Source organism: Sminthopsis crassicaudata, chromosome 1 (genome assembly GCF_048593235.1).
Source record: "Sminthopsis crassicaudata isolate SCR6 chromosome 1, ASM4859323v1, whole genome shotgun sequence".
NCBI classification, from domain to species: Eukaryota; Metazoa; Chordata; class Mammalia; order Dasyuromorphia; family Dasyuridae; genus Sminthopsis; species Sminthopsis crassicaudata.
The window spans coordinates 547408110-547543917 of NC_133617.1; the positions used below are offsets into that span (position 1 = coordinate 547408110).

General features: G+C 34.0%; 1 protein-coding gene across 1 annotated transcript; it reads left to right on the forward strand.

The window, feature by feature from the left end:
- The first annotated feature begins 38057 nt into the window (after positions 1-38057).
- Positions 38058-120862, forward strand: STARD4 (StAR related lipid transfer domain containing 4). The gene is made up of 7 exons (XM_074282000.1): positions 38058-38163; positions 102238-102546; positions 106494-106607; positions 110779-110828; positions 113405-113531; positions 114373-114487; positions 115496-120862. Exons 3-7 carry the CDS (start codon positions 106503-106505, stop codon positions 115720-115722), a joined length of 624 nt encoding a protein of 207 aa, XP_074138101.1. The 5' UTR covers positions 38058-38163; positions 102238-102546; positions 106494-106502; the 3' UTR covers positions 115723-120862.
- The last annotated feature ends 14946 nt before the right edge of the window (positions 120863-135808 follow it).

The window sequence follows — 135808 nt, forward strand, 5'->3', positions numbered from 1 at the left end:
GAGATAGAAGAATGAATTAGGAAATGGAATAGAGAGATATCTTATGTATAAATACTTGGAACACTATATAGACTAAAATGATGGGCTGGAAGAAAATCTGTTATGCTTCTGCTGACCTCAAAAAAAGCAGGAGTAGCAATCATGATTTCAGATAGTATAATAAATGAATTACCTTATGAAGTAAAGGTACTAGAGATAACAAATCATAATCAATATATGCCTATAATATTATAGCATCTAAATGCTTTAAAAATACTTCATGAAATTCGACAGAGAAATAGAGAGTGAAACCACAGTAGTGGGGGAATTTCTTGTACCCTTTTCAGGCTGAGACAAATACATCCAAAATACATAAACAACAAAGATTTTATGGTCCTGAAGAGAACTTTAGAAAAATTTTAGATGATAGATCTCTGGCAATTACGGAATAGAAAAGAGATTTACATACACCTAAGTCATATGTGATTGCCCATGAATCTTAGGGCCTTAAAACCCCATTAAAATGTGAAAAAGAAATATATAATTTATTGAACATAATGTAATTAAAGTTATATTTATTAAAGAATTTAAAAATATTTAGACACTAAATATAATTCTAAAGAACTGGTGGGCTAAAGAACAAATGATAGAACCAAAAGAAATTTCAACAAATAAAATGACAATAATGAGGCAATATGCACTGTGCAGCCCAAGAAAACATATCTCTAAACACTTTTGTTAAAAAAGGGGGGGAAGGAAATCAATGCTCATGAAATTTTTAAAACTGACCCACAAATCAAAAATCTCCAAGTAACATCATAAATATTCTGAAAATTAAAGATAGAACAAATAAAATTGAAAGCAAAAATATAATTGAATAGAAAAAATAAAATTGAGAGATTGTTTTTAAAAGAAAAAATAAAAATAAAGTAGATTAAACATTTATCAAATCTTTAAAAAGAGAAGAAAATGGATGGGGGGAGAGGGAGAATTCTAGAAAGATGGCAGAATACATTGGTAAATTTCAAGCTCTCCTGATTTTCCCCACAAATAAAAGAAATTTACACCTCAGGACAAAAATAGACTCGTGAAAAATCTGGAAGACTTTGGGGTAGAACCGGGATCTTCCTGATATCACTCAAAAGACCCTGGGCCAGGATTAAACCTTGTGAAGTGCAAACACCTCCAGTCTAGCTCTAGGGAAATATCAAATGGGGACCCCCAGGGTGAGCGCAGGAGGAATACAGGGACTTTCACCTCCTGGACTGTTTGTGGAGTTGGGGGGTCTAAGTCTGGAAACACTGGGGGAATATGGGCTGATTAGAAATGTCAGGTCCAGCTGTGCTTCAGGGATGTGGCCTTGGGGGAAGAAGGAACCTGCACACCTGTGAGTACAAAGGCAGAGGGCAAGGGATGCTGTGTGCTATGGGTATTTGTTGGAGGGTGAAACTCTTGATTTGGGGTTCATGATCTGAGGGGAGATCTGAAGGGAAGCCAGAGACACCATCACCCACCCCAGGAATAGAAATATTTACACTAATACTTCTTATTTTAAAAAAACAATGAGTCAGCAAAGAAGAAAGAATCCAACCATAAAAACATACTATGGGAACAGGAAAGACCGGGGTTCATCTTCAGGGGAGGACACTGGAGTAAAAAATAAATAAATAAAAAATAATAATAATAATAATGTGAAATGGCTCCCTGCCCAGAGAGAATTTATCGAAGAATTCAAAAAAGAATTTAGAAGTCAAATAAGAGACACTGATAAAAACTAAAACAATTAGATAAATAAATGAATGAATAAAGAAAAATCATGCAAGAAAAATGAGAAGATTATGAAAAAAGTTATCAAACTTGAAAAAGAGATACAGTCTCAAAAAATGAAAATTACTCTTTGGAATCCTTGGAAATTAGAATTGGGCAAGGGGAAGCTAGTGGAAAGTAGCATTCATAAAATGAATAAATAAATATCAATAAAGAAAGAAGAATGAAAAAATGGAACAGAATGTGAAACATCTTTTAAGAAAAATGATAGTGGAAAATAGATCAAGAAGAAAAAATATAAAAATAATTGGACTGCTTGAAAATTGTGACCAAAAAAAGGATCTTGATACACTAATGCAAGAAAAAAAATCCAAGAAAATTATCCTGGAGTGATAGAACACGAGAGGAAAGTAGAAATAGAAAAAACAATTCAAATATGCTGGAGCCAAAATTAGAATTGTACAAGACTTAGCAGCAACTATAATAAAAGACTGCAGATCCTGGAATCATATTTACCTATCATCAAAAGAACTATATTTGCAGCCAAAAATATCATATCCAGCAAATTTATCTATAATATTGAAGAAGAAAAAATAGACATTCAGTGAACTTGCAGATTTTCAGGACTTTCTTTCAAATTTAACATATGAGAACCAATATCAAAGAGCTGTTCAAGGAGCTCAACATGGATAAATTGGGGTTTTTTTGGTTTGTTTTTTAACATGGAAAATTTATAGCATATGTTTAAGGTTGACATCAATAAAATAGCTCAAAACAGAATACACAGAGGCATTAGAGGGGGAGGAGGGCTAATAGTTCTGAATACCAACCAACTCATATTGGGAACAGGTTAAACAGGAGGAAGGAGTGGACAGGGAAGCAAAGGGTGAGGGAAGAAGATAAGGGAAGGATCCGTGAGTGGGGGGAGATAAAGTAATAGCAAGGAAAGTTAGGAGCTAAAGCAAGGTCAGCAAGGATAGGAAATGTGTATGTGGGGGGGGGTGTATGTGTGTGTGCATATATTTACATATGTATGCACAAATATATCCTTTCTTAACTATAGTCTGCTTGGAAGTGGGAATAAAGGGGGGGGGAGATTAAAGTAAAAAAGGTGTCCAGCAGAGAACCAAAGAACAATTTACAAGGCAGTAAAGAAAAGGTGGACACACATGAATATAATTTTTTCTACTACTATATATACTTTCTTGGACTGGTATTTGTTATATATTTTAAATCCTCCCTGATGTTCTTCTGGGCACGTGACAATGATTTTTTTTTTGTTTGTTTTGTTTCATTTTGCTTTTTATTCCTTTTCAGTTTTTCTTTTTTTTTTTTATTCTGTTTTTTAAAATAAAATAAATTTGGAAAAACATTAAAAAAGAAAACCAAATTAAGTAAAAAATGAAAAAAAGGAGAACTCAAAGCAATTGAAGAGGAAATAAGCAAAATTATCAGAAATTGTTTTGCCTAATTTATAATTTTGTTAATAAAACTGTTGATGATATAAATTAGGCAAAATCATTTGAGAAACATTACTTGTTCGTGGTTTGGTTTAAAAATGTCAATACTGTCTAAATTAGTTCATTTATTGCTTACTGTACTAATTAAGTAGGAAAGGAATATTTTAAATAGCTAGGAAAAAAAATACAGATTTTATATGGAGGTACAAATGATCCAGAATCTAAAAAGAAATAATGAAAAAAAGATGGAATGAAAGAATATGTAAGTAACAAATCTCAAAGTATATTACAGAGTAGGACCAATTATGTATATAATAAAGAAGTAAAGAAAAATGGTGGCATAATATTTAATCTAAAAAGACTCAATTACTGAGGGAAGTATTTGTTAATTGACAAAATTAGTTGAGAAAACTGCAAAAAGAATGTGACAGAAATCAGATTTAGAACAATCCTTATACCACATATCAAGATAAACTTCAAATTGATACATGATCTAAATGTGACATAATATTTATATATCACTTTTCAAAAACCATAAAAATTTCAAAAGAAAGAGAAATAAACAAATTAGAGGAGAAAGGAGGAAATCACCTTTTATATAGAGAAAAAAATTGTGACTATAGAAGTTTTAGGATCACACAAAATAAAACTAACAATTTTAATTACACAAACAAATCTAATAGTTTAAATTATATGAGAAATAGGTAACTGAGAAAAAAATTTTTGCAAATTTTTCTAATAAAGATTTCTTATCTAGGGTAACTGATTTATATTTATAGTACTGAGCTATTCCTCAGTAAATGAAAGCCAAAAGATATGAGTCCATAGTTTCTTTCCAAAGGAAGAAATTTAAGGCATCAACAATGAAAAAACACAAATTAAAGGAACTTTGAGTTTCATGGTAGGTGAAAGATTTCCACCTAACACCCAAAGTCTCCACTTCACACTTGTTTTGAAAAGATAATAAAAAGAAAATGACATGTTGGAGAGACTGTAGAAAAGAGGTACATTAGTGTACCATTGGTAGAGCAATGTATGAATTGGTCTAGTTAATCTTAAAAGCAATTTGAAACTATGGCCCAAAAGTTATTAGAATGTATTACACTTTGATCTAAGGTATTGCTTGTAGTCCTATATCTCCAAACAATTCAAAGGGAAAGAAAAATTATGTGCAAAGCTATATGTAACAGGTTAACAGCTAAAAATATAAAAAATAAGGGGGCATACTCCTATGGGGCAACAGCTTAACAAACTGTAGTCTATGGGTATAATGAAATGTTGTGTCATGAAAAATGAAAGTTTCACAGGAAAGTGAGAAGATTCCTATGAACTGATGTTGAGTGAAATGAGAAGAACTTATAACAATTCATACTGTATATAGTATAGAAAAATTTTGAAAGACTTTGAAACTCTAATCATCACAGTGATAAACAAAACATCCAAAAGAAGAAATAAATATACTACTAACTTCATTCCAAAAAAGTAACAAAATGGAGAAAGATTCATACTTTTCTTGACATGGTCAATCTTTTAATCTGTTTTACAACTCTGCAGTGAGATCTTTATATGTGCACAAATATGTTTAAGATATGTACATATATAATATTTAAATTTTTTAATTTTTTTAACATTTGTGTTCATATCTGGCCTCAGACTCTTAGCTGTGTAATTCCTGGCAAGTCACTTAATCCTTTTTGTCTTTTTTCATCTGTAATTGGGCTGAAGTAAGAAGTACCAAATCACTCCCATATCTAAGAAAATTTCAAATGAGGTTACAAAGGTCAGTCACAACTGAAAAACTATTGAATAACAAACCACAAATACAGTACTAATTATAGATAATATATATGTTCATATTGGGATTGGGATGGGAGGAACAGATCAAGAAGAAATGAAGAGTAAACCAAAAGCCATTCTATGATATATCATATTTATTCAAATATAATTTATTACTGTGTAATGGTGTTGATTTGAATGAAAACTGAGATATTTGAACTATATTTTACAAATAGGAATGGTGGAAATAAATTGCATTTTAAAAATATGTATATATATGTATATGCATATATATACACACATACAATTTTTTAAAAAATATATATATATACACATACAAAAATTGGAAAATGTCCCTCAATGGGGTAGTATTACTATTGATATTACTATTATTCTTATAATAAATGCACTTACTTTAATGTGGACATTTTTATTTTTAAATGATGATATTGTAATAAAAACTTTAATATTTTGCAATGGAATGGCTTTATAAGTTATGGTACATGAATGTAATGGAATATTATTGTTCTATAAGAAATGATCAGCAGGCTGATTTCAGAAAGACCTGGAGAGATTTACATGAACTAATGCTAACTTAAGTGAGTAGAACCAAGAAAATATTATACATAGCAACAACAAGATTATGTAATATCAACTGTGATGGACTTGACCCTTTTTAACAATAAAGTGATTCCGGACAATCCCCGTAGACTTGTAATGGAGAGAGCCATTTGCATCTAGAGAGAGGACTATGGGGACTGAGGGTGGATCACAACAAAGCATTTTCACCTTATTTGTTGTTGTTGTTGTTGTTTGCTTGCTTGTTTTTTTCTTTCTTATGTTTTCCTCTTTTGATCTGATTTTTTTTGTGCAGCATATTAAATGTGGAAATATATTTAGAAGAATTGTACCTGTTTAAGCTATGTTATATTACTTGCTGTCTAGAGAGAAGGAGAAAATTTGGAACACAAGATTTTCCAAGGGTGAATGTTGAAAATTATCTTTGCATGTATTTTGAAAAGTAAAAACTTATTATTATAAAAAATAAAAGAAAAGCAAAGATATGCCAAAAGATAAAAAAAACTATATTTGGCAATATTCATTTCATCATGAGCATCAATTAGTCAATAGAGAATCATGCCAAAGAAATTATATTTACATTAGTTACATTCATTATTTTATTTATGCCATTATGACAATGCTGTCACTTCTTGTTCTTAAATAATATATATATATACATATATATATATATATGTGGAGGAAAATTTGCAATGGAAAAATGGATATATGCATGAAGAACTTTGTTTTATGATGCTTTTATTTGATTAAGCCTACACAATACAAAGAAAAACATTAGCTAATTATCTGCTGAATCTGAGTAATGAAAAAAGATAATTTAAAAATACAATACATTTTCACATGTTTAGAAAGTGTGGAAACTTTGAAACTATTAGCAAGTGCTATATAATAAATTGATAAAAGACTTTTGACTTGATTGAATAGGTCAGCATTTATAGTTGTATGATAATTAGGTGAAGTGAAGGCTCCATAGGGACAATAGAAGGAAATGGTTGTTTATAATTGTTTATTATAGATGTTCAGTTTCTATTTTTTCTGTCTCTCTGATCTCTCTTATCTTCCTTTCCCTTACTATTAGTATTCATGATATTTAACTTTCAAGGCCTTCTCTATTTTCAGTGACATATTCACCTGCTGCTACAATGGATTATAAAATGTAATTTGTCATTAAAGTATTTCTCCATTTCTCTCCCTATAAAGTTGAGGTTATGCTTGAGCTTTCTCAATAACAGACATTTTGTGGCATTTTGCCACCTTATACTGAGCTTTTCTTCCTTTTGTGTAATTTTCTCTTGGGGCTCATTCACAGGTCACAGTAAAACACTTTAAAAAATAAACATTTTACTTTTAAAAATTCCAATCTTAAATCCTGGTCTCCAGAAGGAGAATATTACTGCATCATACATAGAACCATCTACTCTTTGATTTAATGCTGTTGCAAGAAAATGATTTTTGTAACCCATTAGAGTTAAAAATTACATTCCTACTATTGCATGTGACCAGCAACACCTGGGAGTAGACTAGTCTTAACTATAGCATTGCAAGTAGATTTATTTCACTACTTTTCTGCTGCTTCAAGTAGTAAATTCTAGTTTTAGAAGTGCACATGTACATTGCTTAACTGGTGTCGTTGTTCAGTCATGTTGTACTCTGAATCCATAGCATACCAGTCATTCCAGCCCTCCACTATCTCCCAAAGTCTGTACAAATTCATATTTATTGTTTCGTTAATTCATCTCATCCTTTGCCAAGATCTTTTTCTTTTACTATTAGTTCCTCTCAAAAATCAAGGTCTTTTCAAGTTAAATACTGTGTTTTCATTATGTGGCCAAAGCAGTTTCAGCTTTAGTTTCAATATTTGCGTTTCCAGGGAATAATCTGAATTATGAATATATTTAGAACTAACAGATTTGATTTCCTTACTGTCCAGGGAACTCTCAAAAGTCTTCTGCAGCCACATAATTTGAAATCATCAATTTTGCAGCACTCAGCTTGCTTTATAGTACAACTTTCACAGCCGTACATTGCTACTGGAAAACCATGCTTTGATTCTCTTGTCAGTAAGGTGATATCTCTGTCCAGATTTTAAATGTGCTATCCAGATTTGTCATAGCTTTCCTTCCTCCAAGGAGCAAGTGTTTTTTAATTTCTTGGCTGCAATTGCTATCTGTCATAATCTTTGAGCCCAAGAACATAAAGTCTAGAATTGCTTCCATTTCTTCTCCCTCTATATGGCAGGTATGATAGAACCAGTTGTTATGATCTTAGTTTTCTTTTCTTTTTTTTTTTATGGTAAGTTTCAAATAAACTTTTACACTCTCCTCTTTTACCTTCATCAAGAGCCTTCTTAATTCTTATTTTTTACTTTCTTCCACCAGACTGATGTCATCTACATATCTGAGATTGTTGATATTTCTCTCAGCATCCTTAATCCTAGCTTTTGATTCATCTAGCTTGGAATTTCACATGATGTTCCTGGCATATAAGTTAAATAAGTAAGGTGGCAATATACAGTCTTATGGTACCCCTGTTTGCAGAAGAGCCTAAGAAATACCTAATTTTTAAAAATGTCATTTACTTGATTTCAATTTACAGGTTTTCACTTAATTTTGATAATTTAATCAGTGGTTATGACCATATTATATGTCATGTATATATTTGAAGATCCAAAGTCATGAGTGTAAAAATAAATGTATAATCCATTTGTAAATTATTGCTTGTATTTATGTTAATCGTCCATATATTCAGTAATTTTTGAATCCTTTAGAACTAAGGTTTAACTGTTTTTGTTAAATTTTTAACTTTAAGATCCTCTTTTGTTTTTGTAGCCCATTTTTACTTAAACAGGAGCATCAAGAAATTATTTCTTGCTAAAATTTACCCTAAGAAAATAATGTAGGCTGTGGAATAAGCAGTGGGTGATAGCACAGGCCATGTTTAGTAGTGGACTTGGTCAGGACTATTGAGTAGAAAGTATATATAGTAAATGTGGAAGCATATGATAAGTCCCTGTAGTCTCACTTTGCCTCTCTTTTTAATTACTTTTGGAAATATTTGTAGAAAAGTACAGTTTTTAGGGATATAAGCAGTGAATAATTTGGTGTTTGCCATCTTGGGATGTAAAATTTGGAAGGGGCCAAGTGCTGGACATGAGAGAGAAAACTGACTCATAACTTCCCATATAATAAGACCTTTTGATAAAGGGGCAATTTATAGAATAGAATAGATCGTGTGGGGAAAAAAGGTTGCAGTTATTCTAGTGATAAATAATAAGTTATAAAATTTTTTAAAAATCTGATCTATGCATTAATCTCTTAACTGTGCTATGGTGAAGTATTAGGATTTTTAAAAAATGAGTAATCCTGAATTAGAAACTAAAGGAAAAAATATGCCCTTCCTACAAATAAATAAACTCAGCCTATTTAGCTTGAAGGATGGTTTTTAAATTCAGAAATTTTCCCCAGAAGATTTCACAGCTTCCCTTAATAATCTTTTATATTTAACAATCCTTATTGCTAAGAAATTCTTTCATATGTCTAACTGGAATCTGTTACTGAAATTTAAGTCCCCCCCCACCCCGTCCTGTGTGAATGTAAAGAATAGCTGATTAACAAGCTTTTTAGGATAAGAATCCTTAATATATTTCCAAAAGAGAATTGTTCCTTCAATCCACTTCATGAGTCCATGTTCCTCAGTTCCTACCTCTGATTCAGTTAGATTTTTCTTGAGGTCATTCTTGGCCATTACTGCCTTCCTACCCCACCCTGAGACCATTCAGGACTTTTCCTTCATTGCTTTTTATTATCATGGTAAAACTTTTTGACGACCACATAAATGTGTCAAGAATTTATATTCAGAGAGAAATTTGGGCTTTCTCCTATTTGTAAGAGGGAATTTTGCCCCCAATCCATCACTTTTCTTTTTCCCTTTCAGGTGCAAATTAGCTTGCCTCTCAGTTGTTTAACTTTGATCTCATGAATTTTGAATTTTTGCAAAGGCTTCATTTGTAAATGAGCTCAAAAAGTACACTTTCTCAGAGTCCAAAATTGTTTAATGGTAATACAATACCATCTTTAAGTTACCTGAAGGTTATATTGACTGATAGGACATATTTTAATAGACATTGTGTCCATTGAGCTAGAGATGCTAAGCTCCTATAAGTCTCTTACAAATGAAATAATAATCCAGGTATCTGAAAGGGTTAATGGGACTTAGACACTGAAGGAGAGATACAACAGTAGTAAATTGGCAACTCAGGAGAATTTGGGGTGATAAGTGTTTTCAGAGTGTATAATTGTAATGAAACTGTATATGTACTTATTCTTCTACAGATCTGTTACCCAAAACTAACAGTTTGGGTTGGTCAAGACTCATTTCCAACCAGTCAAAAGGATGGAAGATTTCCCAAGGTAATAAAGCTCTAGCTGCCATTCTCCATATTCTTTTTCCACAAATTAGAATTGCATTTTAATAATGACATTATTTACTTTTAATACTCATAGCTTTTGTGATTAACCATAAAAATTTAATATTCACATGAATCTGTGACCTCAGTGATTTAGGGTTTCATTCTAAGGATAAAGATCACACTATCTGTGCCTACTTATCCTACATAGCTCTTGTTCCTGGTCTCCTCTAAGTTCCTCCATTTCGCTTGGCTGGTCACTTGTCATCCTTTACCCTCCTTAACATACCCATCTTTTCTTTCTATAGTACATGTACTTAATGACATCTTTACTCCTTCTGAGTTTTTATCTGTTGCAGTTTATTTATAATTAACATACGACTCACCATTTCCCCCTTTTAATTCTCATTTTAAACTTTTGGAAGGCTTATATTCCATACATTCAAAAAATTAATCCTCCATTTACACTTCACAAATTTGATATGATTATGCCTTGAATAATAGCATATGTTGAAAGTTAAGGAGAAATTGAAATTATAAGGCTCATGAATAAAATTCATATGTTATCTTCATCTTCCTCAGGGACTCAGCCCCTGCCTTCAAAAATTTTGTGTTGTAAAACGAGGAAAGTTGAACACAACTAAATACCATGCATTCTTAGAAGTGAAAAGAACAAGGAAAATTTGAGAGGAAGATTTTTTTTAATTGAGGAAAATAGAGAAATTTTCATGGAAGGAGTGGCATCTGAGTTAAATCTTAAAGGAAATCTAAAAGAAAGAAATGGGACTCATTAGCTAAGAGCTCTGAAAGAAATACGTTTCCAGGCATGTGAGATGAATTGCATAATTACAGAGAGGTGGTAAGAAGGCAGAACAACAGGAAATAGAAAATATTCCAATATGGCTAGAATCTAAGAATATTTGTAATAAGGGACTTATTTAAATGAGGTTAATAGAGTGGAAACAAGTTGCAGAGGGCCTTAAATATTAGGTTCAAGAGTTTGTATTTTTTTTTTCTACATGAAGTAAGGAATTATATGACCCAAACTCTATTTGATAGAAATTGAATGGAGCTATGTTGGGTGAAAAGAAATGGTTTTGTTTAGAATTGGTATTTCTCAATCAAACACTCAACCAATTCTCTGCTTCATTCTGTGTATCCTGTATATTGGGTTATGAGAATGAAGAATACTCCACGCAAAAAAGTTGTTGAACCATATAATAAGACTGGGTCCAGAAAAAATTCTTTAAATGTAATTTCCAGGGTTTTAGAAAAATATTTCTTTTGTAGGTCATTGGTTTGATCCCAGAAAAGGTGGATTTGCATTCTTCTAGCCATTTGAAAGATTTAATTACTTAGTAAAACACCTTTGCTTTTCTTCCTTGCCTCATTCTAGGAAATAATGATGAAATTCTGCTGTCTCATTAGCTAGAAATTGAAATGTTTCTCCTACTCTGAATGATGCAAACTGGGTGACTGAAAGAGAAAGTTGTTTTAAAATTGCAGGAGCCACAGGAGGTTCTTTATCTTATGATGACTTGACAGAATGTCAAGATTGGAATTATTTTCATAGCTGAAAGGAACTGCCCAATAATTCACTACAGTTGAAAAATTTCCTAGATCAGCAAAAGTTTCTGTATTTTCATTTTAAGTTTCTGGTTTGGTGCCATGTACTCTAATGAAACTCAACCAAAATACAAATCAGAAAAAGTAAGAACATTTGAAGTTTATTCTGAACTTTTTATTGGATTTATAAAAATTACGGTTTTTTTGGGGAATTTCTCACATGCAGTTTTAAAATGAATATGATTATAACTAGAATCTGAAAAAACAGAAATTCACTAAACACATAAAATAGATAGACCTGATGTTTAGTATAACACATGTGGTAGGAGTAGAGATTTTTAATTAGTTCAATTATATGTTCAATTTAGTTCATTATGATTCTGCTCTATTATATTCAATCTTTAGGTTGTTTTGAAGTACAAAATTCTTCCCAGAAAACTAGTTTAAATTGAGACTATTATTCATGATTCATAAATGTCATTATCTTTTTAGTCAATCTATTCCCTTCTAATCAGATTAACTTTGTCTAGCCCTTTTGGCTTTATGATCTGGATCATAGACTGGGGGAGGGGGTAGTAGGAGACAATACTAACTGATACATGCATCCACACTCTGTGAACTGTCAAGTATTGTAGAGTGGTTATTGAGCAATACTGTTCTTTTGTTCAGTCATGTTCAACTTATTCTTTTGTGACCTCTGTGGAACAAGTCCTTTTATTCTACTCTCTCCCAGAGTCTGTCTAAGCTCATATTTGTTGTTTCTATGATACTGTCTATCCATTTCTTCCTCTGTCTTTCCCTTCTCTTTTTGCCTTCAATCTTTCCCAACATTTGAGTCTTTTCCAGTGAGTCCTGCCTTCTCCTTATATGGCCAAAGCATATAAGTTTCTGCTTTAGTATTTGATCTTCCAGTGAATATTATTTTAGTGTTGACTAATTTGACTTCCCTCCTGTCCAAAGGACTTTCAAAAATCTCCAACAAAATCTAAAGGATTGACTCTGTGACACTCAGTTTTCCTTACAGTCCAGTCTCATTGTTGCTGGAAAAACCATAATTTTTGATTCTCCAGACTTTTTGTCAATAAGGTTGATTTCTCTTTTTTTTATATGCTGTCCAGATTTGCCATCATTTTTCTTTAAGAAAGCAACTGTCTTTTAATTTCATGACTGCAGTTGCTATCTGCAATGATCTTTGAGCCTCAAAATATAAAATCTGACACTACTTCCATTTCTTTCATTCAGTTTGCCAAAAAGTGATGATATCAGTTGCTATGATCTTAGTTTTAAGTTAAGCTTCAAACCAGCTTTTACACTGTTCTCTTTAACCCTCATCAAGAAGTTTCTTAATTCTTTTTCACTTTCTGCTAATAGAGTAATATCTGAGATTACTGGTATTTCTTTCACCAACCTTAATTCCAGCTTTTTATTTGTCCAGCTTGGCATTTCACATGATTTACTTGGCATATGTTAAATGAATAGGTTAATAATACTCTGCCTTGTGGTATTCCTTTTCTAATCTTAAACCAATTAGTTGTTCATGGTGTCTCTTTGATAAATAACAAAGCATAGATGCTAAAAACAAAAACAAAAAACTCCATGAGTAGTTATGACAGTACCTTATAAAATAAATCATGTAAAGAAGATCTTTAAGGAAAACTATGTATGTTGTTAATTTATATACATATTTGATTGACTTATAAATCTTACTGCATCCCTCATTAGATTGTCCATTCCTTGAGGATGTTTGCTTCTTTTTGTATCCTGAGAGCTTAGTGCAGTGCTCGATCCATAGTAGGCACTTGATAAATGTTTATTGACCACATATATGCATGTATATGAAAGCTATGAAATGTTTTTAATGAATCCTTTTTTAAGTGACACTTGAAAAAATGAGAGACATTATGACATAACAGATGGGGCACGGGATTTAGAGTGCTGATTTGGATTCCACTTTATGTCACTTAATGGAGCCTCATTTGTAAAATGAAATTGTTTTAATCAGTGGTATTTCCACTTCTAAAACTGTGATATTATAAACCTGTTAATCCAACTTAGTTTGACATTTGCAAAGCACAAAGATTAAAAAGAAATAAAAACAAACCGTTTCTTCAAAGAATTTCCCTTATATTTTATTGTTAAAGGACTATAGCATCTTTTGGACAGTCTGATTTTAGGAAATCTCTAATTCAAGGAAAAATAATTTGGGAATTTTGGGCTCCTGTGAATGTTGCTAGACAAAGGTATGCTTTTTATTCCCCTGGTTCTGAGACTTGTTTCCTTTATTTAAAAAAATTGCTTTTGCCTTGCCACACGTTTACATGTGTTCTTGATATTTATGTTGAAGCTAGCTGTTTGATATGCAAACATTGTTAAATTCAAAACAGTCATGGGAAAAAGGGAAGGAAACTGATAATTATTAAAGAAACACTGCTAACTTTCTCTTTGTGTGTGTGCTCACTTTGTAGGAAAATATCCCTGTCCCAAGGGAAGTTAATCGAAAAAAACAAGATGAGATTGCAGTTGGATCCCTGCTTCTACTCAGTGGTGGTGATGGACACTGCTCCACAAGAATCAATTACCTCTACGCTTTTTAATCATAATTCCTCCATTTGTATTACACATGATGTATGGGTAATGATGAAGTCATAGTGTCATATATGGAAATTGTTTCTGTGTAAATCATCAAGTATAAGAAGAAACTATGGGACTCTGAGCCTTCCTTTAGAGAATTACTGTGGACAAATATGTATCATAAAATCAGTTTTTAGTCATTCTGACTTCAGTGAAAACTCAGAATTTCACACTGTGAATCCACGTTTACAAACATTTACAGGTGGGCCTTCAGGCCTGGTTCTCCTACAACATTGTCTTCCACTATTCACACTCTTACTGCTCACATGCAACTGGTAAATTTTTCCTTTCCATTCACTTAGCTCCCAACTGCTCCTTGAAGAGGCTGAGAGTCCCCCTTTTTTTTTCATTTAGATGTAACAAGCTTAGTAGTTTATGTTCATCAATTGTCTGTATATCTCTATATTTTATCCATGTACTCTTTTGATGTATAGAAGTAGTTTGAAACTCATTGTTTCCTTGTGGTAAGTGATTGAGATGCTGCCACAGGATTTGAGACACTGATGAATGGTGCTATTTTGGACTTTAAACATGCTCCTTGGCAAGGTAGCTCTGATGGAGTTATTTTTTTTTCCATGTCCTAAGAAGGTGTTGGTACTTTGTTTTCTTGAATGTTGTTCTTTAGACTGGACTGACATGTTTTCTTGTGTCTTCAGTGTGGCTTTCTTATTCAATGTTGTAGGGTGAGTGAATACTACTAAAGCCCATGAAGCACTGACATTACATCCAAGTGTGCTCACAATATGCAGTTGTAGTGGGAGCAACTACAAAATGTAATTTACTTATAAATCTCCTTTCTCTACCCTTGCCTGCCTAACTTAGAGAAAAGAGAAAAGCAATAATTTTACATGAGTTTTTATGAAACTATTTTTAAAAATACTCTGGAAGACATTTGAAAAAAGGGTCACATTTTAAAATGAGCTCTTGAAAATCCTTATGAATATGACTGTTACTTCTTCCTTAAAAATTAAAATGGAGCATTTCTTTCTTTTTTTTTTTAATGGCAGAGCAGGTATTGGCGTTTTTATCAAAATGTAGATTTTACATTTTTGTTCTTGTTCCCAGTGAAACTGACAAAAAGTAAATCAAACAATACCATCTACTCATGAAATGTTGTGTTAGCCACGGTCTGAAAGCCCACCTTAATTTTTTTATATAATTCTGTCTTTTTAGCTCTTCCTTTGACAGGGCAGGCCTTGTTCTGTACTGTTTAGCTTCTGACTGTTAAATACCAATGCATGCACTTACTTTCCTTCACTGCCTTTTCATAATACCCTTCCTCCCCCCTTCCCACTCTCGTTGTATCCCCTTTCTCGTGCATTTCTCTGACCTTCTTTTGGTTAGTTTAGGTTATACCAGCTGTGCTGTATATAGAGCAAGAATCAGTATTCAGCAGTTGTGGCATTTATGAATTGTTGCAGTTGTGTATTGCTGAAAATGCAGGCTTTTGTAATGATGTGATCTTTAATAATGCACTACAGTAACTCATTGTATTTTAGCTATTTTAGAAAGGTTTGTTTAATAAATATGAAAACTATAAAAGTAACTAAGTTGACTTTGCTCATCTTTGAGAAGACCTGCCACTGAATGTTGTATCTTGGTTACTTCATTTGTTCCAGATCAGGTTGTGAGCATAAAAATACCAAACAACTAATCTCAAAGATATTGAATAAAGTCTGCCTCCTTTTCATTTCCTTTTTTTTCTTTCTTTTGTTATTGAATATCTTTATGGGTGGAAAAAAGAAATCTAAAGATCTAATTTGCTTTTGATAGTTACATATAGGATTAATCCTATCCAAACCCTACATAACTACCCATTTCCAATTCTTTTTCCCCTTCAGTTGTGTGTATTCCTCCTAATTTTAGTCCACCTGGATTCTGATGCCCTCATGGCCTTTTCTTATGAAAATAAACTCTCAGAACCATTATTAACAAGATAGATGATGGATAACAGTTCCATTTTTATACTGATACTTTTTAATATATTTTAATTTCCCAATTTATTCCTCTCCTTTCTCATCCTTTTAACAATGAAATAGAAAGTGAAAAAAATTTCAATAAAATAAACTACTATATCAACTAAGTCCTTCAGTATATAATTTACTCTATTTCTGTAGTCACCCACTTTTTCAAGGAAAAGAGTATATTTTCTTGGGGTCAAATTGTCATTATAATTATAGTTTTGAGCTCAATATTTTTTGCTATTGTTCTTTACATTGCAGTAGTCATTGTATATATTATTTTCATGATTCTGCTTTGTATCTGCATGTCTTCCTGAGTTTCTCTGTATTCTTCATAGTCATCATTTCTTATGACAATAATTATCCTTAGTTACCTTGTGAGTGAAGGTAATATTCTATTTATTTACCATTATTTGCTTAGGTGTTCTACAATCAACTGCTCATATCCTTTGTTTCTAGTTTTTTGTTGCCACAGAAAGTGCTGCTATACATGTTTTGGTGTATTTGGACTTTTATTGTATAACAGTAACCCACATAGAATTTTACTTTCCAGTATCAGCATTTTAAACATTACAGTTAAAATTTATATTTTGTGAGGTGAGTAATATAAATGTTGTTACCCTCATATTATAGCCTTATATTATAGATGAGGAAACAGGCTCAAAAAGGTTAAGCCACTTGTCCAAAATCATACAGCTGGTAAATGTGAGAGCTGAGACTTAAAACCACTTATCCTTTTGAAATCAGAATTGTTCTCAAGGACTGAGGGGATCTTAAGTGTTCATTGCAGGCAAAGGAAGAGTCTGGGGGCATTTGGATCTTTCTGAAACATCTAAATGCCTCTGAAATTATAAGACCTAATAATTCCTGTATTGTCTTAGATCATGAGAAGCAGAAGAAATGGATGCATCTTGCTTAAATAACATTATTAGTCACTTTTTCATTATGAAGATAATGAGGTATCCACAGATGGTCCTAAAACATTATTTTAGCCAGTGAATCAGATCACATTCTCTCAGAATAGAAAAGTATCTCAGATACTCTACTAATCTACTTAATTAGGGATCTGTTTTGTAATATCTTTGTTAAGTAATTATCTAGTCTTTGCTTGATCTGCAGTGTGTGGGAATTCACTACTTCTTGTGGCAGTCTCTTTTGCATATTTCTATTAGGAAATTCTTTTGTTCCTTCTACCCATTGCTTTTAATTCTATCTTCTCAGGCCAATTAAAATAATTTAATCCCTTTCATACACAATAGCAACAAAACAAACAGTGATGCTTGTTTAATGTTATTTCCACTGACAAAAATCCCAAGAGTTTCCAATGTTGAATTCTTTGACAATGCATATGACTAGTGACAAGAATTCTTTTTCTGGGCCCTGAACAGCCCTGTGTAAGGAGTTGACAAGCTCATCTGAAGATGATGGCTTTGGACATTGTGGTAGAAGCATTGCTACTGCATGGATCCTGGGTTCAGAGTGTTGGTCTTACAAGACAACTTTTACAAAATGGACACACACACAAAACAAAGCTGAGAGGTGAGAGAAAAAAAACCTGCCGTGCAGCAGTTAAATGCTCCAAAGCAAGAATTGCAATCATATTATCTGACAAAGCATATCATCAAAAATAAAAAAGAATAGATAGGAAAACTACATTTTGCTGAAAGGAAGCATAGACATCAAAGTTTCACCTTTAAATATATTTGCTCCAAACAGCTTAGTATCCAAAGTCATATAATAAACTGAGTCATAAAAATACATAAAACATTAACACAATAGGGATAGGAAACTTCAATGTCTCTATCTCTCAATTTTTGCTAAGTTTAATAGATAAATGAAATTGAATACATAGAACTGAATAAATTGTTGGAAAAATTAGAGCTGAAAGACTTCTAACATCTTTTAAAGGCACTGCAAAACATGTATTCCTCAATACTCTACTCTCATACTTAGAAATTATTTTTTAAAACCCATATATCAGCATAGAAATATGGCAACAAATGCAAAAAAGCAGATATAGTAAATATATCCTTTGTAGATCATAATATAATAAAAATAGTCATTGATTTTCAATTTCCAGAAACTGAAAACACAGACCCAAATGGGATGTTAATGATGAAATTCTAAATACTTTGTGGATCAAAGAACAAATCATAGAAGCAATAATTATGTAAAGTAAAATAATATGATCAAGATGAAAGAAATGATGAAACACAGTATCACAAACTTCTAGTGTACAAGTAAAGCAGTTTTCAGGATTGGGAGGAATATAATATATTTAAAATATATTTATAAATATAATTAAATATAATTAAAATAGAAAAAGAGAGGATTAGTACACTTGATATATACATTAAAAAATTGAAAGCCAACACATAAAACTAAAATAAGCATGAAGGAAAATATCAAAACTAGATGAGAAATTGATAAATTGAAAAACAAAAAATCCATAAGAATGGTAAATATAATTAAAAGCTGATTATTTGAGAAGACTAGTAAAATTGATGAACTAATTGTTAGTCTGATGAAAAAGAAGAGGGTAAGGTACAGCTATCATTTATAGTAAGAAAATATTCTTCAAAGCATCTGGGGAGAGATCTATTTAATATCATAAAATCAATAAAATGAGCAAGGTGAAATTGAAAAAAAAAGAAATAAAAAGAATAACAAGAACTGTGTATAAGCACAGGTATATGCTAAGAAAATTTAGAACCCAAAAGAAATAGAGTAGTACTTTCAAAAACAAAATACTCATGGTATTAGAAAGCTAGATGAACATCTTAAATAAACCAATCTCAGAAAAGGCAATAGAACTAAAAATAAAGGTACCACCAAAGAAAAATCTCTTATGGTATTCAGAGGAGAATTATATCAAATTTTAAGTGAAAAGTCACAAATTACAATTCACAAAATTTTCTCCAAGACTAAGAAATAATGCTTCTTAGCAGAATCTTTTTTTTTTTTTCTAAATATAGTCCTCAAACCAAAACAAGAGGATAAAACATAGTAAAGTATAGGCCAAGATCATTAATAATATTGAGTCCAAAATTTTAAACAAAATCTTGTTAAACTATAGTGTTTTAATCATGAAATAAATCATTATAATCAAGGGGTATTTATATCTATGGATACAAGGATAGGTAAAACATGAAAATATGTAAAACATAATATAAACATGTAAATCATGTAATGTAAAACTAAAATTTCTCAAATCACAATTATTTCAATAGAGAAAATTCCTTTGATAAAGTACAACACTCATTTATGCTAAGAACCCTGCAAAGTAAAGGCCTTTTAAAATATAATCAAATGGAAAAAATGAAGTAACTGTTTAAAAAGTAGAATTAGCCAAATGGAAAAAGAAGTACAAGAATTCATTAAGGAAAACAATTACTTAAAATTAGGATTGTATAAATGAAAGTTAATAATTTTATGAGACAGCAAGCATCAATTAAATTCAAAAGAATAAACAAAATAAAAGAAAACGCAAAATAACTCATTGGAAAAGCAACTTACTTGAAAAATAAATATGAGAGACAATATCAGAATCATTGGACTGCCTAGACAGCATTTTTCAAAATATTATCAGGGAAAATTGATATCCTGGAACAAGAGGAAAAAATAGACATTGAAAGAATCTACTGATCACCTCAGAAAAATTATTTCCATTATTTTATCTGGGTGTAGAAGGAAGAGAGAGGTAGAATGGAAGAGAGAAGCACCAAAAAACTCTATTGCAGTGGGGAAGATGGAAGGTGAGCCTGGGTCTTCCTGGAACCTGCTCTTTTCAGTAATAGCTCAAAGGGAATAATATACATAATTAGTGAATTGATTATAGATATCTATTTTACCTGATCAAAAAGTAAACCAGGAGAATTGGCAGGCAGAAGCAAACCACTAAAGAGCAGGGGAAAAGGAAAAGGAAAGAGAGGGCAAACGGGGGGGGGGGGAAGGGGGAGATGAAGAATGTCCATTATCACTATTATTCAATACTATCCTAGAAATACTAGCTAAAGTGAAGAAAAAAAAAAAAAACAAATGAATTAGAATAGCCAATGAGGAAATATCTTGCACATGATATTTTGTTTTACTTAGAAAAACCCCCACTACTTGAAATGATAAAGAAATTTAGCAAAGTTGCAGGATATAAGATAAACCCACATAAATTGTTCATATTTCTATATATGATCAACAAAGTCTAGCAGTAAGGAATAGAAAGATAAATTCCATTAAAAACAAAAAACTAAAACAAAAAACAAACTCTAAATGATATAAAATACTTGGAAGTCTACCTGCCAGCACAAACCTAGGAACTATATGAACACAATTACAAAACATTTTTTACATAAATAAAGTCAGATCTAAACAACTGAAAAAATATCAATTGTTTATGGGTAGCTTGAGCCAATTAATAAAAATGTCAATTCTGTCTAAATCAATTTACTTGCTCAGTGTCATATAAATCAAACCACCCCAAAATTATTTTATAGAGCTGGAAAAATAATAAAAATTTATCTGGAAGAACAAAATATCAAGAATATCCAGAGAATTAATGAAAAGTTGCAAAAAAGGTAGCTTAGACACAACAAATCTAAAACAATATTATAAAGTGCTAATCATCAAAACTTTGGCACTGAATAAGAAAAAGAGTAGTGCATCAGTAGAATAGATTAGATACAAAAAACACAGTATTAAGTGACTATAGTAATCTACTGTTTAATAAACTCAAAGACACAAGTTTTGGGGGTAAGAACTCACTATTAAACAAAAACTGCTGCGAATACTGGAAAATAATATGGAAGAAACATAGACTAACATCTCACCAAGATAAGGTCAAAATGGATACATGATTTAGAAACAAATGATGATACCATAATCAAATTAGAAGAGCAAGGAATCGTTTACTTGTCAGATCTATAGAGAAGGGAATTTTTTAAAATTGAAATTGATTCTCTTTTAATGAACATGATATAATTCATTCGTGACATGAAAGTCATTCCTAAGTCACCCATCTGGTTCCTGTTGGATCATTGACTTGTCAGTTAAGAGCAAAGGAGAAAAATTAAAATGTGAAAAAGTTATGTCAAACAATTAAACAAAAACAAGCTAGCCTTTTAAAACAAGTTAGTGATGACAAAAATGGGATATAGTTACCTGAATTAATCATTACCTCCTGGGAGTGTGAAAGAAGAAGATGGGCAATCTTGAAGGTTATTACTAATCCCACCAAAAACAAACAAACAAACAAACAAACAACAAAAAACTAAGAACATTAGCAACTTTATTTTCAAAGAGAAGAATTTATGAGAGAACAAAAGATAGAGAACAATATGAAATGCAAAATGGACAGTTTTATTATATTAAATTTAAAATATTTTTTGCACAAACAAAAGCAGTGCAACCAAGATTGGAAGGAAAACAGAAAACTGGGAAACAATTTTTTTATGGGAAACTGGGAAACAATTATTTATGAAAAAGGGCTTATTTCTGAAATATATAGAGAAGTGAGTCATTTCCCAATCGAGAAATGATCAAAGAATATAAACAGACAGTTTTCAGATGAAAAAAATTAATTACCTATAATCATAAGAAAAAATGCTGTATGTCACTATTGATTAGAGTAATGCAAATTAAAACAACTCTGAGCTACCACCTCATATATATCATATTGGGTATTAAGACAGAAAAGGAAAGTGATAAATGTTTATGAGGATATGGGAAAACTGGGACACTGATACACTGTTGGTAGAGTTATGAATTGATCTAACTATTCTGGATAGCAATTTGTAACTATGCCCAAAGGGCTATAAAACTGTGCATACATTTTGTTCTAGCAATATTATTCCTGGATTGATATCCCTAAGAGATAATAAAAAGGGGGGGGGGGAGAAAGACCCAAATGTACTAAAATATTTATAGCAGGTCTGTGGTGGCAAAGAATTGAAAATTAAGGGGATGCCCATCAAATTGGGGAATAGTTGAACAAGTTGTAGTATATGGATATAATGAAATACTATTGGCCTCTAAGAAGTGATGAATAGGAAGACTTTAAAAAAACCTCAAAAGATTTACATGAACTGAGTGAGGTGAAAAAACCAGTAGAACATTGTATGCAGTAATAGCAAGATTTTTTGTGATGATCAACTATGATAGACTTAACTCTTCTCAGCAATATATTGATCCAAAACTGTTCCAAAGACTCATGATAGAAAATGCTATTTATATTCAGAGAAAAAACTGTGGAATCTGAATGCACATGGAAGCATATTATTTTCACTTGTTTTTTCATTTTTTCTTTCTTGTGTTTTTTTTCCCTTTTGTTCTGATTCTTCCCAACATGGCTAATGTGGAAATATATTTGGTGTGATTAAACATGTATAACCCATATCAGATTGCTTGTTCTCTTGGAAAGGGGTGAGAGAAGGGATAGAGGGAGAAAATGTTGACACTAACAATCTTATTAAAATAAATGTTAAAAATAACTTTACTTGTAATTGGAAAAAGAATACTATTAAGTGAAAAAAAGATACTCAAAAATATAAATAAATAGCTAAAAACAAAATGTCACTGGAAAAAAAAAACCTAGCAACCCCTCAAAAAGTAGAATTGGCCAAATAGAAAAGGAGATACAAAAGCTCACTAAAGAAAACAATTTCTTAAAATTAGAACTGGGCAAGTAGAAGTTAATACCTTTATAAGACAGTAAGAATCAGTCCAACAAAAACAAAAGAATGAAAAAATAGAAAAAAGTTAAATATCACATCAGAAAAATAATTTACCTAGAAAAATAGATAAAGGAGAGATAATTTAAGAATTATATGAAAGCCATGATCAGTAAAAGAGCCAAGACATTATATTTCAAGAAATAACAAAGACAACTGTTCCTGTTATTTTTAGAACTAGAAGATAGAGTAGAAATGAAAAGAATTCATTGACTACCTCCTCAAAGAGTTTCCAAAATGAAAACTCCCAGGAATATCACAAATTCCAGAGCTCCCAAGTCAAAGAGAAAGTACTGCAAGCATCTAGAAAGAAACAACCCAAACATCATGTAGCCATAGCCAGGATTACCTAGGATTTAGTAGCCTTTTTGTTAAAAGATCAGATAATTTAGAATAAGATGTTTCAGAAAGCAAAGGATCTATAATTATAGCCAAGAATTATCTATCCAAAAAAACTGAGTGAAATCTTGCAAAGGAAGAATAAATATTCAATGAATATTCAATGAAATAGAGGACTTTCAAGTATTCCTGGTGAAAAGACCAGGGCTGTACAGAAATTTTTATTTTCAAATACAAGATTCAAGAGATGCATTAAAAGGTAAACAGGAAAGAGAATAAGAGAATAAATAAGATGACACTATTTACATTCCTGCACAGAAAGATGATACTTGTAACTCTAAAGAATTTTATCACTAATATGGAAATATGCAATGAAGAATTGTACGTTTAACATATATTGCATTGCTTACTGTCTAGGGGAGGGAGTAAAGGAAAGGTAAGGAGAAAAACTTGGAACACAGGGTTTTGCAAGGTAAATGTTAAAAACTATCTTTACATGTATTTTGAAAATTAAAAGCCATTATTAACAATAAAACAATGTTTAAAAAAAGAACTTTATCACTGTTAAGATAATTAGAAGAAATATACCTAGAGCGCATGGGTATGAATTAACTATGATGAGATAACAAAATTAAGGTGTGAAAAATATGACTGCACTGGGAGAAGAGGGAAGGGAGAAATAGAATGGAGAAAAGGAAGAGACACAAGAGACCTATTTTGTGGAGGAAAAGATAAGAGGAGCATCACTTTAACTTTATTCTCTTCAGAATTAATTTTAAAAGGGAATAAGGTAAACAAGCAGTATCTAGGTGGTACAATGGATAATATGCTAGATTTAGAATTAAGAAGACATAATTTTAAATCTTGACTCAAATTTACTAGCTATGTGACAATAGACCAGTCAATTTATTGTTCTCAGCCTCAGTTTTCTCATTTACAAAGTAGGAGTAATTATAGCATCTAACTCACAGTGTTCTTTTGAGGATCAAATGGGATAATATAGTTTGCATTGCAAACCTTATAAATATTAGCCAATATAAAAAAGAAAATGGCTATCATGAAAAGACAAAATATATAATAAAACGTTCTCTAAAAGTAATTTGAGCATAATGCATAACTATGAAAATATTTTAGGGATGGAGAACAAGAACACAGCAGGGCCTCATGTTAAAAAAACAAAAACAAACAAAAATCAGGACTGTGTGTAACCTTTGTGATGAAAAAGGTCATATCTATGCTACCTATCTATGGTCCGTGTCACAATAAAAGGGTGTCAAGTGCAGCTGGGCCAGCTTCAAGAGTCCAGTATGAAAGGGGAAGAGGAATAATGAAGCTGGTAACATCTGCCCAAATGAATACAGGAATAGCTCCTGGGAGTATAAGAAGAGGAAGTAGTAATAAGAGAAGACTTAAGGAAGAAGTAGATGCCGGATTTCAAGTTGTGGCAGCAAAAAAAAGAAAAATAGATAAAATAGTAAAGAAAGAACCACCATCACTGGAAGAAGATACGAATACAAGAGAAAAAGTAATCCCTACAGAAGAAAGGAGACATAATTCAGACGTGGGCAATGTAGTGAAGGAAGAAGAGGAAAAACATTCAGAGAAATTACTGGAATAAAAACAAAACAAAACAAAACATTAAACCAGGCTAAAAGATCCATTTTGCTAGAACCTAAATCCCCAGAAGATGAAAGAATAAAGGAGGGGGAGAGTAAGAGAGCTTGTGAAAAGAGGAAGATGTACAAGAAGAAAAAGCGGGAGAGAAAAGAGTATGTTCAAACAAAGCCTTGAAGGACTAACTAAATAAAATCACATAAGTGTTGGGAAAATACAAGTTAAAATAGGAACATGTCATACAAGTATCATGAGAATGCAGAAGGCTAGAGATGCAGCCTAAGGGGATCTAAAAGAAGAGAATCTGGATGCAATTTAGCATAAGAAACAAGGTTGAATAAGATGAGAGAAATGTATTTGTGAAAAGAGAATGAAAATGGGAATAAGTATTAGCAGGGGAAAATAGTCATAAAGGGATGGGATTTTAAAAATACATTGTGTATTTACAAATATGAACACATATATATACATATATATGTATATACATACATATAAATACTCAGGACTACAATCATTCTCATAAATGGGGGTGGATCAAGGTCATATTGGTTCGATTATATATTTCTCTTTCTATTCCCATTGTCACAAGCCTAGTGGAAATCATAATTTCTTGTTTTCTACACTATTATAGCAGTTTCCCTATTGATTTTCCTGCTCATTACCCACCCAAAATTCATTTTGCATATAACTACTAAATTACTCTTATACATAGAACTTATTCCATTTTCCTTAGTTTGACATTTGAAGTTCTCTGAAAGTCATTGCCTTATTCCATAAGGATTTACAGCATTACTTCCTACTTCAAAGAATGTCCAAATTGGACAATTCAATGTCTCTCATATATTACATAGTGCTCTTTCCACTTTTGCTCATTTCTTTATAATGCAAAAGCCTTCCCTCTCATCTCCACCTGTTGAAGCATGCTTATATTTTAAGATACAGCTTAAATCTCACTACTTCCATGAAGTCCACCATGATTGCCAAATCAGAAATTATTTTCCCTGCTTGAACCTACTTATTTCATTTAGTACTTTCTTCCTCTCTCATGTTCTTATTAGAGTATATTATGAATATTAATGTTGATTGGTTATTATATTTGTTATTTTTCTGTTAGTATGTGTCCATTTGTGCCCTCCCTCTCTCCTCTAACAAACACTTCCTATCTCTATAAATAATGTGTTCAGCTCACTGTAATGTGAGCTTTGTAAAAATAGAACTCTCTTAATTCTTTTATCTCCTAAGATAATGCTTTGCACATTATAGGCTAAATAATGAATGAAGCATAAATTTTCCCCTCCTTCAAAAAATCTGAAAGAAAAATTAAGGGTAAACCTCATTTCTATATTCAAGAAGGATAATGAAGAGGTCATTTTAACAACTTCTCAGGAGAAGATGAATTAAATGAGCCTATAAGAATTTAGGGAATTTATATAGGTGAACATGACAGTAGTCTGGAAAACAATTGAAGAAAAGGGAGAATATTGATGGAATTTTCATGCAAAAAAGAGATTTTGAAAAGTAAATTACATTATGTAATTTTCCCTGGGAAAGTTATTACAAAAAGACAAAATTCATTTCTCAAAAGCTTGAGGAAATTAAGAAAAGTTTGTGGATGGTGACCTAGTTTGGGTTATAAGACATCAATTTCTAAAGGAATAATAAAAGAAATCAAAGTATTACTCCCAGGATGTCAAAAGTATTATGATATGTTTAAAAAATAAGGTCCTTTTTACTTGAACTTTAAATTTAAAAAACAATGTGTAGTTTTTCATATAATTTCTCTACCTTGTAATATTGTATATTTCTTTTTGTGCATGTAAAAGCATGAATGAAATGGAATCCATTGGCTTCCCTGGATTATCAAGGTAGTCCATGATAGACAAAAAAAAATTCAGAACTCTGATATAAAGGAGGAGTTAAAAAGAACTTAATCTATAGGCTTTAAGAAATAAAGTAGGAATCCTAATTTATAGAATTTATGGATAGGAAAACAAAGAGAAAGGAAGGTAATGAGTATTTATATGGTGCCTAATTTGTGCCAGGTAAGGTACTTAGATATTTTCAAATATCTTATTTGAGCCTCATTGCAACCCTGAGAAATAGGTGCTATTAATAGCCTCATTTTGCCATTGAAGAAATCTGAACCAAATAGAAGGTAAGTGATTTATCCAGAGTCACAGATCTAGTAAGTACCAGGAGTTTGATTTAAATTCAGGTTTTTCTGATTGCAGTCTAGCAATCTGACTACTGCATCACTCAGTTCCCTCAAAAGTAAAAAAAGAAATAGCTGAAGAACTTTTGTAAATCAGAAAACAAATTCAAGAAATTTTTATAAACAGAATCAGGGCACTAGGAGAACAAAGGGAAGGTCAAGCAAGAATAAAGGCCCTACAAACTCAAATTAATTGAAATGAGCAATCTTGGTTCTGGAGAACAAATAATTACACATGTAATCCTTACTAGATAAATAGGGAGCAATACAGATTGTGTGGTTTAATTATTGCATTTTGTTTAACTGTTATTTGTTATAAGGGAAGTTTCAATGGGGCATGGTGTATAACCAAAATAATAGTTGACAATAATACTATAAAATTTAATACTGCAAAATTTGCAAGGCAATTCATGTGTTGCAACTTTACCCTGGGTAATTATTAGCCCCACTTTACATATGAGGAAATTGATGCTCAGAGTGATTAAATGACTTGAATAATAGAGGTCTAAGGTGAGATTTGAAGACAAATCTTTATTAACTTCTCGTCCAGCACTTTAGCCACAAATGTATCTCTTACAGACCACAAGTAAATAAAATTAGATTCGATAAAAGTTCTTTAAAGAAGGAATAAAAATTAATGGTGACTAAATAATTTACCCCTAAGGAAATGACATTAAAGAATATTAATTTTTATCTGCTTTGCCACTGCAACCTGCAGACTATGGGACCTATCTAAATTGTTGGAACTTCCTAAATATTTTGTTTCCCCCAAAAGAATATGAGTTCCATGGAATTGTCCTAGTTTTATATTTGTGTTTTAACCCTCAGTACAATGTTTTGCACACATAGTAAAATAAGTGCATTTTCATTCATTTGTTCACTTATTCATTCATTCAGTTGGTGAATCAAAGAACAAATCATAGAAACAACAGAAAAATTCATCAAATAAAACAACAATGAGGTAATATACCAAAAAATTTTGAAATACAGCTAAAGAAGTTTTAAAGGTAAAAATTACATCTTTAGTAATAAAAGCTACCATTTATATAGTACTTTAAGTTTTCTAAAGCACTTTATAAATATTTTTATATTTGATCCTTACGACCAACATGGTATTTAAGAGTTATTATTATTGTCCCTGTTTTGCAGGTAAGGAAACTGAGACAGAGGTTAAGTGATTTGTAAAAGTTGACAGCTAATAGAATTTGACAACTTGTAGAAGTTGAGCACCTGGGTGATGCAGTGGATAGAGTGCTTACTCTTTCTCTAGAGGGGGTAACTAAGTGACAAAATGGATAGTGTGACTGTCTCCTATTAGGAAGACTCATCATCCTAAAATCCAATCTAACCTGAGATACAGGTTATGTGATCTTGGGAAATCAAACCATCTGTAAATTCAGTTGGAGAAGAAAACAACAAACCACTCCAGTATCTCTGCCAAGAAAATCCCAAAAAGGATCATGAAGAGTTGGGCATAATTGAAACAACTGAACAACAGCAATGACAACAAAAAAGTTGACCTAATTCATAAGTATCTGAGGCCAGTTTTGAACTCTTTTGAATACTTTCATCAACAAGAGACAAAAAGAATAGATTAGCAAACAATGCAACTAATATAAAATTTAAAAAGTAACAAACCAAAATAGAAAACCAAAAATTCTTAAATATCATAATGGAAGTTAAAAAATTCAAAGACAAGATTATTAACAAAATCAGAAGTGAAAAAAAACACATTAAACTGATAAGTAAAAGTAAGACTTATTTTTATAATAAAATAGATCATTAATTAATCTGATTTTCTAAAAAAAAAAAAAAAGATAAGAAAATCAATTGTCACAAAAAGGAAAAAGGAAAGTTCACAATTAAGAATGAAATAAAGAAAACTACCAGAATATATTTTTCCTAATTATATGACAATAAAACTGATCACTTATAAGGGGAACTAGATGGCAGAGTAGATAGAATACAGTCCTCAGAATCAGGAAAACCTGAATTCAAATCCTGCCTTAGATTTACTAGCTATGTGATCCTAGGAAAGTCATTTAATCTTTCTGTGTCTCAATTTTCTCATATGTTAAATGAGAAAAATAATACTATAGACCTCATAAGTTTTTTGTGAGGATCAAATGAGATATTTTATAATATACTTTGCAAATCTTAAATGTTATTAATAAACAGTATTATAAATGTTAGTTGTAATTTTATGTAAATATTTTAAAAATTAACTGAACAGAAAATAAAATGTTTTTATAATTCAAATCCATACAAACAAAACCAATGTAATTAAAAATATGAGAGAAGCAGTTAACTGGGAAGAAAAATCTTTGCAGCAAGTATATCAGATAATAGTGTCATGTCTAAGACATATAGAGAGCTGATTCAAATGTATAAAAATGGCTATTATACAAAATGATAAATTATTAAAGGATATGAATAGACAGTTCTCAAAGTAGAAAATGCAAGTCATCAAAAATGATATTGAAAAAAAAATTCCCCAGATCTCTAGTAATTAGAGAAATGAAAATTGAAATAAATTTGAGGTTTTAACTCATATCTATCAGTTTAACAAGTGTGACAAAAAAGGAAAAAGATAATTTTTGGAAGAGTTACAGGTAAATAACCATCCTAATGCAGTGCTGGTGAAACTCTGAATTGATCTAGCTATATTTTGGAAAGTATTTAGACCTATGCCCAAAATTAGATCTATGCACTAATACCTCTTAGGGGTAAAGCTAATGATATCCTACTAGTTCAGGTTCAATGTGAGAATTAAATGAAAGAAACCATTGAGTCACTGAACAGTAACAAAAAGAGGCTTCTTCAACCTTAATAGCAAAGAAACTCCATAAGTATACAGTGGAACTTAGCTTTTATAAATGCAGCTCCTATCTTTTCTAAATGGAATCACATCTGATCAGCAGGACAAGGTAGGATTATTTGGTTGGTATAAAGACAGAAGGGCCTAGATCTTTGTGGGTGAGAATTTGTATTCCCCTAGGGGATCAAGAACCCACATGACCAGAGTTAGAGGGGACCTCCAAAGGTCTCAAGAGAGGCACATCCGATGTCACCCTTTAGTGGCAAACCCTAAGATATTTTAGAGGATGTTCTGCAGTTTAAATATTTTTTATGGTTTTTATTAAACCTTTCTCTTTAGACAACACTTAAGAAGAAAAAAGAAAAAAATTTACACCAATCTCCTCAAAGAGTTACTGTAAAGAAAAAGGGAAAAAAGTAGAAGAGAATTGGAGTCAGAAATCTGAAATTTTCCTTCCTTTTTTGAAAGGACTAAGTTTCAGATTTCAGCAAAATTTTCAGTTCACAGTAAATGTCCCAATGAAAAGTGGTAATGATTAGCTAATGAACAAAAACAGCACCAGAAATAGCGGGAATTCAGCATAGATGATGACATTAATGGTATAGTGAACAATTCTTCATCACATATCCAGATTAGTAATAAAATAATTAAGAGGTCATATACTTCTTGTATACAAACCTGTCTTAGGACTTAAGTTGATAAAGGTTCTTGCAATACCACCACCACCTACTCAGTATTCCCTGGCTTATCCATCAAAACTTATTGCCTAAGAGCCACATTAGAGGACTTAAATGAAATCTTTGGACCCCTTTCCCTCTGGATAAAGAGACTAAATAAGGACTCTCCCTCCCTTCTGGCTAGGGATTCAATTACTACTGGATTAGCTAGAAGATCTCCTTTCTTCCAAGTAAATATATATTCACTATAATTGTATAGCTACAATTTTCTCTTACCCATGCTATTGGAAGCAAGGCATGAGCTATTATCATTCTTTGGTCCTCCAAGCTCTTTGTGAGATAAAGTTATCCAAGTCAGGATAGAAAAAAGGTAGCCGGCAAATGTAGAGGAAGTTGAGTTATTTTTCTAGAACAATCAGAACTCACTGAGGGGAGCAAAGATTTTAAGTCTAAGAGACTTAATATATGAAGATCCATTGGGTTACCAGAGGAAAGTTTCAGTCTCACTTCAAGTTTCATTTGATTGTAAAAGCACCAGGAAAAGAGAACCTAGACAAATATTATTTTGAATATATCAATTCTATTTAGCATAAGAAGTCTTTTATATTCTACTCATCTTGTTAAGAGAAGCCACCTTGCATCAATCAGCTTATAATAGGTAATTTTGGACAAAGAATAATTGTATACTTAAGTGATTTGTTCAGTAACTAATAGAGCCCAGGAAGAGAAACTCCTTTTCAAATGTGTTATAGTAAGTGGCTGCTTTGTGCAGTCCCAGAAGTAACTTATTCTGGGTACCCCTTGGAACTTGCCAATGATCCACTCACTTAGCCTAGTCTTTATGGATAAAGATCTCCATAAACTTGGACCTCAGAGGACTATAAAGGTCCAACAGGAGAGAGAACCAATTTTAGATCTTCTAGAACTGAAAGAAGAAGACCTTCAGATGACTCAAAAAATGGGAGTCATCAGAATAATCAAATGGGGAATGTGCATTTTCTAAAACATTAAGAGTGTGGGCCCCAACAAATGTCCAATCTGCAACAAACACCACTGAAGTTCTGAGTGAATACTCATTTATTAAAGGGACCTTTAATGAATAGATTTTTCTCAGGATTTGAGATGTCCCCTTCCTATAGGGTTTTAGTTTTATAGTGCTTCACTAATCAAGCTAAAAATACAAAATCTCATAGGTTGAGAGACCTTGCCCTTAACCCTCCAGGAGAGAATCCCCTTAGTTGACAAGTGAGCCAGTGAGCAGACTTTGCTAAATCTATCTTGACCTTTTAGGAGGTCCCATCAGGCAGATGAGCAGACCCATTTCTGCTTGCAGTCCAAAATATCTGTAGTAGTGTGCTGAATAACAGTAGAAGTATTCTGATAAAGATCCTCTAGTTTAGCAGATAAGCTTGTAGCGAAGTCTATTACTGTAGATATATCTAAACTAGAAATGGAAGCCCACAAGAAGTGGGTCATATTGTTATAGGTTAAGATGTGAAACCTCAGGTTAAAAAAACGTAAAAAGCCTAATTCTCATAGAAACTGTCTCGGAACTATCATTACACATTTAGCAAAGGTGAAAGCATTAAATGACCCAATGAATGAAATATTGTTGCCTTGTACCTATGACACAGTTTCTCCTGCTTCAATAGGGAAACCTGTCCCCTCTTCCCCAAGTGTAGGTGAATTTTGTTTGTTTGTTTTTTTTATTTTATTTTATAATTATAACTTTTTTTTGACAGTACATGTGCATGGGTAATTTTTTACAACATTATCCCTTGCACTTACTTCTGTTCAGATTTTTTCCCTTCCTCCCCCAACCCCCTCCCCCAGATGGCAGGCATATTATAATATATTCTAGATACAATATATGTGTGTAGAACCGAATTTCTTGTTGCACAGGAAGAATTGGATTCAGAAGGTAAAAATAACAGTTTACACTCATTTCCCAGTGTTCCTTTTCTGAATGTAGCTGATTCTGTCCATCATTGATCAATTGGAATTGGATTAGTTCTTCTCTATGTTGAAGATATCCACTTCCATCAGAATACATCCTCGTACAGTATCATTGAAGTGTATAATGATCCCCTAGTTCTGCTCGTTTCACTCAGCATCAGTTGATGTAAGTCTCTCCAAGCCTCTCTGTATTTCTCCTGTTGGTCATTTCTTATAGAACAATAATATTCCGTAACATTCATATACCATAATTTACCCAACCATTCTCCAATTGATGGACATCCATTCATCTTCCAGCTTCTAGTCACTATGAAAAGGGCTACCACAAACATTTTGGCACATACAGGTCCCTTTCCCTTCTTTAGTATTTCCTTGGGATATAAGCCCAGTAGTAGTATGGCTGGGTCAAAGGGTATGCATATTTTGATAACTTTTGGGGCATAATTCCAGATTGCTCTCCAGAATGGTTGGATTCTATCACAACTCCACCAACAATGCATCAGTGTCCCAGTTTTCCCACAGCCCCTCCAACATTCATTGTTATTTGTTCCTTCCATCTTAGCCAATCTGACAGGTGTATAATGATATCTCAGAGTTGTCTTAATTTGCATTTCTCTGATCAATAGTGATTTGGAACACTCTTTCATATGAGTGGAAATAGTTTTAATTTCATCATCTGAAAATTGTCTGTTAATATCCTTTGACCATTTATCAATTGGAGAATGGCTTGATTTCTTATAAACTAAAGTCAATTCTCTGTATATTTTGGAGATGAGGCCTTTATCAGAACCTTTAACTGTAAAAATGTTTTCCCAATTTGTTACTTCCCTTCTAATCTTGTTTGCATTAGTTTTGTTTGTGCAGAAACTTTTTAATTTGGTGTAATCAAAATTTTCTATTTTGTGATCAATAATGGTCTCTAGTTCTCCCTTGGACATAAACTCCTTCCTCCTCCACAAGTCTGAGAGGTAAACCATCCCCTGTTCCTCCAATTTATTTATGATTTCGTTCTTTATGCCTACATCTTGGACCCATTTTGATCTAATCTTAGTATGTGGTATTAAATGTGGGTCCATGCCTAGTTTCTGCCAGTGTAGGTGAATTTTTACAAATATGTTGACAAATCAAGGACCCATGTGTTCTAATCACCTTAGCAAAATGAAATTTATGGCCTATTTGGCTATGAATTCCCATGATATAGTTATTTAGAATGCTTTCAGTTTTGGCTATATATCCTTAATCAAATGTAAAGCATTGGAACTGTGGGCATAATTGACTCAGGGAAACATTTCCTTCTTAGAAGTAGAATTTAACCACCAAAAAACTTCTATTGTTATTTGAGTTTTGCATTGGATTGAAGTCTTGAAGTCTTTGACACCAGCACAAATAAGGTTTCTAGCATTTTTAAAGGCATGAATGTGTATGATAGGATTTAAGATATTTTGTTCAGCGATGAAATTTTCATGATTATCTTTTTCTCTCTTCTCCCTAAAAAGGGAGGTAGCTTCTTTATGCCTTAAAAATAAATCACTTATGGTATATTTTGAGGAAGCCAGGAATTTGAAACTTCCCAGAACAAAAGACAAAAATAAGAAAAATAGGCTAATAAAGCAGAAATTGAAAATGTCAAACAACTTCAACAGCCTCCTCTGGAGAAAATACCTCCATCCTACAAAGTTTCTGAATTTCCAGTTTTCAGCACATCAATTCTTTCAACAAATTCTACACTAATTCCCTTTTGGCCTCCTATGTGCTGAAGCACAGCTTTGGCTAAGAAGGAAACAGCCCCCCCAGTGAGTGCAGTTGCAGTAGGGCAGGAATGCTGCTGGCTGTGGGCATTTATAAGAGAATGAGTTTTTTGGGTTCCAGGTCAGAGAGAAGAACTGAAAGAGCATCAGTTTTATACCCAAGATTACAGGTGATTGCACCAACAATCTGTTACAAAATGGGCAGGCAAAGGAGAAAGAACATAAGTCCAGAAGATGAGCACTGATTTAAGATTTCTGGGTGGGATGACCTACTCACTTCGCTATGATTCTGAAGGTCATTATGATATTACCCAAAAAATTATTAATGGATTGGCAGATGGTGTCCTGGAAGCATCTGCCTGGTGGATCTTTCCAAAATCAGGGATGTCATTCAGAAAGTTGTTGAATATGTTTATAACTTTTAAAATGAATTTGTTGAGTGTTTTGATGTTAATTCAGGAGTAGAGTGTTCACATGTGATGTTCATGTTCCTCGAAGGAATTCATTTAGAGCATGCATCCCTCATATATACCCATGTCCCCAGATGACAGACTATGGAAATGTCTGCTCTGTTAGAAAGAGCTTCAAAGTTTCAGACTGTTGTTGGAATGGAAAAAAAAATCTAAAGCTAAAAAGGTTCTGAATTTACACAGATTGAGTAATACAAAAATTATTGACATCAGAGAGGCCCCTTTGCCCTTTTGTTCCCTCTTGGCTTTGGTAAGCTCAGGGTGTATCATTATTATAAATGCTTTGGTCACTAGAAGAATAATATTAAAAACTCAAGTGTAACAAATAATGTTATTTTGGGACCATGTGGGGTTCCAGAATAGAGTTTCCCATTATGCAACTCAATTGGATGCCTCCTTAAGCCTCTCTCTTTCCTGGTTCTATCTGCTAGGGGTGCTCTGGGTAGCATTGTGTTTCTCCAATATCAATTTGCTTTTGTGCCAATGTATCCTCAGTGGGGAAGGTACCTGTCATAGTTGATGGATGTCTTCTGACATTCCTCATTGATTCTAGGACCACACTTTCAGCACCTGCCCAACTCAATTGCCCTGTGAGTTTTTTGGGAGTTCTAAGACTCATCAAGGTGGGAATTTCTAAATGCCCTTTTACTGTTCCTCAAGATCATCCCTTCCTTTTTTCTCTTCATGAGCTTACCCATTCTTTTTGATCTCTGAAACTTCTTTTCTAGGTTTCATGTACCTTTTATGACCCAAGGGTCAAAATCTTCTAACCCTCGCCAAATCCCATTCTTCCCAGACATCAATCCTCCTCATATGTCTAATCCCTATTTCAGTGACTACTACTTCCACTGCCCCCTGGTTGTCTCTGGTACAAGCTTCATTATGGGCTGTGGATTCAACTGACATTAGCATAGTTTCCTGACACAATATCCCCTCAGCCCAGCTGCTGTATATGGAGCTTAGTCCATTATAGAATACCTATTAGTCAAAATCTCAACTTCTTCCTCCCTACTACAAAACACCAGATCCATGCATTCCTTAGTTTTGATGGCTATTGCCATCTCTGGATCTCTGAATGTTCTGCTATTGCCTGCTATTACCTGGCTTCTTGAAATCCAGTATCCATGAACTTTTGGCTCTTGAAAGACAATCACTCTAGTCATCTGCCACCCTTCCACCTTGGGTTACTGAACTACTTGTTCCACTTCTTTCTTTTTGTTATGGACAAAATAGGGAATGCATGAAGGGTCCTGATCCCAGTGATATAAAGGGGAATTTCCACCCCCTTCGATATTAAGGCAAGACTCTAAATACTGAAGTTAAAACACTTTTAGATTGCTTGCCATGAGTTATGGCAGTGTCTGATTTTGTCTGTTGCTGATGTGAAACTGGATTCCTTTTTGATTGTATTTGTTCCCCATGCCATAGATGTTTTACTCAACAGTTTCTACACTCAGCATCTTTCAGCCAGTTGTCTCAATAATTTGGAAGCTGGTCTCCTCAGCAAGCCCAACCTCACTATTGAGAAAACACGAACATTCAATCCAGCTACTCTTCTTCCAGAAGAGTTTGAATTAGTTGACATTGATCATGGGTATGTGATTTTTTTATATTGTATTCTTGTCCTATGGGCTGACCTTAGTAAAACTCCCTTAGAAGAGTCTGACTTTATTTTCTTTTTCTTTTTTTCTTTTAATAGTTTTTATTTACCAGATATATGCATGGGTAATTTTACATTGACAACTACCAAACCTTTTGTTCTAATTTTTCCCCTCCTTCCCCTCTCCCCCAGATGGCAGGTTGACCAATACATGTTAAATTTGTTAAAGTATAAATTAAATACAATATATGTATACATGTCCAAACAGTTGCTTTGCTGTACAAAAAGAATCGGACTTTGAAATTGTGTACAATTAGCCTGTGAAGGAAATCCAAAATGCAGGCGGACAAAATTAGAGGGATTGGGAATTCTATGTAGTGATTCATTGACTTTATTTTCTACACAGACTCTTTATGATTTTGTGATCCTCAAAGTAATCTTGTTACAGGATATAGAATAGCTACCCCTGCAGAAGTGGTAAAGAAGGATCACTTGACTAATGCCTATTCAGCACAGCAAACTGAATTAGAAACTGTGGCCAGGGTTTATGAGTTGACGGAAAGCAGATAATCATATATATTGATAGCAGATATGCATTTGGGGCTGCACATGACTTTGGCATGCTTTAGAAATACCAATGATTGTTTTATCTTTTGTGGGCAATCCATAAAGAATAAAGATTGAATATATAGAGTTCTAATCTGTCTCCTGCCAAAAACAGTAGTTATTGTTAAGATTTTGGACCACAGTAAGGAAGACTCTAAATAGACCCAGGGAAACATATTGTCTAATGAGGCTTTGTTGCCTTGGACTCAAACCCAACCCTTGCTATGCCTGTGAATTTGGAACTTCCAACATTCTTGACTTTTAAGGATATAAGAGAAGTCTAAACCACCATAATAAAACCAACCACTAAATGACTCTCAAATGAGAAAAGGTAATGGGATCCTGAGGCTAAATTATGAAAGGACCTGAATGGACTTGTTGTTCCAGACAATTTTTGCTTTGTCAATAATTTTTCATCTCTATCAATACAACCACTGAAGACCTGAAAAGCTGAAGGTTCTCTCCCAAAAGGATTGGTGGGAGTAATTTGGAAAAGTAGTTCAAGAAGTCATTGAACTCTGCTCACTGTCATTATCATAATTCCTCTAAGTCTCTGCAGCCTCCTCAAAGGAAATTTCCCTCTCCAAAGGGATCCTGTGAAGTATGGCAGACAGATTTGATTCAGTTCTCTATCTGCAATGATTATAAGTCTGGGGCTGTGATAATATGTATGTTTTCTCAGTGGGTAAAGATTTTCCATGCATACTAAGCAATGCTACAATTGCCAAGTCTTTAGTTGAGCACACTATTCTATATTGGGGAGTCTTCAAAGATATCCATAGTAATAGGGGCACTCACTTTACAAGTCAGCTCTACTCTGAGTTACAATAGTCCTCCCTTATATTCCACATGCTTCAGTGTATCTATAACTCCCAGTTCTCAGAATTGTAGGAATTTATTAATGGGATTATTAAGACCCTAATAGGCACACTAACTGAACCATTTTTCTTTCCTTATTGAAAGTTTTATCTTCAGTCCTAATAAAGCTTACATCCTAGTTATTTGGCTCATTCAAATTTATTCCTTTGTGAGACTGTCACAGACTATCCTATGTCCTTGTTTCCCTGTGTCCATTACACTTCCACCCATACTTCATTGGCTACTTATTACTGGAGACTATCCCAGATGGTATCTGAAAGGCATAAAAATGTTTCTCACTTTTTCTTGGTAGGTCCAGTTCCCTGTAGTATCCCTCAACTTCATGTAGGTGACTGGTTCTATTGGATGTGGTACCTGAGGAAACACTCCCTCAAGCCCCAGTGAAAAGACCTTATCAGGTACTGTTGAACACCCTTATAATTGCCAGATTGTAAGAAGTGGACTCCTAGATATACCTCTCCCATCTGAAGAAAGCTCCTATTCTTTTTTGGATGATTGAATCCACTGGTAACCTGATTGCAGTTATCCAGAAGGGTCAGAAGCTGCTGACTTCAGGTGTAGATAACTCCTTCTAAGAGATAAAGAAGACAATATTTGATGTAGACAGCAGTCCCAAGACTCAGGACATGTGCTAAGTAATGCTGATTTTATCTTGCTTTACTAGTGTGTTTTTTTAATAGGAACCTTTATTATAAGACTCTGACCTGCAGAACCCACTTTACCTTGCCTTTATTTCTGGGACTTCAAGTTTCTTACTGCTGTGGATATGCCCCACATCCAGTGAAGCAAGTTCTCCAAGGGTTTATCAGATAGATAACTTCTCTTAACTGATTGCTGGATTTGTATATGAAAAACATTCCTTCTATGTTTTGCTCTCTTTGTGATTTCTCCAAATACCTTGTCCCTTTTCAAGTCTACTTGATTTTTCCACAATATCACTTAGGACCCTATTCTTACCTGAATGTCTCAGAAGATCCTACCTATGAGTGTCTTCCCTGAGAAAACCATCATCTATGGTGGAGATCCTTTGTTTTCTACTGAGTCAGTAGTCCAGTTAGTCATATTGGCAGAGAACTTAACTGTGTATATGTATTTTCCTACTAACCCATTCTAGTGGCAGGCAATATTAAAGTCTGTCCCTTCTTCTTGCAATTCTACAATGAGGTTTAACTCTTATGGAACTACTGCCTATTCTCCTTAAACTTGTGACTACTTTTCTCAACCAAATGCTATTTCTATTCTAGGGACCTTACTCTGAGGGCTCCAGTTGTACTCATCTCTTTACTATCTCCCTCTGGAGTAAGCCTTTTTTCTTTCTGTATGGTCTATAAATCTCTTTTCTCCTCTTCAGTAGGAACATGTGGACTTGAGCTTCTTTCTGCAGATGTGGATATTCATGTTTCATAGCACCTGATTATCATTAGCCATATCTTGTGTCAGGCATGAGATCTCAATCCTGGAGTAGAATAATGGTGGATTACCCTCCATATAATACTTCCAATGTTCAGGATTTATTCCCTTAGAGTAGCAGTCTACAATCTATTGCATGAGATTTCTGAATCTTTCAAGTTCATCTCCCAAATCCTCCACAAGATTCAGGGAGAAATAGATTCCTTCTCTGTCTTCAGAATTTGCAGATCATTGATACCCTCACCACTATGCAGGGAGTTGCTGCCTATATCAGTGAGTAATCTTGCTTCTTTGTTACCTGATCTGGCACCATTCATGATGATATCTACCTACTCCAAGAGAAGGTCAACTTGATATCTTGGGGCAATGGTATGATGAAATCTTTAGTAGGCTCCCTGGAGATTTGGGCCTCTCTCCCTGCTCTAGTCTCTCTACTCTCCTGACTGTCTTCGTCATTATAATATTAGTGTAGGCTATAGAAAATTGCCTCTGTGATATTCTTCCACGATAATTAATAAAATTATATTCCACCAAATTTTGTCTCCTTGGCCTTCAGACTACTTTGACTGGAAATGTAGAATTGGAATGACTGCATTTACTAATCACTGTGATTTGCTTGAGTTCTCTTATTATCCAAGAGAAGCTAAAATAACTTGGACATCAGAATCAGCCAATCAGGAGGCAGAATAAGTGTTGCTTGAACTTGATACACCAGTGATCTTTATGGTGTTCACTGGATGAACTTTAAACACCTTTGTTAGCACTAGTCACAAGGTTGGTTCAAACTGGTTCACATCAGTCCCAAATGGATAGAGCTATACAAACATCCTGGTTCCGAGTATTCTGTACTCCACTCATTTCCTGGAACTCTCATTTCCCAATATCCAAAACTTCTAGAACATCCTCCCAGCCTTCTCCTTTTGTTGTAAAGCCATATAACTCATTTCTTAAAACCCAAATCTTCAGAGCAGCAGGCTAAGCTCTTAGTGTTTTGCAAGGGCCCATGTGTTGTACTCTCCCAATAAACACTTCCAACTTTCTACTTGAATTGTGCCTTCATTCCCTTTGTTAAGGTGGACATTGTGTCTTAATCAAATTGTCAATTAATCGGTTTTTAGCTCCCTATTTATTTGTTCAAGCTGGCCAGAACTCTGGAGATGATATGAAATTTCAAGATTAGAATATACCTGGGAAAAGACTAAGTCAATAAATTGAGACTCTCTATCAGTCAACTCAGGCAGGTGGACCATATCTGGAGCAATCTCTTCAATCAGTATTTTAGCTACAATGGAACTAGCAGCTTTTGAAGCAGGGGAAGCTTCAATCCAGCTAGTTAATTAATTAATTAATTAACCACAATCAAATAGTGTTTAAAATGTCCTGCCTTGGACATATTTACAAAAGCAATCTGCAGGTGTTCAAAAAGAATGTAAGCAAGGGGTTGGCTACGAAAATCTGCAGCTTTGAAAGCATGTTAATTAAAGGATAAACAGATAGGGACAGTTTGAAGTTATACAGGAGGCAATTGAGGTGATACAAACCAAGAGCAACTGACCCTCACCTAATTGAATTAATTATTCCCTGTGTGCCATAATGTTCCACAGAAGAAACTGAAAAAACATCCAGCTCCTAGAGAGCTATTTTGCACTGTATTGCTTTCATTTTTTAGCTTAAGCATCATTGTAGGAAAAATGATGCCATCCCATCCTGTGTCATCAAGTTTGTCAGGAGGCTTGTCTGAAGGTATCAAAAAATCTTGAAGGTGGAAAATGAAAGAAGGATCTTTCAAAGCTGCAGATTTAGCAGCTATATCTGCTTGCACATTTTCAAGGGGAAAAGGATCAGTTCCATTTATATGCAGAGCAGTACACAATGGCTAATGCTCTGGGCAATTTTATCTTTGATTTGTTAATTACTTTGTTAATAACTTTACCAGAGAAGGTAAAAATCCTCACTCTAACTATAATATCCCAATGGCTTTGGTTTAATATTCGCCATCCTTCACAAAGGAGAAATAATTAGTATAGAATCAAATCTGGATTGTCTAGAGCAGTGGTCCTCAAACTTTTTAAATAGGGGGCCAGTTCACTGTCCCTCAGACTGTTGGAGGGCCAGACTATAGTAAAAACAAAAGCTCACACTCAGCCCATTTGCTGACCCGGTGGGCCCCATAAACGTCCTCAGCACCGCATCTGGCCCGTGGGCCATAGTTTGAGAACCCCTGGAGAGGAACATCAATAAAGTCACTATAAAGTTTCTCAACTAAATCAACGGCAGAAGACAATTAATCTGGGACAGGGAGATCAAGGAGCAATGTTTCAGAGTTCAGTACAAAACAGCTCTTAATTAGTAACATTTTCCCTACTACATAGTGTCACTTAGTATCTAGCAAGCCTGTGATCAGTAAAGTGCATTGACACAAAGCAGAACTTCAACTTTCTGAGGGCACTAAATGGATAATGAATTTCAAAGTATAATGTCAAAAGCTTTCTTCACCAAAAGGACAATGGCTTCTCTAGCTCCTGGGCATGGTGAAGCACCTGTACCTGCATTTGCCAACTGAGCTGAATAAGCCAAAAGAAACGTTGTAGGTCCCCCTGATTTTGTGAGAACACCAGCCACCTTTCATTCATGTACAAAAAGAGTGAAGGGCTTACCATAGGGTTTGGGAGTTGGAGCAAACCTCAGTGTTCTCTTCAATTCTGTGAGGACAGTGAAATGTTCAAACTCAAGACGTTCAGGAATCTGTTTTTTGGCTAAAGCATTAAGACATTTAATAATTTCATTAAATGATAGAATCACTGGCAACAAAATCCTGCAGCTCCCAAAATTTAAATAATTGCCCTTTTTGCCTTAGGAACTGACAACTGTTTGGATTGCCTAGAGGTTTTTCAGAGAAATAGAAGGTGTTCCAGCTGATAAAACAAAGCCAAGACACTCTAGCTGAGGCTTGCACCACTCTACCTTTGATCTAGATACCTTGCATGCACAATGGTAGAGCTAGATGAGGAGAGGATGACTATTCCTTTGACAGATTTCAATGATAGATGAGGTTAATAGGAAGTAAATCAATATATTGAATTAAAACTGAGTTTGTGAAGACAATAAAGGCTAAGTATTGCTATAAATTTGAGAGAATAAAGTGGGAGACTGAATAAAACCTTGACACAAATGAGTTCATGTTCACTGCTGATTATTGCAGGTAATTGAAAATGAGTGTCTGGATTCAGGGCTTATAGGGATACTAAAAAATATGGCACACAAATCTAATGATCATAAAACAGAAGGAAATAGACCAATGGTGATGGGGGTAAGTATCAGAGGATGCCTTGGTATAACATATACATTAATTGCATGCAAATCTTACACAAACTGGTAAATAGATTTCTGATCAGGCTCTAATTTGGGTTTCTTAATGGGTGATATAAAGGTATTAGAGGGAAACCTACATGGGATAATAAACCCTTGTTCTGTCAATGAATTTGTGATGGGTACAATGCCTTCAACGGCTTCTCTAGATAGGAAATACTGAAGTAGAGATGATGGTGACCTTCCTTTTGTAGTTATGGTGACTGGGACTGCTGATTTTGATGAGAGTTGGGGTCCCTTTAAGATTCCTAATTGCCCAACCCATGACTGACCTTGATCAAAGGCACCCTTTGAATATCTGAGCCCAGCCCCCCCACTCTCAGCTCAGCTTCCCCCAGCCCTCACCTGATCTGGGCTAACTGAAAAGCCCACCAGAACTGGGTACCGCCCATCATATTCTAGGTATAAAAGAAACAAGCTGGAACGCCCTCTTTGCAGGAGCCCTCCCAGCCAACACATGGTATCCTTCCAGCCATGTAAGGGTGCCTGCCCGCCCAGCGGCCACCTTTGGCCCTGGCGTCTTTCTAACTGAGCTTTACTTCCAAATTCCTACAATAAGCCTTTTATTTATCAATCTAGGTTTTTGGGCCTGTAAACTCATTTTATAGGGGACATTGTGCCTCATGGGATCATCTATGTGCCGAGAAATGGGGTTCCCCCTTTCCTTTCCCTCATTAATTTTAAGAGACCCACATCATGGAAGACATAGCCCAGAAAGAATTAGGAAATATCTTAGTGAATGCTAAAGCCATTATCACAAATGTTTTAAGCAGGTAAGGAAATAGTGAAAGAAGTTTATCATCAGGGAAATTAAGATTTATACTCATATTTACAAATTTATATTCATATTTATAAATACCTAATTTGATATTATTATTAATTAATAATGGAAATAAGGAAGTTGGATTGTTTGGTGAACCATAAGATTAAGTAAGATATTGTCTGGAAGATATAAAATGGTGGGAATGAATTTAGATAGGAAATCTCCCCCCAACAGATTAACTGGTACATTAGCTCTCCATAAGAAGAAATGCAAAACAAGAAAGGTTCTTGACATGATATTCCTTCTGTTTCCAGAATCTTTATAGACTGAATAATAGGACTGGCAGAGCAGGGTTTTAAGTTAAGATAGAATGAGTACTCCAGTTTCAATAAGCAAATATATGGGGTGCCAGCAATTTTTAAGAGTAATGCTCAGTTCTCCAGTTAAGAGTATAACAGGACCAAAGATGTAAAAATATTACCATTCCCTGCCTCTTCTCTGTACCTTCCTGCATGGAAGTTTTCCTATTATTCATGGTCCTCTCATTTTGTTCCTGGATCTTTCTATATCCATTATTCCTTTCCATTTGATTTAAGAGATATCTGAATCTACCCTCTCTTGATGAGTCATAATTTTGTCTATAAGAACAAATTAGATTTGATTCTTTGAGATGGATTTCTCACCCTATTGTGAGCCAAAGAAAGTCCAACCCTTTCCCCTAACTAATTTAAGGGAATTAAGGTAACAATGCTTTAATTACTCCTTGTCAAAAGAATTTAAAGGTGAAAATAATCTATTTAACCCTGCCAAAAGGAAGTTTTAAATTATCTAGGTGGATAACTGGCAGAAAAATGAAGAAATATCAATTTCACTGTTAGAGCTTCCTACATGAAATAATGAAAAAAAAAAAGTAAAGAAAAATGGAGGGCAACAGAATATTGAGTTCTATTTTAAAAATTAAAATTATGGCCATGTAATTTTTAGAAAAGTAATAAAATTTAAATGTTTCAGAGCTTTTAATCCCAAACAGATCAGTTATGTATTCAAACAGTTCCTCTTGATACAATGGGGGATATTCTTTTAAAGGAAAAGTATTTGTGGTATATCAAGGCAGGTTCACCAAGGCAGTTTGGAGCGATTTACCTCAGGTTTGGAGAATTTGGGTGCAAAGAATGAGGGAAATCCAATTTACCAAGGCCAGTGTCCATGCCTTCCCTCTTGGATTTCTTATAGGGACTCCCTTTTTGTAGGGTTGGTCAAAGAAGATCTACATTATGCCCCCATATGGCTCCCCAGAAATGTGGGCCCCAAAATGTTCAATATTGCAAGAAAAACTGATGTAGTAGGAACTCCAACAATAATAGAGACTCCAATGTTTTGCTTTTTTTGTTCTCAGTAGTATTTATTTTTCCAAATACATGTAAAGATAGTTTTCAACATTCATTTTTGTAAGATTTTGTGTGCCAAATTTTTCTCCCCTTTTCCCAAAACAGAAAATAATGTCATATAGGTTAAATATATCCAGTTCTCTTAAACATATTTCCATATTTGTCGTGTTGTGCAAAAAAAAAATCAGATCAAAAAGGAAAAAACCATGAAAAAGAAAAAAAATGAACAAAAATGAAAATACTATGCATTCAAATAGCAGCCCTGAGTGAAACAAGGCTGGCAAATGAAGGCCAAGTCAAAGCTGGATACATATTTTTTTGGAGTGCCATAGTAAAGGGGAACATGTAAAGCTGGTGTAGGTTTTGCAATCAGAATTGTTCTAAGCAACAAGCTTGTATACCCACCAAAAGGAGTGAATAACATACTCATGACAATACAGTTGCCTCTTAAAGGAAAGCTTCATGCCTCCCTTAACAGTATATGCTCTCACCCTGATGAACTTGATGAAGCCAAAGAAAAATTGATGAAGACCTGGAGATCTTCATTACTAAGGTGCTGAAAGAGGACAAGCTTTTAATTCTGGGTGATTTTAATACAAGAGTAGGCACTGACTGCCAGAAATAGCAAGGAGCTCTTGAGAGGAATGGAGTTGGAAAAAACAACAGCAATGGTTATTAACACTGAAGACTTGTGCATCTCATGACCTTCTCATTTTTTACATAAAATGTTTACCTAAATGCAATAAAACTTCATGGAAGCATCCTCACAGCTAACATTGGCATTTAATAGACTATATCATCATGAAGAGAAGAGATTAAAGAATATGAGAGTGATGAAGGCAATGTGTGGTGCAGAGAGGTGGACCAACCATAGACTTATTCTCTACAAAATGAATATTTTCGTTCAACAAAAATGGTGGTCCAAAGCAAGATGAGTGCCAAAAGATTTAATATGAATAGATTAGAGCACTTCTCTCAGTAGGAACAGTTGCTAAATTGGGGGGAAATCTGAACTGATATATAGTTTGTAGTGAAGCCGAAAAGGAGTGGGCAGCTTTCAGAGATTTGGTTCATAGCATTGCAATTACTCCTCTCAGTCAGACCACTTGCAGACCTCAAGATTGGTTTAACAAAAAAAGGGAAAATTCAGAAATTGCTAAACAAAAAAGAGAGTTCAATAGTGTTTACTTATGGGATCCATCTCTAACCATTGCTAAGAAGGTAGAATTTGCCTCTATCAAAAGTAAAATGAAAACATCACTTAGAAAGATACAGTACTCTTGGTTCAGTAAAAAGACAAATGAAAGTCAGTTTTGTGGTGATAGTAACAATCCAAAGTGCTTTTATGATGCTTTGGAGGCTATTTATGGTCCAAAGATTTTTGACATATTTCAACTATTCAGTATTGATGGAGCCATGTTGATTTAGTGATAAGGACATGATCCTGGAGAAATGGACTGAATACTTCCATATTGTTCTCAACAGACCATCATCAACCAATGTTTAAGTCATTGACTGTATCCTTAAGATGAAAGTCAATCTTAGCTAATTAAACTTCCAACTGAGGAAGAAAATTTGAATGCCTTAGACTCTTCTCATGTGGCAAAATGTATGGTACTAATTTTATTCCAGACTACCAGGATAACATGTCCTCTCAAAGAAGGAGCTATGATCTCTGAGTGAAACAGAATTTTACAGTAGCTTAAAAGAAATGCAAATTTCAAGACATCTCTACTCCAAATAAAGACTATTTGTGCCTGATCTCTGGTATAGCCTTTTGAGCTCATATTTTTCAATCAATCACAGATGAATACTCTGTACCTTGACTCCAACATACTCATATAATTTTAGTCCTCTTTGAGAATGAAGGCTAAGCAACCAATCATTTGCCCTAGTCAACATTATGTCATCAATGTGAAGTAAATCTGCTATCATATATATGTGCCTACCAGATTGGGGTAGTATGATGACAAGTTCAGATAGTTCTTAGCAGGTATAGAACATGTATACTGGACTCCTACCCAAGTGAAATTAAGCTGTTCTTGGGTACTGTGTTACAGGAAATGAGGGGAAGAAACATTGAGACTAATAACCCTATAGAACCTTGACTTTGATCCTGATCCCATCATTCACAGGGTTAGGAACAGTTATAGTAATGGACATGATAAATTTGTTTGGTTCTCTGTAGTATTATTATAGGTAACCAGGTGACATCTGCCTTCTTTACAGATTTTAAGGTTTTTGAAAAGTGAACTGGCATAATGAAATATTCTAGCTCTCTTTATTTTTATCCCTATATAAGAAATACTTTTCATTCATATGGGGACTCCCATAATGCTTGAAATTTGCAACTCTAAGAATTTCCATTTGACTCTTCCCACAATAACTGGTATAGTACCAGCACAAGACTGATTACTAGGAGCCCATGATAGCTCTTTCCCCTAATGTCTGTTTTTTATAACCTCTCCAAATTGAGCAGATTTACAAATGCCTTAGGCTTGGATGGACCTAAAAGATCCTTACTGCCTTGGTGAAATTTTCCTGTATAATTTTACTAGTATTGCCATAGCTTTGCCATCAATTGCTTTCTTAACAATTCTATGTTTTGGGAACCATATTGAAAGCTACTTCAAGAAGAGAATGTTATTACCCTTTGCTCACCCAGCAGGTGGTGAATTCGCAATTGTGACTTCCAGCTTCTATTGACACAGAGTGTTATTTACCCAAGCCACAGCTATCCCAAACAGCTGTTCAAGTTTCACCAGTTGATGAGACTACATGTACATGGTTGTGTGGCAGGAGAGACCCATAACTCAAATTATGCAGATGACCCTTAAGGGAGAAACAGGTGGAATAAAGAAAGGAGAGAAAGACAGAGACAGAGACAGACAAAGCCAGAGAGGGAAAAGTTATAAAAATATTATGCCTTTGTCATTAGAAAGTTAAACATTTATTGTTCTAGAAATTCAATCCTACATTTCCTTTAACATAAAATCCTATAAGCTTCCTTCAACTTTGTTATGTACAGTAAAAGCAAAGAAAGCAAGATGAGCAAATAGAGTGTATTGTTTAAGTAGAGAAAGAGTACTAACCATGTCACTTAAGCTTGTGCAATGCCATGTTTATTCAAAATGCGTCTTAAGTCAAGAAAAGAACTCGCTTTCACCCTATAGTTGACCAATGCTAGTAATTGGCAGACACTTGGCAGTTGCAGGTATACTTTATAGGTTGCCCCCATATTTCCAAACACAGAAGGGTATTTGGATCAAAACAAACAGTGAAATGGTTGGTTGCCATAGTGTTCATAGTTCTAGGCAGTTGTTGTCAGGGACTTCTAGCCTTAAATGGTGTCACAACTCATTGCTCTAGAGTGTTGCAAATGGGTGAGCTAGAATCTCTGTCTATTGGTTGTGTAGGATATTTCTCTGCTCTTGATCTGATTCAAGAATCTATTATTTGAAAAGATGAAGATAAAGGATTTGATGTACCTAGGGCCTTAAAGGTGATTTGCATAACATTCTCCTTATTGATAGAGATTAATTATCTTTACTCTGAAGATCTCAGGTGAGATCTCAGGAAAGGAAAAAATCTTGGTCTTCTGGTTTTTAATTTCTAGAAAGAAGATAAGCAGTTCTAGATTTTCTTCAAGTGAGGTCACTAGGCAAAATCAATATCTAGTAGTATCCTGGACCTGGAACCAGGAAGATGAGGGTTCAAATATAGCCTCCAACTCTTACCAACTATTGATCTGAACAAGTCACTAAATTCCATCTTTCTCAATTTCCTCATCCGTAAAAATGGAGATAATGCCACTGACATCCCAGGATTGCTGAGAAGATAAAGTGGAATATTTGTTAAGCACTTTGCAAACACTAAAGTTCTCTAGAACTGTTAAATATTTTATAATAAGTAAATAATAAGAATAAGTAGTGAAGCAGAGAGTGGAAATAACATTCACAGGGCTGTATGTCAGGCTCAGAGAAAGAGGCTTCAAGGTCTCTTCCTCATAACATTGTCATTCACTAGATGTCATATAGCAGGAAGAAGTCATATGGAGTCAAATGAATGAGAATTGAATATATATTGAATAATGTTATTTTTAAAAAGCTCACCTCCCTCCAATTCCAATAAGGCAGCCAAAATCAATCAAAGAGGTTCCTTTTAATCATGTAATAAGTGGATTAGAATCCTGTACAGAATATCTACACATGTCCTGATCTGTCCAAGGAATTTCTATTATATGCTAACATGACTCTCTTAGAAGAATCCTCATCCTCATTCACAAAGGGAACTGTATCCATGGTACTTCATACATGCTCATAAAAATTTAACTTCCAATCTTCTATTTCATTTATCATTTGTCTATCTATTTACTCTAGTCCAATCTTATCTATGCTCTCGGGTATTACTACTCCTCTATGTTAAGTCTCTATAACAGAACAGCTACTACAACTATAAATATATTTTCCTTTATGCTGATAGCAGAATGGATAAATTTAGACCTTATTTCCAGTGGATTTCCCTTACCACCATATTGTGTTGCTAAATTTTACAGATATGCTTCTCATGTTATTCTGAACTTTGGACTCTGTGCAAATATAAAAGTTATTCCTTTAAGGCTTTCCATTCAATAACCACTGTTTTCTAATTCAGGTCCGGGCCAAAGCTGCCACCAGCCATTTTTTAAGTGCCCTATTCAACTTCATAGGAAACAATCCTGGTCCTGGCTGGATTCCCAGTCTCTTCAACATTACTACTGTGCCTTCTTTCTTGTCTCGTCACTTTTCATGATCCCTTTGTACACACCTCAGACACAATGACACTTTTGGGAATTCAGGGGAAAAATGTCTGTTCAGATGCATACCACATCTAAGTCTTTATGACAGCACTGCCAGAATAGCATACAAGAGGAAGCCATAACTACCCATTATATTAAAATAATTGGTAAGTCAAAATTAGGAACTTTTGCAGTATCTACTATTAGGCCATGTTTTTATACTACTTTAATGTTTGCAAAACATTTTCTTCAAAACAACATTATGAGTTAATGTTATAGATCAAAAATTGAGAGATTAGAAGCTATCTGCTCCAATATCTAAATGTACAGGTCCTGTTAGATTAAATAACAAAGGGAGCAAATAGTAGCACAAGAATTCTAATCAAGGTATTCTAATTCCAAATAAGTACCTTTTCACTGTATCATCCAGTGAAAATATTGTTATTCCCACCTTACAGGTGATGAAACTGAAGCTTAAAGAGGGTGACTGGAGCTAGAAAGCAACAGAGCTGTGACTTCTGACTTTGACTACAATGCACTTTCCATTGTACAATAATGTCTTTATAATTTAATTAGTTTCTTTCTATCACCAATCAGTTCCTTATTGTTCAAAAGTGTTGCAGTTCTGTACCACTCAAGAATGTTATTAATAACAGGCAAACATAACACTGATATCAATGCTTTAACCTTTCTATCAAATGCATAACTCATTTATTTTTCTCTGACATTTAATAGCCTATCATATTGCCCATGTTAAATTAGTGTGACAGGTTCCTTTCTCCCATTTCCCATAGAGTACACACAGATAATCTGTTCCATGAACTCTGGGGACTGGCTTCTGGCTGTACATGATTTACCACAGAGTCCCCTAATTGGCTACTGAGAAGAAAGAGTCAATGTTGCATGGCAATATATCTATTAAAGAAGAAGCAAGTATCCAGCTGTTTTCTTGGCTACAGATCTTACAATGACAGGATGTGACTCTTGTAAGGTTTGGAAAGGACATCTGTACCAAGGGTCCTGATGAGCTAGCTACTCCCATGTAGCTGACGTTGGAAGTTATACATGCTGTATAGCTTAGCTGTATACATACAGTTAAGTCTGCATTTGTGTCTGGCAGTCTCTATCTCTTTTGTTTCCCTTCCTTGAGCAGGCAATCTTGTAAATATTGAAAGGTCTGAAAGTCTGGGGTTATAGTAACAGCAACATTTCCCAAAAATATAGCAGCAGCAAAAGGGCAATGGTAGTGGTTGATGATAAAAATGGCTAATATTTGAAAAAGGCCACCAGAAAGTGGAAGTGGAAGACAGGAAGGTCATTTTACTGACAGGGTGGTACTAGAAATTATTCAATGTCAAACAAAGTGAAATAAGCAGCTAATTAGTTTCCTTTCAATTTAATCTAGTAAATAGCTTACATAACAGCCTCCCAGATTGTAACTGTTGTTATAAGTTAATTCAATGAATCCTGTTTAATTTTTTTACATGCATGCTACATTTATTCTAAATTTGACATTATTTTCTGTTGAAGTATAAATAACCTATTCTCTTTTGAAATCATATTGTGCATCAGGTAGATCTTTTCTTTTTACTCCCTTCTTTAAAGAATTTAAAAGTCTAAATATTTTTAAACAATAACTATAATTAAGGGTGCTAAGGTGGGGGCTGAGACAATGAGTATGAAAAAGGGTACTTGATACTGTAAAGAAATGTTATAACTCCCCAGAGCTAAGCCTGGGTCAATCAAAGTGATTGAATAGAAGACAAGGCATAGTACAAGTCAACAATCCTGTGGTTACAGTTGAACAGTGCTTCTAGGCTCAACTAAAGTCTTCTTATAACTTCACTGGCTTCTTCTCTAAGGATCTGGAATCACCAACTCATTCTAACAAAAAGAGCCTATTATTCACCATGGAACAATGGAAAGAGTTAGGAATAAGAAATCCTAAATTCAAATGCACTCTCTAATGCTCACAATGTTTGTGTCACTGAATATGTCACTTAATTTCCTTGGGACTCATTTTCCTAGTTTACAAAAACAAGGATCAAGAATGGTTATTTTGAAGCATAAATCCTAATCTTTTTAGGGAATAGCAGGATAAAGAAATGTGGTCAGATGGTCAATGGAAGGAAGACTGGGTTTTTCATTAGAGGTCAAAAGGATAAATATCATTTTCTGGCTTTTCTCTTCTAACTTTATTTTAGAGCAGTGCAAAAACTCTCCTTATCTCTTTTTTTAAATTTGTTTTCTTCATCCCATCCCCTTTTAGTATATTTCAATAAGGTAATCTTAGTTTTAGAATCATTTTGTCAACCAGTGTAACACCTCATTTATTTTTTTTTCTCTTGGTGAAAAAAATAATATTTCAATGACAAATTATACATAAAAAGCAATAGAGTATTGTGAGGGGATCACAGAATTTAGTGTCAGATCATAAAATTCCAAGCCTACCATTTACTATTTTTATAAAAGTGGCCAAATCATTTCATCTCCCTATGTCTTAGAGGGGGTTGGACTAGATCATTTTTAAGATCCATTACAGTATTAAATCTATACATGATAGAAGAAGGTCAATCTAGATGGTGAAATAGGAGACAGAAATATAGCCAAATTCTCCCACAACTATTTTAACAAAAATATAAGAAAGCAATTAGGAAGTTGAAGAAGAAATCATAGTTGGATCATATTTTCAGCCCAAGGATATAAATTTGACTCACATACAAAAGATTAGGCTAGAAACTATGAAACATGGTAGGACCAAAATGATGAATTCAGCCCCTGATTTTCCAATAAGGCAGGACCAGTAGTACAGTCTGGAAGCTCAAGATAATCTAGAATATATGTTAGACTCAGCCTCAAACCCAAAACACAGTTGGGTCAGAAATGTTAGGTCAGCTAGAATAAACTTAGCTCCACATTCAGAACAAAACTAGGCCAGCATTAGCCTCTCTGAAGATGAATCATATACAGTTGGGCACAAAGCTTCTTAAACTGAGGGTCACACCCCCATATGGTGTTGTGTAATTGAATGTAAGAGTAATGAAATTATGATTCATTATCAGTGTTTGATTGCTTTCCCTATTTTAAATACCTATATACCCAGGGTCACATAAAAATTTTTCAAGCAAAAAGGGTTTTCAAGTGGAAAAAGTTTAAGAAGTCCTGGGCAAGTAAAACTTTAAAGGAGAAGGGAGCATGGAGTATATTTGAAAGGCAAAAATTATCAGCTTACAATCTAGAAAAACCTAACCACCAAAACTAAATATAATCCTATAAGGGGAAGAAAATAGATCTTTAATGAGATAGAGGACTTCCAGGCATTTCTGATGAAAATGACAGCGATGACTAGAAAGTTTGAAATACATATACTGGAGAAAAGAGAAAGCTAAAAAGATAAATATAAGCAAGTAACCTTAAGGAACATTATAAGAATAAAGTTTGGTTAATTAAAAAAGTATTTTTAATTTTATTTTTTCAAGTGCCATGTAAAAAACAATTTTAAACATTCATTCAAAAAGTTTGCGTTCCAAATTTCCTTCTTCTCTCTTCCCCATTCTTTGAGAAAGCAAGTAATTTGATATAGGTTATAAATGTTCTTCCAAGCAAAACATAATTCCATATTGGACATTTTATGAAAGAAAACACAAGCCAAAAATATATATTTTTTAAGTATGCTTTGATCTACATTTAGATTACACCAGTTCTTTCTTTAGTGGATTCGTCACCTTAAGTCTTTTGGAATTATCTTGGATCATTGTATACTGAAAACAGAAAATGATCATTTTTGTCATTGTGCACAGTGTTCTGTTTCTGCTCACTTCACTTTGTATCAGTTCATGTAAGTCTTTCCAAGTTCTTCTAAAAGAGACCTGTGTTACAGGGAGCCACCTGCTAGTGGCTGCTGGAGATCTAATTCTGACCAGCAGAACAGATCCCTTCATGTGAAAGGATGATAAAAATTCAAGGAGACTGAGAGGCAGTTGCATTCTCTGATCTCTTTCTTCTTCTCTCTTGCTTCCAATTTATTTCATTCCCAATTCACAAGAAACATCTGTATCAGTAAAGGCTAATTTGCAAATCCAAGTATGTTATGATTCACAGCTATGGGGGCTTTTGGAGAACTGATAGCCCTTAATGGTACAGTTCCCTTTAACCATTACTGGCTTTCTGGTTTTTGCACTTAGGCATGGTCTTTAACAATCCTGCTCATTATTTTTATAGTACAATAGTATTCCATCACAATCATATACCACAATCCTAACTATTTTACCCCCAGATTATCATACTCTAACCTCTCTGATTCTATAACATGGAAGCTGCTATATCTTGTGTGATCCTAATTATGGCTCCATGGTATTTGAATTATTTCTTTCTGGAAGTTTGCAATATTTTCTTTTTCTTTTTTAAATGCATCTATTTATTTAAAACTTAAATGCAAAATAAGAAAACAACAAATCAGAAAAAGATCTCTTTCAAAATTTAGCAATGTTATTTCTATGTATTTTCTTTGTTAGATCTCTTTGAGGTGATCTGTGGATTTTTTCTGTTTCTACTTTCCACTCTTGTTCCATCATTTCAGGGCAATTTTCCTTATTTCTTGTATTATTTTGTCAAGATTCCTTTTCTGATCATAGCTTTCAGGGAATCCAACTATTCTTATGTTTTCTCTTCTTGATCTGTTGTATAGATATGTTGCTTTTCTTATAATATTTTTACATTCTTTTCTAATTTTTCTTTCCTTATGAAATAATTTATTAGTTCTTGTTCATTTATAACTTCACTGGTTTCCCCTTGCCCAATTCTAATTTTCAAAGAGTCATTTTTTTTAAGGCTTTGGATCTCCTTTGTTGGTTGATTTTCTTTTTATAATCATTTTGTTTTTCTTGTGTGGTTCTTTTATTCTCTTAGATTTTCTTCAATTCCTCTCATTAAAATTTTAAATTCTTTTAAGTTCTTCTATAAATTCTTTTTAAGCAGGTAGCCATTTAACATTACTTTTTGGTATAAGAGAAACCTATTTACTTTAGTATTTTTCTTTGTGGGTGAACCCCATTCTTTCCTATTCTCACAATAACTTTCTGTGATTGGATTCTCTCTCCTCTGCAGAATAATTAAAAAAAAAAAAAAAAAAAAAAAAAAAAAAAAAGATCTTAACAGTGTAATTGCCTGGGGCATTAGGTTGGGAGAAATGGTGCCTCTAGCTTCAGGTCTTTTTTCCCTATGACTTAGAACCCAAAATAAAGGATTGCACTGTTTTGTAAGTGTCTGCCCAGCTTTACTGCTTCTGCACTCACCTAGTATGTACTGATTCCTTCTCTCCCCCGTCAGTATCTCAGTACTGGCTTGGTGTTCCTTATCAGGAGAGGTTTCCTCCATCTTCCCCAACTCAGAACTCTTAACTCTCCGTGGTAGCAGAGGCTACCTCCTAACTGAGCTAGTTCCAGTGCTCTGGACTTGCTGTTTCTGTGAAGCTAGCCTAAAGATATTTACATTTCATAACATTTTTCCTCTATCCTGAAGTCTTTTGATAGAATGGATGTTACTTAAACTTCACTTATATTTGAAATGATAAAAACACAGAACACATACAAATACAAAGATTTTGGTATAGAAATACATCCAAGGGAATGGAGAGGGGAAAGAAGATAATAAAATAGAGGATATAAACCTTGAAATTGAAGGTGGAATGGAGATATTTAAAAGAAAAGATAGGGTTTAAACTATATTTGGGCTCTAGATGAGGGGGAAAGAAGAATACAGAGAAACTTAAGGAGAGTATATATAGAACATTAGTATATGTGCATTAGTGCTGAGCATAATCCTTCTCCATTCTAGAGGAACAGGGAATATATGAGAATAGGATGGGTGGAAATACAGAAATAATAATCATAACTGTGAATATTAATCAAATAAATATCCATAAGATGGAAGAGGGTAGTAGAATGGATATAAAGCACAATTCAACAATAAGTTGTGTTTAAGAAACACATCTAAAAAACTAACAATGAGTTAAAAATTAGTGTCTGGATTAAAACTTTAATTATACTAAAACAAAACAGGAATAGTAATCATGATCTCAGACAGGATAACAGAAACATAGATTTGATTAAAATACAAAAACACATTTTCCTAAAGGGCATTGTAGATGATGAATTAATCTCAATATTTGACAAATATGTTCTGAACTAGAGGAGAGATACTGAGATTTGGAGTCCTTGGGTTTTTTTTCCCCTCCACCATGGCTAATCTGTGAATAATTTTGCATGATTTCACACAAAAAATTGATATCATATTGCACCCTAACAGGAATGAGGAAAACATCATGGAAGAAACAATGTTTGATAATGAGTAAGATTTTAATTGGGAGAGATGGAGGTTAAAAGCATTTCAGAAAAGAGGAATAGCATAAGCAAAGATACTAAGCCAGGGAAATTTAAGTGATGTACAGGGAATAGGAAAAAGTCCAATTGGGTAAAAGTGTAGAAGAAAAATAGGAGAGTAGTAGAAGATAAGGTTGGAAAGGAAAATTGGGTGAAAAAATGTGAAGGACCTTGAATGCTGTGTTTGGGGATTTACAGTTGACTGGCAATTATAATAGTAATTAATAATAACTAAGGAAACAATCTGAGCATAGATAATTAATGTCATTGGACTCTTCAGTTAGTCCAAAGACCCCAAACACAGAATTAAGCAAATTTTTATATACAAAAAAACAATTAATCAAATAAATTGAAAAGGTTCACAGCTATAAAATTAACTGTTATACAAACTAGGATACAAAATTAGGTAATTAATTTCTAATTGGAGGAAAGTTTAGAGGTTTTCCAAGTTGGTAGGGGAAAGAGTAAGTTTCAGTCCAGGTGCTAATAGGAAGGCAGATGTTTTGGGATCTTTTATTCATAAAATGAAAAGATGGGGATTAATTATATCCATATGCATATATGAAATGATAAATTATATACTCTATTTTCTCATGAATAAATAACAGAAAAACAACAAAACAGAGAAGAATACATATGGCAACACAAAATGGAGTCAATGCCACAAAATAGAATCTAATTCATCCCTTTAATTCTTACACTAAACTAACTTCATTTTGTACATGGTCTTCATTTTATCTTATTGATACTCATGTTTTGATTATGGAGAAGGGGTTAATCCATCCCATTAATCACTTATTTATATGCCAAATCATATCTTCAGAATCAGAATCAGAATTGCATAAGAAGAAAAGACCACTAGGTGTCACTTTCTCACCCAGCTTAGGCAAACAGTAAATGCAAAGGGCAAAAATAAAAATCTTTCCTAAAGCTAGAAAGATCCATTTGCCAAAGATAGCAAATAATCCATTATCCTGTAACCAAGTAAATCAAGAAAAAGGGTTCCACCAAGAGTTTTTTAGGTCAGATAGTTGTGTTTCTGTTAAAACCCTTTGAATTTCACAGTCAGTTACACTGTCCCTTGACTGATTAATATAAGAAAAACAAACTTGCCTTGTAGTGTTGTAATAAGATCAAGGATCATGTGATTTTGTAAGTGCTAAATTTACTAAAGAATCAACATCAATTTGAAGGAAAGAAATGGATTCACAAATGGCTTGGGCAAACTTCTCATTAACAATTGATAAGTTTCTAGAGGCTTTCTTTCTCTTATGCTGCCATTCCAATGAATGGGAAAAGAAACCGGCCCAGTTTCTTTCACAGTCATTTACTAATGCCTCTTTTTTATGATTATGCAATCTATATTTATGGAAGCATCTCTTCCTGCCAATCCCATATTATGATTAAAGATTGAGGCCAGTAGGACAAATAGGCAACCTCATAAATTCTAAACTAATTTGGGGGAATAGAGTCATATGCCTTATCTCTACAAATCAAAAAAAAATGATCTGGGGAAGCTTAACTCCATGGAAGTTGAGTAGAAATTAATTTTTGTGAACATAACTAATGCCAGATTTAATCCAATCTAAGCCATTTTTGGTGAGATTTGTTAATGAAACATACTTGGGCTCATGATGTGTATAGTTATTGTAAAGACAAGCTCTAGTATATATGACAAAATCTTCCATATTTATGTCAGGGAAGGTAATGTTACAATTGCAATTGATTGCTCTGTCACAGTTAAGGGTAGTATAGGAGCTATAGTTTCACACAATATATAAAGGAAAGGAAGGTGGAGGCACATTAATAGCAACAGAAATAGTCCTATCTTAGCATACTACTGTACTCCTTGGACGGTATTAATTTTTAATAAGATGTAATCATTCCCAGGGGGTAGTAATGGTGTAAAAGTCATGGAGCTAGGATTGATCCAATTAAGTATTTTCCTATTAAGGGCATAGAAGTTATACCCAGCTAAAGCTACAATTGCAAAGCTTCCAATCAAAGGTGGGGCATAAATAGATCTTGATTGTGAATACCATTCTCTGTGAGTAGGATAACATCCAAAACAATTACAAAGAACTTACTTTGGAAAATGCTATATATATCTAGATAAAGAAATGATGAACTATGAATGCAGATTAAAACATACTTTTTTCACTTCATTTTTTTCAGTCTGTTTCTTCTTTCACATCTGTTACAAATAAGAGAACTATGTTATACATGATTGCACATAAGTAACCTACATCAAATTGTTTATCATTTTAACAAGAGGGAGTGAAGGGAAGGAAGTAGAAAAATTCAAAACTTGAAATCTTGTAAAAAATGAATGCTAAAAATCATCTTAGCATATAATTGGAAAAGAATAAAATAGTGTTTTTTAAAAAACTAAAAAAGTCAAATTTATAGGGCTAATATAGCACTTGAGCATATAGCAATGGGTATTATACGGCTATTGGTAAACCAGGTTTAAAAAAAATCAAATCTGCAATATGTGCTGAAAATTCCCAAGTAGAAAAATCCCAAGAAAGAAGGATATTATATTCTGAATCCTCCCTTCTAAAGTTCTCTTGAGAACAGTTGATTGGAAAGGAAAGAGAAATAGGAGAAAAAATCAGAATCACAATAATATCACAAGGATGACCAGATTAATTTTTTAAAATTAAAATAAAAAACATGAAACAGAGAGCAAGTAGAAAATTAGAAAACACTCATCTTCCCAGATTTTTAGCTGAACACTAAAATGGGAACTTTCTGCTTCTCCACCCCTCAGGGAAGAGTTAATGGACTTGGTAGAATTATCAGAAGTAAAAACAAATGGTGAAAATATTATAATAAGGAAAATTTAAAAATGCATTATGAAGCTAAAGAAAGAGTAGGTTTTACATGAGAACAGAGTACACAACAATTAATTTCACAGTGTTTATTGTAGCAGAAGTAGTTTCAATATATGCAACAGGCCTTCTCAGGCAGGTTGAATCTCACCTGTTCCATTGAAATTCTTAATGTTGATTATATCTTTGGAATGGGAATCATGCATCAAAAAAATCTAAAAGGTCAGTTTGATTTCAACTTCTGTACTATGAACTCGTTCTCTAAGTCCATTCTCTAGTTCCAATATGTATCAGCAGTACCTTTTCCTAATAATGATGTATATACTAGGGAGAAAGGTTTTGCCCTTATAAGGATATGACCAAAAAACATCTGTCAAGGAGAAATAAATATGTAGTTCCTTTCCCTTGCTCCCGTGTGTGCTCGTAAGAGAACAATACAAGGGGTAAAACATCAGGCCATTTAAGGTATGTTTCAGAACATAGTTTGCCAATTGTTGTCTTAAGTTCTTTTTTCATACATTCTACTTGACCAGGGTGATAAGAGGTATGAAACATACTTGGTACTCCAAGATAAGAATAAGTTCAGGAGAGAACCTTGACAGTGAAATGAGAATCCCATCTGAGTCAATGCAAGCTGGAGGACCAAACAAGGGAACAAGTTTTTGAGCATTATTTCAGCCATAAAACTAGCATAGTTGTTGCACTAGGAAAAGCTACCTAGCAAGTCAGCTGACCCACAATAATGAGACAAATTTTTGGCATATTGGTAAATTTATTTGTAAAAGCTCAAAAGAAGTATAAGTTGTCTTAGAGAAAGCAATTAGCCCTACCGCTCCCATGAACCCACATGGCCAAGACCTACTTTAGGGGTCTTTCAGGGCCACCATGATTCAGATTTTTTTTATCTTGCATCTCACTATTTAATTTTGCAAAACTTGACTATGCAACCTGCTTAATGACAATAAAAGCAAAAGAGATTAGGACATTAATTTTGGAAGGGAGCTGGATCAAGGGTCCAAGATTGGAGGAGAGTAGCTACAGTTTGGCCAAGAAATCGGGAATGAAAGGGAGTCAGAATTTTTCGGGGAGAAAATCAATTCTGGGGAGAGGTAGAGCATACTTGAATAAGGTCCTGAGAGGAGGCCAAGATAGGCTGAACAGGGAGCCAATTTTGGGAAGGTGGCAATTTTGGCTGGTCAGGCAGAGGGAATTAATATTGTCTGGGTAGCAAATTGAGACTTTTTTTTATCACTAACTATCCCCTCATAATCATAAAGAGCAATGCTTTTGAGTTACTCTATTTCCTAGATATGCCAGTCTGGACTATTTTTTTCAGAAAATATTTCCACATTTCAGGCAAAGATTGATTTACAAAATGTGAATTAATAATTCTATCATCTTTTGGATTGAATAGATATAATGCATCATGTTTCTTAGTATTTTTATATAGTCTTTCATTAAAATAAAAACTGAAAATGAGAGAGAACTTACTCCAGTTTTCAGGGCTTCATGAGCCAGACTTCACACCCTTGATTAAATATTCTCCAAACAGCTTTAGCTTGATGAGGCCAGCTGGGATATCAGCGTTATACTCGCAATCTTATAAAAGCCAATTAGGAAAATCCAAAGGACTAGCAAAAGATATGGCATGTGGGGCTTGTCAATTTGCAGCCTCTATCACAGCAGTTTTTTCCCCTTGGAGAGTGAGGTTTCCATCAAATTTTTAATGTCTCCCTAAACTGGAATATAATCTCAAAATATGGCGAGATTGTATTAAAAAGGCCACAAGATCCTCATCAAATTTGGAGTATCTCTTCTCTCTATTAAGAGGTCAGAGGAACTAAAAAGTTAGTGCTGTTTCAGGTTAATTGGGTCAGGAAGAAACCTTTTCTGAAGAGGATAAATGCATGTAGCAGGTTCCTTTTGTTCAGGTTCTACATGACCAAAAGAAATAAAATCTCCTGCACATCAAGAGCAGAAAGGCAGTAAAATGGAGGAATAGAGAAATGAGTTAGTTTAGCAGCATATCCAGCATCATGAGTTAGAGGAGCTACAGTGACAGAGAAAGAGTTGCTGAATGGAAGGCTTTGAAGAAGAGTTTAAAAAAACAGAATATAAAAAAGAACCTTTTATTGGGGGAGGGGGCAGAATGAAGTCTGAAACCATCACTTAAAGCTGCCTAGCAAAACCAATTGTTCATCTGATCAGAAGATTTGTTTCAATGGCTAATCTTAATTTCTTTAGTTTAAAATCATGAAGTGACTCCATAATATGGCCAGAATAAATGACCACTAGACTCCCTGTCAGAGTTCTACTAGATGTTACACAACTTAATTGCTTGATGCTTATTCATTCCCATAACTATTGGAAGTATCCCCCAGTCCCATGCTGGCAAAACTCTATCCAAAGGAGAACCCATAAATATCTTACTACTACTGGACCTAGTCTTCTGTTGAGACTTTGGAAAACTTAAAATTTAATTTTAAACCACCCCACTTTCTGGGAACTAACCCTAAATTTCCTCAATCTCTGGAGCAATCCTAAATTCTCCCAATCTCTGGGACAAATCCAGGGCAATTCCAAACTGTCCGAGTCTGTGGGACAAATTTAAAACTTGCTAGGAAAAAAATTCAAAATTCTCTCTTTCTTGTGGGACTTCTCTCCTAGGGGTACCAAAAATCCAAACCTCCATAATCCTTGGGGCAAACCTAAAACTGAATTCAAACCTAAAAAACTTCCTTAATCCTTAAAATGGGCCCAACATAACCAAAACTTAAATTTCCTCAATCTCCTGGGGCTGACTACTGTATTTTAAAGGTTTTTTTAAAATAAAAATTATATTCCATATCTTACCCAAGCTCAGAAGAAAATGGGTTTGAGAGCAAGAGCCTGACTACAAGGACTAGTCAATTGAGGAGAGAAATCTTTGGAGTACTCTTGATGAACTTTTCAAAAAAATTGGGCTAGAGGCTAGAGTTCAATCTCTATGTAGCTGGACTTATCAAAACTATAATGGGTAATTAATAATAACTAAGGAAATAATCAAAGAATAGATGATTTATTATCTAGGCATTCAGAAAAAAAGGGGGGTCAGTGGTTTCCTCAGTATGAAGACTCTAAATACAAAATAAAACAGATTTTTATACATGCACACAGATACACACAGTAATTAAATAGGTTCAAAAAGTCCAATTAACTATAACAAAAACAATTAACTAGGATATACATCAGGATACAAAATTAGGTAATTAATTTATATTTAAAGGAAAGTTTAGTGACTTTCCAAGTTGGAAAGGGGAAAGAGTTTCAATCCTGTTGGGAGGGGGTAGTGAGTAGATTTTAATATTCTCTATTCATAAAATGAAAAGATGTTGACTAAGTATACCCACTTGCATGTATGAAACAATAGGTAGATTACCTAATCTAGTTTCCCATGAATGAACAACAGAAAAACAACAAAATGGAGAATACAGAGAATCCTCTTGCCATGTTCTCTCCTTTTATCCACTCCATCCTTTCCTCCTTATTCCTTTTATGACCTCTTATATATCTGGAAACTTTTGTACTTGAAGCATCCTATTCTAGGAATTTATGCTTCCATTGCTCATTGGTGGCTTGTTGCCTGTGATCTCTGGGAAAAGGAACTGATGAGAACTCTATGAAACAGTTCTCTTTCTTTATAAAACAAACAAAAAACAAAACACTTATCAAAATCAGCTTCTGAAGCAGCTATAAAAAATCTATCCTAGAACTGGTTGAGTCACACCAACATATGGATCCAAGAATACATCACGATCAAGATTCTCTGGGACAGTCTTTGTTATATCCCTTCTCTATTCCCTTCCAATTTCTGTTAATTGTGGTAGTCTAAGCCAGTGTTAGGTAGCTGAATTAATGGACTGTCCTAGCTTGAATGTTTCAGTACTTGCTCCCAAATAAAGATAGCATTAGTAGGCTGCTTCAGAATCTTCCCCCTACTGTTCCTGAATCCTGATCTTTTAGTATTTTCAGTTAGATTATATGGCTTTCCCTTAAACTTAACTAATTAAATCAGAACTAACTGAAATCAGAAATCAGAAAGCTTTCCTGACTTATCTATTTTTTCTCTGAAGCTCTTTCACTCTTTTCAGTAATAAGTTTTGAGAGGAATAATAGAAATCACCTTCCTTATTACAGTGCTAAATAAGTATTCCTTAAATTTAATTTAATCATGTTTAAATGAGTTCTAGCAACAACAAAAAAAAATGTGTGTTCTAGCATTTTTAAAGCAATCAATAATTGCTCATTAACCATCTACTCAGTTTTATACTCTGTGGTAAGCTTTGGAGATAGAAATACAAAAGCAGAATAGCCCCCTGACCACAAGGAGATTGTTCTAATGGAGAATAAGAAATCTCCATATGAGTATATATAGAACATAAACAAATGAACTCAATTTAATTTTTGGAAGAGGGCACTAGAAACTGAGGATTTCAGGGATACCTTCATACAGTAAGAGGCATTTGAGCTCACTCAAAAATGTGAACTAATCAATATTGATTAAAGATTCTTTAGACTTTTCCTGGTACCTGTCTCAAAAACTAGCAAGCTTCTGTTTCCTTTCACTACACATCTGTATCTTTGACTAAGTCTGTCATTTTGCCCTTGGATAATAATTATCTCTGGTCAAATTATGACTGCTTGTGCTATTCTTGAATCTTCTCTAGAGATTCCCTCCATCTCGGAGAGGTGAGCTTTTATCATTATGAGGAACAGCCAAGAGATCAAATCCTTGTCACTCGAGATTAATTTGCTCTTGAGCAAAATCCTTAATCTCTGGGATCAAGTTTCTAAATCTAATTCTCTCAACCTAAATGCACTTGTAAGCTAAGTCACCTAGGCATTTGTTCATGGAGCATCATGGAGAAAATGCTTATTCTGGTACTTTTCTCTCTTTCTTGCTCCAAAAAAAGCAAATATGCTTTTCATTTCCACTAATTACCACTAGTGCAGGGGACTTTTGATTAAAAGCACTGGCCAATATAGAGAATGGGTTGGAGTGATATAATCTTCTTTCCTTTGTCTCTAATAAACCATACTCTTCTTGACTCTGATTTTGTATATACTATGCCTCCTTTTCCCACTCTGGAAGATTTACTTTCCTCCTTTGAGCATTTCTATATTCTTGAAAGAGTTCAGTGATCAAAAAATGTTTTTAAGAGCATCTGCAGGTAAGAGGATAATATCCTATGTGGACAGAAGGAAAGGGAAGGAAAGAAGGAGAGAGGGAGGGAAGAAGGGAGAGAAGGCCTTCCCTCACTTAAATCTAATTTACTTGCATGCCATGTCATCATCTCCCCTCTGTCATATGAGGCCCTCCTTAAAAATGAAGGACAAACAACAACAATATTCTACACATCTCTGAAAGTCAAGATGAAGTCTTAAAACTCTCTCAGTGGTACAATGGTGAGGAAAAAAACAAACAAAAACAACGTACTATGAATCAGAGAATCTGGCTTAAATCTTAATTCTGTGACTTGATATCTGGGTGGTATTGACCTATATGATTTTAAAGTAACTCACTTCACCTTTTTGAAACTTATTTTCCTCTGTACAATAAAGGAATAAGTTGGAGTCTTTCTAAGGGGCCTTTCAGTTGTAATTTCTATGATCCTATTCAGGCTATTACATATCTCTCCTTTCTATTCTACTTAGTTATTTCTATACTTAGAGCTACATAGGTTAATGATTGATACCTAATTGCCTCACATGCCAGTTTCCCACCTTTTGTTACTGTAAGCTTTTAGAAGATAGGGGTCAAAGTATAACAATTCTTCCATATCCCTCATGTCCTGCATTCAGATTCTACTTTCACTATTAACTATTTGTACGATTTTAACAAAGTCACTTAACTTCCTCAATCCTCAATTTCCTCTTCTCTAAAATGAGGAGAAGATGGATTGGCTTAAAAATGATCACTTCCAGTTATATTCTAAGGAGCTTCATTGGATGAACGAAAGACTGAATGAAAGGCATCAGTTTGCTATTACTGCTATAGTTTAATCTATCTTTCATTTCATCACTTCTTATTTCCCTATTTAGTATTGTGTTTCTCCTATGAAGACTGAAGTTTTTGTATAAAGTGAATGTTATAATTTATTAAGTGTCCATTCTCTTGGGCAAAGTTTACAAGCTGAGTCATCTGGATTTTTGCTTACTTCTTTGGACACAGACTTGCTAAAGACTCAGATTATATTTTTCTCTAGTATGGGAATTCTCAAATTGCAGTCTGAAGACCCTTGGAAGTCCCCAAGATACTTCAGTGAGTCTATGAATTCAAAACTGTTTTCTTTTAAAATTTTTTTATTTTATAAAAAAAAAACAGAAAAGGAATTCAAAATAAAATAAGACAAAACAAAATATTGTTATGTGCCTAGCAGGACATGAGGGAGGATTCAAAATATATAAAAATGAATTACAAGTTCAAGAAAATATATATATATATATATATGTATATTAATAGAAAAAAATTATATTTATGAGTGTCCATTTTTTCTTTACTTCCTTGTAAATTGTTCTTTTGCTCCGTGTTACTCACTTTTTTACTTTATTCTTTCCCCACCCCTTTTATTCTCCTTCTCTAAGCAGACTATAATTAAGAAAGGACATATTTATGTAGATACATGAAGATATATGCATACATGTACATACATAATCCCTGGCCTGCCACATACATACACGTATATCTTTCCTATCCTATTTATTCTTTGCTTTAATTTTTCTCCTTAACTTGCCTTGTTATTATTACTTGTTATTACCCACCCAGGGGTCCCTCCCTTGTCTTCTTCCTGCACCCTTTGTTTCCATGTCTGCTCATCCCTCCCCCTTCCTTATAGATTTTGTAGGGTACTATCTCCTTCATGGTATATATGTGGTGTTCCCTATATAACCCATTACCCATGTGAGTAGGTTTTCAAAACTTCAAGCTCTCCTCCCTCTGTGTCTATTCTTCCTCTGTAATTCATTTGTAAAACATTATTACAGATTTTGTCTTAATTCTGACCCAATATTTCGTTTGAGCTATCCTATTGCTGATGTCAATCTTATATATATGGTATACATTCCCCATGTAAAAAAAAAAAAAACAATTTGTCCATGTTAAATTCCTTGACATTGATCTTTAATATTGTCTCTTACATATTACATTTTCTACTGAGTTGATAGAAAATCCTAAAAAATCTGCAAGTTCATTGAATGTCCATTTTTCCTCATTCAATATTATGGATAATTTTGCTGGATATAATATTTTGGTTGCAGGTCTATTTTGATTACTAGTAGAACATGATTCTATGACCTGCTGTCTTCCCTGTTCCCATAGTAAGTTTCTATTTTTTAATAAGAGGTATTAGAATAAATTCCTCTAATCTTGAGTTGGGGTTGAGGGATGATGTCTGTCTCTAGTTTCATTTCAGCTCTTCCCTCTAACCTGGAACCCCAAACCAAAAGTTCTACCTTCCTGAAAGTGCCCACAGCCAGCAGCTGCTGCTGCTTCTGCTGGCTGGGTGTGCTGGCTCCTTCTCACCCAGTGCCCATCTCTGCAACACAGTTAGACCTGGCATTTCTCATCAAGCAAGGTTCCATCAGTCTTCCTGGACTTGGACCCCCCACTTCTCATGCTGGTCAGAAAGTGAAAGTCTCTGTGGTTCCTGCCAAGATTCCAGCCAAACCCAACTAGTCCCAGGACTCCCCATTTGGTGTTTATGCCGAATTACTCTGGAGGTGTTTGCACTTCACATGGGTTAATCCCTGACCTAGGGGCTTTCTGAAGATCTTCTTGGATTGTACTTGGAGGATCCCTGTTCTGAACCAAGTCTTCTTGATTTTTCACCTATGTGAACATACCCTGAGGCATGAATTTGTTCTACTTGTAAGGGAAATCTGGAGAGCTTGAAATTTATTGACTTACTCTGCCATCTTCCCAGAATCCTTACCTTATTTTCTTAATAATACTGACATCATTTGCCTTCTTTTTGTCATGAGTAGGCAATAGAGTTTTTCAAAGGCTATATGACCTATGAGACATTTAGCTACAAACAAGACTAGATTGCATTTTTGGATGAATATTCAGATATAGTTAGACTTGTCAGCTTGTTTCTATTCATCCAGTATGAAAAGCAAAAGTTCAGATTTATATATATCAATGTTTGAAAATAAACACAAGTGGTGCTGAAATTTAAAGTGTTGAACAACTTTTAAAATCTCACTGATGATCTTAGAAAAGCTATGTTAATATTTGTATTGATGGTACAAAAGAAAATGCTGGTGCTTTAACATGGCTTTTTGTTTTATAATTATGGAACATTTTAAGCATCAATGACACAATTATAGCTTTGGTTAGGTGGTCACCTCTTTTTAAAAGTGTAATTGGCCCATTTCCATTATTAATTTCCATTCTGCTTTATAAAATAATTAAGAGATATGCTTAGGTATTTCATCATATAGCTCTTGCTTCAGTAACAAATGTAACCAAGCCTAAAAAACCTACCAAAATTATAAATTACTAGAAATATGCAATCTCTTATTGATTTATCAATTCATACTTAGCTCTGATTGCAGTTAAAATATTTAATGTAAGGTGATAAATGTGGTATAAAATGATATATAAGTGATATGTTATATTACAATATTAAGTGATTTAAAATGTGTAAAATGTGGTTATTATTTTTTAAACTTCCTTTTCCTTAAACTTTTGCTCATTTCTTTATTTCTCCATATAAAAATCCTGAGTCATATGTTTAAATAAACATCAATGATAACTCGTTACATAACATTAATAGTAGAGCAAATAATAAAAATGTATGTTTTAATATTAGTACCACTATTCAACTTTCTTAGAATGTTTGTAGTCAAGAATTATCACAATTGATGTTTCTTTGTAAGAAGAGAAATATCATTCTCTTGGGAATAAATTTATCTTAGTCTTTTCTTCCTATATCTCAAAAAAAAAAATCACTCACTCAAGAAAGATGTTTTCTCAGTCCTCTAAAGCTATGGTTTCTTCTAGTCATGATAATTACAATTTTTGTAGAATTAAGTTCTGTTTTCTCATATATGACAATTAAACTATAACTTTTCAAAATTCCCTCTTAAGAATACAGTAATAGACCATGATTTTTTGGGATCCAATCAGGTATAGTGGAAGGAATTTGGACTTTAGAATCAGAGGGTTCAAATCTCACCCCTGAAAATGTTTGTATAACCTTGACAAATCACTTACTTAACTCCTGTGAATCTCCATTTCCTCAACCATAAAATGAGAGGATGAGATAATAATATATTACATATTACAAAAGTATATGCAAGGATAAAAAAAATGCAACATTGATAATAGTAATTATAACATTTCTAAATAAAATAATAATATATAATGCTGCATATGCATATTAACAACAAAAACAATGTTACATTGTCTACATTAACAATCCCTTTATTTGTAATTTCATAATACCTAGTGTATTTGGGAGAAGTAGCTTGTGGTTCAGATAGCTGAATCTATTTATGTGTTGGATGGTTCTGGCTTCTTTATGACTAATCTATTCATTTTTCGACAAATGTATATAATTTGATTGATGGTATAGGCTCATTAACAAATAAGTTTCTAAACTTTGTGCCTTATCTCTTTACCCATGTAGACTCGGAGCTAACTTTTATAAATTTTTATTTTTCCCAGTTACTTGTAAAAACAACATATTTTCGGTTATACATGAACATTCATTTTTTTTTACATATTTCCTTATGAATCACGTTGATAGAAAAAAGCAGAATGAAAGGGAAAAACCACAACAGAAAAAAAAAATCAGAAGAAAAAAGGGGAAAAACTGAACATAGCATGGGTTGATTTAATTTCAGTTTCCATAGTTCTCTTTCTGGATGTGGATAGCATTTTACATACAAAGTATATTGGATCATAGCACAATCTTGCTGTTACTATGTATTATTATAGTCATTGATTATTGTGTCATGTGTATCTAAACTGTTCCATTGATTCACCATTCTATTTCTTAGCCATATGGTTTTGATGACTGCTGCTTTATAACAGAGTTTTAAGTCTGGTTTTGCTAGGTTACAGTGACTTGATTTATGAGAAAAGTATTTTGTAATTCTGTTCATACAGTTCCTAGATTTGTCTTGAAAGATAGGCACCCAAATATTTTATTTTGTCTATAATTATTTTACATGGAATTTCTATTTCTATCTCTTGCTGCTGGGCTTCATTAGTAACATTCAGAAATACTGATGATTTGTGTGAGTTTATTTTATAGCATGCAACTTTGCTAAAAGTGCTAATAGTTTCAAGTTAATTTTTGGATGATTCTCTAGAAATCTCTAATTCCTTTTTCTTCTCTTACTGCTACAGCTAATAGTTTTAGCACTGCATTGTATAATAGTGGTGATAATAAGCATCCTTGTTTCACCCCCGACCTTATTGGGAATGAGTCTAGCTTCCTCCCATTACAAAAATGCTTGCTGATGGTTTTAGATAGATGCTGCTTATCATTTTAAGGAAAACTCCATTTATTACCATGCCCTCTAATGTTTTTAATAGGAAAGGGTGCTGTACATTGTCAAAAGATTTTTTTACACATCTATTGCGATTATAATATGATTTCTGTTAGTTTTGTTATTGATAAGGTCAATTATGCCAATAGCTTTCTTTATATTGAACCAGCCCTGCTATTCCTGGTATAATTCCCACTTAGTCATAGTGTACTATCTGCTGATAAGTTTAATCTCTTTGTTAACATTTTATTTAAAATTTTTGCATCAATATTCATTAGGGAAATTTGTCTATAATTTTTTTTTCTATTTTACCTCTTTCTGATTTAGGTATCGGCACCAATTGTTGTCACAGAAGGAATTTGGCAGGATTCATTTTTTTGCCTATTTTCCCATATTGTTTACATAATATTAGAATTAATTGTTCTTTAAATGTTTGGTAGAATTCACCTGAAAATCCATCTAGCCCTGGATATTTTTTCTTAGGGAATTCATTGATGATTTGTTCAATTTATTTTCTAAAATGGGACTATTTAATTTGTTTCTTCTTCTGTTGTCTGGGGAATTTATATTTTTGTTAATATTCATCTATTTAAATTATATTGTCAGATTAGTTGACATCCATATGGGCAAAATATCTCCTAATTATTGCTTTAATTTTTTCTTCAGTGGTAGTGAGTGCACCTTTTTCATTTTTGATGCTGGTTATTTGGGGTGTTTTTCTCTCCTTTTTCTGATCAAATTAACCAAAGGTTTATCTATGTTATTGGGGATTTTTTATAAAACCAACTCTTATAGAGTTTGTCCTTCCCCAAATTGGATGAGCCATGGTTCCAGTCAGGCCCCAGAATTGCTAGCATTGTTGCTGTCTCTATGCTCACTCTGCTTTCTTCAATTCTATACCTTCTTAACTTCTAACACCAAAGGTAAATGGACATGTCATGATGTTAAACTTCAATTACTTTGCTTCATAATCATAAATTATAACTTAAAAGTTCACTGGGGGAAACTAAAAGCAGAAACAATCTTTGGTAGAAAGCAGCTAGTTATGCTCTAACTTACATTCACAAGTAGAGACATGATAGTTATTTCTGTCAAATCAAGTCATTCCAACTTGGAGCTTTCAAAATATTCATGCCACAGATGACGATGAACCAAACACCAGAAATAAAGCAAACACATATGATTACAAGTGGAAATATGTTGGTTAAGGATGCTTTCATTTTGTAATTTTTCTTGGGCTGTTGTTGGAGCAAGGGTTATATATATTTTAGATCAGGGAAAAAATAGTCTTGAAATACTTGGCCATGCATGAATATGAGAATGAAGATTACTTTGCAAACCATCAAAAAACAAACAAAAAAAAAACCCCAACTCTAGTTTTATTAATTAGTTCAATAGTTTTCTTACTTTTAATTTCATTAATCTCTCCTTTGAATTTCAGAATTTCTTATTTGGTACTTAATTGGGGTTTTTTAATTTGCTCTTTTTCTAGCTTTTTTAGTTGCATGCCCAATTCATTGATCTCCCTTCTCTAAGTGTTTTGACTGCATTCTATTGTTTTTGTTATGTTGTCTCATTATTATTTTCTTGGATGAAATTATTGATTGTTTCTATGATTTGTTGTTTGTTCCACCTATTCTTTAGAAAAGATTATTTAATTTCCAATTGGTTTTTTAGCCTATCTTTCCTTGGCCCTTTATTTAATGTAATTTTTATTGCATCATGATCTAAAAAAGAGGCATTTACTATTTCTGTATTTAAATTTATTGTGAGATTTTTATGCCCAAAAACATGGTCAATTTTTATGTAGGTATTATGTATTGCTGAGAAAAATGTATATTCCTTTCTCTCCTCATTCAAGTTTCTCCAGAGGTCTATCATACCTACATCTTTTGAGATTCTATTAACCTCCCTAATTTCTTTCTTGTTTATTTTGTGGTTATATGTATATAATTCTGAGAGGGGGAGGTTGAGGCCCCCTACTAATATAATTTTTCTTTCTATTTCTTCCTGTAACTGACTTAACTTTTTTCCCTAAGAATTTGGATATTGTACCACTTGGTAAATATACATTTAGAATTGATACCATTTCATTGTCTGTGGTATGCTTTAACAAGATGTAACTCATCCCTTTCCTTTTTTTCTCTCTATTGTAATAGATATTTTCCCATTTTACTTCCTTCCCCTTTCCTCTTCTCCAAGTAAAATCAGTTTTCTACCTCTTAATTTTTTTTTAAAATATCATCACATCAGAGTCAATTTATGCCCATAGGCTTTGTCTATGTAAGTCTCCTCTAACCATCCTAATAAAAGATACAGTTTTCAAGAGTTAGAAGTAACCTTTTCCCATCTAGGTATACAAAGTTTAATCTTTAAATAATATTTTCCCTTTCCTGTTTCCATGATTCTCTTGAGTCCTGTGTTTGAAGATCAAATTTTCTGTTTAGTTGTGTTCTGTTCAATAGAAATGACTGAAAATCCTTTACTTAATTGAAGATCCATCTCCTTCCCTAAAAGATAATGCTCAGTCTCCCTGGATAGTTGATTGTTGGTGTAACCCCAGGTCCTTTGTCTTCTAGAATATGATATTCTAGGCCTCCAATCTTTTATTGTAGAAATTGCCAGATGTTAGGTAATCTTGACTGTGACTCCTCGATACTTGAATTGTTATTTGTTTGTTTGTTTGTTTTCTGGCAGCTTGCAGTATTTTCATCTTGAGTTTATAGTTCTGGAGTTTTGCAACAATATTTCTTGGGGCTTTCCTTATGGTCCAGAGATAACCAATGAATTTTTTTCAATGACTATTTTGCCCTCTGGTCTAGTATATTGGAGATCTCTTGGAGAGTATTATCCAATCTCTTTTTTGGTCATGGACTTCAGGTGGATAATAATTTTTAAATTGTCTTTCCTGAACCTATTTTCTTGGTAAACTGTTTTTCCAACGAGGTATTTTACATTTTTTCTATTTTTTTTCATTCTTTTAGTTTGTTTGACTGATTCTTGATGTTTTATAGAGTCATTGACTTTGATTTGCTCTGTTCTAGTTTTTAATGTATAATTTTCTTTAGTTAACTTTTGTATCTCTTTTCCCATTTGATTAATTCTACTTTTCAAAGTGTTGTTTTTTTTTTTGGCATTTGGCCAATTGTATTTTTTAAGGAATTGCTTTCTTTAGTCAATTTTTGTTATTCCTTTTCCCAGCTGTTGACTCTCCCTTGCATACTATTTCTTTCTTTTCCCAAATTTTATTCTACCTCTCTTTTTTGCTTTTATGAGTGCTTTCTTGGAAGTACTTTGGGCTTAAAATCAATTCATATCACTCTTTGAGACTTCCCATGTGGGCATTTTGTTCGCTTCTAAATGGGTGTTTTGGTTTTCCCTGTCACCAAAGGCACTTTCTTTGGTTAAGATTCTTTTCTATTTCTTGCTCTATTTGTTTCTTTCTTTCATTCCATCTTTCTTTTTTTTTTATTTTTCCCTCCCTCCCTCCCTTCCTACCTCCCTCTCTTCCTTCTTTCCTTCCTTCCTTTCTTCCTCTGTCTCTTCCTGTTTTCCTCTCTGTCTCTTTTTCTATCTCTTTAGTTTTTTTCCTATCTTGTGACTTGTAAGGTTGAGCTCTAATCTTGGGGTACAGAGGGTGCCTTGTGTTTGATGTCTTGCTCACAGCAGAGGTTCATCCTACCTGCTCTTTCCAGGAAACAGCCTTGTTTCCTAGGCTTGCAATTTTTGCCTTCTGTGCTGGGACTAGAGGCTGTCTCACTAGTCTGCTCTGCTATTGAGCCAGGACAGAGGGTCTCAGTTGCTGATCTGCTTTTATTAAGATCCTCTCACCAGCTTTCACCTCACCATTTCAACTAAGCTGAACACCCCTTTCACCTCAGTGAGACTGACATTTCCTGAAATCCTTCTAATCTCTGTTGAGCTTTAGAGTGGTTTCTTTTGTTATGTCAGACTTTGTTCAGAGGATTGCTTTCAGGTGATTTTTGAGGGAAACTGGTTTCAAGTTTTTCTGTCCTCAGAAATGGCTTAAATTCAAAATGGTCACTATGATACTTTCCAACAAATTACAAATTTTGAGTATTACAGTTACTTCTAGCTTTTTAGATTTTCTGTAGCACACTCAATTTTAATTTCTTTTGATTCTTTCCCAGATGATGAGGATCTTATTCTAGAAAGATTCTCAATATGGGCCTATAATCTTTCTTGGATGTAGAAATATTTATTTATTCAACACTACTCATGTGGGAAATATCTTTATTTTTGTTCAAGCATAACTGAATTTTTCCATTGGTAAATCTTTGCACATTTAATCATCTAGTTTTTAAAATTAGGTTCTCAGAATTAGTAATAAATGGAATTGGGAATTAGTCTTCATTCTCATTCTAAATCCTACACTTGAATCTATCAAAGACCAAAATCTATTTCATGAGCACATTTACTTTCATTTTTTATTACTTGTTTTTAAATTTTTATGTGGAAATTCAGAGAAAAAGATGCATATAGAATTGAATTATATTATTAAAAAATTTTAAACATCACTCACACATTGTTTCAAAATAGAAAGGTAATTTATAGAAAGTCATAAAAATTAATGTTCCTAACTTCACTGACCTATTTTCTTGAAAAGCCATTATTTTCTAAACCATTTATTCTTTTAGCAAACGCTTATGAAATGTCTACTCTGTGTCTTAAAGTCTAAAGAAAAAAAAGAAATGTGTATAAATTAATAGTTAGATTTTCAGATAATTTGGTTGTTTACTAGAAAACCCAAGAAAATGAAGAACAAAAAGCATTTGTAATAAGTTAGTAAAAATAGGGCAGGATAGGGGGCAGCTAGGTGGCGCAGTGGATAGAGCACCAGCCCTGAATTCGGGAGGACCAGAGTTCAAATCTGGTCTCAGACACTTAACACTTCCTAGCTGTGTGACCCTGGGCAAGTCACTTAACCCCAGCCTCAAAAAAAAAAAAAAAAAATAGGACAGGATCATATAGTTGGAAGGGATTTTGAAGATGATCTAGTACAACTACACTCATTCTGCAGATGAAGAAATTGAACCTCAAGTTGATTAAGTTGCTCAAGATCACATGGTACATGACAGAGCCAGAAATTTGTGAAATTCTATCACTATCATACTCCCATCCCCAAGTTTCCTGTTTTCCTTCTAATTTTGGCTGCATTGGTATTGTTTGTATAGAAATATTTTAATTGCATGTAAAATCTGTTTTACTTCCTGTGACATTCTTTATTTCTTGTTTGGTAAAAACTTTTTTCCTTATTTATAGATCTAACAAGCACATTTTCTCATAATCTATTTATTTATTTATAATATCAGCCTAGATGTTGGTCTATGTCTAGTTTCTTCCAAAATGCTTTCCAGTTTTCCCATAAACTTTTGTCAAATGGTGAGTTCTTACTCTAAAAACTTTGAAGTTTGGATTTATAAAATTATTAATATGATTATTTGGTACAGTGTATTTTGTACCTATTTTACTTATTTTACTTATCCACCACTTATTTCTTAAACAATATCAGATTGTTTTGACAATTACCACTTTAAAATATAGTTTGAGAATTGGTATGGTTATGTCAATTTCCATTACTATTTTTTTTCATTGAGTCACTTCAGTCTTGACTTTTTGCTCTTTCAGATAAATTCTGTTATTATTTTTTCTAACTCTATAAAATAATACTTTGGCAGTTTTGGTATGACACTTAATAACTAAATTAATTTAAATAAAACTCATTTTTATTATGTTGGCTTAGCCTTCCCATGAGTAATTAATATTTATCTAGTTATTGAGATATGTTTTTATTTGTGTGGAGTATTTTGTAATTGTGTTCAAATAGTCCCTGGGTTTGTCTTAACAAGCCCCAAGTATTTTATGTTGTCTGCAGTGATTTTTTAAATGAAATCTTTTCCTGTCTCTTTTTTTTTCTTTTTGCTGAGGCAATTGGGGTTAAGTGACTTGCCCAGGGTCACATAGATAGGAAGTGTTAAATGTCTGAGGTCAAATTTGAACTCAGGTCTTCCTAACTTCAGGGCTGGTGCTCTAACTACTGCACCAACTAGCTGCCCCCTTTCTGTCTTTTCTTATGGATATTATTAGTATTATACAGCAATACTAATGATATTGGTTTGTTTTAAATCCTACAACTTTAATAAAGTTGTTAATTGTTTCAAAAGGTTTTAAAATTCAATCCCTAGGATTAACTAAGCATAACATCATATCACCTTCAAGGAATGACTATTTTGTTTCCTTTCTGCCTATTTTTATTATTCCAATTTCTTTTTCTTTTATTGCTGTAAGTAGCATTTCTAATATAATACTGAATAATAGCAGTGACACTGAACATCTTTGTTTCACACCACTCTTATTATTCAGTATAGTTTTGCAATCTATTTCCTTCTGAAATTCATTTAACTTCTTAAGAATTTTAATGCTAGGCCAGATGGTTCTTATGTAGCAATATGTAGTTTCCCTATTTATCTTTCAATTAGATATATTTTTGCTTTTCATTTATCTAAGATGATCACCACCCTTGTCTTTTTTACTTAGGCTAAAGCATAAGAGACTCTTCCAGTTCCTTTTTCAAATTCTATGTCTCTCTCTGTTGCTGGATCCTGGGTGAGTTCATCTCATTCACTTTCACAGTTATGATAACTGGGCATTTCCCTCTATCCTATATTCTTCTGTTTATCCTTCTCTCTCACTTTTTTTATTCTGTCCTGTCTTTAAAATTTGTTTTGCTTCCAAGAAAGAAACTGACTTCCTTTATACACCTTCCTCTTACCACCCTCCCTCCGTTTTTTTCTTATGCTCTTCATCTCCTGCTTATTCATTGTGTGTGTATTTCTGTCCTTAAACCAACTTATAAGAGAATAAGATTCAAGCATTGCTCACCCCACACCACCATTTCCCCTCAATTGTAAAAGCTCTTCTTTGAATGCCTCTTTTAGGTGAGATAATTTTCCCCTTTCTTCCCCTCTTTCCCTTTCTTTCAGGGCATTGCTTTTTCTTGCCCATCCATTATTTTTTATATAATAGATTCATCTGACATCCTCTATGTATTTAGAATACTTTTAACTGCCCTGATAATCTTAAAGTTCTAAGGAGTTTCAGGTTACATCTTCTCATATAGAAATTGAATGCCTCATAATTTCTGTTCCCTGTTTACTTTTTATGTTTCTCTTGTGTCTTGCATGTGAAAGCCAATTTTCTATTCCACTCTGGTCTTTTCATCATGAAGACTTGAAATTCCTTTATTTTACTAAATATTTAAATTTTTGATGATGAGGATGCTCTCAGAAAAACATGGAAAGTCTTCTATGAGCTCAAGCAAAATGAAATGTACTGTGTACAAAGTAATATCAATGTTATAGGATGATCAGCTGTTAATGATTTTGTTATTCTCAGCAAAACAGTGATGCAATACTACTCTGAAGTATTTATGATGAAAAATGTTATCCATACCTAGAGAAAAATTTATTGTGTCTGAATATAGATTGCATCATGCTTTTTTGAGGGTTTTTTTGGGGGGGAGAAATCTATATTTTCTTTTGCAATTTGCCTTTTATGGAAATGTTTTGCAAATATTTAATGTGTCTCCCAATTGGGGAACTGGGGGGATGGGGAAGAAGAGAGAAAATCTGGAACTCAAAATGTTTTTTAAAAATCTAAAAAACTGTTTTACATGTAACTAAGAAAATAAAATTATTTAAACATGAAAAAAATGAATATCCAAATTTTCTCCTAAGGATTAAACTCAGTTTTTCAGGGTGACTTTTTGTTGTAATTCTAGATTCTTTGCTTTCTGGAATATCATATCCCAAGCTTTCTGATCTTTTAATATAGAAGTTGCTAAATCTTATGAATCCTGACTATGACTCCAAATACTTTAATTGTTTCTTCAGGCTGTTGACAATATTTTCTTTTGATCTGGGAGCCCTAGAATTTGACTATAAAATTTTTAGGGAATTTTCATTTTGGGATCTTTTTCAAGAAATGATTAGTGGACTTTTTTCAATTTCTATTTTGCTCTATGTTTCTAGTCTATCAAGACAGTTTCTTTGATAATTTCTTTAAATATGATATCTTAAATATGATAGGCTTTTTCTTTGATTGTGTCTCTCAGAAAATTTCTAGTAATTCTTAAATTTTTTTCTTCTCAATTTATTTTTCTTGTTGCTTTTTCAATGAGCGATTTCACATTTTCTCCTTTTTTTTCATTCTTTTTACTTTGTTTTATTGTTGATGTCTTGGAGAATTATTAGCTTCTACTTCACTGTTTCTAATTTTTGAGGAATTGTTTTCCTCAGTAAGTTTTTGTATCTCTTTTTCCATTTGGCTAGTTCTGCTTTTTAATCAGTTTTGTATTTTTTCCCCTTTGGCCATTTTTTTCCCTCTAAAGGAGCTTTCTTTTTTAAAAAAAATATTTTGAACAAATACAAAAGAGGAAAAGAAAAAAAAAACACAGCCATGAGCACAAGAGAACATAGGAGGATTCAAAATATAAACCAAAAAATTTCCACTTCAAGAAAATCTATATAATAAATACTATATATTATATTCTGAGTTGTTTGTTTGGTTTTTGTTTGTTTCCTTGTAGGTTTTCTTTTGTTCTCCACCGTGCATTTTTTAATCTTTTTTCCCCTTCCCTATAAAAGATTGCAATTAAGTGCAGACAAACACACACACATACATATATACACACAAATATATAAATACACACATACATAGATATCTATAATCATGAACATATACATTCATATGCATCTATGTAAGGCTGTCCTCTTGTTTCTCTGATGGTGAATAACATCTTTCCTCATAGGTCCAAGTCTTTCCATATTTTCTGTCAGTTCATTATTTACTATATCACAGCAAAATTCCAACCTTATTTTCTCTAGGTATTTTAAATAATATGAAATTATCTTGATTAATATGACTAAGAGGGTAATTTTTCTATTTTTTTCTTTTCATTAAATCTATTTTAGTTTTCACTTTTTCTGAAATCATGAGTACCACCTCCCTTCTTTTACATAATAAATTCTATTCTTGATCTTTATTTTATATCTGTGTAATATCTAATGATCTCAAGTGATGACTAGTTGATTTTTTCTATTTCTACTTTTCCCTCCTGTTAAACAATTCAGGACAATTTCTTCAATTATTTCTTGCATTGTATTACATCAAGATTCTTTTTTATCACATGCTTTAGGTAGTCTAATTATCCTTATGTTTTTTCTTCTTGATCTGTTCTCCAGCTCAGCTGGTTTTTTTTATGAGATGTTTTGCATTTTTTCTATTTTTTTCATTCTTTATATTTTGTTTATTATTTCTTTGTCTCTTTTAACTTTGCTGGCTTCACTTTGTCTAATTATAATTTTCAAGGACTTGCTTTCTTCCTTTAGATTCTGGATCTTCTTTTCCAGTTGGTTGACTTACTTCCATAATAGACTTGCTTATCTTAGATTGTTTTTTCCCCCCAATTTCTCTCATTTGACTTTTTTTGAAATCTTTTTTTAATTCAATGAATTATTTTTGACAGGTGACACTCTTTAGGGCAAGAGATTTTTTGTTTGTTTGTTTTGTGGTTTGTTGTTGTTGTTGTTGTTGTTGTTGTTGTTTTACTTCAGTATCCTCTTAAGGTGAACCTTTATCTTCTCAATTCCCATTGTAATTTTTTTATGGTGGAGATCTTTCTCTTTTGCTTGTTTATTTTTTTAAATCATTTATTACACCTGTTAAGATAATCCTCTCTAGACCATAGGTATGGGAAATGGTGCTTCTGGCCTTAAATCCTCCTTCAGTTCTTTCTTCTGATTTGGAACCAAGAACTCTACCCTCCTGTAACTGCCCACAGACAGCAGTGTTCCTACCCCATTGCTTCTGCACTCACTGGGCATGTGGCTGGTACCTTTTTGCCAAGGGCTACATCTAGGAAGCACAATGCGGCTGGTGTCCCATATACACAGAGATTTATTTCCTCAGTCTTTCCTCACTCAGATATCTGACTTCTCATACTGTTTAGGAGCTAAAAATTCCTGTGACTGGGGCTGAGACTTCCTTCTAACCCAACTAATCTTAGAGTTTACCACTTGCTATTTGAGCACGGCTTGCCTAAGAGTGTTTACACTTCACATGGGCCAAATCTCAGTTCTGGTAACTTTCTTTGGATCTTCTTCTTTTTTTAAATTTAGTTTTTATTTACCAGATATATGCATAGATAATTTTATAGCATTGACAATTGCCAAATCTTTTGTTCTAATTTTTCTCCTCCTTCCCCCCCCCCCACAGATGGCAGGTTGACCAATACATGTTCAATATGTTAAATTATAAATTAAATACAATATATGTATACATGTCCAAACAGTTGTTTTGCTGTACAAAAAGAATCGGACTTTGAAATAGTATACAATTAGCCTGTGAAGGAAATCAAAAATGCAGGTGGACAAAAATAGAGGGATTGGGAATTCTATGTAGTTGTTTATAGTCATCTCCCAGAGTTCTTTTGCTGGGTGTAGCTGGTTCAGTTCATTACTGCTCTATTGGAACTGATTTGGTTCATCTCATTGTTGAAAATGGCCACATCCATCAGAATTGATCATCACATAGTATTGTTGTTGAAGTATATAATGATTTCTTGGTCCTGCTCATTTCACTCAGCATCAGTTCATGTAAGTCTCTCCAGGCCTTTCTGATGGTTATTTCTTACAGAACAATAATATTCCATAATATTCATATACCACAATTTATTCAGCCATTCTCCAATTGATGGGCATCCACTCAGTTTCCAGTTTCTGGCCACTACAAAGAGGGCTGCCACAAACATTCTTGCACATACAGGTCCCTTTCCCTCCTTTAAGATCTCTTTGGGATATAAGCCCAGTAGTAACACTGCTGGGTCAAAGGGTATGCACAGTTGGATTACTTTTTGAACATAGTTCCAAATTGCTCTCCAGAATGGCTAGATGTATTCACAATTCCACTAACAATGTATCAGTGTCTCTGTTTTCCCACATCTCCTCCAACATTCTGCATTATCTTTCCCTGTCATTCTAGCCAATCTGACAGGGGTGCAGTGGTATCTCAGAGTTGTTTTAATTTGTATTTCTCTGATTAATAATGACTTGGAGCATTTTTTCATATGGCTAGAAATAGTTTCAATTTCTTCAACTGAAATTGTCTGTTCATATCGTTTGACCACTTATCAATTGGAGAATGGCTTGATTTCTTATAAATTAGAGTCAATTCTCTATATATTTTGGAAATGAGGCCTTTATTGGAACCTTTGATTGTAAAAATGCTTTCTCAGTTTATTGCTTCCCTTCTAATCTTATCTGCATTAGTTTTGTTTGTACAAAAACTTTTCAATTTGATATAATCAAAGTTTTCTATTTTGTGATCAATAATGATCTCTAGTTCTTCTTTGGATATAAATTCATTCCTCTTCCACAGGTCTGAGAGGTTAACTATCCTATGTTCCTCTAATTTATTTATAATCTCATTCTTTATGAATTCATGAACTCATTTTGACCTGATTTTGGTGTATGGTGCTAAGTGTGGGTCAATGCCTAGTTTCTATTATATTAATTTCCAATTTTCTTTGGATCTTCTTTTGATTGTCCCAGGACAACCATTATTCTGTTCCAACTCTTTTTTATTTTTAGCACTATATGTTTTCTCTGAAGGACAATTTTGTCTTTTTTGTGGGGGAAAGCGTGAGAGCTTGTAACTTTCTGACTTACTCCACCATTTTTCCAGAATGCTCTCCCCAATTCTTTTTTAAGGTACCTTTTTTTTTTTTTTTTTTTTTTTTTTAGTATTTTTTGTATCTTCTTTTTACCAAGTTGTCTTTTCCCCCTCTCCTGTATTTTTTAAAATATTTGACTTATTTATTTATTTATCTTTTTTTTTGGCCTTTTTAAAATTAATTTTTATAATTATAACATTTTCTTTGACAGTACATATGTATAGGTAGCTTTTTTTGTTGTTGTTGTTGTTTTTTACAACATTATCCCTTGTACTCCCTTCTGTTCCGAATTTTTCCCCTCCTTCCCTCCACTCCCTCCCCTAGATGGCAGGCATTCCCATACATATTAAATATCTTATAGTATATCTTAGGTACAATATATATGTGCAGAACCGAATTTTGTTGTTGTTGTTGCAAAGGAAGGATTGTATTCGCAAGATAAAAATAATCTGGGAAGAGAAACAAAACAAAACAAAACAAACAAAAAAAAAATAATGCTCACAGTTTACACTCATTTCCCAGTGTCCCTTTTCTGGGTGTAGCTGATTCTGTCCATCATTGGTCAATTGGAATCGGATTAGCTCTTCTCTATGTTGAAGATATCCACTTCCATCAGAATACATCCTCATACAGTATCATTGTTGAAGTGTATAATGATCCCCTCGTTCTGCTCGTTTCACTCAGCATCAGTTGATGTAAGTCTCTCTAAGCCTCTCTGTATTCCTCCTGTTGGTCATTTCTTACAGAACAATAATATTCCATAACATTCATATACCATAATTTACCCAACCATTCTCCAATTGATGGACATCCATTCATCTTCCAGCTTCTAGCCACTATGAAAAGGGCTACCACAAACATTTTGGCACATACAGGTCCCTTTCCCTTCTTTAGTATTTCCTTGGGATATAAGCCCAGTAGTAGCACTGCTTGGTCAAAGGGTATGCACATTTTGATAACTATTTGGGCATAATTCCAGATTGCTCTCCAGAATGGTTGGATTCTTTCACAACTCCACCAACAATGCATCAGTGTCCCAGTTTTCCCACATCCCCTCCAACATTCATCATTATTTGTTCCTGTCATCTTAGCAAATCTGACAGGTGTGTAATGATATCTCAGAGTTGTCTTAATTTGCATTTCTCTGATCAATAGTGATTTGGAACACTCTTTCATATGAGTGGAAATACTTTTAATTTCATCATCTGAAAATTGTCTGTTCATATCCTTTGATCTCCTGTATTTTAAAAAATATTTTATTCTCTCCAAGTTACATGTAAAAACATATTAATTATGCAATTTTCTTTCCTTGCTCTCATTTCTTTTCCCAATTTTCCTCTGCCACTCTTATTTGATTTTGAAAATTATTTTTTAGCTCTTCCAGAAATTTTTGTTGGGCTTGTGTTCAATTATTTTTTCTCTTCACAGCTTTGTTTATTTTATTATATGCTTATTTTATTGTTTTCTTTTGAATTTGTATCTTGTTCTTCCTTGTCATCATCATGGCTTTTTATGGTGTCATATTTTGTTATTGTTTTCTACTTTATATTTTGACATTTGTTAAAGTCTTTGACTTATCTCATCTTTGTGTGTATATATATCTTTGACTAATGTTAAAGTTGGACTCTGTTTCTGGCATGTAATTGGAGGTAGAGTCCAAATTGCAGGGTTTCCTTCATTATTCTTCTCAGAGCTAGTTCTGGGAGTTTGTAACATTTTCATCTTTGTTCTCCTGATCTGTGTTCTTATCTTTGCTCAGGAAGGATTTCTGATCTTTTGGGACTGAAATCTATACTGTTTCTCAGGAACTTAGTTTCCTTGGAATCAGAAATGATATTGTTTCTCAAGGATCCTATTCCTCAAAAAACAACAGCAACAACAACAACAACAAACTAATTGTGTCTGGGGCAGCTAGGTGGTGCAGTGGAGAGAGTAGCAGCCCTGAAGTCAGGAGGACCTGAGTTCAAATTTGAACTCAGACACTTAACTCTTCCTAGGCGTGGGACCCTGGGCAAGTCACTTAATCCCAATTGCCTGGGGGGGGTGGAGTGAGAAAGTATCTTATTTCTTATAACAGAAAGGGTTGTTTTCTGCCTTTGAACTATGACTCAGAAGTGGATATGGATAATGTACTGGCCAAACATCTTCCAGTTCTGCATCCAGTCCTAACAAGGTGTTCTTTATAATCTCTTTTGACCATCTGCCAGGTTACTTTACATCTTTGGCTCCAGAGCTCCTTTTATTATCACTATCTAGTCCCATAATTGGTTTGCCTCCAGGTAGGTTGTAGGTCAACCTCTACCCCCATATTACATATCTTTCCTACCTCCTAAGCTGTTTTTGCTGTGTCACTCTGACTTATTTATTATTAGCTATGCGGTTCCATATTTTGTTTTGAAGCATTATTATTATTTTTTTTCCCCCTGAGGCTGGGGTTAAGTGACTTGCCCAGGGTCACACAGCTAGGAAGTGTTAAGTGTCTGAGACCACATTTGAACTCGGGTCCTCCTGAATTCAGGGCTGGTGCTCTATCCACTGCACCACCTAGCTGCTCCTTGAAGCATTAAAGTTGTTTGGAGAAGATTATTGAAAAAGTGTTTCTTCTACTTTTGCTATCTTGATTCTATGCCTAGAAGTCCCTTCTAGGACTATTTTCTAAACAGACAAGTTTTTTACTCTCTCCACTACTAAGCACTGAGTAGCTTTCTTTCTTTTTAAAGTGAGAAAATTATACTTCAATCTCAGAGTTTATTAGTTCTCTCTCTCTGGAAGTGTATAACATTTTTTCATCACTGAGTGACTTTCCATCTTTCTACTTGTATGTACCATGACCACTAGGATTTCTCAGCAGAATTCACCTTGTTGAAGGTCTTGACCACAAATTCAAACATCTCATTATCTATTTCTTTCATTATTGTGATGGGCTAAGTTGTGGCTACATGATAAATAATGTTCCTTCAGTTTCTCACTCAGCTGAGAGATGTGCTAGTTATCTTCATCTTTAGAAACTTCAAAACATAAATTAAGAGATAAGATTGGCTTGTCTCTGAACATCAATAGCTAGAGCATAAAGCCAATAGTGTCCCTGCTAGAGTTTTAGGCGTGTTCCAGGGAAAGCCAAGTTGGCTCTAGTAGAATTTTTTTTTTTTTCTGGTCTCAGTGTACTTAAAGTTCTTCAACTTGTAGTTAAAATGTTCCACTTGTGGGTCCCTTTGGGGTGGTTCTAGACCTAGTCATGTCAAAGATAACACTTTTTAAAGCAATAAGTCTCAGTCTTGATCCTAATGAACACTGACAAGAATTCCATAAACTGAGAAATACTTTCGCCATAATATTTTAGCAACTCTGGAAGATTTCCCATATCATTCAATCCTTTAATTCCCCATTTGAGAAAATTGAGGCCCAAAGAAGTAAAATCATTTAGGCTGATTTTAAAAGATAATGCCAAAAGAGGAGAAAGCTGATCTTAAAACTGAAACACACATTGTTAATTTAATATTAAATAATATCATCTTTTATGCTAAAAGAAAATGAAACTTTCAATAATGATAAATTTCAGATCAGACATTGTCATCCCATACTGATTATTTTATAAATCTCTCACTTGCAGCTTGGTCATTCTTTATCTTAAAACACCAACTTCTATGAGTAGAGCTGCCCCACAAACTGGAACAAGTCAATTGGGAAACTCCTTCCTTCATTCCTTCCTTTTTCCTTCCTTCCTTTCCTCCCTCTGTTCCTCTCTTCCCCTCCTCCTCTTTCCCCCTTCTTCTCTTTTCCCCCTTTTCTCCTTTCCTTCTTTTCTCCTTTCCCCCTTTTTCCATTCCTCCCTTTTCTTCCTCCCTTCCTCCCTCTCTTCTTCTTTCCTCCTATCATTTTTTCTTCTCTCCTTCCTTTCTTCTTTTCCTCTTTCCCTTTCTTTTTCCCTTCCTCTTTCCCTCTTCCCCTTTCCTCCCTTCTTTCCTCCCTCCCTCCCTCCTTTCCCTATTTCTTCCCTTCCTTCCTTCCTTCCTTCCTTCCTTCCTTCCTTCCTTCCTTCCTTCCTTCCTTCCTTCCTTCCTTCCTTCCTTCCTCCTCCTTCTCTTCTTTCCTTCCTTCCTTCCTTCCTTCCTTCCTTCCTTCCTTCCTTCCTTCCTTCCTTCCTTCCTTCCTTCCTTCCTTCCTTCCTTCCTTCCTTCCTCCCTCTCTTTCTTCCTTCCTTCCTTCCTTCCTTCCTTCCTTCCTTCCTTCCTTCCTTCCTTCCTTCCTTCCTTCCTTCCTTCCTTCCTTCCTTCCTTCCTTCCTTCCTTCCTTCCTTCCTTCCTTCCTTCCTTCCTTCCTTCCTTCTTTCCTTCCTTCTTTCCTCCCTGCTTCCCTCCTTCACTTCCCTCCCTCTATCCACCTAGGATATCATACTTTTATCTACCTCATACCATATAGATGCTTTCAGAAGCTTTTTTTCTTTCTTTGGATCCCTGAAATCTCCCAAGATATCTTGGAGTTTATTGGCTAGATTTCTTTCTTAAGGGCCATGCCTTAAACCAAAACCATTCTGATTCTCACTGATTGACCACCAATAGGTCCCAGGCCAAGTCCCATTTGGTCACTGTGAAATTCTGATTGACTCAGATTGAATGTAAATAACCATCATTTCTGCTTAACCCTCCCAGATGCATTTATTTATTTAGATTTTTTTTTGGACTAGGTGAAAAAGATTTTTTGCCTCAATTTCTACTTAATTTCAATTACCATGTGGGTGCGATCTCTGTCAAACTGATACCTGCTGAATACTTTAGCTTTAAATGACTCCTACTGTATCCCAGGACATCTCCAGTCATTCTGATTTATATCTGGCCACTGGACCCAGATGGCTCTGGAGGGGAAAGTGAGACAGGTCCAATTCACTTGCCTGTCACAGCATCACCTTCCTGAGGTTATGGTACTCTTCAAAAATGAAAGACAAACAACAAGATCCCAGCCCCCTCTTCAGATACTCCAGGATTTGCTATGTGGCACTTCAAGTTACAACTCACTTGCCTCAATTAAAGATTTCATTTTTCTTATGTTGCCTATTTCTCTTGTATTCAGGTTGAAATATTGGTGACAGGAGAAGGATTTGAAGACTTCTGTCTATTCAGTCCCTATATTGACCCTGGACATTTGGTACCAACTGTAATCCTTTGTGTTCTGGTTTAGACTCAACTTAGTGGCTCCACCTGAGTAAGTCTTTCAAATTCTAAACTTGTGTGCCTTTTTTCTTGAGTTCCTAGAGCTCTTTGATCAGAAGTTTGGTACAGACTCATGAGTAATTTGATGTCTACTTTCATACATCCACTCAAAGCAGATCACTAGCAATAATATGTTTTCAAATATTGGACCTACTTGAAACTACTTGGAAAACTTACAGAATTTAAGTTTGATCCACAACACTGCTGGTCACAGTGGAACTCCTTTGATCACAGTCAATTGTTTTTGCAGTTTAATCTTAATTTAGCTGGCTCCCAAATTGAGGGACCTGAATGAGATACATTTTTCCATTAGCTTTTTGAATCAAATAAGTAGGAATCTGAATTTGAACTCTTCTCCCTTCAAGAAAATTTCCAGAAATTACAATTTTAAAAAAGGAGGAGAACAAGCTCTCTGTACTAAAGAAAGAAATCTTTGAATTAAAGGAGGCAAAATAGACTGAAAGTCAGATTGAGGAGGGTAAATAACATCTGTGTCCTTCAGAAGGAAGTTGCAAAATTTAAAAGGGAGAAAGAACAGATTGAAAGTCATTTTGAAATTTTACAAAGGGAAATAGAAGAGCTTAAAGAGGCCCTGAAAGATATTCTTGTAAAGCTAGACTCTTCAACAATCTCTTTAATTTCTCCCTTGATTGCCTAAGGATCCCTTGCTCCATTTTTTCTTCAGAGCCAAGGGAACAAAAGTCATTAAAATTTTCAGGCATCTTTACCCCCAAGACCAATGCTAAACTTCAACCCCTTGCCAAGTACCTATGACCCATGAGAATCCTGTGGATTTTGCTTGATAATTTGAAGTCACACTTTCAATTTAACAACCTGGTTTCTCTGATCTTTATCAGTTTGCCCAAATCCATTTAGGTTTTGGAGATTCTGCTCACTGGTTTCAAATGGGACAATTTGGAGCAATCCTCTTGAGCACATAGATCATAAAACAAATGAGAAAGTAGCACTTAATACATATCTCTGGGAAATCTGAAAAATTAGGGAGCTTTATTGGAAGCAATCCCTGAGGCTTTCCCTAAGCCTATTGGTTAGAGAAAAATTCAGTCCTGACTATGCCCCAAAAGTTATCAAACTGTGCATACTCTTTGATCCAGCAGTGCTGCTATTGGGCTTATATCCCAAAGAAATACTAAAGAGGGGAAAGGGACCTGTATGTGCCCAAATGTTGTGGCAGCCCTTTTCGTAGTGGCTAGAAACTGGAAAATGAATGGATGTCCGTCAATTGGACAATGGTTGGGTAAATTATGGTATATGAAAGTTATGGAATATTTAGCTCTGTAAGAAATGACCAGCAGGATGAATTCAGAAAGGTTTGGAGAGACTTACATGAACTGATGCTGAGTGAAATGAGCAGAACCAGAAGATCACTATACACTTCAACAACAATACTGGATGTAGATATATTTTGATGGAAGTGGATATCTTCAACATAAAGAAGATCTAATTCACTTCCAGTTGATCAATGATGGACAGAAACAACTACACCCAGAGAAGGAACACTGGGAAGTGAATGTAAATTGTTAGCACTACTGTCTATCTACCCAGGTTACTTATACCTTTGGAATCTAATACTTAACATGCAACAAGAAAATTGGATTTACACACATATATTGTATCTAGGTTATATTGTAACACATGTAAAATGTATGGGATTGCCTGTCATCTAGGGGAGGGAGTAGAGGGAGGGAGGGGATAATTTGGAAAAATGAATACAAGGGATAATGTTATAAAAAATTATTCATGCATATATACTGTCAAAAAATTTTATAATTATAAAATTAAAAAAAGAAAAAGAAAAAAAAGAAGAATTGCACATGTTTAACATAAAAAAAAGAAAACAACTGGTTATGTAGCCAAAGGAGACTACTGTAATAAAAATGCCTATAATTTAGGAGATCTAAATGTGTTCAAGCAAACGCTCATCAGAGTGTCTCTATGCTAAGTTAACTAAGTCTGCTCCAAAGGTTCACACACATACACATAAATACACACACACACACACACACACACACACACACACACACACATACACAAAATCTCTCTTCTCAAGTGGTTATCTCTTTTTTAAAACAGTATTTTGTTTTTTTAAATACATATAAAAATAGTTTTCAACATTCACTTTTATAAGATTTTGAGTTCCATATTTTTCCCTTCCCTCCTTCCCCTACCACCTCCCAAGATGACAAGTAATTTGATATAGGTTATATATATACAAGCATATTAAGCATATTTCCATATTAGTCATGCTATAAAAGAAGTATCAGGATAAAAGGAGAAAAAATGAAAGAAAAAAAAAGAGAAAATAATATGTTTTTATCTTCAAAAAAAAAAATCAGTCCTGAACCAAAAATATAGGAGAGTCAGTTTTTTATTTTTATAACAGATTCTTATTTACCTCTCAAGTTAATTCTGGTCTCACTGCTGATAGTCTAGATGCCTTGGTCACTTTTAGCTCTGTGTGGCTGTACTGAATAAGCTCTTTAGGGACTTATTAAGAGAAGAAATATCACAGGACAAAATAGTGTACAATTATAGTAATCTAGTGTTTGACCAACCCAAAGATACCAATTTTTGGGATAAGAATTCATTATTTGAAAAAAACTGTTGGGAAAACTGGAAATTAGTATGGCAGAAATTAGATATGGACCCGCACTTAACACCATATACCAAGATAAGATCAAGATCGGTCCATGATTTAGGCATAAAGAATGAGATCATAAATAGATTAGAGGAACAAAAGATAGTTTACCTCTCAGACTTGTGGAGGAGGAAGGAATTTATGACCAAAGGAGAACTAGAAATCATTATTGATCACAAAATAGAGAATTTTGATTACATCAAATTAAAAGGCTTTTGTACAAATAAAACTAATTCAAACAAGATTAGAAGGTAAGTAACAAATTGGGGAAATATTTTTACAGTTAAAGGTTCTGATAAAGGCCTCATTTCCAAAATATATAGAGAACTGATTCTAATTTATAAGAAATCAAGCCATTCTCCAATTGATAAATGGTCAAAGGATATGAACAGACACTTTTTAGATGATGAAATTGAAACTATTTCCACTCCTATGAAAGAGTGTTCCAAATCACTACTGATTAGAGAAATGCACATTAAGACAACTCTGAGATACCACTACACTCCTGTCAGATTGGCTAAGATGACAGGAACAAATAATGATGAATGTTGGAGGGGATGTGGGAAAACTGGGACATTGATGCATTGTTGGTGGAGTTGTGAAAGAATCCAACCATTCTGGAGAGCAATTTGGAACTATGCGCAAAAAGTTATCAAACTGTGCATACCCTTTGATCCAGCAGTGCTACTACTGAGCTTATATTCCAAAGAAATACTAAAGGGAAAGGGACCTGTATTGCCAAAATGTTTGTGGCAGCTCTTTTTGTAGTGGCTAGAAACTGGAAAATGAATGGATATCCATCAATTAGAGAATGGTTGGGTAAATTATGGTATATGAAGGTTATGGAATATTATTGTTCTATAAGAAATGACCAGCAGGATGAATACAGAGAGGTTTGGAGAGACCTACATCAACTGATGCTGAGTGAAATGAGCAGAAACAGAAGATCACTATTCACTTCAACAACGATAATGTATGAAGATGTATTCTGAATGAAGTGGATATCTTCAACATAAAGAAGATCTAATTCACTTCCAGTTGATCAATGATGGACAGAAACAGCTACACCCAGAGAAGGAATACTGGGAATTGAATGTAAACTGTTAGCACTACTGTCTTTCTACCCAGGTTACTTATACCTTCAGAATCTAATTCTTACCGTGCAACAAGAAATTTGGTTTTACACACATATATTGTATCTATGTTATACTGTAACACATTTAATATATATATATATATATATATATATATATATATATATAGGATTGCCTGTCATCTAGGGAAGGGAGTAGAGGGAGGGAGGGGAAAATTTGGAAAAAATGAATACTAGGGATAATGTTGCATAAAAAAAAATTTACTCAAGACAAGAAATAGATTGGAATGTGACTTCTGATATGATTTACTTGACTAGTAAGTATTAGCAAACCATAATGGAAGAAAAGGATAAAGATAAGGAAAAAATAAGAAAAAGAATAAGATCATCAACCTGATTTACAACAATTAAGTATATAGACTTCTACTTCCTCTGCCTTTAGTAGCCTCTGGTTATTAAGCCACTAGGATGATAAGATGTGTTTCGATTACAAAAAAAGAGAGACTGCCGTGAGTTACAGCTAAGTTACTGCAGTCACTGCCTCTTTCTTTTCATGATGGGAGGCCCCAAGATAAAAAGATCATTTGGACTGTCTCAAATTGAAGGGTCTCTGAAGATATAGAGAGGATTTTTCTCATGTTATCTGTGGGAGTGCTCACATAGTAGTGGTTTCTCATCCCATTGAAATCCACATAGATACTGGTTCCACAACATCTGTTTAAAACTCTACTGCTTTTCCTGACCCCCTACCTCAATTCTAGAAAAGTTTCAATAGTGGACATCATTAACCATTTGTAGTCTGTCTCTGTTTCTCATGCTCTCCCCTTTATCCTCAGAGATTTATTTGGGACCTGCTCACTTCTTTTGCCAGATGCTATTCTCCACCTTCTAAATTGTGACTTTATTTTTTAAAACTTTTTATTTTCAAAATATATGCATAGATAATTTCACCCCTGCAAAACCTTGTATTCCAAATTTTTTCTCCCTCCCTTCCCTCCACCCCCACCCTTAGACAGCAGTAATTCAATATATGTTAAACATGTACAATTCTTTTATACATGTTTCCACAATCATCATGCAGTGCAAGAAAAAAATCAGATCAAAAAGGAAAAAAAATTAGAAAGAAAACAAAAAGCAAGCAAACAATAACAAAAAAGTGAGAATGTTATGTTGTGATCCACACAGTCTCTTTGGGTACAGATGGCTCTGTTCATCACAAGTCCATTAGAACTAGCCTGAATCACCTGGCTGTTAAAAAGTCACCTGTCTACTAGAATTGATCATTGTATAATCCTGATGTTGCTATGTACAATGATCTCCTGGTTTTACTCACTTCACTCACCATCAGTTCATGTAACTCTCTCTGGGCCTTTCTATAATCATCCTGCTCATCATTTCTTACAGAACCATAATATTCCATAACATTCATATACCATAATTTATTCATCCATTCTACAACTGATTGGGCATGCACTCAATTTCGAGTTCTTTGCCATCACAAAAAGGGCTGCCACAACCATTTTTGCACATGTGGGTCCTATTCCCTTTTTTATGATCTCTTTAGGATACAGAGACATTCTACCCCACAGTAAAGAAACTGCTGGATCATAGGGTATGCAGTTTGATAGTCCTTTGGCATAGTTCTATATTATTCTCCAGAATGGTTGGATCAGTTCACAACTCCACCAACAATGTATTAGTATTTCCAGTTTTCCCACATTTCCTCCAATATTCATCATTATCTTTTCCTGTCATCTTAGCCAATCTGTACCTCAGAGTTGTCTTAATTTGCCTTTCTCTAATCAATAGTGATTTAGTTTTTTAGTCGATTCTCTGGGATTCTTCAAGTATACCATCAGAGTATCTGCAAAGAATGATGATTTGGTTCCTCATTACCTACTCTAATTCCTTTTTCTTTTTTTATTCCCAAAGCTAACATTTCTAAAACACTGTTAAATAATAATGGTAATAGTGGGCAACATTGTTTCACCCCTTACCTTATTGAAAATGGTTCTAATTTATCCCCATTACATATGATGCTTGCCAGTGGTTTTAAATAGAAGCTACTGATCATTTTAAGGAAAACTCCATTCATTTCTTTGTTCTTCAGTGTTTTTAATAGGAATGGATTTTTTTTGCATCTATTGATAATTTTTGTTAGTTTGGTTTTTGATATAGTCAGTTATGCTAATAGTTTTCCTAATATTGGACCAGCCCTGTATTCTTGGTATAAATCCTACTTTGTCATAGTGTATTATCTTGGTGATAACATGTAATCTCTTCGCTAATATCTTATTTAAGATTTTTGCATCAATATTCATTAAGGAAATTGATCTATAATTTTTTTTCTCTGTTTTGACCCTACCTGGTTAGATATCACTACCATTTCTATACCATAAAAGAAATTTGGTAGGGTACCTTGTTTCCCTATTTTTCTAAATAGTTTGCATAGTATTGGAATTAATTGTTCTTTAAATGTTTAGTAGAAGTTATTTGTAAATCCATCTGGACCTGGAGATTTTTTCATAGGGTGTTAATTAATAGCTTCTTAACTTCTTTTTTCTAAAATGGGATTATTTAAGTAATTTATTTCCTCCTCTATTAATCTGGGCAACATATATATTTTATATGCTATTGTTATGGGCCAGAACTTGAAACAAAGTACTAAGTGGAAATGAGAAGACAATGGTTAAATCTAGTTTAGCCTTGATTTAATCCTACAATAAATAATGGTTTCTAGTGATATAAAGATTGGTATATACTCAGTGTGGAGCATATAAGCTGCAAGTTCCCAGGGCCAGAAAAGACAAGTGCACTAGAAGCTCTTGGAGGCTGAGACAGATTCATTCCATCATCCACCTTTGTAGTGGTTGGAGGCTGAAATACAAACCTGTAGAGTCGGAGAGATTCAGAGGTCAGAAAAGGAGGCAGGAGCTCAAGCTCTTGGAACCAAGGAGAGAGATAGGCCTCTAAGAAAGATAACTAGGCCCCAGGAAAGGAGACAAGAGTTGAAAGAGATAATAAAAGATTTGGACTTTAACCCCTGAAACAAAGGCTGCCTCCAGAGACCCCAAGAAAACCTCAACAGAGAACATTACATTTTAGAGAGAATATTACATGTATTAATCCATTTCCCTTAGATTTATTGGCATACAGTTGGACAAAATAGCTCCTAATTATTGCTCTAATTTCTTCTTCATTGCTAGAAAAGTTTACCCTTTTCATTTTTGATACTAGCAATTGATGTTTCTTTTGTCCTTTTTCTAATCAAATTAACTATAATTTTTTCATAATGCCAATTCTTAGTTTTGTTTATTAATTCAACAATCTTTTATTTTCAGAATTTCAGATTTGATATTTAATTGGGGTTTTTAAAATTTGTTCATTTTCTAGATTTTTTAGTTACATGACCAATTTAATGCTCTTCTCTTTCTCTATTTTATGCAAATAAGCATCTAAAATTTCCCCGAATGTTGTCTCATTATTGTCATTCTCTTGGATGAAATTACCAATTTTGTCTATGAGTTGTATTTTTACTCACTCATTCTTTACTCACTCATATTAGACTATTTAGTTTCCATTTAATTTTTGGTCTATTTTTCCATGGACCTTTATTTCATGTGATTTTTAATTGTATTATGATCTAAAAAAGATGCATTTACTATTTCTGCTTTTCTGCATTTGATTTTTGAAGCTTTTATGCTCTAATAAATGATCATTTTTTGTGTAATTGAAAAAAAAACATAATCATTTCTGTCCCCATTCAATTTTCTCCAAAAATCTATCATCATACCTAATTTTTCTTTTTTTTATTATTATAGCTTTTTATTTACAAGATATATGCATAGGTAATTTTTCAGCATAACCTTTTGTTCCAACTTTTCCCTTCCTTCCCCCCACCCCTTCCCCCAGATGGCAGGTTGACCAATACATATTAAATATGTTAAAATATAAGTTAAATACAATATATGTATACATGTCCAAACAGTTATTTTGTTGTACAAAAAGAATTGGACTTTGAAATAGTGTCAATTAGCCTGTGAAGGAAATAAAAAATGCAGGCAAACAAAAATAGAGTGATTGGGAATTCTATAGAGTGCATACCTAATTTTTCTAAACTTCTTTATTTAACACTTTAACTTCTTTTTACATTTATTTTGTGATTTGATTTAGTCTTCTAATAGAGCAAAATTGAGATCTTGCACTAGTAGAGGTTTGCTGTCTCTTTCCTTTAGCATCTCTCTTAATTTCTCTCAAGATTTGGATGCTATTCTATTTGGTATATATGTATGTATATGTATATACACATATATATAATATTGATATTACTTCATTATGCATGGTACCCTTTACTAAAATATAGTTTCCTTCCTTATCTCTTTTAATTAGATTTATTTTTGCTTTTGCTTAATATGAAATCTTTATTACTACCCCTACTTTCTTTATTTCAGTTGAAGCATAATAATTTCTTCTCCAGACTTTTACCTTTACCCTGTATGCATCACTCTACTTTAAATGTGTTTAAACACATTTGTTTATTATTTATTATTGGATTATTGTTTTTAATCTAATCTGTTATCCATTTCCATTGTAAGGGGGAATTCATGCCATTCACATTCACAATTAAAATGACTAACTTTGTATTTCCCACCATCTTATATTTTTCCCCTTTCCTTTCCCTCCTTTTCCTCCTCCCAAATATTTTGCTTCCAACTACCATTTCCCTCAAATACCCTTTCCCTTTTACAGTCCCTCCTCCCTCTCTTATCCCTTTCCCCTTCTATTCTCTTCTCCCTTCTATTAGCTTCCCTTTTCCTCTCCCCTTTCCCCTCCTATTTCCCTATAAGGCGAGACAAATTTCTCTATCAAACTAAATATGTATAATCTCTCTTTGAGCCAAATCCAACCAGATTAAGCTTCACACAATGCTTACCCCCCTCCTTTCTTTCCTTTAATTACCTCTTTATGTGATGTCATTTACTTCATTTTATCTTCCTTTCCTCTTCTTCCAGTAAAATCCCTTTTCTATCCCTAGTTTCTTTTTCTATATCAAGATAAAGTCAAATTATACCTACACCCTCTAAGTATACCTCTAACAAAGTTAAAGTTTTCAAGAGTTAAACATATCATATAGGGATGTAAATTTTTAAATATTTTTTTAAAAACCTAGATTTTTTTCTTTTTTTTATCTTTTTATGTTTCTCTTGAGTTTGACATTTAAAAATCAAATTTTCTGTTCAGCTCTGATCTTTTCATGAAAAATAAATGAAATTCACCCATTTCTTTGAAATTCATTTATCTATGAAAAGTAATGCTTAATTTTGCTAGATAATTGATTTTTGGCTTTAGTCCAAGCTCTTTTGCCCTCTGGAATATCATATTCCAGGCCTTTCAATTCATTAAAGTGGAAGCTGTTAGGTCTGATCTGATAATTCTGAAATTTAGCTACAATATTCCTTGGAGTTTTCATTTTGGGGTCTCTTTCAGGAGGTGATCAGTGGATACTTTCAATTGCTATTTTACCCTCTGGTTCTCGGACATCAAGACAGTTTTCTTTGATGATTTCTTGAAAGATGTTGTCTAGGCTCTTTTTTCCATCATAGATTTTAAGCTAGTCTAATAATTCTTAGATTGTCTCTTCTGGATCTATTTTCTAGGTCAGTTGCTTTTCTTATCAAATATTTTACATTTTTCTTCTATTTTTTCTTTCTTTCTTTCTTTCTTTCTTTCTTTCTTTCTTTCTTTCTTTCTTTCTTTCTTTCTTTCTTTCTTAATTTCTTTCTTTCTTTTTTTTTGGTTTTGTTTGATTGATTCTTGATATGTTATTGAGTCATTCACTTCCATTTGTTCAATTCTAATTTTTTTGGTGAATTAATTTCTTTAGCTGGCTTTTTTTAATCTTCTTTCTTGTCCAATTGAACTTTTAAATGAGTTGTTTTGTTAATTGAATTTTTTTTTTCCATTTCACAAATTATTTTGCAAGGAATTGTCTGTTTCACCAAATCTATTTTAAGGAGTTTCTTCAGATAATTTCTGTGTTTCCTTTTCCAAACTCTCCTGCAAAGCTCTCATTTCCTTTCCCCATTTTTCTTCTCTCTTTTAATATCCTTTTTGAAATCTTCCAATAGAGTCTTGTGAGATGGAGATCAACTCATATCACCTTTTGAGACTTCATCTGGAGATTTTTTGCCTTTAGTGTCCACGAGGTTTGAGATTTGTTCTTTCCTGTCTCTGATTAGAACTCTTTTTACTTTTTTTTACTTATTTTTAAAGGTTGAAGTCTGCTCTTGGGAAAAAGGGAAGATTGCTCCAAGCTTTCTCTACAAGTGACAGTGGCTTCCTTGCTGTCTTGAGGCCAGTGCTGCTGGCTTCCTTCCTGTGCTGGTTGGATATGGCAAGGTCCTTCCTGGGGTTGGGTTGGAGGTCTACAGATCCACTGGCTTCTGAACCAGGACAGAGTAGCCAATGCTGATGTATTTTGGCTAAGATCTCCCAGTATATTCCCTCTGGTGAATAGAGGCCACTCTGCCCTGAGTTCTTGCTCTGCGCCTATGCTGGGCCTCCTCCCTCATACCCTATTGAGATAGAAGTTTCCTGAAGTTCTTCCAAAATATCTTCTGCTAGAAATTTGCTACATTCCAAATATTTGTGGGTTCTGTTATTCCAAAACCTCTTCAGAGGCTTGATTTGATGTTGATCTGAGAGAGACTGGGGAGATATGAGATAAAAACCTGTTTACTCTCCTCTATCTTGGCTCCACCTCTCTGTGACTTTCTTTAGACATATATGACCACAATGGAGTTCTCTCCCCCAAATGCTTTCTATTTCTTTCCAATATGCTCCCTATTTGCCACCATACCCTTTCAGCTCCCATTTTCATTTGCTTCTTTCTACACCTTGAGGAGGTTCCACCCTCCCTCTGGGTAGCCAGTTCTCCTGATGTTGGAAGATTTTTAGCTTATCCCTAATCCAAATTCAGCTGGATCCTTCTAAACCTCTTGCTCGAGTCTCACAGTATCTCCTTTCCAGAGAGATGATTGAAGTGATCAGGCCTTTCTTTAATAACTACTTATTCTCTGGCCTCCTAGTCTCTTGCACTAGCCTTTGTAACTCTGATTTTTCCTGGGAAAAGCCTGCCATGGGAGAACCTCATCCAGGAGCTCCAAAGGTCAATACCTGTGAGATCTCTAGAACACCTGTGGTCCATAAAATCTATAATCCTCCTGAATCTTATCATCCATGATTCTCTTGTTTTCACCATCATCAATTTGTGTGTTGCCTTTTTCATTGTGCCCCTTGACTTGAATAACCAGCTCTTTTTTGTTTTCACATGGGAAGGTGCACAGTATATGTAGAATCTCTTACTTTAAGGCTTCATCAAGAGCCCTTCCTATTTCTCATAGATTTTGAAAGTATGTCTTGCTGATCTTTCCCTCAGGGCTCACTCTCCTGAGGTATGTGATTTACTCTTGTGCTCCCTAGATCTCAAGTCTTCAAAGACTGACTCCATTTTTCTCTTTATCTCCTTGGTCCACAAAGACCAAGGGACTTAAAGACAAGCTACAGTTATTCAGTTCCCAGTTTAATTTTTTAAGACATTTGATGTCAGCCAACAGTGCCTGCCTCCATCCTGCTAAACTGACCACATTGTTGAACTTCCCCTATCCTTCAAATAAGTAACAGTTTTGTGGTGTTCTGGGACTCATTGACTATTGCAGATTATGAATTCTCTCTTTTTCCTTGTTGGCTCACCCACTTTATGATCTCCTTACAGGTTCTTCTCCTGATATGCTCACGTGGGACAAAGTTTTTGAGCCATCTTAAAGCCATTCTCTTATGTCTCCTGACTATTGCCCACCCTAACTGTTCTCTCCCCTTTCACTTTTTCATAGTGGCAAGAAAGAAAGGCAATATAATTGTTTTATGTCAGATGAATTATCAGGATAATTTCAGATCTCTATTGTACTATAGAAAGGTCCTTGGCCCAGTGACTGGGATCTCCCACCATTCCTTCTAGCTGTTGTAGCCTCTAACCTTGAATGTTCCTCATACATTAAAATTCTTCTAAACTCTCATCACACCCAACATTTTTCTACTAGTCACCTAGATACCTCCCTTCTGTGAAAATCAAATGTGATTATCTCCAGGTGTAAAACTCTTAACCCATCCACCTCTTTCCCTGATACAGAGAATGGGGGGGGGGGTCTGACTACATGCAGGATCATGATTTTGTGAAAATTGTTGACTCTATTTTAACCCCCCCAAAAAATTTTCTAAGAACCTGAGATAGAAAATTCAGATTATTCCTGCCACTAAAATGATTTAGATGACCTAATTGCTCAATATGCTATTACTATCACAATGACTGTGACATCATTGAGGTAAGAACCTCCTTTTAGCTCAGCAGGCTGAATCTGAAGCATTGATTGAAGCCTGTGAATTAGCAAAAGGAAAATGAGTGAACATTTACATGGATAGCAACAGGTGTGCCTTTGGGATGAAATATGACTTTAAAATACTATGAAAATATAGAGGATTCTTGATTTACTCTGGTACCCCCATTAAAAATGGGCACAAGTATATAGATTGCTTGACTCCCTTTTACTACTGGCAGCAGTGGCCATTATTAAAGTCCATTATTAAATGAATATCCCCATACTTGGGTAGTATGCAAATAGTGACTTGCATGTCATGGAGGCTGATCTGAAGCCAATTCCTATAGGTCTATCTTTTTTTACATCTGCAAGACCTGCCCCTAAATTGACCTCATCTCTAGAATTAGCTCAAGATACCATGTCCTGTCCCATCCAGAACAGGATAGAATAAGAAAGATGAAAAAAGGACAAAGACTCTGGGCTCTGGAATGAATCAAACAGATGCCCCATTCTTCCCAATACTGTGCCATTCTATGAGGGAATACCTGCACTCTTTGACTCACTGGAGTCTTGACAAATAGGGAAAATGAGTTGAGCTTATAAGATGTTTACTTACAGTATAAAATCTGCCTCAAATGTAACATTGACAAGCCCTTGTGGCTTCTCTCTGAAAACTTCATTTCCCCCCAATATCCCCTTTGAAGTTTGACTAATTGATTTTATTCTGCTCCCAATCTCATCTGATTATAATTTTGTATTAATCATATCTATATGTTTTTCCTGGTGGATGGAGGTTTTTCTTTGTATATAAGTAACTGCATTTTTCTTTGTATACAAGTAACTGCAGGATCTTGTCAGTGTCACAAGATTCTCTATGTCGCAGAATTTGGATAAAGGACCCACACTTAACACCATATGCCAAGATAACATCAAAATGGGTCCATGATTTAGGCATAAAGAATGAGATCATAAATAGACTAGAGGGACAGAGAATAGTCTACCTCTCAGACCTGTGGAGGAGAAAGGAATTTATGACCAAAGGAGAACTAGATATCATTATTGATCACAAAATAGAGAATTTTGATTACATCAAATTAAAAAGCTTTTGTACAAACAAAACTAATGCAAACAAGATTAGAAGGGAAGTAACAAATTGGGAAAATATTTTTACAATTAAAGGTTCTGATAAAGGCCTCATTTCCAAAATATATAGAGAACTGACTCTAATTTATAAGAAATCAAACCATTCTCCAATTGATAAATGCTCAAAGGATATGAACAGACAATTTTCAGATGATGAAATTGAAATTATATCCACTCCTATGAAAGAGTGTTCCAAATCACTACTGATCAGAGAAATGCAAATTAAGACAACTCTGAGATACCACTACACACCTGTCAGATTGGCTAAGATGACAGGAACAAATAATGATGAATGTTGGAGGGGATGTGGGAAAACTGGGACACTGATGTATTGTTGGTGGAGTTGTGAAAGAATCCAACCATTCTGGAGAGCAATTTGGAACTATGCCCAAAAAGTTGTCAAACTGTGCATACCCTTTGATCCAGCATTGCTGTTATTGGGATTATATCCCAAGGAGATACTAAAGAGGGGAAAGGGACCTGTATGTGCCAAAATGTTTGTGGCAGCTCTTTTTGTAGTGGCTAGAAACTGGAAAATGAATGGATGTCCATCAATTGGAGAATGGTTGGGTAAATTATGGTATATGAAGGTTATGGAATATTATTGCTTTGTAAGAAATGACCAGCAGGATGAATTCAGAAAAGCCTGGAGAGACTTACATCAACTGATGCTGAGTGAAATGAGCAGAACCAGAAGATCACTATACACTTCAACAACAATACTGTAGGAAGATGTATTCTGAATGAAGTGGAAATCTTCAACATAAAGAAGATCCAACTCACTTCCAGTTGATCAATGATGAACAGAAACAACTACACCCAGAGAAGGAACACTGGGAAGTGAATGTAAACTGTTAGCACTACTGTCTTTCTGCCCAGGTTACTTATACCTTCGGAATCCAATTCTTAACGTGAAACAAAAAAATTGGATTTACACATATATTGTATCTAGGTTATACTGTAACACATGTAAAATGTATGGGATTGCCGAGTCATCTAGGGGAGGGAGTAGAGGGAGGGAGGGGAAAATCTGGAAAAATGAATACAAGGGATAATGTTGTAAAAAAAAAAAAATTACTCATGCATATTACTCATGCATATGTACTGTCAAAAATAATTATAATTATAAAATTAATTTAAAAAAAGAAAAAAAAAAGAATTTGGTTAAAGAAGTTACTCAGTCTCCAACTTAAAGGGCAAAGATTTATTATACTGCTTGACAGCCAGCTAATTTCTAAGGGAATTTTAGCAAAGAGTCAGAATCAGGGAGAAAACTTTATAGGAAAGAGAAATAGATTAGGTTGATATGTTAATATTATGGTTTAGAAGTACAATTGTGTAGTGGTAGGGATTGGATAGCTCCCATCATTGAATTCTATAGCTTACTGACCAACAGAATCAGTATTAGATTACTGCTATTGGCCTGCATTGTTGGCGGATTCCCAAGGCCAGGTAGCCATGAGCTTTCTCAGGCTTTGCAACTTTATCACACCTTATCACCATTACAGATAAGGAAACTGAGTCTGAGAGACAGTAAGTGACTTGCTACAAAATATCCGAAGTATGATTTGAATTCAGGTCTTTCTAAAGCCAAGTCTAGCACTAAATCTAGTGTGTCACTTGCAGAAATCTCTGAAAGATTTAAAAAGATGTGATATTTTTTAAAATTTTAGGTTTCTTATTTTATGAGTAAACTTCTATTTTTATATAGTTTTTCTGCCAGCTGACAAATTCCAGTATCCCCTTCATCAAATGAAATATTTGTGAAAACTGTAGCTTAATGCCTGTCATATGATTTCATAGAAGATTATTAATGAATGTTTTCCCCTTCCTTTCTCCGCCCCACCCCTTTTCTTCCTCCACTCCAAATAATACCCACACCATCCCAGCATCCCAGGCAAAAATCAATGAGGTGTTTTTCAACAGAGACTGCATTTGAGGTAAAAAATTCATCAAATCATAGAAACAAAGAAAAACGTTTTTCGTAGGTATAAAGTAGAGATATTTTATTCTAGACCAAGGAAACTATTGAATCCTGTTTTTCAGAATTCTGAGAAAATAAGCTGAATTGTTGGACTGTAGTCAGGACGGAATCTCCTCTAGTCTAAGACAGAGATGTCAAATTCAAATAGAAACAGCCCAGAGAGTGTATATTGATTTAGAAAACCACAAGTTAACATCATCTATATTGCATTGCACATTTATTTATTGTTAATTTTCGCCCCTCACTTTTTGATGTGATTCGATTGCACTCGGGAGTTTTGAACTGTAAATGGGAATTTGATACCTCTAAATAAGAGCTATTAATACATTTTTCGTTAGCTCCCGAAGTCAATAAATAGACATTTAGTCACAAGAAAACATATAAGCTCTGTAGTCTAAAAAGGTTCTTACCGTAACTGTATTTCTACTTCTATTGTGCTTGTGCACATGTTCTTCCACACCAATCCCGTCTCCCTTCCCCCAACTTTGTGTCTGAGAGCCAGTTTGAGAACAGATTGTTTAATTTTCACATTTATTTAGCGATTGTTTAGACTTACAGGAGGAACATTTTAATGCCGCAGATAAAACTTTAAAGTAAGTACAATTGTCTCCTTTCTTCTGGAGAGCCGGTTGTTAAACATTTCCCAGCACACCCATGCCCTTTCATAGGGTCTTTTGTGACTAAGGGGAGGGGAAAGGCTCTTATTTTGAACGCAGTTGGACGTGGAGATAGAGCCCGGGTGCCAATGAGGAAAACTCTTTCTAAATGAACCCTATGTTAGTTTCTCCACCAATTTCAGGCGACGCAGCATCATTCCATCTCTTCTGGACCAATCAGCGCACCTCAGTCTTGTACACCATCCAATGAGCGCAAGGACGTGGCATTTTCTAGCACCGCCCCCTACTAGTCTCACCATCAGCAAGGCCCACCCCCTGCACGAAGAAGGGAAGGGCGGAGGATAGCGCCACCTTTAAGTGCAGCTGCTTGGTGTGGTGCTTATTGGCTGCTGCGCAGCGCGCCCATCACCTGCGTCTGCTGAGCCAAGAGTTGGGGTCTCCCGGAAGTCCTCCCGCCGAAGGGGTCCTGACTGAGGCGTTTTCCTCCCAGGGTAAGCGTAAGGAGAGCCGCTGCGGCTGGGGCTTCCCGGGCTGCTTTTCCGCGCGGGAGGCTTTGCAGTAGTGGGTAGCAGTTCCTCTGGAACAGACGGAACCCTTGCCGAAGTCACTCGGGGGCTGAGGGAGGTGTGTCATTGAAATCCTGGGGAGTTGGAGGGAGCAGTGGGATCGGTGGCTCTCCTCACGTTCCGCAGGTGCACCGGGTCTGTGCGATACACTTAGCGGTCCTGTGATGGGCAGCTGGGTAAATCTCCAGCGGTGTCTCGTGGCTTTTATGGCTGGCTTTCCTGGCGATGTCACGGAGCACTGTGCCTGGCATTCCTGGGAAGGATCCTCTTGGACTTTGTATATTAAACTTGGAGAGCGCGCAGTCACCTAGTTGTTGCGCAGTCAGTCCTGCACCTGCGGTTCCAACCTGTGGTACAGCTTATGGTCAGGGTCCCGGCAAAGTTTTAAAGGAATTGCGGCTTGCACTAAAAACCATGAATGAGTTTACAAGGGTGAACTTAAGTTTTTTCTCCCCCGTTCATGTTTTATCAGTCTTACTTTTAACTTTGATGGTTAACTTAAAAGGCAAAAACTATCTAGGCTCTACTTTCACTTTGCTCAGAAATACAGCTTATCTGCCTATAATATCCATGCCGAGTATCATGTATAACCACTCGGCATTTCCCGCCACTTGCTTTAATGTTTCTCTCCCGAGAACAATTTGGCTGAACTCCTGAGTGATTACAGATCTCAGATGAGATCAGATCTGCCGAGGGCTGTCACGGTGTCTGGCGCGTGTTAGATGCCACAGATACTTTGCCCTTTCTTCCCATCGTCTAAGTGGTTCCAGGACTTAATGAAATTAATGTAATATTCTGTGCAATTGGCAATGTCTGGAGGATCTCCCAACTTCTAGAAAACCGCTCTTCCAATTTGGATTCTATTTCCTCAATTTTGACTGCAGTGGCCTCTGTTTTTATATACCTCGGTTGCTATTAACTAAGTCTTGAAAGAATTACTTTTAAATTAAATTCCAGTCTGAATGTATTAATGAGTTTCTTTCATTATAAGAAAAGTTTTAAGACTTCCTGTAAACATTGGCTTTTACTTGATACCATTATTGGAGAATAGCATCAAGAAATAAACCTGAGAGCCTCAATTTTCTCTTGGGCAAGTTGGGCGTACTAATACATGGTACTGATTCTCACAGTTATTTTGAGAATCAAATGAAATTAGGCATGTAAAGCATTTTTGGAAACCTTAAAATCTTTATAAATGTGAGCAGTTTCCATATTGCTATTGTCACACAACTCTTACCAATTCACCGATTGTAATTGGAAATGTTTTCAGAAGAACTTGATTTCCAAAATGTGCTAATGAGACTAGAAGATTACAGAAAAGGAAACGAATATAATTAAATTTTTTTAAAATGCTTACCCTTATGGTCGATATAGAACTTCTTATTTTAAAAGTAAAAGCATTATATGCTTTATGTATTTTTTGTTTTGAACCTGTATTTTACCCTTGCTTTAAAAAAAAAAAAAAATCAGTCCTTCCTGATGTCATTATACTTATAATCTCAGAAAAGAGTGCTTGAATATATGGATGCCTTTAAAGATGCATTTTCCTAGTAGAAAATAAGACTGGCATAAGCAAAGGCTCTAGGTGTGACCAGTCTTCCTGTTATTGAATTTTCTTTAGATGTGAAATGGGAAATATCTGTCTCCCAACCTCATTAGAAGTTGAATGAGATAAGAGTATGCTATATAAGTTGTAAAGAAATTGCACAAATAGTCAAATTACCTATCTGTGAAGTTTTTAAAAGTTTTTAGAGTAGAATGTGATAATTTTTTTTTAAATTTAAGGAAATTATTTTGAGGTTGTAAAATTTTCAGCCAGATAAAGTAAGCTAAAACTTATAAAAGATATTATATTGAAAGTCTTTTCTTTAAAAAAAAAAAAAAAAAAAAGATTCACAAAGATCCTTAATGAGTAGAACTCCCTCCCTTATCTTTTTCCTACCTTCTGTCTCCCCTTCCCAGATGGTTTTTCTTTTCTCATTCTTTCTGCCATCGTCTGTCTTTCCCTTCTCTTCCTCTTTCCTTCTTTAGAGAAGTCAGAGAGGTCACTATGGGAAACTCCTGATATAGGAATTCTCACAATGGAAGCTGTTTAGTAACTTAGCTGTAACTTATCACCTGAGAATTAACTACTGACTGAAAAATAATCAGAAATTATTGTTATTATTATTGTTGTTATGCTTTTTAAATAAAATAATAGGAATTTGATTTAGATAAGTGCTATTTACAGAGAACATGACAAGAAAATTATTGAAAGTACTAGAAAGACAGCTGCATTAATGTAGGAAAAACAAAAGTTTTATCTTGGGCAATATACTTAACTTACTTAGCTCTTAAATGAGGGAGATGACTAGATGAACTGGATTCCTTCTGTAGATATCTGGTCCAAAACACAGACATAATGTATATTGGTAAAAGTGTGTGAGATTTTTAAAAGGTAATGGAACAGATATAGTTAGAGGACTTTTATAAAGTTTCTTTCACATACATCATCCCTTTTGATCCTCACATTAATCTTTACATGAGAGCCCATCTCATATTTCCTTTTAATTGCATTCAACTCTTCATTATTTTGTAAAAGAAAACTTAGGTAAATGTTAAGTCTTAGTCTGAGAATATTGTATATTCCAAATATATATGTCTGTATATTTATATATATGTGTGTGTGATTGTACGTATGTATTATGTATACATTCAGATATATGTGTGTCAGTGTACAAACACATTAAGAAATATACCTGCCAGTTTATATCTACAGTTCAGACTTTCAAGTTGCACATTTACTCTTCTCTGTGCTCAATTCTTATGAGAAAATTCATTCAAGAATTATTAAGAATTGAGTATCTCTTTACACGTTTTGCAGAGCACTAGGATTTGTTGTTGTTCAGTCCTTTCAGTCACGTCCAACTGTTTGTGACTCCCTTTGGGGTTTTCTTGGTAAAGATACTGGACTGGTTTGCCATTTCCTTCTCCAGCTCATTTTACCGCTAAGAAAATTGAAGGAAAACAGGGTTGTGATTTGTGCTTACATTGGGAATGGGTTAAAGCATGAACTGGAAAGCTAGATGGATAGACAGATATCTAAATGAGTATAAAACTCTCCAAAACTTAAAAAGAAATAAGAGGGAGAGGGAATATATGGAGGCTGGCTCTAAAAGAGTATGTATATTAATGGGAATGGGACAAAGGACAGAAAAGATAGGGGTAAGAGAATAAGGAAGGGATAGGGGGAAGAGAAGAAGGGAGAGATCTTGGGATGCGAAAGTTAAGTAATAGCAACACAAGCTAGTGGGGGGTAGAAATAAAGCAGAAAAGAGGGATAGAAAACAAATTGAAAAAAGTAGGGATTGATCTGAGTCAAAGTTTAAAAAGACTCAATCAAAAGAGAGACTACATTATATGTCAGCCATATTTTGTTTCTGGAATATTGCTGTTGCATAGTCAATGATGAGTTGGTGGATTTAGGAAAATGTGGAAAAACTTGGATCCAAGGATGATGTTATCCACTTTCAAAAAAAGAGAGGACAAATAATTTGCATGTGACAATGGTTTTATTTTCTTTTTTTATTTAAATTTAATGTATTTAAATGCATTAAAAGAAAAAGAAAAAATGTTTCCCATGGCATAAACTTTTAAATCGAGGGTGTATGTGTGTGTGTGTGTTTTGGAACTATAAGTACATTTTCTTTAAGGAGCTTTTTACAAATTTTTCTTTAACATAGATTCTGATTTGAAATAAAAATCACGGTTTTAATTTAATTTTTCTTTTTGTAATTGTTTTTGACCCCCACTAAAATGTTTCAGTAATTATTTGAAGTGTTGATAAATATCTAAATTCCATGACTAATATTAAATCTTTATTTTTAAAATAGGAAAAAGAAATGGAGACCTTAACAGATGCTCCTTTCCTTGCAACTAAAGTGAAAAACACATTGTGCCAATACCACAGTATTAAAGATGATAAATGGAGAATTGCTAAGAAAACAGTAAGTGTTTCAATGTTTCCTGTCTCTAAGGATTTTTAAATTCCCTCTTCAATGAAAATTCATGATGTCCCAGAAGTCTTAGTGTACCAAAAGCATAATTTTAAACTACTAAAGGTTAAAACTACACAAAGATTTTTGGTATCTGCTATATTGTAAAGTGTGACCATTCATGTATTAATAGTTTACACAGATTAGCTTGTTGCTCATCAGGTTTAGATTTTCAAAAAATAATGCTCACTGTATTAATATTCTAGAATTCTTTTGCTACACTGAAGGATAAGTTATCTCATGATTAATTTGTGTTAAATTTTTTTTGGTCTTTCTTCCCTATATATACTCTCAGAGAGAAAATTAGCCATAATAATAAACATAGTTTTTCCAACAAAATCTATCAAACTAATTTAATTTCTTGGTTCTGATTCACAGGATAGATTGTATATGTGGTAGGATGAGGTCAGAGGGAAGAATTAATAGATAAACTGTAACAAAGAATTGAGTACATTTTGTTTTTGTGGTTGATACTCATTTATTCAGCAAATATATATTCAACAATTACTGTGTCCAAGATGCTGCATTTGATCATTTGTTAACTGGTTTTATTAAATACTTAACATAGCAACTATATCATAATGGTTACCATTTTGAGATTAAGAAGGTGAATTTTGAGGACTATATAAGAAGTGGAGCAAAAATGGTATAGTAGAGGGGGAGCATTCCACCTAAATTCTCCCAACATTCTCCCCCCACAACTTTAAAGTAATGTACCAAATCAAATTTTGGAATGATATAGCCAAGAAAATGTCAGGGTAAGACAGTTTTCCAGTTCAAGACAATCTAGGAAGTTAGAAGGAAAGATCTGTGACCCCAGTTGAGTGGCAGTATTCATTATGGGCTTGGAAATAACTGTCATGGCAGTAATAGCCAAGGAGTGGTTTTTAAGAGCTCTCACCTCCCATAGACAGTAAGGGAATTGGATAACTGGTCAGAGATTATAGAGGAACCCTTTGGGTGAATATAGGACATTGTTTGCCCAGCTCCATGTTCCATTATCCAATTTTAGGTCACAGAGAGGAGTGCAAGAAAATAGGGACCCTGCTTGGATAAGGATCAAAGTACAACTGAGGGGAGAAATTATCACACTTTTCTCTAGATTACAACTTGAAAGCATTAAAAACTTATAGACTTCCACTTTTCTCTCCGCCAGTGAAAGCAGCATGATGAAAAATCATGAAGCTTGGGACAGCCATCCCTGAATCTCAACTTCCTAAGGCCCAACTCTATAACATAAAGTTAACAGTAAAAAAATAAGACTGGAAAAAAATGACCAAATAACAACAAAAATCTGACCATAAAAAGTTACCTTTGAATGCACAAATGTAGTTTTAATACTAAAATGAAAAACAAACAAACAAAAATAAAAACTAGACTTTTTTTTTAAAGAATAATGATGCAAAAAAAAAAAAATTAAATAATACCAAGGATTTTACAGTGATATATATCATAAAGCTCATACACTATGATCAGGTTTGATTTGTACCATAAATGCAGGACTAGTTCATATTAGAAAAACTATGAACATAATTGACCATGACAAAAGGAATAAAAATCATGTGACTATTCATAGATGGCAGAAAAAACTTTTTAGTAAAATACAACACCCATTCCTATTAAAAACACCAGAAGCATTGAAATAAAAATAGCTTTTAAAAATGATAAATAGTGTCTATTTAAAAACAAGAACAGTCATTTTTCTGCAATGGAAATAAACTGGAAACCTTTCCAATAAGATCAAAGGTAGGGGGCAGCTAGATGGTACAGTGTTTAGAGTACCAGCCCTGAAGTCAGGAGGACCTGAGTTCAAATTCAGCCTCAGACACTAGCTATATGACCCTGGGCAAGTTACTTAATCCCCATTGCCTCAGCCAAAAAAAAAAAAAAAAAAAAAAAAAAGATCAAAGGTGAAGCAAGAGTGTTTATTATCAATATCATTATGGTAACAATCCTTTTACCAGAAATGCTAGCTATAAATAAGACAAGAAAAAAATAATTGGAGTAAAAATAGACAATAAGGAAACAAAACTACTCTCTTCAGATAATATAATGTTAAACTTAGGAAATTGTAGATAATCAATTGAAACAATTAACTTTAGCCAAATTGAAGATAGAACACAAACCCATATAAATTATTTGAATTTCTAAATATTACCAAGACATAACAGGTAAAGACAGAAAGAAATTCCATTAAATAGCCGACAGTATAAAATACTTAGGAGTCAACTAGGCAAAACACATGCATAAGAATACAATTACAAAACTTTTAACACAAATACAGATTTAAACAATGGGACAAATAATAATTGCTCATGGGTAGGTTGAGCCAATATAATAAAAATGACAGTTCTATTCAAATTAATTTATTTTTTAGAGCCATAGCTTGTCAACCTATCAAAGAATTACTTTTATAGATGTAGAAAAATATGTAATAAAATTAATTTGGAAGAATATGTCTTTAAAGAATATTAAGAGAATCAGTGAAAAAAATGTAATGGAAGATTGTCAAATACTACTACATTTCAAATTATACAATACAGTGGTAATCATCAAAATAATCTGGTACTAATTAGTGGTGGATCAATGGAATAGATAAACCCAAGAAAACAATATACACAGTGACTACAATAATTTGAATGGAAAGAACAAACCACTACAAAAAACTGAAAGTGAATATTGTAAGATTACAAAGACCGAATGTGACCCCAGTAAAGAGATAGAAGATACTTCTTCCAAGTACTTTGGAGATAAGAGATCCAAAGGTGTGGGAAATTGCATATATTTTCAGGTTTCTTTAACATATTGATTGATTTTACTGATCATTTTTTCTATTCTTCCTCTTTGGGGGAAAAAAAATTTTGTTATAAAGGATAGTTCTCTGAAATGAGGAAGAGGAAGATAGGAAAATCAAGGCAGTATTAAAATAAAATAATATCAGTAAAATTATTTGACATATAGTTTAAAATAATAGTTTAAGAAGGTATATGTAATTCAATTAAAACGTGTAATGAAAATTAGGCATCAGGGGAACATATCATTAATGTAAAATGAGTAATTTTTGCACTAAGTAATATAAATCATAACATTAAGGAGAATTATAGTGCCATAATAATTCACATTGCTGGGTACCTCATAATGGTAGGTAGATATAGATATAACTTTATATTTAAAGAACTTTATTCTGGGACAGAATGATTCCAAATCCAGTTTACTTGAAAAAGCACAATGGGTAATGTGTTGTTGGTGGAGTTGTGAACTGATTCAACCATTCTGGTAGCAATTTAGAACTATACCCAGAGGACTATAAAACTGTACATACCCTTTGATCCAGCAGTGTCTCTACTGGCTCTGTATCCCAAAGAGACATAAAAGAGGGAAAAGGAGCTACATGACCAAAAATGTTTGTAGCAGCAAGAAATTGAAAACTAAGTGGTTAGCCATGAATTGGGGATAAGTTAAGTACTATGTAATGGAATATTATTGTTCTATAAGAAATGATGAGCAGGCTGATTTCATAAAAGCCTTGAAAGACTTATATGAACTGATGCTCAGTGAAGTGAGGAAAATTATACATAGTAAAGCAAGATTATGTAATGATCAGCTATGAGACTTTTCTTAGCAATGCAATCATCTAAGACAACTCCAATAGACTTGGGATGGAAAATACCATCTACATCCAAAGTGAGAACTATAGAGAATAAATGCAGATCAAAGGATTCTGTTTTCACCATTTTGTTTGTTTGCTCTCTCTTTTTTATGTTTTTCCCCCCTTTTGTTGGGATTTTACTCTCATAACATTATTAATATGAAGTTATGTTTAAAATAATTGTACATGTATTATTAGATTGCTTGCTGTCTTGGGGAGAGGGGAGGTAAAGGAGGAAATGAGAAAAATTTGGAATTCATGGTTTTGCAAAGGTGCATGTTGAAAAATATCTTTACATATATTTGAAAAAATAAAATACTATTGAGAAAAAAAAAGCACAGTGTAGATTTTCTCACTGATAGTTTCCTTAATTTTTAAGGTCAATAGGCCTATGAGGAAATAGAAAATAGTTACTGATTTCAGTAGCTCAGGTAATGTTTATGATATTATAATGTCCTGTTTTGATTTTTTCAGAAAGATGTAACAGTTTGGAGGAAGCCATCAGAGGAATTCAGTGGATATCTGTAAGTTTATCTTCTATAGGTAGTTCTTAATCTTCTTTAAAGCTTCACATACATAGTTGATTACTGACTTCATATTGGAAAAGAAGTGTTAAAAAAAAAAACCCTTTGATTTAAGATTATTTTTTAAAATTAAAATAGTTCGTACTACTGAGTAAGGCTGATATTTGAGAATTTGCTTATTTAAGGTACTTCCTGCTGTCCCAGACAACTTAGAATAAATGATTTCACTCTTGAATATAATGTCCAATACTGACCAGAATCACCAGATAGATGAGATGGACAGTGTCTATAACAAGGTTAGGAAAAGCTAGAATTGTATGACTTGTTGAAATGAAAGCAAAATGCTTTTGTGATATGATGATATGAGAGAGTTAATATTCATCCTCTGAGAAAACTTCTAAATCAATTAATTAGAGGTAGCAGAACTTCTTGACTTACTTTTTTATAGCTTTCCCTGCTCCTTTTCCCTATGAAGATTCATGTTTACTTTATATTTCACTAGTGCTGATCCATAAAGGATCGATTTCAAAAAATGAAAATTGCCTCTGTAGAGGAACCTTTGTCATTATCTTTGCAATTTTAGATACTGGCGATATTGCAATTTTTTTGAATACCCTTAATTCACAAACTTTGTTGATGCTGTATGATGATTACTTACTGCCTTTTCCTTATGTCTTTGCTGCCTTCTCATTTTTTTTCTTTCAAACATACATACCCACTAACATTCTACTGTTCTAAGATATCTGCTAAGGTTCTATCCTAAGTTCTTTTTCTTTTACATTTTTCCCCCATTGGCAATCTTCTCCACTCTTTCAATCATACCTTCCACCACTCTCCAAATATAGGGTTCCTTTAAGGAAAAACTTGGTAGCAATTAGTTATCTAAAAGTGAAATGCATGCATGGTCTTGAGGAGATAATGAATTCACCCTCAGTGAAGGTACTCAAGGAAAGGATGAATGACAAATTGCCTAATATATTGTAGAGGATTGGATGATATATGATTAGATGGTCTTTGAGGTTTCTTTCAACATTGAAATTATGTGGTTCTAAGATAAATTTTTTGGTAAATTTACTTAAAATAACCTTTGAAATATTCAATTAAATCTCATCTGACTTAATTAGTCCCAGAAGGAATAAGGAACATATATAAAGACCTCTGCTTAAAAAACCCTGTTGTTCCACTTTGCCAGTAATTCAAGTTTCTCCTCACATTTTCTTCTGCCAGTTTTTTCAGAATTGTCTTATCTAATTTTTCTTCACATACTTCATTCTATCCAACTAGGTATTCCTTGAACCTAAGTTTCTCTCTCTGACTAATTCAGTGTATTTTTACAAAGGGTCCCCATTATCTGAAGAACACTCTTTTTTCTCCCTACCTTTTAGAAGAATATGTGCCTTCTTTTTTGGATTAGTTCAGATACCACCTAATCTTTTAAACCTTTCCTGATTAATCCCCTCAGTCATTAATGCTTTTGTCCTCAGATGATTTTATATTTATATATCTTATGTTGAATTGTAATATAAGCTCCTTAAGGGCAAAAATTGCTTTTTTTGTCATATTTACAGCATTCTGTCTCAGAAATATACACACATATGTGTATATAAGTATATTTATATACAAATAGGTATACATACATATACATATATATATATATATATATATATATATATATATATATATATATATATATATATATATATATATATATATATATATATATGTATTTGTTGAACTAAATTAAACTGAAACCAGGTCTTTTGACTCCCTGTACAGAATATATTCCTATACCGTACTGCCTCATTAAGTATTCGTTAAAAGCACACCTTGTTAATATTGCTCCTTCCCTTGAAGATTAATTATATATTGCCTTAAATCTCTTGTGTTTTTGTCCTTACTGTTACTTAACTTTTGTTGGCATCCTTTATGACCTTTCTTGTTTCCCAGATTTGATTTAACTTTCTTAGGGAAAACATTGTGTTTTATATTTCCTTGGAAACTTTGCTTCCCTCTCCACACTAACATACATAGTACATAATACATACATATTTATACATAGTAAACTATAACCAAATAATTGATTTAAAATACTTAATAAGGGCTCTTATTTTATCTCCTTTTTCAACTGTCTCCAGATCCCAAAACAGAAGATAGTAGTGATAATTGTTGGCTCAGAATTTGTTTAAAATTCAAAGAGACAGAGTATGTTTAGTACCAGTAGAATGTAATGGGGATGAATGTTCAATGAAAATACATATGTAGCATAACTCCAGAATAGTAGTAGTATGTAAACCTTTATGTACTTTTTGATGTAAAGAGATTTTATGGTGGTATGATGTAAAGAGGTATTTATGGTGAAGTAATATAGTTCAACAAATCAATTACATGCTGGTAAGATGAAGAAATAAAGGGTATGTGTAGAATAAAATAAGGTTGTGAAGTGACATTTTCATGAGCTAGATCCTGTTCTTAAACCTCTCCTTCAATTCCTTTTTTTTTTTCAATGATTCAATTCTGTTTTATAAAAGAAAACAGAAATGTTTCTCTAATTAAGCATTTAACATCTATTTTTCTAGCTACAAGACTCAAGGTGTTGTGGAGGATGCTACCAATAACATTATAGATTATATACGTCCAGGGCCTCGTCGCCTAAATTGGGATAGCTTAATTACTTCCCTGGATATTATTGAGCAGTTTGAAGAGGTAAATCATTTTTGTAAGAAAGCATTGAATGTGTTTGCATGTATGGTGCTCCAAGAATCATCGGTGACATTGATAAAATCTCATGGTAAAATCCTGGGCATTCTCTTGAAGAAATCAAAGTCACTGAAGTAAATTTCTGACTAAAATGAATCCAGTCAGAATTTTGAGTTTGTTTGTGTACCAAAACTCTTATTACCTTTTCTATTGTAAATAGTGTTGTATGGGAAAAGAGTGGAACTTTGAAGTCATAGGACCTGAATTCTACACCTGTGATCTTGGGAAAGTCACCTCTTTTCTCTGGGCCTAAGTTTAATTCATCAAAAAAGAAAAGAAAGAAAGAAGTGGGGAAGAAGACAATGATTTTCAAGATTCCTTCAAGCTCTAGATCTAAGATTTTCCTTCATTTGTAACATCAATATTCTAAAAATGTAGCCTTCATCTACAAGGGTCCATGTATGTATGCAGATTTTTCATTTGATAGTTTTTGAAATTAAAGATAAAAAACACCTTAACCAGTAGAGAATTGGATGTTAAAGTTCGCAAAGGTATAACTCCTTATTATACTTGCTATTCTAATGCAGAGTATTTGAGCAGGTGATTTTATCCTCTAGCATCAGCTGACATTTGTAGCTCATTTCTGTGAAATCCATGTAGCTAGGAAAATTTTGGCTACTATAATGAGAGAACAACAACAAAATAGAAAAGTTTGGATCAACTGAGAATAATTTTTTAGTTATGCTTGGGAATTGTTCTCTGTATAATGTTTTCTAAAAGATTGATTTGTGAGCCTTAACCTGTGATAGCCAGTCATTTTATTTCCTTTCTTTCCTTTGTTTCATAGAATTGTTGTGTGGTGCGTTACACAACTGCTGGGCAACTGTTAAACCTCATTGCACCAAGAGAGTTCGTGGATTTCTCCTATACAACACAATATGAAGATGGGCTCATATCATGTGGTAATAATCTTAGATCTATATTGCTTTCATGTTGTTTTGGATTAAAATTTAGTTCCTTGTTAGATGATTCTATCTTCCACATATTTTTATTTTAGTGATATAATTCATATTAAACTAGCAAATAAGATAACATGAATGGCTGTTGACCTTCACTCATAGCCATAATGCTCTTAAAGAAAGGTTCCCTTTGCTTCTGTCTTAGAAAAATACTGGGTCATAAAAGGAAAATTTGTGATAGTTTGTGTAGTAGTTTAGTAGGTTGTTTTTTTTTTATTATTTGTGATAGTTTGTGTAGTAGTTTAGTAGGTTGTTTTTTTTTTTTTTTTTGTGGTTCCAAGCAGTACTTTTCCTTTTAATCTTGAGAAAAAGTATTTTGAGTGAAATTCTTTGCTTCCTAGAGTATTTCTTTTAGAAATAAAAATAGCTTTAAAAGTTGGTATTAAGCATCATTTTAAATATTTTAGCCAATATAGGTTTTGGTTTTTAGAAGTAATTAGAAATGATTTATATGCATATGCTTCCAAGGCATTCAAGGACTGGCTCAAGGGTCATAGCTCCTCAGAAGTTAATAGGCAATTTCTTTTGCATTTTTCCACTTATACTCTGACTATTGACCTTCTTGAATTCCATTAAGTTCTACCTGAAATCTCAACTTTTATTAAAGCCTTTCTAACCTGTCTTAATTCTAATGCCTTCCTTGTTACCATTTTCCTATTAATTCTAGGAGTAAGATTGCTAGACTTACACATACAAATATTTGCATATTATTCCCACCATTAAATTGTAAGTTTTCTGAGAACAGAGACTATCTTTTGCCTCCTTTTGTAACTCAGTGCTAGGTGCATAATAAATGTTGCACTGACTGATACTAAAAACAATTGGTAACTAATTTTCCCAATGCAAAAAATTAGGAATAAAACTTTGGTAAGAAATTCTCTTCTCCTTTGATGAATATAGTGAATAGATGCAAATTATGATTCTTAATGTGATTTTTAAATTGTTTTGTAGGTATAAGTGTCCATTATGAAGAAGTGACACCACAGTTTGTCCGTGCATATAATCATCCTTGTGGTTGGTTTTGTGTCCCACTTAAAGACAGTCTTGATCAAAGTCTTTTGACAGGCTATATTCAAACAGATCTTCGAGGGATGCTTCCTCAATCTGCAGTAGATACAGCCATGGCTAGCACCTTGGTAAATTTTTTTGGTGATCTTAGAAAAGCCTTGAAGGCCTAATTGGATGTGAACCAAAATACCTTGAACTCATCATCATCCATTCCTTTTTCCTGTATTATATTGTAAAAATCTTAGGCTAGGTAAACACTTTGTTGTTCTGGAACATTATACTTTCTTTTATTCCTAATACCTGTAGAAGGCAGTTCAATGTGGTTGTAGTACATAGAAAACTGGAGTTCATCTTCTTAAGAGCTAATTCGCATATCATTGTGAATGTTATTTTTTGGCTTCTTAGGAATTATCAGAAGCACAAACTTCATGTTGTTAGGCTCTTTCTAAAAATTTTAAGTAGTTTTTAAAAAATATATACATGTACACTCTGTGTGTACAAAATGATTTGTTGTAGTATTATGTATATTTCTGATCTCATTGTTAAATTCATGTTTTAAAATTTTAGTTGCTTTGAAATTGATTTAGATTTAGAAGAATTAGAGGAAACAATTTTTAAAATTCATTTTCAAAAGGTCTCCTTTGTTAGTTAATGTGCCAGTTAAGTACTGAAATAAATATAAAGGTTTTCCACAAACTACAGTTGATACAAATAATTTCATTTGTTAGATAGAATTAAAATATATTTTCATGTAAATAGGCAGTTTCATCATTCTTTTGTTAAGTAAGATATATTTACTTGAAACTTCTTTAGAAATACTTGAAGATGTCTGTAGGTGGAATTGGGCTATGACAAACTAACAAAAAAACATCTGCTTCAAATGTTGTGTGAGAGTAGCAGTAGATTTTACAGTAATAGCCCATGCCAGTGCAGAACATTGATAATAGGTGACAAAATTGTTACTTGATAATTGCCTACAAAGAAAGATCAAAGACATGCACTCTTTTATTTTAGTATAGCTTCTTATGGAGCATTCTAATTGTGAATAGTAATAATGCCAATATAGCATAATTTAAGCCATAGCTAGAACAAATGTACGGTGATGATTATCATCACAGCCTTGAAAAGTCATGATGACTTAAATGACCCAAGTAGGGAAGTGTCCCAGTAGTACAGATGTGTTCAATTCAAGCTTATTCTAGATGATACTATTGTACTTATGTCTGGGCTTAGGAAAAAACTATCAGAAGCTGGTTTAGATGTGAAACACAGAAAATATAGATGAATCCTAAGGCAAACACATGATGTTTGTGAATATGCATATATGTAACATAACAGACATTATAAAATGTACCCTATCTCCTCCTATTTATGGTGGTGAACTGAAAGGATATAAATGTTCTTGAAAATATTTTGGGTTTTATATATAGCCCAATGATTAAAGCCATGAAAATATCAAATAATTGACCTGGACTCCTAATCTGCATTTTATTTTCCTACTTGTCAGAAAAGAAAAAGTCATGGCTGCTATTTGATTAAGAGTATCTGCAGAATAGTTGTTGGTAATTGCAGTCTAAAAGCAAAGAAAAAATGTTTATTAGCATTGTCAGATTCTTCTGCTTATTCTCCTCCTTGTTTCTCCTCCATTCACACTCTGATTCAAGAATTGATGACTTCCCTTTAAGGATAGGAAATTTTCATTAATTAAACATAACATGAAAATCAACTATTGCCTGAATTAGATTGATCTACAAATTTCCAGATATACCAGTGCCTATAATGCCTTCATATTTCTGAAATCCAGAATGATAAGCGATTATCTTTCCAGATATCTAGTTACTGCTTTATGCTAGGTTATATAAAAATCTTCATAGAGATAGTAAATCATCGGTGGATTTAAAAACAATATTTGCATTACTTTAAATTTGGCTTTAGAATTGCACATTAGTTCATCTTAAATATAACTGTCAAGATAAACCAAAGATGGTATAAACACTAGTATGGACCATGGATTGTAATACTGAAGAAAACAAGCCAAAGATATGTTGCTTAGAGAAAGTGAATACTTTACTTAAATTTAGGAATTTTGTGATGATAATGTATTGAATTGTCAGATCTTGGTGACATATTCACTTTTTCAAAAGTTTACTTAAAATTTTATGTAAAATTATATGATTTAAATGTAAGATTATTTCTAATTTAGTATTTAATTGATTAGTGAATATTCCAATTCTTAATGCTAGAAAATGAAGTAGCAAATATTTTGAAAATTTTTTTTTTTCTATAGAAGTATGCTAGGCTTATATTGTGCTATTAGTTAAATGGGACTTTGGAACTCTAGGAAGAGGATTATTAACTACTATCAATAAAAAGGGAATTTTTGGGGGCAGCTAGGTGGCACAGTGGATAGACCACCAGCCCTGAATTCAGGAGGACCCGAGTTCAAATTTGGTCTCAGACACTTAACACTTCCTAGCTGTGTGACCCTGGACAAGTCACTTAACCCCGGCTTCAAGGGAGGGAGGAGGGAAAGGGAATGTTTATAAGAAATTATCTTCCTTTGAAGAATGATTAGACTTTGATACTGGTGATTAAATAAAAATTCACACACATGTAAACATGTATTTTAACATATGCATATAAATACATATAATGCATATTGTATACATATACATGTGTGTATATATGCACACAGATATGTTCACATAAATATATGTACACCTCTGTTTTGAGATAAGTAGTTTCCTGCTATTTGTGGCAGTTTAATCTTAGAAATACATCCTAAGGAAATTATGGATTCAGTGCTGTTGATATTTTTAAAAATCTTTTGTACAAGGCATGGTTATTTAATATACATTACATTATTTTGATATTTTCAGTTGTTTGACCCTTGAAAATTGATGCAGTACTGGGGTTAATAATATTTTCAATATGTAGTGTAACAATGGTATTATACTTTTCCAAAATAGAAATTGAACATTAAGAATTTTGGAAAATCATCAGCATAATTGACCATATCAATAAGAAAATCAACAGAAATAATGTGTTTTAATAGATACAGGGAAAAAAAATAGCCCATTACTATTAATAATAGGAAGCATAGGAATAAATGGAGCTTTCCTTTAAATGAGAAGGAATATCTAAAACTATCAGTAAGCATTATTTATAATGAGAAAAACTTGGAAGCCTTCCCACTAATATTAGAAGTGAAACAAGGATGTATATTATCACCACTGTTATTCACTGTATTAGAACCAACTATATCAATAAGAGAAAACAAGGAAATTGAATGAATTAGAAGTAAAACTGTCCATCCCTGTAAGTAGAGTAGTATGATGTTAAACGTAGAAAAGATTAGAGAATCAATCTTCTAGTTTTAATCAACTAGTTTTAACTAGTTGAAGTAATTAACTTAGGCAAAGTTGTTTTGCTAGAATATAAAATAAAACCCACATAAATTCTTACCAAATGGCAGCATTACCAACTAAATCCAGCAACAAAATATAGAAAGAGAAATCCCATTTAAAATAACTAGAAAAGATGAAATACTTGGGAGTCTACTTGCCAAGACAAACTTAGGAATTATATGAACACATTTATAAAACACTTCACACAAACTCAGATCTAAACAGTTAGAAAAATAATACATTGCTCATAAGTAGGCTGAACCAATATAATCAAAATGCTAAATCTACCCTAAATTTACTTAGAACTGTATCAATCTACCAAAATTATTATATGAATAATTATTATGTAGTAATGTGCCCTAGCTTTACCAGATCCCAAACTATATTATAAAATGGTAATCATCAAAACAATATGTTACTGGCTAAGAAATAAGAGTGGCAGATCACTGGAATAGATTAGGAACACACTGCACAGTGATAAATGGTAATCTGGTATCTGATAAACCAAAGACCTATCCTTTTGGAATAAAAACTCATTATTTGACAAAAACTGTTAGGAAAAACAGAAAAACATGGCAGAAAGTAGGTATAGACCAACATTCACACTGTATACTAAAATAAGGTCAAATTTAGACATAAAGGGTAATAACATGAGCAAATTAGGAGAGTAAGAAACACTTGTCAGCTGTATGTATAGGAGAAGAATTTAGAACCAAACAAGTTTTAGAGAGCATTATAAAACATAAAATGGATAATCAAAATTATAAATATATAAATTAGCAAGATTTTGCACAAACAAAATCAATGCATCCAAAGTTAAAAGAAAGCAGAAAATTAGAGGAAATTTTTTACACCAGGTATCTCTGATAAAGGTCTTATTTCTCATATATATACAGAACTGAGTCAAATTTCTAAGAATACAAGTCATTCCCCAATTGATAAGAAAACAAATCTAAAGAGAGAATGATTTATTTGTGGTCTCACAACTAGTCAATGGCAAAGGATATGAATAACAGTTTCAGAGAAATCAAAGCTATAGTCAAATGAAAAATTGGTTTAAATCACTATCGATTAAGAAAATGCAAATTAAAATAACCCTGATGTATATCTCACACCCATTATATTGGCTAACATGACAGAAAAGGGAAATGTTAAATATTTGAGGTAATGTGGGAAAACAGACATTGGTGGTGGAGTTGTAAACAATGCAACCATTCTGGAGAGCAATTTGGAATGAATCAAAGAGCTATAAAATCAGGCTACCCGTTGATCTAGCAATACCATTACTAGGTCTGTATTCCAGGGAGGTAGGAGGGAGCATAAAATATATGTAAAAATTATAGTAGTGCATACTTTTTGTAGTGACTAAAAATGGGAAATTGAGGGTATGCCCATCAATTGGGGAATGGCTGAAGAAGTTGTGGTATATGATTGTAATGAATTTTATTGTGCTGAAGAAATGACAAGCAGGATTATTTCAGAAAAACCTGGGAAGACTTAATATGAACTGACATAACATGAAGTGAACTGAACCTGGAGAACATTGTACACAGTGATAGCAATATTGTATGATGTAAGCTGTAAACAACTTAGCTGTTCTCAGCAGGAGTGATTCAAGACAATCCCAAAGGATTTATGATGAAAAAACACTATATGCCTCCAGAGAAAGAATTTATAAGCACCTGAATATAGATGAAGAATACTATTTTTGTTTAAATATTTTTGGAAAAATGACTTATATGGAAATGTATATTTAACTTGTATTAAATTGCTTAGTATCTCAGGGAGGGAATAGGAATGGGAGGAAAGAATAGAATTTGGAACCCAAAATTGGGGGGAAAAACATTAATGTTAAAAATTGTTTTTACATGTAATTGGGGGAAATAAAATATTTAAAAAAGGATGTTGGGAAAGTTTTGTCCTCATTTTTAAAAATAATTTTAAAATAAGACTTTTTAACTCCATATCAGGATTTTGGGGAGAAAAGTATATTTTGGACTTTAAATTACTATATAAGAACTACTTAAACTTTTCATACCTTTGTATCAGATCTATCACTGTTAATAGTTAAACAATATTTCATGTTGCTGGGGAAAAAAAGTCAATATAGATTGAATGAACATTTAAAAGGTACAAAATTTATAACTGAAGTGCCTTCTCTGGAGAAGAAAAGAATTTAGGCTTCAGTGAAGAAGATAAGATCATCATCTTAACACTTAATCAGTTAAGTGATTAGCTATGCATTCACTCTTTTGTATGTAGTAATTCTTACAAATGCAAATAGAAGCTTTATTATTCCATCAAAAGGAAACTCAAGGTTATCATATCAGTTTTTTTTTTCCAATTAATAAATTTTACATTTACTACTCAAGCAAAAATGTTCAATAGGGGAAATTGTGTTTGTAGAGTAAATTTTGGGAAGTTTTTAAAGATATCTGAGCTTTTAGGCTAGGACTAGTGCATATTCACTTACATGTATTATTTATTTTTTAAATATTTACCAAGCTAATCTTTATTAATTATGGCTGTGCCATGTAATGACTAACTGAATATGTAAATAGTAACCATTTATAAGCCATTAAAGGTTACATTTCTAATACAGCAGGGACATAATATACATTCCCCTTTCTATTAGTAAGGTCTACCTATCTAAAAGACTTTTCCCTGTCTACCTTGCCTTTCTTGCTAAAACTGAATTTCTCATTGTTAGCAGAGTAGGCATAAGTTTTAATTGAAATGCTATTTTCCCTTATAGCAAAAGCAAGTCCATTTTAAAAGGGATTTCCTCATTTGATCTAAACAAAAAATGTTCCACAAGAGAAAGAGAAGAGAAGAAATTCCTATTATGAGAAAACAAATCTAGAGAGGTAGAATGATTTATTTGTGGTCTCACAGCTGATCAATGGCAGATTAGAAACCAGATAGGAAGCCTTAATGTAGAGAAACCTGAATGTAAAGGGGAGAATCAAATGGAATGAAAAGGAGTTTTGAATGGTAATTTTTTTCAATCATTTAAATGATTAATTGAAAATAATCTTTATTCCATAATTGAAGAAAAACTCTAGGTGGATTTTATTAGATTTATTGCAGGAATGTATATGTGAAATTGGGATTTGTATTTAACTGAGCATGATACCTTAATTTGAAACAGTTCATAAACATTAAGTTTCTATGTGTCACATACTGTGCTAAGTGCTGAATGAGGGAAGTGTTTTTTTTAACTCCAATTTATCATAAAAATTTCCAGAGACTGTTGAAACTTAGAAGTCAGTTTTGCTGTAAACTTATTTCATATTCAGTGGGAGCACTTTCTCATGTTTCATCTTCAAATTAGTCCACACAAGATAACAATGACTTCAAAAGATAGTCCTAGAAACTACATGAAAGAAATAGTGTCTCCTAATTAATGAATCCTGTAATTTTTTTTAACACCAAAGAATTTTATATGGTACATGATATCCAGGAGAATGACAAAAATATTATTTTCATTTGCATGCTGCTGAATAAACACTAAATCACATTAGAATCCCTAAACTTTAAATAATTACATTGTTTGGTTACAAATTATGGTCCTAAACCACATAAACCAAAACATTTTGTGTACTTTGAACCTACCATTTTAAGAAATAATGCTTTTAGTTCCTCTTCCTGTGCCCTTTGGTCTAAGAAGAACCAGGAAAAATAGGCTATAGTCTGGTTTCTAGAGATGAGAATCTGATACCTTTTATCTAGTTAAAAATCTGAGGTTAATGGTGACAGATGCATTGACCCAAAATATCTAAGAACTAGGAAGGAAGAATATCCTGGTGTCAGTGATGAGCACAGCATGTTTTGTCAGAGGAAACAAAAACAGGTCCCTTAAAATCAGTACAACGAGTTCAGTCAGTGGAGGTAGGTTGAAGTCATAAAAAATGTCCACTCTATTAACTGCTTGGATCCCAATTTAATTTAGTGCCACAAGGCACTTGACAGGACTGAGAGCTCTTGGTACATAACTGTGTTTCACCTGTTCTTCTGGGGGGGAAATGAGAGATAGCTAATTTCTTTAGTTATGGAGAGGGAAGATACTGCTAAAAAGTCATTTTTGTATTTTAGTAAAGGAGCAAAAAAAAAAAGCTACTCGCCATTAATATTAACCGCTGCAATTGCCTACTTTTGATTATATGAAAGAAGTTTCAAGATGGGCAAATATCAAGATTGATTCTGATGATGCTCTGATTAATTTGATGGCATTTCATTCTTGTAACTATTTTTTTGTGATCTGTTGGTCCTATTCTTTATCACATGTTATTAGACTATAAGATCCTTGAGAGCAGATATTTATTTTTTACTTTTCTATGTCTAGTGCTTAGCACAGAGTGTGAGAAATGGTTTAAAAGATTATTGTGAAAAAAAGATTATTGTGTCATTTCTTGAACTTATTTGGGATTTTATTGTCAAAGATATGAGTGGTTTGCAATTTCCTTCTCTAGCTCATTTTATAGATGGGAAACTGAGGTAATTCAGGCTTAATTAACTTGCCCAGGGATGCACAGCTAGTAATCTGGATTTGAACTCAGATCCTCCTGACTACATACAGGCTTGGTGTTCTATCTATTGTGCCATCTAGCTCCCCCATTAGAAGAATAACTACAAAGAGAAAGTAGCCTGGATTAAAAAGAAAGTGTATAATCCAATAAATAAATGTATGAATGTACACATAAAGCACACTAGATCTCTATTCCTACATGAATTAATATATTAGATTGTAAATGATTATATACACACTTCTAGGATTTTACATGTCATATATGCACATATATATGTGGGTAGCATTATGCTATATGTAATATATAATATATATTATAAATCACATTAATATCAATATATAATATAATGTAACATGTGGTAGATATAGACTATAAAACTAGTATTATATCCCTACTATGGAGTAGATTACATATTATATATGATACATAGTATATAATATATAGTAAATTATATAAGCTTGGGGGATGGAGGACCATAGGAAGTGAGGAAGAAAAGATTTGAAATAGCTGTTGTGGAGAGTGGAATACAAAGTTGATTAAAAAAAAAAAAAAAAAAAGTATAATAGGATTGCTTAGCACCGGTGAGAGTTCAGTGAGGTTTTGTAATATAAATTTATAGTGGACCCAATCAGACTTTTTCCATCTTCCTTCAGTAGTATGTGTGTACAAGCTAAAGTAGTAAATTGAAGGAGTGATCCAAGGCTAAGGCTTAGCTGGGCAGAATTGGCAATATGATGGGGAATAAGGAATTAAAAAGAGGAATACATTGTAGAATTGAATTGGTTCACCAAGTGGTCAAGATAGAAAAGGAGTGGTTAATGCTGGGAAGTGGCTTGAGAGAAAGTTCAGGGTTTAAGCAAGTGGAAATTATGAAGTGAAGAAAAATTGGGTTTCATAAAGGAAGTCATAGGGAAACATAAAAAACCAATAGAATATAGTTGGAAAAGGGGATTTTGGAATTATTGAACATAAATATAGCACATTTATTAGGGATGAAAAATCAAGGGTATTTCAGCTAGAATTCTTGGAAGAAATAAAGAGTGAAAAATTTTTGTAAATTAAATAAGACCCATAAAAAGAATAAGTGAGAAAAGTGCTATAGATAAAAGAATTAGAAATTAAATTAATAGTTAGGCATTAAAAGTAAAACTTTACAACTGCTCTGAAAATTAGAATCAATCAAGTAGAAAATAATTTCATGAAACAAGCAATATTAAAACAAGACAACAAAGTCAAAAGACTGAAAAAATAGAAGAAAATGCAAAGCATCATAACAATAAAAATCTGGAAAACAAATTGAGAAGAAATAATGTTAGAATCATTGTGCTAGCTGACCAAAATAAAGAGCTTAGTCATCATATTTCAAGAATTTATTAAAAGGAGATGGCTAAGGATAGACACAACCAAGAATAACTTACAAAGAAAAACTGAGTATTGTCCTAGAGTATGGAAAAATAGATATTTTTAAGAAATAGAAGTCTTCTAAACATTCTTGATGAAAGATCAGCAATGCATACAAATTTTGAGTGCGAACACAAGAGTAAGAAAAAATTTCAAAGCTAATTATGAATGAGCAATCATAAAGGACTAAAAGTAAAGAATAAACTACATTTTAATTTGGGAGAAATGATACATGTGTCTCCTCAGAACTTTATCATATAACTCAAAATATAATAAGTCTAATTAGAAGCCTAATGTAGGCAAAAAAAAAAAACAAACAAACTAAAAAACACTTTTATTTTTTAAAATGTGGAGAAAAGAACAGAAAGAACAAAATAAGCAAAACAACTTTGGAAAGTTTCAGGATGTATCTAGTATATACTGAAAAAGAAAAGTAAATTATATGTAATTAAAACTTGCAGTTTCATGTAAAATACTTACATCCCACCTCCTACAAAAGGCAGCAGTGGCCCAGATTCCACAATACTTACCCAATCATGCCAGATAGTGCCTCTCCAGTGTGGGGCACCATGCACCCCCAGCAGCAGCAATTTAACAAATGATTCAGCTTCTGGCTGTAGGAGGAAACCCTCAGATGCTGATACCAGAGATTCTATTTAGCAACAACTGGAGCAGCTCATCATTTGAGAGACTTGGCAGACTTTGATTGTCAGGAAGGGTGATATTAATGCAGACATTAAAAGACTACTGGGCAATTAGCCCTCCTAATCCCAGAGTCTATCTCCTACCTCCATCCCCATATATATGTGTTTGTTTGTGTGTGTGTGTGTGTGTGTGTGTGTGTGTGTGTGTGTGTGTGTGTATGTATATATATAAAATGTGTGTATATGAATATATATATACATAATGTATATTACATATGTGTAATATATAATACACAGATATATAGTATTGGATATTGGGATATATCTATACATATACATATACACATATACGTATAGATATATCCCAATACCCTGACCTCCCCTATATCATTCAGTTCTTTTGACATTTCCCTGACTTCTCCAAATCTACAATATCATTTACTCTGATTTTTTCATCCTCTGTCTCTCTAGTCTTCAAGCCTCTTAAAATGGCAGCAGTCTTTTTTGTGTCTAATTCTGGCCATACACCAACTCTTTTGTCAGAGCCCTCTCCTAACATTCTCTACCAGCTCGATCTTCAACCTTATTCTTGCCTCCCTAATGAAGGGTTTTGAATTTCTATGCTTCTAAACCGAAGAGGAAAGATGGAACAGGCAGTTTAAGGCTCCTTCCTTTCTGTTCTGCTATGAGACAGAAAAGGAGAAAATGTCTCCCTGTTTGGAAAGAAGATGGATCACTATTTCAGGACACAGAGACAATGTAGGGAGATCTTGTGAGACAGAGATCTAGTTATCAGTGCTGCAGATATGGAGTGTGATCTGGTGGGGGGGGGGGGGGTGAAGCTTCTCGGAGGACCGGGAGAATTATAAAGAATCAGATATTAGAAGAAGCTAAAGAGCCCTAGGGAAAACTGTTTGCTAGACTGGGATAGTGTGAATCTAGTAGAAGGGATTTACAAATTCTAATTAGGGTTTGGAATTAGAAGGGATAGAGGGTAAAATTCTCAGTATCTATAATGGTCTTTGTTGACTCCATAACCTACAAGCACAGAATTTTGATTTCCTTCCCCTTTGCCTCCCTCCTCCATGTGTTCACCCCACCCCAAACCAAACATATTCATCCTTGTGCTTAAAACCTCCAGGGGCTTGTCCAGGTCTTATGTAACCAGTGACTTTGGCCCTCTCTTGGAAAATAGGTTTTGTCCCATAAGGGCCTGGGATTTCTTCCCTTCCTCTCAGGGATATTGTAGGAAGTAAGTTCCTATGTTCTAGTTTCAGAGCCATCTCCCCCAAAGATAAAAGAGGGTTTGTCAGTCTGGGGGTGAGAGTAGCTATTATATGTTAGGATTACATGGTGAGAACTTAGGTTGTCTGGGCAATTCTCTAGCTCAGAATTCATACCTTTAGTTCCTGCCTTTAGGGGGAGTTTACACCTTTGAACTTCTGAATCCTCATCCTCAGTCGGTAGAGCATGAGACTCTTAATCTCAGGGGTCGTGGGTTCGAGCCCCACGTTGAGTGCCAAAATGTAAAGGTCCGGAATTGTAAAGGTCCAGTCGTCTCTAAGTTGTCCTTTGGTGTAAAGTTCTTGAATTGTGAGGGTCTGGTCGTCTGCTCAATTATAATCCTTCTCTGGGAGGAGATCTGTAAAATCTTTTCCTCTGTGCACAGGTTTCTTGGGACCTCTGCATCTCCTCCAGCTCTTGTCCTTTCTCAAATCAGACTGGTCTCCTTTCAGCCTGCCTGGCGTCAAAACTATCCCAGAGTCGATTCTCTCAGACCCAATGCTGCCCTTCTTTTATCCTCCCAAAGAATAGGCTTGTGAGAACTCAATGGGGCGTGGGGAAATACTTCCACCAATGAACTTGCTCCTCTTAGAATTCCAAAGGTGTAAACTCCCTTTAAAGGCCTGAACCAAAGGCCTGAGCCAGAGAACTGTCCTGAGTTCTCACCTTGTAACTGTCCAGGCAACCTGAGTTCTCACCTTGTAACTGTCCAGACAACCTGAGTTCTCACCTTGTAGTCCTAACACTTTGGGACTGCCGTCTCAACACAATCTCCCAGAGTAGACTAACTCCTTGCTCTTCTGCCCTTCTCTTTTATCCTAGCAGAGATTGTAGTGAGAACTCAATGGGACTTGTGAGAAAATACTTCAACCAATGAACTTACTCCTTTTAAAGGTTGTGGAAACTCCTTTTCAGAAGTTCAAAGGTGCAAACTCCCCCTAAAGGCTGGAACTAAAAGTGCAAATTCTGAGCTAGAGAATTGCCCAGACAACCTGAATTCTCACCTTGTAATCCTAACAATTATACAGAAGTCTTCATGTCAAATAGGGATATCTATTTCACCCACACCCACATATATATAAATATATAATCACCCCAACTGATAAGTACTTTAAGATCATAGGATGGAAAAGGGATGGAGAAACTCAGCCTCTGTGTTTTGAGCCTGACTTTCTTACCTCTATGTTCATTTCCTCCAAGTTCTTCATTTTATCTCCTGTGTCAGAAAACCATATTTGAATAAGGAAGTGAATTAGGATTGGACGCTATAATAGTAGAGATCTGCAACCTCATCTCTTCCCACTAATGCCATGTAAATAAGGAGCATGATCTTTAAAAAAATCTAAAATTTAAAAAATGAAATTGAATCCACTCAACCATGTGCACACACATGTATGTCTGCCACATGAGTGTGTGTATTTATGTATATACATATATGTGTATATATTAATACATACAGAGGTGTTTGTGTGAGTCTTGAACATATGTGTTTTAAAATGATATTAAAATTCCATGGAGAAAATATTCTACCAGATAAAGAATGATACATATGGGGACATATTGTGAAGGGAATAAAAATACTGAGGCAATTATCCACATTTCTCAGGCCTAAATGTCCACTTTGACTGAGGTAATCCAAAGAATGACTTAGAATTACTTCCATCCTTCACCTTATATGTTAGTTCGGGGCAAGCATATAATGTTGTACAGTTCTTCCATCATGTGATTATAGTTTTTGTTGAGTAGTTGTCAAGAATCAAATTTTAAAGTCTTTAATGTATAGCTTGTCAATATCCTGGTGAGTAATGAGTAAGCCAAAGATATGAGAAAGAGTTAAATGAGACCTGCCTCTCAAGTATATAGGTCAAATAGGGTAAATTATCTCACATACAATAGACAAAAGATGGCTTCTTCAGTGGAGGGAAAAGATGGAAGGTGGAGTGGTAGACAGTGCTTGAATCTTACCCTGATCAGAAAGGAAATAATATACCCACTTAATTCAGTATAGAAATTGAACTTGTTCTCAAGGGAAGTAGAAGGAGAAGGGAATAAGAGAATCAGAATGTTGATAGAAGGAAGATTGGGAAGTTGCTGGTCAGAAGCAAAACTCTTTTAAGAAGGAAAATGGAGAATGGAGAAAGAGAAAAGGATATACAGAGGAAAGATAGGATGGGAGGAAATAGATACCTGTCAGAAAAAATTTACTGCAAGTTTCTCTGATAAAGACCATTTCTGTCAAATTTATACACAACAGAGTTAATAAGAATATAAGTCACTTCCCAATTGATAAATGATCAAAGAATATGAACAGGCAGTTCTCAGATGAAGAAATCAAAGCTTTCCATAGTAATATGAAAAAGTCCTAAATCACTATTAAATAAATACAAATTAAAATAACTGCAAGGTACCACTTCATACCTATCAGATTACTAACATGACAGAAAAGGAAAATGGCAAATGTTAGCCAATTGGAATACTAAGCACTGTTGGTAGAATTATGAACCCAATCAAGCATTCTGGAGAGCAATATGTAATTCTGCAAAAGAGCTTTAAAATTATACATAGCCATTGACCCAAATAATACTGTTACTATGTCTACGTTCCAAAGAAATTTTTAAAAGGGGGAAAAATCTATAGATAAAAAACTATTTTAAATAACTCCTTTTGTAGTGGCAAAAAATGGAAATTCAGGGGATGCTCATCAGTTGATGAGCTAAACAAATTGTGATATGTAATTGTAATGGGATACTATTGTGCTATAAGAAATGATTCTCATCATTGAAGTAAAGTCTACCCACAAAAGTTAAGCAAAAGATTTATCTGTCATATATTATAAAGTACGGGCTAGCTCCCTGGAGGACCTCAGGATCAGTCAGAGTCAGAATAAATCAAAGTGCTTGGTCTTTAGGGAGAAATGAAGGAGGCCGGCAAGCTGCCACGAGGCTTGTTGCCAAACATTTATCCTGGATTTTGGAGTCTGGAGTCTCCAACCTCTATCCTCCTCATTCTGCAGTCAAGTGACCCTGACTTGTCTACCTCAGCCCTCCAATCTTTACCTACAATTACCTCACCACCAAGCATTCAGCAAGCACCAATGGTGAGGAGAGCCATCATCTAAGTATATGCTTATCTCACATTAAATAGGTAATTAGCCTTAAGTGCTCTCTAGTCCGATTCAAGCACATTTTTTCAGAGTTTCTGCCCTCTATATCTTCTGCTTTCTTTTGTTTTAGAACAAGGTGTTCATGCCCTCCCTGAGGTCTCAAGAACGGAGTTAAAACACCAAAAAGGAGGTGAAAACACCAAAAAGGAGGTGATCATGCCCCCCCCCCCCGACTTCTCAGGAAGGGAAATGACAAACATCAAAGGAAAGTAGCGATTGCTAGCAGGTTTCTGGGCTGAAGGGACTTATTAGAAATAAGTATGCACAAACCCATCAGCATGGGGGAGGGGGGTATTACAAAAGCACATAACAATAAAGCACAGGCTATTAGTGGTGACTCTCCCCACAGCCAGTGCAGGAACAATGTGGTGTAACAAACATGAATTGTACATGCAAGTAGTGATATAACAAACACTATGAATCAATATGGTCTTGTAAAAGATTTCCAGAAGTCCTAGAAGGAGGGTATGTTAATAAAAATCACACATATGCCTCCTTCAGCAGCCAAGAGATAGTCCAAAATCAATCTATTGTCCATTGCTTCATGTATCAAGGAATCCAATGATCCCTGCAGATTTTGAAGTGCTGAAACAGTCTTTTTATGTGTTAGGGAGTCCAATGATTCCTGAGGGTTTTCAAGTCTTATAACAATCTTATGTCTCAGAGAATCCAATGATTCCTGAGGGTTTTGAAGTCCTGGATCAGTCTCATTAATGATTTTTGATGTCCATGAGTCAGGCTCTTTCAGTGGTGGGTACAGTCAGCAATGGAACTGCCCGATGTTTCTTGAGTCTTCTCCTGCGTTTCAAGGATCTGCTCTGCCTCTCTCCAATGGACAAAGCAATAAGGCTCATTGGCACCCATCCCATCTGATTCCTTCTCCATCTGCAGAGATACAAGCAAACCCTCTCCCCCAAGTAGTTAATCTATCTGGTCCCTTCCATTCACCACTTTCTGGATCTCTCCACGTTACCTGGCGATAATCTAAAGACAGTGGAGCTGCTCGCACTGGACACTGCCCTTCCAGTGGGTTATAAAACCTGTCTGCCAGAGCCAGTGCATCTTTGTCAAAAATCAAAAAATTAATTGTATAAATAGTACAAAGAACTAAATTTAACTAATTTATCTATCTAAGGTTATCTGTGGCTCCTTTCTTTTGTTTTTGGAGGAGCGTCTTAATGTCTCTGTTTCTCCTCTTTACTACTGCCTGTCCTTGAGGATTAAAAGGTATGCCAGTGGTGTGTAAAATCTGATACTATGCACAAAAGTGTGCAAAACGTTTAAAAGTATATGCAGGCCCAGTATCTGTTTTTATTGCTTGTGCCACACCCATAATTGCAAAGGCTTGTATAAGGAATTCAGTGACCCCTCAGACTTTCTCTTTTGCTGCTGATATTGCAAAAGTGAATCCTGAAAGGTGTCTACTACAATGTGGATTAAAGACAGATGACCAAAAGATTTATAGTGGGTCACATCCTTTTGCCAAATTTCATTGGGTCTCAAACCATGAGGGTTCTTCCCAGAAGGGAGCATAGGAGCATGAAAAGGAAGGCAAACTGTACAGGCTTTTACTATGCTCTTAGCTTCCTCTTTTGTTATCCCAAATTGTAAACATAAAGCTTGTGCAGCCTGATGATATTTAGAATGAGATTCTTGGGCTGCTGAAATAAAGGAGTATTGGTCAACATGGTTAGAAGGCTATTTGCCTTTGAATTACCATCAAAAATAGGACCTGGAAGTCCATTATGAGAGTGACCATGCAAGATATAAATCTTACCTGGATGCTTTCTCACTTGCTCTTGAAGTTCTTTAAAGAGCTGATATATATTGGAAGCTACAAATTTTATTTGGGCTGTGGTAATTCTTTGTACCACACCTACTGAGTAGGCCAAATCAGATATTATATTTATATCTCCTGGATACTAAGCAAGAACTAGAATGATTGCATACAATTCATTCTGCTGAGTAGACTGAAGAGGAGTTCTGAATTACTCTCTTATAGTCAAGTCACAAGAGTATGCAGGACAAATGTTATGTTTGGATGCATCTGTAAAGATAGTTTGTCCTTTAAGAGGAACTTTAGAAACCTTTTCTTCAAGAATCCATTGCCAATTATGTAACAGTCTGGTTATCTTTAATGGAGACTCGTGTGTAAAATTTGGAGCTGTAGCCAATAAAATTTGCCACTCTGGATGGTTTCACAGCATACATTAATTTGTGCATTAGTATAAAAGGTGTATATCTTGTCAGGTCTTATCCCAGATAATTGTACTGCTTGCTTAATGACTTTTAATAAAATTCTAGCCATAAGCACTAGGTAAGGAGTAAGGCTTTTTTCTGGTTATGCTGGGAGGTTCACCCACTCTATCACACTGTCTCCTTGATGAAGGACTGCTGTGGGTGCCTCTTTTGTGGCAAAAACTGATATTTCCAAGGGTTTTTGAGTGACTCAACCACATTGGATAAAGCCAGTTCAACTTCTCTCAAAGCCACTTGAGCTTCTTTTGTAAGCTGGCATTGTGAGTTTAAAGCACTGTCTCCCCTTAAAATGTCATATAATGGTTTCAATTGATAGGTATTCAAGCCGAACACTGGACACATCCATTGGATATCTCCTATCAATTTCTGAAAGTCATTTAAGGTGTTTGGCTTCTCTGATCTTAAGGAAAGTTTTTGTACTGTAAGTACCTTAGGGTATACTTCATATCTTAAATATTGAAAAGGAGCATGTCTTTGAATTTTTTCTGAAGCTATATGCAATTTGTAGTTCCTTAGTGTTTCTATGGTCTTTTATAGACATGCTTCTAACATTTGTTCCTCAAGTGCACATCCCAATATATCATCCATGTAATGTAATAACATTACTTTTGGAAATGCTTTTCTTACCGGAGTAAGAGCAGCAACAATATACATTTGGTATATAGTAGGGCTATTTTTCATTCCCTGTGGCAAAACTGTCCATTCATATCTTTTATAAAGCTCAGCTAAATTAACACTGGGCACTGAAAAGGCAAATCTTTTCATATCCTCTTTATCCAGAGGGATAGAACAGCAATAATCCTTAATGTCTATAACCCAGAGAGGCCATTCTCTAGGCAATTGAGTAGGAGATAGAAGTCCAGTCTGAAAAGTCTCCATAGTTTCCATATGTTCAATTTACTTTTCTTAAATCAGTCAACATCCTCCATTTTCCAGATTTCCTTCTTACAATAAATACAGGAGAATTCCAAGGACTGAGGGAAGGTTGTAAGTGTCCTTGGTTGAGTTGCTCCTGTACTATATCTAATAAGGCCTGAATTTTAACTTTGGCTAAGGACCACCATTCTATCCACACTCGTGTCTCTGTTTTCCCCTGAATAGGAACAGGTGAGAGTGTTAGCAGACCGTCATCAGCAGCCCTGCCTAAAAAACCAAAATACTCATTTGTAATCCTAACTGTTGTAACATGTCTCTTCCCCCCAGATTGGTGGGGATTTTTTCAACTATAAAAGGAGTAAAAACTCCTGTTTCACCTTCACCATCTCAAAGGGTGACTATTGATCCTCCTACATCAGTTATGTAGGTGTCTTCCTTAATCTTTGGCCAGTGACTGGGCCAGTTGATACCTCTAATGACTGTACGATCTGCACCTGTTCTACCAATCCTTCTAATGGTATGCCATTTATATAGTTAGTGAGCAGAGGTCAGTAAACTGTAACTGTTGCAGTCTTGAATATTCCTGGATTCTGCTGCTTGGAGTCAGAATCTGGGCAACTATCACCAGATCACTTAGGAGTTTGTATCAGTAAACCTGATGCTACTATTTCTCCTAGTTGATAAGTCACACATTGTCTACCTGTATTATTGACTGGGATATTATCTACACATTCCCCAGTTTCCAACATCAGTGTATGGATGGACACTGCTTTGTAAGTAAGCACACTCAGGAGGTGAAATGGTCAAGCCTATTGTGCCTAGAGGCAAGGGTATACTTCATATCTTAAATATTGAAAAGGAGCATGTCTTTGAAATTTTTCTGAAGCTATATGCTGGAGAGGAACAGATTTCACTTCTCCAGGGGATATTTTAGTAGTCCCAGCTACATACAACTCTATTCTCTCCAATTGTAATCCCTTTCTCCCATCAGGTTTCTTCCTCGCAGATTGATTATGTAATCCCTTCTTCTCATCAGGTTGCTTCTTGGCTGATTGGTCATGTCTGAGTACTGAACTTCTAAAGGCTCTCTGGGTGTAGCATCAGCTGCTATCATGCCCCAAGTATTTTTTGTTTTGGGCTCTGGGGCTGTGCCCCCTATCCCATTTCCCTGAATCAATCTACATTCTGATGCCCAATGGAAGCCTCTGTTGCATTTTGGACATGGGGTTTTGGGTCTTGTTCTCCCACCCTGTTTTCTCACTCTGTCTTTATGCCAGCATTGAGGTTTCAAATGCCCAACTTTAGCACATTGAAAATATTGACAAGTCTCTCTGGAAGTCCCTTGCCAAAAGGGACCCTGTCTTCCCATGTTCAGATCTTGGAATCATAGCCTGGATATAAAAGGTATTTATGCCCACTGTGGCACAGCATTTTATGATTTCCTCTAAAGGAACAGCCTTGTGTAGTCCTAATATAATTCTTCTGCAAACCTCATTAGCATTTTCTTTAGCAAGTTGTTTTATCAAATTTCTGTTGCCGCATTTTCACCAATAGTTTGTGTGACAACTGTCTGCAGACGTCCCACAAATTCAGCAAAAGGTTCATTTAGACCTTGCTCTATTTTCTTTTTTTTTATTTTTAAAATTAATTTTATAATTATAACTTTTTTTTTGACAGTATATATGGATAGGTAATTTTTTTTTTTTTTTTTACAACTTTATCCCTTGTACTTCCTTCTGTTCTGAATTTTTCCCCTCCTTCCCTCCACTCCCTCCCCTAGATGGCAGACATTCCCATACATATTAAATATCTTATAGTATATCCTTGGTACAATATATATGTTGTTGTTGTTGTTGCAAAGGAAGAATTGTATTCAGAAGGTAAAAATAATCTGGGAAGAAAAACAAACAAACAAAGAAACAAAAACGCTCACAGTTTAAATTAATTTCCCAGTGTTCCTTTTCTGGGTGTAGCTGATTCTGTCCATCATTGATCAATTGGAATTGGATTAACTCTTCTCTATATTGAAGATATCCACTTCCATCAGAATACATCCTCATACAGTATCATTGTTGAAGTGTATAATGATCTCCTAGTTCAGCTCATTTCACTCAGTATCAGTTGATGTAAGTCTCTCCAAGCCTCTCTGTATTCCTCCTGTTGGTCATTTCTTACAGAACAATAATATTCCATAACATAACATAACATACCATAATTTACCCAACCATTCTCCAATTGATGGACATCCATTCATTTTCCAGTTTCTAGCCACCACAAAAAGGGCTGCCACAAACATTTTGGCACATAGAGGTCCCTTTCCCTTTAGTATTTCCTTGGGATATAAGCCCAGTAGTAGTACGGCTGGGTCAAAGGGTATGCACATTTTGATAACTTTTTAGGCATAATTCCAGATTGCTCTCCAGAATGGCTGAATTCTTTCACAACTCCATCAACAATGCATCAGTGTCCCTAGTTTTCCCACAGCCCTTCCAACATTCATCATTATTTGTTCCTGTCATCTTAGCCAATCTGACAGGTGTGTAGTGGTATCTCAGAGTTGTCTTAATTTGCATTTCTCTGATCAGTAGTGATTTGGAACACTCTTTCATATGAGTGGATATAATTTCAATTTCATCATGTGAAAATTGTCTATTCATATCCTTTGACCATTTATCAATTGGAGAATGGCTTGA

Bases quoted from the DNA above. Each gene is read 5' to 3' on its own strand.
- STARD4 (XM_074282000.1), top strand. From the start codon at position 106,503: ATGGAGACCTTAACAGATGCTCCTTTCCTTGCAACTAAAGTGAAAAAC. The intron at 110,829-113,404 runs GTAAGTTTATCT...CTATTTTTCTAG, and splicing joins GAGGAATTCAGTGGATATCT to CTACAAGACTCAAGGTGTTG. The intron at 114,488-115,495 runs GTAATAATCTTA...ATTGTTTTGTAG, and splicing joins AGATGGGCTCATATCATGTG to GTATAAGTGTCCATTATGAA.